This window comes from Pantherophis guttatus, chromosome 1 (assembly GCF_059756535.1).
Source record: "Pantherophis guttatus breed Tessera chromosome 1, ASM5975653v1, whole genome shotgun sequence".
NCBI classification, from domain to species: Eukaryota; Metazoa; Chordata; class Lepidosauria; order Squamata; family Colubridae; genus Pantherophis; species Pantherophis guttatus.
In genome coordinates, this window is record NC_142063.1 from 211,161,334 (window position 1) to 211,305,512 (window position 144,179).

At 39.4% G+C, this 144,179-nt stretch overlaps 1 long non-coding RNA gene across 1 annotated transcript; it reads right to left on the reverse strand.

Annotated features, from left to right (window-relative positions):
* Positions 1-41,164: 41,164 nt before the first annotated feature.
* On the reverse strand, positions 41,165-105,762 carry LOC148116761 (uncharacterized). Its single transcript, XR_015731308.1, has 3 exons — positions 105,639-105,762; positions 101,542-101,664; positions 41,165-41,425 (listed from the first exon to the last, which is right to left on the reverse strand). It is a non-coding gene; the product is annotated as an uncharacterized LOC148116761 (long non-coding RNA).
* Between the last annotated feature and the right edge of the window lie 38,417 nt (positions 105,763-144,179).

The following is a 144,179-nucleotide window of genomic DNA, read 5'->3' on the forward strand; positions in this document are numbered from 1 at the left end:
GTTATTTCTGTCTTTTAATAACTGCTTGCCTCCAGGATCAGACAACTAAAATGGCATCCACCTGTCATTCACTTTGATGCAACTTTTCATATACAAATGCGGATTTGTTTTTAATGTGGAATTCTTAATCACTCCTGGAGGTCTGTCTTTTGGTCTTTGTATAAGGACAGATCCCGGAACATAGAAAGAGATTTTATATAAAACTGTAGTAACCAGCTACTAAGTACGACCACTCTAAAGTAACATTAAATATTAGTTATTGAAAATATTAAAGATGCCGTTCCCTGAAGAATATTTAAAACTGTATTAGAAAAGAACAAGACACAAAGAATGGGAAAAGTGAAGTAGGCTGAACTTCTGAAGAACACATTCAATGGTTTTTGTTTTAATTTTCTGACAGCAAAAAAAAAAAAAAGTTTTTAAGAAAGTGTGGACTTCAATTTCAAAGCAGGAGACAAGCTTCCAACACTGATAGCAGAGGATATTTTCTTCAATAAGAAGAACAGCAATGTAAGAGGAAAATGGACTAGCATATAATAACAGCATATTATAACAATAAAGACCTGCAAATAGAAATAAAACTACTGTGACAAAAGAAAGCAAAGATAATACCAATAGTCATTGGTGCCTTGGGTGCAATTCCAAAACAACTGGAGCACCAGCTGAATGCATTGATAAATTCACCATCAGTCAATTGCAAAAGGCAGCTTTACTTGAAACAGCTTAAATCCTGCAACAATATCTGTAACACCATCAAAAATCCACATCTGTCTATTTTAGGTCCTTGGAAAGGACTGGATAGCTGGACAAAAAATGCCAAAGCCAGTCTGAACATCTGCCTGACTGTGCAACAGACCATAATATCTTTATATCACTCCATTCCACTGCAAATATTTGTGTCAGGAAGGCTTAGCCTAACTACTGTAGTGTTCTTTAGAGATCTTGCAGTCCCAACTCCCAACAATGCTCAATCAGTGGGGGTCAGCAGTTCTTTCCAAGCCTCAGGAGTTGCCTTGTGCAGGAACCAAGAACCCCCAAAGCAGTGATGAAATCCAAATTTTTTTACTACCGGTTCTGTGGGCATGGCTTGGTGGGCGTGGTGTGGCTTGGTGAGCATGGCAGGGGAAGGATACTGCAAAATCTCCATTCCCACCCCACTCTGGGGCCAGCCAGAGGTGGTATTTGCTGGTTCTCCGAACTGCTCAAAATTTCCGCTATCGGTTCTCCAGAACCTGTCAAAACCTACTGGATTTCATCCCTGCCCCAAAGTCCAAGTCATCAAAGTCTGGGGAGATTTTAACAAGATTTCACAAGGAATCAAGTTCTGAGCATGAGATCTCATGATATATGCTTTTGGGAGGTTTCAGTGACTTTAAATTTATTGTACTTGAAATAGAAGAGGGATTATGTGGTTAGTTTGATAACAGCATCATTCAACATTTTAGTTGTAATGTTGGCTTAGTCCTTTCAAGTTCAGATTATCAGTGTAATGGGTAGTTATCTATTTCTATAATGAGTGCCTAGAAAGATGGAGTGGATGGGAGGGAGAGATCCAATCCTCTTACTACAGATAGTTAACAAGATAAGACGAGGCAGGGTAGTAATTGGAAACAGGCAACTCTTAACAGACCAGTTCTTCTTTTTCAGATAGGATATATCTAGCATGGGGCATGCTGAAACAATAACTCTTGTGCTTTGAAGGTAGCCATCATTTCCTCCCCGCCCCTTTCTTAACCTCTTCACTCAGCTACATAACAGACTGTCAAAGCCTTACTCTCTCAACGAATAATTAAGACATCAAATTATAGCATTGAAATACCTCTACAGTATTTAGGAATGAGCTGTAGATGTGCATGAAAAAAAGAATTAATGGTCTGTCTGTGTGCATTTTGGGGGTGGAAAGAAAATTATCACAAATAAACCAGCTGAGAAAAAAAAAAGAGATAGAAATGCTGTTATTCCATTCCAAAGCAAGCATCAAACAAAGAGACACCATTATGTAAAAATTACACAAAATGCATCAGCCTGCAGTTATCAGCTTACCATGACAGTCTTAGAATAAAAGTTTAATTTGGATAAATAGATTGGAAAAGAAATGTTGTTTTCTGCTGGCAGGTAAGCCTGTTTTCAGTTCAGATAAATTGTGCTACCAAATAACTTACATTGACAGGCTTATGAGAAAAAGCTTGTGAGCTGAAGTCACGGCTGCAAATGGAGCTATTTATTTGTCTTTCACACGAGCTGGAAAAAACTCTGGATTCTGAAGGTTCATTCTGCTCCAAATAGCAACCTATACTTGATAAAATACGTGGGTTTGCCTTTTTTCCCCCTATTTTTTTCCCCTTTCCAATTGGCATGGAGACTATGAATTTTTTGGGGGGTGTTTTAAATGCGAAAAAGAGAGACAAGGAAGGTTCTTTAGTGCAGATAATCTTGTCTAGAGAAAAATATCTAACAAATATATATAATATTGCCATACACAACATTTTAAGCCAAGGAGGTAATGTTTTGTCAGCTAGGAGAGAGAGTTTTATTTATTTATGTTCTGAGACCAGCATAAGGGTGAGCAAAATGTTTTGAGTTCAAAGCAGATGTACTGTGCTGAGAACAAAACACAATTTTTCAGGCTCCAGAGAAAATGATCCTAGTTTTGTCTCATCTTCAGGGCCAAATATTGTGCTGATCCAAGTACTTCAGTCGCTCCAAGAAGGGTCACTGGCTGTTTTGGGAAATATTGAGAGTCCATTTGCAGCTAAGGTGCTTTCTTCTCTGACAGAATGGATGCCTTTCTTTGAAATCGGGGATGAGGAAATGTCTGCTACTGAGGGAAACCTTCTCCTCCCAGAAAAAGCAATGGTGGTTGCAGCACTTGGCACTGATTTCCCACTCTACACCTTGTGAGGTCAGAAAGAGCTTCCTTCCCCGAATCCCAGATGTGGTGAAATCAACGGGTGAAAGGGAGGAGGCCCAGTAGGGGAACTTTAGAGATATTCCATCTTGGACTCCGTAGGAGGGAGAAAACGTATGAGAGCCAACGCTTAGCACTACATCAGGCTTTCTAAAGGCCAGGTAGGCAGTATGGCCAGAGTCTTGTCAACTGGTGAATCAGCAATAAAGAAACCTCTTGACGTAAACCTTGGAGCTGTTCTGGTTGCTTGCATCTGACATAGTCAACATGTCATGAGGAAGTGCTGATAGGAACTTCCTTCCTTCCTTCCTTCCTGTTGTGGTCCGCCAGCAGCCTGCAGACCTGGCAGCAGAGTTGGACAGTGAGGAGGCTGGGGAGGACAATGGGCCAGTCCTGGAGTCAGGGGAAGGTCCGGATGAGGGCTCTGCGTCAGAGGCAGAGATAGGGCCAGAGCCATCTGGGAGCGATGCACGGACTCCAGAGCCTCCAGAGGCTGACAGCAGAGAGGCAGAGGAACAGGAGGAGCCTGTTCCTACTATACACATGCGAAGAGCTGCCAGAAGGCAAGGGCAGCTGGAGAAAAAAGGACAACTCGGGAGTAAGGCCAGAAGATGATTGGCCACTCCCATAAGGCTTAAAAGAGCAGCAATGAGCGGTTGGGTTCTTTGTAGAAAAGCAACGTTGATTCCCATGCTTCTTGTCAGCGTCTCTTGAACTTTGTAGGGGTTTTGCCAAGAAAAGCCTTTGGCAGTTGCCAAAGACCTCAAAGGTTGGTGATAAGGCTGACGGACTGGTTATTAAGAATTTTGTTTTGGACTAAGCTGAGAATGAATTAATTCTCAGCTGTTTTAATAAAATAAGTTTGTTGAGGACTCAATTGTGTTTGATAATCACTACTTGGGCCTTGGTCACAGCCCTTCCTTCCTTCCTTCCTTCCTTCCTTCCTTCCTTCCTTCCTTCCTTCCTTCTTTCCTCCCTCCCTCCCTCCCTCCCTCCCTCCCTCCCTCCTTCCTTCCTTCCTTCCTTCCTTCCATCCATCCATCTTTCAGTGAGCTGCTAGAGATTCTATCCATCACCATTAATTCAATACCTTGTTAAGTAGGATAGAACCATCAAATGATACTTAGGTCCTTATTCCTCTTCTCCCTCTTCTATTATCTACATAGCTTTCAGCTTTCTTCTCCTTTTTCCTTTCTTCTCTTACTTACAGGCTCACAGTTCAGTCCCCCTTTTCCTTTTGCCTTCTGCTGCTGCTGCTGTTGAACTCTTGACTTCCAACCAAAGCTTGGGCACCAGCATTCCTCTCTCCTGCTTGCCCAAACCTCTGTCTAGAGCCAAGAAAACGGCTTGGAGAGAGCAGATCCCAGACTTTTCCCCATCCCTAAACACTGCAATATTCATAGTGTTCCTTCATTAGCCTCCAGAGATTCATATTCCCTCTTCTTAAATGCTCTGGCCCCAAATCACTACTTTCCCTTCATTGTTGTTTCCTGATGTGTGGTTTTTTGGTCTAGTTCATGGATAAAAACCCAGTTATTTTCTCTGACATGGTCCTCATTTTTGAAATCAATATTTGCTGCAGAGTTTGTTTTTTTAAAAAAAATGTGCTTTAATTGAAAGACCTTGCTTGCATGCTAGTAGTCTCTGCTGAGATGTCCGTATGGAACAGTCCTACTAATTTCTATACAATTCCAAGTTTCTTGCACCTGAGTTTCAGTTATCTTCTTTTCTTTGTGGTTTGATCCTTTCTCTGTACCAGCAGAGCACAAAATCATCAGCTAGTATTTCAAACAATAATAATAGCTGAACCTTAATGTATTTATAGGAAAAAAAATATTTCAAAGCTTTTGTCAAAAGTGTCTACACAGAATTTATACAGTAAATTCGTAAAAGTCTTCACAAATCTCAGAAGAAATATAAGACCAATCCTGCAGCCTGCTTTTTCCCTTTTAAAATGTTTCTTTTAGGAATAGACCGAGTCAAGAACATGCATCTATTTTTCCATGCTGTCAAAAGCAATAAAGTATTCTAGTGATACAGTAGATGGAAAACCTCTTTTGGTCAGAATTGTAGCTGTTATTTGAACCAAAAGCAGTGATGATTAGCTTTAATTATATCTCATAAACGAACATAGAAGGGGAAAATGTGCAACATTCAGTCATAATTGTTGTTGCCTTTTCCCCCTTTTTACTGCATCACTGGTAATTTTTTTATAGTAAACTGAAATCATCAAATATGAAAGATAGTATTTGTACTCTTTTTTCATACCAAGTACTAACCAGAAGGAACAAAAAAGAGATAAATTGACCAATATAAATAACCTTCCAGCCAAATGGAAGGAAGAGATGCCAGCAACACAAGAATCTTGTGGAAGTGACTACATAAATTCCATCTATTGGAAGAGGCCATTTAAAATATTTAGACTGAATGATATGAAGGCTGAACTTGGAGTAGATGGGAGAGGACTCGTCTATTTTTGAACTTTGCACATTTTTAAGATCACTTCTATAAAAAGACACATATTACATGTCAGCCTAATATAAATTATACTGCCTCAAAAATTCTAAATAGGAAATTACAGTCTAAGGAAGTTTCCTTTTTTAAAAAAGAAAGAAAGAAAGAAAGAAAGAAAGAAAGAAAGAAAGAAAGAAAGAAAGAAAGAAAGAAAGAAAGATAAATTATATTATTTTTATATAATTATAGCTGCACTACTATAAACATAGAATTGGAATAACAATTATAGCAACAAGGTACCTATTTGCATAATTGCTCTCAATCAGCTTCACAGAAATCTGTGCAATGATTACTCTGCTGAAACAAAAGTTTGATTGAATGAAATTGTTATAGATGTGCCTTTAATAACTGTAGTCTTACCTATGCTTAGCTGGAATATGCCTCATTTAAATGCCTCATTTAAATAACTGGCTCTTATTTATCAATTAAAAAAACCATTTTTAATAATAACTTACTAATGATTTCTTTTATACATAATACGGCAATGAATTTTTTTTAAAATTTGATTTATATGCCGCCCTTCTCCGGAGACTCAGGGCGGCTTACAATGCATTAAGCAATAGCCTTCATACTTTTGTATATTAATACAAAGTCAGTTTATTGCCCCCACAATCTGGGTCCTCAATTCAACTAGGACTACTTTTTTGTATATAATTTTATTAGGAATTTCGATTGCAATAGTAAAAACTGATAGAAAGTAAACTTAAAAAAAGAATAGTAAACGAACAGAAAGAAGAAAGAAAAGAAATAATATAATATAAGAAATAATATAATAAAAAGAAAACAAATATTTAAAGAAATGATTCATTACAAAAAGTATAGACAAATTTAGTAACTTTGTCCACTAGATAGTACTTTAGTTACTAGCTTGTTACAAACAGACATCTCTTCATTCCATATCCCACTCCTTATCTACAGTATAAGTAAATCTATAAAACATCAACTTTTCACGGTGTCAGCAAAAAGTCTGTAAAAAATTGCTGAAACTTTTGGGGGGGAAAACCCCAATGTCTTATTTAAACTTGCTCAAATAAACTAACTGTATATTTCTTTCTGTCACTACTAACAGAGGTAATCTTTAGTTCATTCAAATATTGTTGCAGTATTTGATTTTTCTTCAATTCTTCATCTCATTGCACAGACTGACGCTGTTAATATCTTGGTGTCAAGATTGAATCGCTTTGCTTCTTTCAAACCCTAATGCTTTTCAACTTGCCAATGAACTGGGGGGAGGGAGATCGTGAGAGCATGGAAGCCATTAAGGTCACCACTGCAGGTGCTTGAGAAAGAAATGGACTGTTCCCATTACAAAATGATGTCTCATAATTGGATAATGTGATCACCCAGGGGTGGGGAGAAGAGGAAGCTATTGTTTAACATATTGTTTTTGTCCAGGAAAACCAGAACTGGTTTTTTTTCTTCAGTACCAATATGATGTATCCAATAAAGTTTTACTTTTGGGAATTCAAATCTTCCGAGAGTATTTCCTTGTTTTGGGTTCAGTAGTCTGACAGTTGACACTTGACTACTAATTTCTAATTTCATTCTTCAAAGATCTTGTTTTATACTTCCAATGTTATGACATTTTATGCCATTTTGTAAGTCCCCGTTAATGGATACCTTTATACCTAAATACCAGGCTTGTATTTTTTCCCTTTCTACTTAGTCTTAGAATCTTTAGCCCCTCTAATGTCCAGTTTCTAAAATCATGAAATCACTTATCTTTGTGAAGACAGCCAAAATAATTTTGGTTCTCATAATAATTTTTTTAAAAAAATTAATTCAAAAATCATGTATCAAAAGTCAATATTCCAAATATCAGAGGACATTTGCTCCGTTTGTAACTTTCTTTGATCAAAATCTTAGCTTTTTGCTGTTTATTTCAAATTTGTTAAATTTTTAAGTTTGTACTTTTTTTTTTTATTCAGAGTTGAAGCTAAACTCTCCTGGTGGTTTTGAAATTGCTTATTAACCATCTTATTGTTAAGCTTTAAGATGGTTAATAAGCAATTTCTAAAACTGATTAAAAAGTGAGCATGCAAACTTTTTTTTTCCAGGTGTGATTCTTGGAGACTGCCTGGACAAGTCCATGCAGGTTTGTGGCAAGCTTTTCAGAAATTGTTTGTCCTTGACTTCTTCCTAGGACTGAGAGAAAGTGACTAGCCCAAAGTCACCCAGATGGCTTTGTGCATAACTGGGAGTGGAACTCATAGTCTTCTGGTTCTCTTGTGAATTTACTATCCTTTAAAAAGTCCGCTGTAATTATGAGCAAAGTAGCTGATCCTTCTCTCTCCAAATGCTCAAGCCTATGGAAGACTGCTGTCCTGCAGTCCCCTCAGGAGGACCAGCCATTCAGAGCATATGTGAGTGATCTCCTTATCTCTGCTTACCTGGAAAGGTTCCAGAAAGCAGTCTACATACCATCTGCCAGGATTGAAATCAGCAGGTTCTGACACGTTCTGGAGAACTGGTAGTGGAAATTTTGAGTAGTTCGGAGAACCAGCAAATTCCACCTCTGGCTGACCCCAGAGTGGGGTGGGAATGAAGAATTTGCAGTATCCTTCCCCTGGAGTGGGGTGGGAATGGAGATTTGGCAGTATTCTTCCCCTGGAGTGGGGTGGGAATGGAGATTTGGCAGTATCCTTCCCCTGCCACACCCACCAAACCACACCACACCACACCACGCCCACCAAGCCAGGCCCAGAGAACCGGCAGTAAAAAAATCTGGATTTCACCACTGCCGTCTACTTTTGCAGAGATAACTTCAGTTCTCCATGCCTCCCCTGGAAATACAGAACTTAGGGCTATTAATCCATTAGAATTATATATTTGAAAGCATAACTGTATTTATACACATTGTGAATTTTAAATTTATCTATAGAAACTCCACATATCCTTAGTCATTTCTACTGGTCTCTGATGCTTAAATTATGAATACAAGTAAGGACTGCTAACAATGAGAAGGAATATATTTAAAATAAAATGTCTTTGCTGATGGCATGTTTGTTTCAAAGTCTTCTTGATGTTGAAGTTTTAAACATTGAACAAATCAGGTTCAGAATTTGACAGAGTACTCCAACCCTGATTTGAATCTCCAAAGTCAAAGCCCTCCTTCTGAACTTAGATAAACAAAGGAGTTGTTCAAGAGGCCTGCCAGAGTACTAAAGGCAAGGACAGTTAAATCTATAGCACTGAGGCTATTGGTGGAAAGTATTATTGGATGATTAATTATTATCAAGCAGGGTTTCAAATCTGTATACTTCATAATGTTGAAGGCAGGAGGATTAGGTATGTTTGCTGCATTAGGTTGCTATTGCTGTTGCTGTTGCTGTTCTCCTTCTCGTTCTCCTCCTCCTCCTTCTTCCTTCTCCTTCTTCCTCCTCCTCCTCCCCTTCCTTCCTTCCTTCCTTCCTTCCTTCCTTCCTTCCTTCCTCCCTCCCTCCTCTCTCCCCTCTCCTTCTCTTTCCCTTCCTCATCCTTATCCTCAAACTCCCCCCATCCCCATCCTCCTTCTTCTAAAACATGTCAAATTCAATCAGATTAAGAGCTTTGTTTCTCCTTCCACAGCTTCCTGTATACAATCATGCCTGTTTCTATATCTCTTTCAAGTAAATTGCTGTTTCCATCCAATGGAAATTACTAATTGTTAGTTTGCTAAACCTTTAACCCTTGCAAGAAGATGGAGGGACTACTCTTTACAAAGGAGAATCTAATAAAAGAAAAGGTATGGTGACAATGTTGACAACTTTATGTGAGCGGAGGGCAATGACCTCCATCAGGTCATTTCTTTTTCATCTGCATGGGAAATGATTGACAGCTCCAGATCTGCTATAGGCTCTGTACAAACAATGGTCAGATATTAAAGTGAATCATTTCTTAGGATTTTTTTTCTTTGTTTTCTTTCTTTAATAAAAAAAGCAATTGGCACTCCTTTTTCCACAAAGGTTTTTCAATGCCAACTGTTTGATGCAGTTCAGGCTTCATTATAAGCATCTCTCAAATATTTGCTTTTGAATTTTCAGATGCAGCATAAACATTCAAAATAAAAAAGTACGGAGAATTGAACTTTTTAATACGTTTTCTGGAGCTCGGTGCTTTGAATTATAGTGGAATGAATGAGCTCAAGGGTGAGATACACATGGAGGATAGTGACTCAAAAATATTTTGATCAGAGGCACTATTTGACATTGGAAATGTGTTAAAATTTAATAGTATAATATATAGAAAATGTCCCCCTCCCCCATGAAAAAGTGAGTTCATACTTCTGTTAAAAACCACCTGGCCTTTTTCTGCAAGTTGCTGATAGGGAGAGAAAGAGTATCACGGTGTGAATAGATGTCCTTAGCAACTTTCACCCCCATTCTAAGCCTTCAAAATAATAAATGTGTAAATTATCCATGGAATAATTACGGTGCTGTTATTTGAATTTCAAATAGTTTTGCATGCCTGTTCCTGTTGAAGAACCAAGATCCATGGATAGTGGGAAGATACTGAGTGGAATCACACAGTAGTGATATAAAATTAATGCTCAGAGGTGCCGTGCCAGATTTTATTCATACAAATATCCTTTCCCCGCCCCCCGCCCCCTTTCAGTCTCAGCAGATACTGGATGTCAATCCAATGGCTTCATTTTTCATAAGGTTCTCAGTGGCTATCCGAGAAACCTATTTTGATTTGTATTAATCGGCAACGTAGGCCTATTGGTTTAGAGCTGTTTTGCTTTCTCCCATTCAAGTACATCTTTGAGCACTCTGTGAGGGAAGCACAGGGCGGCTGCGTTTTGTCTCAAGGGTAGATTTAGAACTTGAGAGGTGATGCAATTTACCTTGAAGCTTCATTGACTTTGGATTTTTCTCATGAAGGTGCTCTGCATCATAAAACCTTAGGCAGGTTTATTAGCAATAGCAATAGCACTTGCATTTATATACCGCTTTACAGTGCTTTACAGTCTCTCTAAGCGGTTTACAAAGTCAGCATATTGCCCCCAACAATCTGGGTCCTCATTTTACCCCCCTCGGAAGGATGGAAGGAAGGCTGAGTTAACCCTGAGCCTGGTGAGATTTGAACTGCAGGCAGCCGGCAGTCAGCAGAAGTAGCCTGCAGTACTGCACTCTAACCACTGAACCACCATGGCTTGTTATTGGTTAGAAGATGTTTCTACATCAGCTTTGAAGCTTCTTCTAGCAGCTTTTGGGGAATTTTATTTTCGAAGCAGGGGTTGGGGTTGGGATTGGAGTGGGGTTGGGTTGGGTGGGCAGCAGCTGGCTTTGAAAAGCAGCCTCAGGGTGTGCTTTGCTCCCAGCATTGTTTGAAAGCATCCTACATATATACCTCAACTGATGTCTCATACATATGTGGAAATGTAATACGATGTGCAGTGGGAGTAAAATCCTATCGGTTTCCTGCTGGAAAACATTTCTCAAGCAGAAAATGTTTGATTCTCCTATGGGGCATAGCTTTGCAGTGGTCATAAAATTACAATATTTATTCCACTAGGGAAAATGTCCTTTATGATCTAAAATGGAGATTTGGCACATGTATCAAATTAAGCCATAATTGTGGTTTATTGAATAAATTGCAGTGACTTGGCCAAAGATTCTTTGAGGGGTCTTTGGTACCCTCTGAGCTTGATTGTTTTCTTGCAGATGTTTCATCATCCAACATCATCAGTGCTAGCTTCTTCAACCCAGAGCTTGGTGTGGTGACAGCAGCAGTGGCGACGGTGGGATGTGTGAAAATGGGGCACGCCCCAGCCACCACCTCCCCACCGCTCACCTCAACCACCACCTTCCCCAGTTTCTTTGGTTCAGCAGTGGTGTCAGCAGGGAATGTAAAAATGGGAAGCCCCCAGCCACCATCACTCTGCGTTATGTCTACCTGCTTGCTTGCCCATCCACCAGCCTCTCCCTCTGGCCACCCATGGCAAGTTGGCCCTGCGGTGAGTTGGCCATGTGGAGTTGTCCTATGGTGAGTTGGCAGCGTTAGCAGTGAGCTGGTGGCACATTGGTTAGAATGCAGTATTGCAGGCTAATTCTGCTGACTGCCAGGAGTTTGATCCTCACCGGTTCAAGGTTGAATCAACCATCCATCCTTCCAAGGTCAATAAAATGAGGACTCAGATTGTTGGGGACAGTAGCCTGACTCTGTAAACCACTTAGAGAGGGCTGTAAAGCATTGTGAAGCGGTATATAAGTCTAAGCATTATTGCTATTGATTGAGCTTTACTGGCAAGTGAGTGCAGCCAACTCTGCAGCGGATTGCTCTGTGAATAACTACTGTGTTGAACTTTAGCAGTGTATTTAATATGGTGCTACCAGTTTTTATTTGCTTTATGAAGTGCTGCAGTATTGTACCATTTGACATCCTGTCCCACACACTGAACTGTACAATGTTGTATTAAATTAAAATATGCAAATTTAACAAAGGGATTTTTGTAGTGCTTGTGAGATATGTCTTACAGATATATTAAATTACCATATTGAAGATTTGAGAATTTTGGAGATTGTAATACAAAACATAATTTAACCCGAAGAATCTCATTAATAAAACAATCTAAGTTTGCCAGTTTTGATGACTCTATGAAGCCTTTGAGAGCTCTGTTAGAAGAGTAATTTCAAACATGATTAAACTTTTGAAATACTTCAAAGCCACATCATGCTACAGAAAGAAATCTTGACTTGCCTCTTTGAAATAACAAACATGAAATATGTATATATTTAGCTAATTTAGCCATGTGTCAAAATAATGACTGCACATCACCTTTCAATGACAGAAATGTCACTGAATATTTGAAATTAGCAGAACAGTTTTTTTGCTGAGCAAAGCACATTTCATTAGCATTAGTGGCAAAGAAATAACTTTTAGGAAAGGCACCTTGGGATTCAGAGTAAACCCAGTACCTCTGGATCTAATTAATCCTTTTTATCTTTTCCAGGTATTGTTATGAAATATCCCAACATCCATCCATCCTTCCTTCCTTCCTTCCTTCCTTCCTTCCTTCCTTCCTTCCTTCCTTCCTTCCTTCCTTCCTTCTCCTCCCTCCCTCCCCTTCTGAAAAATGAAGGCGCCAAATGAAACAAAATCCTATTGATTTCAGTGTTAAATGTAGGCAAACCTATTTGTATGTCTACATTTTATATTTGTATGACAAGCATTTTCTGATAATAATTTGCATAAAACACCCTTGGCATGGGGTGCAGGGTTGAGGGTAGATTCTCCTCTGCAAAGAGGAGTAAGTGGGATACGATCTAGATCTCATCTGAGAGACAGATACATCCGCTGCCCAACATTTTTTAATCTGAAAGCTGTATTTGGCCTTTGGATAAGAAGCCGTGTTAAATGGGGGAAAACGGATGGGGCTAAAACAAAATTTTTAGAATGCAAGCCAAAACCATTTGGTATTTTTCTTCCATCTGTCACGTTTTTAAAAAATTACAGTTCTGGGGTTTGACTACAATTAAATCAGGAACAAGCTTCTGTCAGTCTGGGGCTGGAGGGTGTGCATCTGTAGTTTATACAACAGCATGTCTAAAATTTCCCTCACCTGTGACTAATTATGGCTCCCATATCCTGTCAGTTCAACTCCTAGTAATTACATGGATACATCTATACTGTTTGCTTGAGAATAATATATAAATAGTTTGCATTGTCTTCTTCTAGGGTGTGTTTTTTTTTTAAAAAAAATCCCCAATTTAGCTAAATTGAAACTCAGAGGTTTCAATTTCATTTTATTGCAACCATGGGATTTCTTGGTCCTCTAACCAGATCTGATCCACCTTACCTCTTTTTAGATGAAGAGTGGACTGGATTAAAATTCCCATTACCTGCAAATATAAGAAAGATTGCCATTCCGGGGGGGGGGGGGGGGAGAAGGAGGTTTAAAAAAAAAACATTTTGCTGATGAGATGGAAAAGGTCTGCATGATAGAAGAGCATTTTCCATGTTTGTTTGTTTTTTAACAGGAACTTTTTTAAAAACAGCACAACTATCATAGGCAGTAGATAGCTTGTCAGCTTCCCCACTAGAAATGTTACATTTCTAGCGATGCCAAGCAATGCAGTTTATCTAAAGCCCTGTTGGTTATCCTGGGCTGCTGTTTAAATTCAGAATGCATTAAAAAAAAAAAAGCTTATTGTTCTGGACCAGCCATAGCAAAGTCACCTCTTTTCCATTTCCGTGCCTTGAAAAACCTTTCTGGTACCCTGTTTTATTTGCCTTCTGCTGTAAGCATTAAATTCACACGGGATGTGATTTGGCAATGTGTCGCCCATTAGACTGGTTTGCTTCACTGAGGCAAGTCTTGCTGATATAATTTAAATTTTGATTCTGTTGACCGATTAGCCATGTATTGACCGAATGTTCTTCAAGCTTGTTTGTTTTTGTAAATAGATTTTATAAAATGATAATCACTATGGGGGAAAGGATATAGAGCTTTCCCATGCATCATAGAACATTATGTAGTGCAAAGAGAGGAATTATACTTAATGAATCACACTGTGAAACCCCCTGTGTGTCCAGATTCCACTTGAGATTGAACATATATCTCTGATTAGTGAAGCTGTTTAGAGTAGATCTAAATCTCATTGAGTTTCCAAATGCAATTAAACTCTTTTTAAAATCAAGGGAACTTAGAAGTGTTTGACTTTGATTAGGAAATGTACGTTCCCTTTACATTTGATCAAATAGGATTTTGAGCAATGGAATTTGAAGGAGGACATTCTTAATCTATTGCCTTAATTAAACTTGAGAGCTCAATATTCTGTCATGGCATGCCTCATCAAGTTCAGGGGGAAAAAAAACAAAAAACCACTCAACAGCTTGAGCCTGTGAAGCACAGAATAAGCAAAGTTGTCCATTTTATCAGCAATGAGAATTCCAGCACCAATTCATGCTAGGCATGAACCAAAAGCTTCACAGAACACAGTTATGACAGCTGTTGTAGCCTAATAGTAAGAGTTCATATGGAAGGAGAAAGGTTGCCAAACGTGATATAAACAGGACAAAAAAGGAAAAATGATTGTGCAGCAAAAGCCAACTTTACAGAGTATAGGCTTGCAACCATTCAAATGAAAAATAAATGTACTGAGATTTTGTCTTTTTTTGGAGGAATTTTGAAGATGCTTCAATTCCCAAATCAATATCAGCGATGCTTCACAAGTTAGATCCATTGTAGATACTTCTAATTAGTTTCATTTCAGTTTTTTTTTAAAAAAACTACCCTGCTATTAAATTTCTATGGATGGATTGCAAAGTAGAAGAAAGAGAAATCTCAGGAATGGGGAAGAACCATCCCATCATGGTCTTTCCCCTTTTTAAATGGAAATTTTAAATTTGGTTTTAAATTATTGGGGTTTTAAATTTGTTCAGCCAAATTATTTAATTCATTTTAGTCTATTTTAAATTTTGTATTTATATGTTTTATTCTATGCCTGTTCACCGCCCTGAGTCCTTCGGGAGTAGGGCGGTATACAAATTCAATAAAATAAATAAATAAATAAATAAAATCATGGATCGGGAATTTTAAAAAATGAACCTTCTAGGCAGTGGTGAAATGTAAAATTTGTTACTACCCGTTCTGTGGGCGTGGCTTGGGGGGGTGTAATGTGACTGGGTGGGCATGGCCAACTTTTTTTTTTTTTACTTTTTTAAAGCATTTTTTTAACCTATTTGGGTGAATAGATTGTAAAAAAAATGCTTTTAAAAGGTAAAAAAAGGCTCTGATGATCACAGCTGTGGCGCGCGATCATCAGAGCCCTTTTTTTACCTTTTAAAAGCAGAAAGTAATGATACCTGAGTGGGTGGCTGGAGCCTCACACCACCATCGCTACTGGTTCTCCGAACCACCTGCCACAATCATTACCGGATTGCCCGATCCGGTCCGAACCAGGAGCATTTCATCCCTGCTTCTAGGCCCACCACCATTCAGAATCTCTATCCCTGGTTACAGCCCTCCTAACTTCAGTCATCTGAGGTATCTGGAGACATTTCCACCAAGACAGTCCTGGAAATAGATATGACAGAGAGCTTAGAACACCTGAAAGAACTTTAGACTCAGGTTCCTTAGCTTTATCAGTTCAAAGATGATATAGCCAATTTTCTTATAATGGGAACCAGGAGTGAAGAATATTGTATCTGTATTGTTGTATTGGGGACAGGATTTGTTTGATTTGATTTGTATTGCTCTGAGTTTGTTTTAGGCCAGGCTGTTGGTGTGCTTTCATATTTTATCTGGAAACTAAAATATGGAATTTTATGGAATTCATGGGGGATTTTGTATGTTGCCCAGAGTTCATCAGACTTCAACAATCATAACAAATTTAAATAGATAAACAGATTAAATAAATAAATAAAATCAATATGAAATAGGATTTTATAGGAATAAATAGGAAGTATCTGTGTGGATGGGAGAAGCAATGGCATGTCCTGCTGAGGTTGGAATGTGGTGGCTGAGTTTTGGAAGTGGTGGATCATGTATGCTTTAATCTCCAACTTTTTGCCTTCCAACTGACCTAGAATCCCATACAAGGATGGTATGCCACTGATTTAGCACCCCGTTGATCAATAAATAAATAGTCAATCACCAAATCACTCGCAAGGGGGCAAAAATGGAAGGAACACTCAAAGTGGAGTGAAAATTGCCACTGTTATTTGGCGACTGAGAATTCTTCGTTCGCTGCTCTTTTGCAAATCCCTATGCAAAAATATGCTTCCCAAAAAGTAGTCAGATTTTAATTCATGTTTGGAGTGAAACTGCATTTTGTTTTCAAATAGGTCTCTCAAAACGTAAGTTTTGCCTCGTGCTTAAAACATTCAGGGCAGATGTTTTGGAGCTTGGAACATTTCATTATTATTTTGTGAATAACCTACTATTGATAAAATAATATTTGAAAAACAATATGTTATCTCAAGTAGAGATCAGGCGGCAGTCTTTTTCACTTTCTGCCTCATAAAGGAGATGCAGCTTAGCATTACTAAACATCAAGTACTGCCACTTAGTCTATTGGAGCATTTCTATATAAAGTAGAATGAATCTGAAGTGTCGGCTCTTATATTTTCCAATCTTGCCTGTCTTTCATTCCAGGCCTACCATGTTAACTTTAAAAGAATGGAGCAAGAGGCTGCAGCCTTGGTCTTTATGATTCAGCCCAATTTTTGCTATCTGATCAGCTGCATAAATAGAGAAGTGGTGATGTCAGAAACCTCAGAGTTCATCCACTGTAACTGGAGAGTGACCCCCTCAAGTTTTTCTGATTCCGAGCTGTTGAGTTTTCATGGAATATAAAAGCTGCCAGTGTGGTTTCAAGAAGGGAATTAATACTGAAGAGCATGGCCACAGATAACAGAACAAAACTAATATTATATGAATCGAAAGTGCAAAAAGGTGCTTTTTTCAAGAGGCAACTGGACTTTCTGGTTGTTCTTTGAAGATATTTCGTTTCTCATCCAAGAAGTTTCTTCAGCTCTTCATTGCCATCCAGTCAGAGCTGAAGAAACTTCTTGGATGAGAAGCAAAACGTCTTCAAAGACAAACCATAAAGTCCAGTTGCCTCTTGAAAAAGCACCTTTGGGACAACCATGACGTGGATGGCTGAGAACCTCCATAGACAAAAGTGCAAGGATTCTTAAATTAAATTATCCTACAGAAAAATCTATTGTGGGAAACTAAGTAAGAAATGCCAGCAATCTAAAAAAGAAAAAAAGGTTCAAGCTGACAGGTTATCAATAAGCCTGTAAGTATTTCAAGGTCTGGTTGCTAAGTATTTACCCATGTCAGAACTTTGAAATATTTAGCACTGCCAGGATGCTGGCTTCTGAAATATGACAGCACCAAAGTCTTCAGTGGAGGGTGGGCTTAAAGTAACATTGCAATGCAGTTCAGTTTATTGAGGCAAATGACTGAACATGTTGAGAGAAAGCTAGATTCTAACTCTTCTACTCTCTTGCCATCAACAGGAATGACTGAATCTTAAGTATAATCCCATTTAATAGGCAAACTATTGCAGTCTCTTCACATTGATTTGGATTAGGTGGCAGCATTAGCATATCATAATTTTTCATTCTTTCAGGTTCAATCAGTAAGAATATTAGATGCAATCTTCTTATGAACATAATTTCCAGGATTCCGCTGATAGTTTTCTTCATTTGCATGGTTGCAAATGTTAAATAGCAAGGTTAAAAATTCTGTCAATAAATTTGAAATTGTTTATATGAATTTCATACAGTTGAGAATTTGTCTTTGTGGAATCAGCACATGGCTCAGTTTTGCATCACATAACTTAATGGGGTGGGGGGGAATAATCCCATTTATCCCATGAATAAAAAGATTTTTCATATCATGTCAGCATTTCAGTACCTACTTTGCTTTCTAAAAAGCAAATAAAATCTGCCCATTTGATGAGATCCAGCAAGAAAGGTTTACTTTGGATCCTCAACTCTAGGAAATAATATCATTAGGGAGTCCAAGGGTGAACTTTCTCTGTCTGCCCCTCCTTTGAAATAGCTTATTTCCAAAGATGAAGCCCTATCCATCCCTGCTAACATTTTGAGAGGGGATCATGACCTGAAACCTTCAAACGGTCTTTGATGAAGTGTGGATAGATGTAATGGTATCTGGGAATGACCTTGACAGACAGGGCAACAAGCAGTTCCGCAGTTCAAAAAAAGGTTCCATACCTGTTTGCAGTATTCAGGTGACCCTGAGGACACAGACAAACCTCCTGGTGGACTCAATGACTCTGAGAAAGAATGCAAATGACCAGATGACTGCAAGGAATATAAGTCCTTCTATTCCCCACCATTCAATCAGAACTGAAGAAGTTTCTGGGATGAGAAGTGAAGCGTCTTCAAGGAAAAATATAGAAAGTCCAGTTGCCTCTTGAAAAAGCACCTTTGGGACAACTAAGGGAACAGTTGCTGTATTTTTCGGAGTATAAGACGCACCTTAGTTTTTGGGGAGGAAAATAAGAAAAAAGCTGATTGGCAGGTGGATCGGCCTCCTGGAATACCCCCAATCAGCTGTTCCCAGAGGTGAATTTTAGCGACAGGTTCCTTGGTTGTGAGCTCTGTGCCTTGCTTTTTTTTTTTTTTTTGCTTTTTTTCCTGCCTCTGAAAGCCTCTGAAACAGAGCTTCAGAAAAAAAGCCTCTGAAGCTCTGTTTGGGGGCTTTTTTTCTGAAGCTCTGTTTGGGGCTTTTTTTCTGAAGCTCTGTTTGGGGGCTTTTTTTCCGAAGTTCTGTTTGGGGGCTTTTTTTCTGAAGCTCTGTTTGGGAGCTTCTTTGCTGAAGCTTCATTTCTGATGCTTTTTTCAGCCTCTGAAACCTCCGTTTGAAAAGCTGGATGGGGCTACATTCAGAGTATAAGACGCACCCAGATTTTCACCCTCTTTTTGGGGGGAAAAAGGTGCGTCTTATACTCCTAAAAATATGGTAGATAAAATGTAGCTTAGCTCTCAGGAGGATCGTGGGTAGGGCAAGAGACTCAGCAAAGATCTTCCCTAGTTTTGGGCTTAAGGGGTCAAGGGGAGGCTGTGAGTTCAATCCTAGGTAAAGGCAGATGTAGGGTCTCCTGCTTGGGCAGTTGGTGGTTGGACTAGATGACCTGCAAGGTCCCTTCCAACTCTGTTAATCTGTTATCAGATGTATACGATTTTGCTAATGTATCATTAGAATAAAGTCAAAGGAGCTCACCTGGTCATGTTTCCTGTCCATTCTAACTTGGAAGGTGGACAATAACATAACTTCTTCTAAAATGGAATACCAGATGAAGCTTTTGTTTTGTTTTTTGCTGCCTTCAAGTCAGTGTTGACTTCTGACCACCATCAAGACTAATTCCTGCAGTTTTCTTTGCAAGATTTCAGAAGTGGTTTGCCATTGCCTGCTTCCTAGGGCTGAGAAAGAGGGACTGGCCCAAGGTCACCCAGGTGGCTTTGTGCCTCCCAATTTGTAACCAATTAACCACCGCGCCAAACTGGCTCTTCAGATGAGTTTTGAACTGAATAAATAGAATGATATAAGGAATAATTTGATTATGCTGATATTTATTCTTATTAAATTATTGTTGTACATTCTGCCTGGTTACTGTAATGGTATATAAGCCATTCAGAATCATAATTGAAGGGCATATAAACCATAAATCAATAAGCAAATCAACAAGGCATAAAACCTTGGATATTATCAAGTGATAGCATGTTTTCAATTTTTTTTTTTTTTAATTTGATTTATATGCCGCCCTTCTCCGAAGACTCAGGGCGGCTTACAATTCAATTTTCAGTTCTGGCAGCTGTTGAAAATGAAGTTGGAAATTATGATAATGAATTATTAGAACGCTTTGCCTGGTAGACTGCAAAATTCCACAGATCACTAGATGGGAGTGAAGAGAAACAGAAAAACTGCAGCTGTTGGCTGCCACCCAGTGGTTACCCAGAATTTATAGTCTAGACTAGTAGATCTAGTTCAGCAGCCCCCCACCTTTTGGGCACCAGGGACCGGTTCTGTGGAGAGAGGTTTTTCCGCAGACTGGAGTGGGTGTGGTTTCACATGCTGCTTGCATTCCGCGAATGGGGCATTGCTTGTTTGTGTTGCCTGGTTTCTGGCATGCTGCGGACCGGTGCCAGTCCATAGACTGGGGGTTGGAGACCCTTGATCTACTTAATAGCTCTGCCCTGGATGTAAAATCCTCTGTTTCATTTCCTCTCCTCTCAAGGTTTTATTTATTTATTAAAAAGCTAAGTAGCAATATTTTAGAATATGAAACAAGTTACAGTGCATTGTTCAATAACTGATTTAAAAAATCGTTCTTGATCAACTGCAAATTACCTTAGAAGACTATAAGTAGATCCTGTTCTACCATCAGCCCATCTTGGTATCAGATGGAAACAGGAGGATTTGGAACTGAGTTGCCAACTATAGACTCAACTTCACTTAAAGATGTTTGCAACAAAACATATAAAGGTCTATTCCTGGGGATCCGTGTTTTAATTTTATTATATGTTTATATTACCTGATTTGTCATGATATTTATATTTACAGACCTGCTGCAAGGCATCCAGAAGCAAAAGGAGAACTTAAATTTAAGTGTGGCTTCTGTCAGAAAATAAAAGAGGGAATTATGCATTTATGAAATCATGCATTGCAAAGATTGCTTGCAGGTGGGAGATACTTCTAATGTAATCTATCAGATCCACTGCATGGATTGCCCCTATGTTTCTGTAGGACTGATGGGAAGGAAGCTAACCACCAGATTGCAAAAACACAAGTGAACGGTCAGATGAGGAGACCTGAACTCATTGCTAGCCTCACACTGCGGTGAACAAGGACATACATTCAATTTCACAGCTACTAAGATTGTTGGCCTAGCATGTTGCTATTTTTCTTTCATATAGGCCCAATAATCAGGATGCAAGTCATGAGAATATAAACAGTATTTATTTCTTTGTTTCTATTACAGGAGAACATCAGGCAAGGCAAGTAAGCAGTCCAGGACATCAGTATATATACACAGTAGGAGGAGTCAAAGGTAAGGAGGAGTTAGTGGGAGGGACAATTGATGTATTAATGATTAACCCTTACATGGCTTTAAGTATGTACATATAGTTAGGTATTTTCCATGTGTAACATAGCAGGTACAAAAATAGCCAGGGAAATGATTGAAGCCTGGGAAACAGGCCCCTTGTCAGTCAAGAGAAGTGCTGATTTATCGGGTACTTAGGAGCCAAGTGCTTAGCAGCACCAGGAAACAACAGCCAATCGCAGGCCATCAACACACCAATCAACCAATAGGAAGGCACCACATAAATACAATGCATAGAGTAGCCCAAAGCACAATTTTGTTAGAGAAACGTTCCCTGAGGTTGGGCTCCAGCACAAGTCTAAAAGCTCAGAAGACTAAACCTCTGGTCCCAGTGTCCGACCCAGATTGGATTCTGCTACATTATCCTGGGACATGTATATTTGCCTTCATTCGTGAAAGAGAGAATGCCCTGAGCGCTGCACAGAATGGGCCTTAGTACACCATTCTATCTACTGCCTGTAGAGGTATTTGTCTGCTAAAAAGAAATCTATAAAAAGCTCCATTTAAAGTTGTTAATAGTCTCATGGAAACAATATAGTCTGGGCTCTCAATTAATGTGGCTGGAGAAATAAGCTATCAGAAGAGCTTCTGTGCCAAACTTTTGCATTAACCCACCAAGATGATTGTATGAATTGGTTTGAGGGGAGAAACAAAAGACTGAAGGAGGAATTACTTTTCCACTGGTACTAAATACATGTTTAATAGTACTTAAGCAACTGATTATACCAATCACTTAAATGCTGTATTCAATATGGAAACCAATGAGGCATATCCTACCTATGCAAATTGGATTTTAATACCATAAAAACCAAATGCTGCTCTTTTAAGTGGCCCAGAACTAGGAAATAGAGCATTTCTTTAACACCCTTTATTATTCTGAAGGTTCACTCAGCATGCGTACCAAACAGGAAAGAGCAATCATATAGTGTTATAAAAACTGAAAGATGCTAATATCGTGTGTTGCTTTTTTTTGTTCTTACTATGATAGCAACCTTTGGAAAAATCAGGGTTTCAGTTTACACAAACAGCTTCCTTGAAGTGGCTTTTAAATGAAGAAGTTAGCCTCTCTGAGGCCAAGTGTTCTTACGCACCCTTATAAATAAAGCTAAAATACATCCCTGTTGCCCTAGAAACTTGTGTGAAAGAAGCATGCTTGCACACGACTGTTGTGGTCTGCCAGCAGCCTGCAGAGCTGACAGCGGAGTCGGACAGTGAGGAGGCTGAGGAAGAACATGGGCCAGTCCTGGAAGCTGGGGAAGGCCTGGATGAGGGCTCTGCGTCAGAGGCAGAAATGGGGCCAGGGCCATCTGGGAGAGATGTGCGGACACTGGAGCCTCCAGAGGCTGACAGCAGAGAGGCAGAGGAACAGGAGGAGCCTGTTCCTAGTACACGCATGAGAAGAGCTGCCAGAAGGCAAGAGCAGCTGAAGAAAAAAGGACAATTCAGGAGTAAGACCAAGAGATGATTGACCCCTCCCAGAAGGCTTAAAAGACCAGCAACGGCTCTTGGGCTCTTTGTCGGAAAACAACGTTGATAGATTTGTTTCTTCTCTTGCTGCATTTATTTTTTGATGGTGTCTTCTGCTTCTGAACTTTTGCCAAGAAAAGCCTTTGGCAGGTTGCCAAAGTAGACCAAGGTTGGTGATAAGGCTGAAGAATCGTGTTATGAAGAATTTGTTTTGAATTAGTTTGGACTACGCTGAGAATGAGTTAATTCTCAACTGTTCTAATAAAATCTGTTTAGAACTGATTGCATCTGATAATACCTACTTGGGCCTAGGTCACAACAATGACTAGGATTTCCACACAATGAGGGAAGTCACAACTTTTAAGGATTTGTTTCTGGATAAGAGGTCGGATGTGGAAAAGGAGATCATTGGTTGTATTTTAAGAGAAGGTGATAAGTTCCTGGAGTTGTTTAGCCCTTGTGATGAAGAGGAAATTAATTTCGTTATATAATTCTCTTCTTTTTCTTTATTATACTCTTTTTTTTCTTCTTTTTCTTTATTCTATTATTTTTTTTCTCTTCTCCTTTCTGCACCTATTTTTTCTTTTTCTTTTTTAGTCTGTTATTAGTTGTTTTATCATTAAAAAACTATGAGGAAGGACACCATCCCCCCCTTTTTTTCCCCTTAATATTACCCTGCTAGATTTTGGTTTTAAGAAAAAACAAACAACTATTAGGTTTTATGGTTGTGTGACTTGGACCTTGATAAATCTACATGAGGCTGGCTTTGCATTTCAAACCTTCTTCATCCAGCTTGTTTGCACGTTGATTTATTTATTTGACTTGTTTGCTTTTCATACAGATTAAACACAGACACGAATTTAGGTATTATGTTCCTTTGCAAATTATTTCTGGAATTGCAGTTCAACTTCAAAGATGCTTTGGTTTTTCACTTGAAAGGATGGTGATGGTAATTTTTCATCTGTACATGAATGAGATGCGTTATTTTATTGTCTAAGATAAAACATTCTTTCCTGGTTGTGCCTAGTAGATCTTTAGAAAAGAACAGCAAAATCCAGGCTTGGCTATCAAAGCTTTTGTTTTCTTCTTGTGGGACTTTACACTCTAGACTTTCAACTTCAGAGGCATCTCAAGAGACAAACAACTATTTAGCACTGAGACTTAGCCCTGAGAAGCTAGTTCTTTGCAATTTTTTTTCCAGCTATAGACAATAAAGATTCAAAGTACCCTGTGGTTAAATAAATCATAGTATTTATTTATTCTTGTAGACTGTCTAGATCCGTGATGGCAAACTTATGGCAGGCGTGCCATGGGTGGCATGCGTAGCCATATCAGTGGGCATGTGAGCTCAGCTCCGGTGTGCATGCGCGTGCCAGCCAGCTGATTTTTGGGCCTTCTGAGCTCACCAGACGTAGGGAAACAGGCTATTTCCTGCCTCTGGAAGGCCTTGGGGGGGGGGAAGGCCCGTTTTCTGCTGTCTCCAGCCTCCAGAGCCTCTCTGGAGTGTGGGGAGGGTGAAAACGGCCTTCCTCTCCCTCCCCTGAGGCCCTCCAAAGGCCGAAAATGGTCCATTTGCCAACTTCCGGTCCCACCGGCACATAGAATTATGGGTGTGGGCACGTATGCGTGTGACACCCCCCCCATCCACCCTTCTGTCATGCGATGGCAAAAATGTTAGCCATCACTGGTCTAGATATTCATCAGTTATCCACTAAGGGTAAAAAATTGAGAAGTTCATCACCTTCATTTGCCTTCTCTGTTAAAGAGGACATCTTTCTGCAAGTATCAGAATTACACCGTAACAAAATACTTCTTATGAAGTTTCAGCAAGGCCTGGTTCCCCCACCCCAAAAGTTTGGTTACAGATCAATGGAGATATCATTTGTCCTAAAAGGTAGAAATAAATAACACAACCCACCATGACTAAAGCTCAAATTCCAGGAGTGACAGCTGTGTATTGTCAAAGGCAGCTAAGTGCTTATATTTCAAGGATCGGATTTGGAGAGCTGGCTAACTTTCATCACATATTTACTTGTAGCATGTAAAAAAAGGGGGAAGGTCAGATTTGATCCATTTGTCCTATTGGAAAGTTGCCTGCTAAGCTCCATAGGCTACATGTGATGATTTCTGAGAAGTATATGCATCTCCAGACTGTTCACTGATTCTATACATTGAGCTTGAAATAAGAGGTTGAAAGAGATTTATAGTTACTGCTCAAACTGGCAGCCATACTTTTAATTTTCCCCATCCCTGTCATTTAATTTCATGTTCCTAAAATTCAGTAACTGAGGAATTGATTTATGTGTAGAAGGTCTTGAACTAATCTCATCAGGACTAGAAAAACTCTTGCCTGAAACCCCAGAGGGGTTGTTGCCATTTGTGGCAATGTGGCATTAATGACTAGATTTATTTACTACTGAATTTATAATCTGCATATCCCAACACTCAAGGCAGTTGGCCTCAGGGAGCATGATATGCATACTTCCTCTGTATGCATGACAATATTATAGCATCATTGTTTTAATAACGGCATATTTGATGAATAAAAGACATAGAGAGATAGAATGCCATTTTCTGCAGGAGTCAGTCGTCACCATGATATCCCTATTGAGTTGTTGCAGACTTAATAGCCACTGTTACACAGGATTGTAGTACATACTCTATGTAGCAGATTAGTGGCATGCATACAGAAGATGGGGCTCAGAAAAAGGGAAAATAGGACAAATTTATTTATTCTAAAGAATAAATACAATGGAATTCCTGCAAACAAATAAATTAACTTTTTTGGGGAAAATGAGCTTTTCTTATTAACATGGTATAACACCCATCTCCAGCATGAGCCCTGGTGGCGCAGTGGTTAGAATGTAGTATTGCAGGCTAACTCTGCCCACTGCTAGCAGTTTGATCCTGACCGGCGCAAGATTGACTCAGCCATCCATCCATCCTTCCAAGGTCAGTAAAATGAGGACCCAGATTGTTGGGGGGCAATAAGATGACTCTGTAAACTATTTAGAGAGGGCTCTAAAGCACTATGAAGCAGTATATAAGTCTAAGTCGGGGTGAAATGTAAAATTTGTTACTACCGGTTCTATGGGCATGGCTTTGGGGGTGGGTGGGTAATGTGACTGGGTGGGTGTGGCCAACTTTTTTTTTTTAACTTTTCAAAGCATTTTTTCTAATGCTTTGAAAAGCCTCTCTGCCGATCAAGCAACTCAGCTGGGATCGTCAGAGACTTTTCAAAGCATTTTTTTTACCACCTCTTCGGCCAAGGGGTTGCAGAAAAAAATGCTTTGAAAAGCCTCTGACTATTCCACCTGAGCTGCGCAATCATCAGAGGCTTTTTTTTTTTACTTTTAAAAGCATTTTTTCGTCAGAAGAGGTTGTAGAAAAAATGCTTTGAAAAGTAAAAAAAAAAAAGCCTCTGATGATCGTAGGGCTCAGCTGGGCATGGGGGGGTGCAGGGATTTTTGCTACCGGTTCTCCGAACCACCCACCACCATCACTACCGGATCGGGTGATCCAGTCTGAACCAGGAGCATTTCAGCCCTGGTCTAAGTGCTATTGCTATTGCTAACCTAGTGATTGTTGATGGGGATTAAGATATGAAAGAATGTGAATCAATGTAGAAAAGTTAAAATAGCGCTGTTAGCATTGCTTTAATTGTGGTGATGTTTATACAATCATTACAACGAATGCTCTTAAATTGCATTACAGGGAGTCCTTGACTTATAGCAGTTCATTTAGTGATTGTTCAAAGTTACAGTGGCACTGAAAAAGTAACTTAGGACCATTTTTCACACTTACAACCATTGCAACATTCCCACCATCACTTGATCAAAATTTAGATGCTTGGCAACTGGCTCATGTGGCTTATGACGGTTGCAATATCCCAGGGTCATGTGATCACTTTTTGCAATCTGACAAGCAAAGTCAATGGGGAAGCCAGATTCCCTTAACAACCATGTCACTAACTTAACTGCAGTGATTCACTTAATAACTCTGGCAAGAAAGGTCATAAAATGGGGTAAAATTCACTTAACAACTGTCCCACTTAGCAACGGAAATTTTGGGCTCAGTTGTGGTTGTAAGTTGGAGGACTACCTGTATTAATTTACGCAGAGAGTATGATTTGCAGAGAGTATGACTTGTTGGATTTTATGAATGTCTGTTTGCCACTGTTCAGGTCTGAATCCATCCCAATCGCACAAAATGATTGTTTCAACATGGCTGAGCTTTCATGCTTGATTATTACCGTTCTTGTGCGCTTCCATGATTCTGCACTGCAATCACAAAGGGCAAGCCAACCATGTTGCTGAATTTTTCAAACATAATTTTACTCATCCCAAGGTCAGCCGTTCAAAGCCAATTTAGCAACCGCTGTCGCTCTCCTGGTATTGCTGTTTATGTCTCCTGTGTATAATTTCCATCTTGATAATCTACCTATTCTATTTAAATATAATTTTCCATTCCAATAAGCAGCAGGTTATACTTGATGTGCTTAGCTAAAGCAGGTTTAGAAAGATGACATCTATGATTTTACACCCAGGGGAACCCATCGTTTCAAGTATTTACATTGGAAAGAAAGGGCCATTTCCAGCAGGAGCAGCGTTTGGCTTTTACCCACCAAAGAACTGAAAAGCTTCTCCAAATCCTACTTGCCAATCGGAATATGATTCGGATATTATTTTGGTGCCTTCATCTTAGTTGGGATGTGCTGAAATATCCTTCATTGAGAGGGAAAGGAAGAAAAGACAAGAGCACCTACCTTTTTATCTTCATCTTAGCAATGCGTTCCTATTTTTTTCCAGTTTTTGCCTTACTTTGCAACATTTTCCACTTACACAAAATGTACTTTTATTGGAATATTAGACAATGCCTATTATATCATATGAGCCACAGTGGCACAGTGGTTTGAGTGCAGTACTGCAGGCTACTTCTGCTGATCACCAGATGCCAGCAGTTTGGCAGATCGAATCTCACCAGGCTCAAGGTTGACTCAACCTTCCATCCTTCCGAGGTGGGTAAAATGAGGACCCAGACTGTTGGGGGCAATAGGCTGACTGTGTAAACCGCTTAGAGAGGGCTGGAAAGCTCTGTGAAGCGGTATATAAGTCTAAGTGCTATTGCTATATCAATTGAATAACTTAATTTTTTTTTTCCTGATTTCAGAGTAACCTTTCACGGGTAGTCCTCAATTTACAACACTTCATTTAGTGACTGTTCGAAGTTGCAACAGGACTGAAAAAAAAAAACCCCACATGATCATTTTTTACACTTATGACTGTTGTAGTATCCCCGTGGTCATGTGATCAAAATTTGGAGACATGCCATGTGTTTATGACAGTTGTAGTGCCCCAGGGGGGTCATGTTGATCACTTTTTGTGACCTTCTGACCAGCAAAGTCAGCGGGGAAGTCAGACTCCCTTAACAACCATGTTACTAACTTAACAATTGCAGTGGTTCCCATAATAAATGTGGCAAGAAAGGTTGTAAAATGGAGCAAAGCTCACTTAACAATTGTCTCGCTTACCATCATAAATTTTGGATTTGATTGTGGTTGTACGTTGAGGACAGTGGTGGGTTCCTCCTGGTTCGGCCCGGTTCAGCCGAGCTGGTAGCGCTGACGATATGATATCACCGAACCAGTTCTCTTTGTCTGGGAGTTGGGCCCTCCCACCCCCCCACCCCACCCCCGTTATTCCTACCTTATATTTCTTTATTTTTAGCCCAGCTGATAGGTGCAGCAGAGTGGATTGCTGCACCTCAGCTGGGAATATTGCTAACGCGCTTGCACAAAGTGCGCGCACGAAGAGAACCGGTAGTAAAGCCGGTTAGAACCCCCACTGGTTGAGGACTACTGTACCTTAGCATTGAAGGTGGGCTTCACATAATTTAACAACTGGTTCGCCTAATGCAGAACTGAAACTGTGAGCGCGCTTTCCGCATTTGCATGTAGCTTCAAACACATGGGGATTTCATGTGCACGGCTTCCAGCACATCTTCTCGGGCAGCCGTGGTGAATAGAGCGGGTGAGGCACGGAAATCAACTGGGCTGTGTGGACGGGGCGAGTGAGCCAGAGAGTGAGATATATAGGACGGGATAGCGCCAGGGCAGGTGGGCAGGCCTAGCTGGTGGTCGGAATTACCGGTTTTCCTGAACCGGTCTGAACAGGTAGCAGCCCACCTCTGCTTGGCACCTATTAAAAACAGCAGTCAGATTTTGGGGTATTTCAAAATTCCTGAAGAGAAATCCCTCTGCATTATCGCTATTATTATTATTCAGGAATTCGTTCTCACTTATTCAATATAACTTGCTTCTTTTTCAGGGCTTCAGAAATATAGCTGCATATATTAGATGAAATTTGGGAGCATGGGAAGGAAGCCGATTGCAAATTATTCAATTTCATTTCTCTGCAGAAGGAAGATTTCACTTTTTGTTAATCCAGGCATAACATGATGAAAAGGAGAAGGGAATCTACAACCTGGTAGAAAGAACAGCCATTCATTGGCCAGTTTGGGGAAAGGACAGAGCATGGAAAACTACGGACTGGTTGGCACAGATAAGATCCCAGTACAATAATGAATTCAATTGCTAGATTAGAAACAGAAACACAGGCAATGCAGTACTAATCCAGGTATGTATTACACTGCAACAGTGTACATGTGTCAAATAATATGAACTGTCTGCCTCTAAGGTCACTTAGATGGTGGTGAGGATAGAGTGAATATTAAAGTCACTGCTTGGGTCATAAATTTGTGTATGCTTTCTGGATGCTCCAAGTTGTGGAAGGGAGAAAGTGATTTAAACTCATTCTTGCTTATCTCTATGTTTTCTGTGCCCTCCTCCCCCAAAAACAAATCTCATCCAAAGGGATGTCAGTACCTTGTGGTACAGCATAGGAGATAAATGTTAAAGCTGAAAGGGCCAAAACTACCTCCTTCCCTTTCACCAATAGCAAATTGAAATGGATTAGGTGACTTAAGAATCACCCAAATGTCTTTGTAGGGCCACAAATGAGGCTAAATCTCAGTATGCATCTTTCTGCAAAAGTATTTTTTTCTCAGGAATTAGGAATGGAAGGAAAGGTGTCTCTGCAGATTTTAGTCTTCTAGTTGTTGGCGATTGTACGGGGTAGTTCTCAACTCCGTTTTGAGGCCATTGAGCCAGGGTCTGTCCGAAGACGTTTCCACATTCATGGGGTCAGCATCAGGGGTAGGTTCTACTTACCTTTACTACCAGTTCGCAATGGGATTGGGCGCACGTGCTTGCTTTGCTTGTGCCTTGCTTCTGCACATGCGCCTTGCTTCTGCACATGTGCCTTGCTTATGCGCATGCGCATAAGCTTCTGCGCATGTGCAGATCGCCAATGATGACATCTGGGCAGTGGGCGGGGCCTCCCGCCGGTTTTACTACCGGTTCTTGCGAACCGGTCCGAACTGGGGCAATCCACTACTGGTCAGCATGATAATAATTGTCCCACAACATCCAAAGCCATAATTGTCCCTGAATATTTACAAATAGTGGAAAGGAGCCCCTGAATATTCACAAATAGGGAATCTGCTGATCTCTTTTCCTTTTTCTCTTCAGTCACTTTGGAATCTGCAATTTCTCTGAACATATCTGCTCTGAAGGATGAAGATAGTTGGACTTTGTTTCATGACTTGGAGTTTGACTTGGGTTTTTGATATGCTCGGAGGTAAACCAGCCAATTAAATCCGCTCCAGAAAACAAAACCTATTTTCAGGATCATATAAAAAGAAAATTAAAATGGCAGTCTAAGTTTGCTCTCTGTTGATAAATGTCATTAAAAATGAATTAAAAGAGAACTTCTGAATCTTCGAATGGATTTTGATTGACTTTTGAAATAAATGTTTTAGCAAGAGCTCGGCTAGCTAGAAGTTCTTAGCAGTACAATGTTCTAAATGCAGAGCCATCCTTTCTACTTTACCCATCATTCACTACTTCCCGAACGCAGAAACGAATGACCTCTTTCTCACACTCCCATCCCATTGCAAATGCATGATGTGACTGTGTTTTCCAGCTGTGATTCAAACTACTGTTTTCTAACCTGCGGCCTTCAAAGCAGATGAACTCTGGTGCTTCATTCCACTCTAGATGCAACTCAGCTCTGATTGGCTTTAGGATAACATGGAAAGAAAAAGAGGAAGGTTTTCAAAAACAGCTGGGTAATTAAAAAAGAAAAAAGAAAAAGAATTGGGAGTAATGAAGCAATAACAATTGTTAGAAAGATACGCCGAGCATCAGTGGATAGGAGTTAGCTAGTGCAGCTTAACTTCCATGCATGGATGGGAAGGGCAGGAAGCAGGAGTGTGATTGATCGGCTTTTGCAGTGACTTAGTCTTGTCAACCCAGTGCAATCCAGGCTGGCATTTCTGAAGTTTGCTTAACGACAGGAGCAGCTTGAGAGTAGCTTAGACAGCGGTGCAGAATTGTCTTCAGGCTTATGAAACACCTTCCTTATGAATAAAGCAAACTATTTGCAGTAGAAAGATCATTATCCAAATGGATTGGAAAGACTATCGCCCAATATCTTTGAATCTTCTAGCATACATTAAAAAAAAAAATACTTAAAGCTTAATCTCTCGAAGATGAACCAGGATAAGAAATTTAATTTTGAAATCTTATTAGCAAAGTTAGCTGGAGTATCGACATGAAAATTCAGGGTTGTTTTTTTTTAATCACAAAGAGAATACGAAGCAGAAAGAGAATCTTTGTGAGACTAGCAGCCTCTGGTTTGCCTGAGATGCATTGCCGGAAGACACCGAGCCTGAGAGACCTTCTACACACAAAGCCTTTGCTGAGCAGTCCAAAGGGGTTTTCCACATAGCCTCTGCCAAGGAAGAAGTGATCAGTTTGAATGAAGCTTACATTTAATTAAGGCCCACAGTCTGGAATACCGTTGGGGTGAGCCCTGGCAGGCTGAACAGGTTTAGCACAAACTGATGAGCAATCCCCACTCCATTTGCCAATGATGCCAAATCTGGATAAACTTCAGCTAGTGAACTCTGCAGAAGAAGGCTTAAAGCGATCCTGAAGGAAATTAAGGAGAAGCAACTTGATTGTTTCTCTTCTCTTTTGAAAGGAAGAGGATCATACTGCTGGATCATCAGGGGTGAAATGCTCCCGGTTCAGACCGGATCGCCCAATCTGGTAGTGATGGCGGTAGGTGGTTCGGAGAACCGGTAGCAAAAATCCCTGCCACCCCCCATGCCCAGCTGAGCAGCGTGATCATCAGAGCCTTTTTTTTTTCCTTTTAAAAGCATTTTTTCTACAACCTCTTCAGCCAAAAAAATACTTTTAAAAGTAAAAAAAAAAAACCTCTGATGATCGTGCGGCTCAGCTGGGTTCGTCACAGCCTTTTAAAAGCATTTTTTCTACAACCTCTTTGGCCAAAAAAATGCTTTTAAAAGAAAACAAAAGCCTCTGACGATCAGGCAACTCAGCTGGGATCGTCAGAGCCTTTTAAAAACATTTTTGTTTACAACCTCTTCAGCTGAAGAGGTTGTAGAAAAATACTTTTAAAAGTAAAAAAAAAAAAGTTGGCCACGCCCACCCAGTCACATTACCCCCCCCCACCAAGCCACGCCCACAGAACCAGTAGTAACAAATTTTATATTTCACCACTGTGGATCATATACTGCTGGATCATACTGCTGAATCATACTGTTTTGGGAAGCAGTTTAGAAAGAGTTCTTTGTCTGAACCAAAGTTTCACCCAGCCTGATCATGCCAACGCATAACAAAAAGTATCTACTTCATTTATGGAGATTCTCAGTCATACAGATCATGGTTCTCCCAAAGGTGCTTTTTCAAAAGGCAACCGGACTTTGTTTTTCCTTGAAGACGTTTCACTTCTCATCCAAGGAGCTTCTTCAGTTCTGAATGACTGGTGGAAGATGGAAGGATTTATATTCCTTGCAGTCATCTGGTTGTTAGACGAGGCTGCAAGGAATCCTTCTATCCTCCACCATTCAGTCAGAACTGAGGAGACCAGATGACTGCAAGGAATATAAATCCTTCCATCCTCCGCCATTCAGTCAGAACTGAAGAAGCTTCTTGGATGAGAAGCGAAACATCTTCAAGGAAAAAACAAAGTCAAGTTGCCTTTAGAAAAAAAGCATCTTTGTGATATCTGCTTCATTGCTGATGCCTGGATGTAGTTTGTGCTGAGGCAGAAACCTAACATTGATGTATCATCTCATTACATTATTGGGCTAATAGATGCACAAGGACCTTTTCACCTTTCAGATATGCTGCTAAAGCGCACAGGAAAGTGGCTTCTGTAGCAGAGCTGAGTTATTCTTCAGCATTTACACACAGTTGATTTGATTTATAGGGGGAACAATGCAAATAACTTATCTGAATATTGCAAAAATGACACCTTAATGTGTTTGTTAAGAGATGGATTCCTGGAAGAGCAACGTAAAGCTGAAAACAACAATCCTGTGTTACAGTGAGGGGGAATCAATCTATCACTACAGAGAGATGATGAAGCCTGAGATCTTGTTAGTCACCATTCAAAAAATATATATACCTTGGATTCCAGGACATCTTCACCTGAGGATTTCATGTTGGTTTAGATAGAATAGAATAGAATAGAATAGAATAGAATAGAATAGAATAGAATAGAATAGAATAGAATAGAATAGAATAGAATAGAATAGAATAATAGAATTTTTTATTTTTATTTTTTAATCTACTCCTCTGTGAATGCTCAATGTCAGTGCATTTTTTTCCAATGCTGTGTTTGTTTTTTCCTGGCTCTTGAAACTGAATCAAAGTTGGTGTTTTCTTTGCAACATTTTGCTTCTGTGAAGCTTGTAGTTATCCTAGTTTCCCCACCAAGAGAAATTCTTCGCCGGCAGTGCCACAGATGCTGTCTGCCACTTCAGTCATTGCAACCTCTGATAAAAAAAACAAAACCGGCAGCTATTCTACATTTTGTATTCTACATATAAAGATCATTATTATTAGTTTTTTTAAATTATGTTTACCATGTAATTCTGTCTCATTCCTGAATTGTTTAGAGAGTTTCTGCCTCTTTCTCCTATTCCAGCCACTACAGATACATGCAGACATAGTTTCACCCTTTGTAAAAATAAAAATAAAATGCCTTAATATTTCACTACAAAAGCTTGCAAGGGCCTTTTTCATGCAAAAGACCTCTCTGCATCCAAACATTTTCCCCCTCTTTTAGCCATTGTTTGCTTTGGTATTTGCAAACGATCAGACAAACATACCTAACTCAGTGGTGGGATTCAAATTTTTTTACTACCGGTTCTGTGGGTGTGGCATGGCTTGGTGTGCATGGCTTGATGGGTGTGGCAGGGGAAGGATAGTGCAAAATCCCAATTTCCTCCCGATCAGCTGAGACTTGGGAGGCAGAGAATAGATGGGGGCGTGGCCAGTCAGAGTTGGTATTCACCTGTTCTCTGAACTACTCAAAATTTCCACTACCGGTTCTCCAGAACTGGTCAGAACCTGCTAAAACCCACCTCTGACCTAATTTGAGCTAAAAACATGAAGGTGGGGACTAGCAATTTATTAAATTTCATTTTTGTATGATGTGGAGGTAAGAGGGTTTTGGGTTTTGTTTTGTTTTTTTGTTTTTTTCCTACTCCAGGATCCTAACCCTAACCCTAACCCATCTTGAGGTGGAGCACTGAGTAAATTACATTCTGGGCCATCTCCTACTTTTCAAAGTGTTTTCTGCATACTTTCTGTATTTGAAGTTGGGAGAAGTAAAAATTGCAAGTTGATTTCAAACTTCTCTGAACAGATTTGGGAATAGAAACACCTAATTATAATGTCCTGTGGTTTAAAAATGCACAACAGCTTATTGTTATGGGCAACCTTACCAGATACACAGGGTTTTGGTTTTTTTAAAATATGCATCTTTCTGAAGTGGATGTTATGTTTACACAGATTTGGAGTGTCTGTCAATCAACATGTTATTAGAATCAGTTCATTTATATCTGACAAGTTCCATTTTGGATGATCATGTCTTTTTCCTCTCAAGAAAATGCATGAAGATTTCTTCTGCACCTATTATATTGTAAGGAAGCCCAGGTGAATGATTGCAATAATAATCAACGCCTTGAGAATAGATGAGCTGTGAAGTCTAGCATTATAAAGGCCATCATCAAGTAGATCATGACAATCAACTTTTTTTTTTTTTTTGGCTGTTGGATGCATTTTATTTTACTTTAATTTTATTTGGCTTTCAAGGCCTGCAGGAGGCAATATGCTGATACAATGATACCATCAGCAAAGGTAAGCCTGAAAAATTCAGCCTCTTTTAGGATATTTTGAAGGAGCTCAATGCCTTTGGGAACGTTAAAACACCAACAAGGAGACTTATTGGGCAGTATATAACTTTAAATGCTATTGCTATTATTTCATTTTTTTAAATGGGGAGGGGGATCTGATGACTTTAAATATTTGGGGCTGTCTATTGTTTCTGGCTGCAATTTGGCCACTTTACAAATATAATTCTCAGTGTGAATAACATATTTATATTACATTCATTTTTTTGTTCTGAATGATTTTATACAGAAACTAGAAACACTATGCTGATAAGCAATTGAAATTAGCCTACAGGGAGGTAGTGGTGGTGTAAGATATGCAAAAATTGCCAAGATGATGTTGTGGTTAAGGATCTTAACTGGAGAGTGCTCCTGGGGGCTGGGGGAGGGCAAAAATGTTCCTGTTTTTGTGAAAAATGGGCAAAAACCGGGCCTGTTTTTTGCAAAAACGGGGGCATTTCGGCCCTACTCAGCCCCCAGAAGCACTCTGAAGGCCTCTCAAACCTTCTGCGCACCCTGTTTTTGTGAAAAACAGGCTTTGGGAGGCCAAAAATGGCGGTATTCAGTATATAAGACACACCAACATTTCCACCCTCTTTTGTGAGGGGAAAAAGTGTGTCTTATACTCCGAAAAATACGGGTAAGTAGCTGCTCAAATTATTTTGGCTGAAGCAAATTTTGGTCACTTTATAACGTTAATAACTAACAGTCTCTTGTATACTCATTTGCATCTCTATTTTCCATTGTTTCCCTTAAAACAATAATTACAACAATAGTTTAATGTTCTGTCATGGTATGTGTAAATGACCTTGGGAGACAGGAGGAAGAGCTACCAACAATGGTCAGATAAGAGGCAGCTGAGCCCAAGAAGCCCTGAGGCTTGGCAAATGTCTCAGAAGGGATCCTTTCTAGTTTCTTGGACTATAAGGGCAAAACAGGAAAGTTGTACTTTCAAAGTTGCAAGATGCTTTTTAATGTAATCTTACAATAAAGTCAGAGTAAGTATTCTTGTTTGTGGCTTTTGTCTGGACAATTTCACAAGGATAACATGCTGTATGGATGTGTTCAAAGATGTACTCCATATCATAACATTCATGAACTGCTTACTTTTAAGATCATTATTTGTAATACTTCATCTTTAGTATGAAGTTTAGATTGCAATATTCAGTTGGCAAGTAATCAACCCCCTGGAATTTATTTTGCTGATTCTGACAACTTCTTAGAAAATATTCCTACTAAGGGAAATATATGTGACACACTAGATCAGGTTCTACCTTATGGCTTGCATGTAAACCTATAAGTAGTTGTGGTATCCTTTTGCTACCATATATCATACTGTTAACTCAGCAGATGCCTACTCTGAAACAAGCCTTATGAGCTTGGCCCTAAATTGCTTTATTCCATTCCATTCCTCCCTGCTTTAGGAGCAAAATTTTCATAGAAGGGGAATCTCATCCAGCAGCGCAATCTAATTAATAAATAAAGGAACATTATAGTTGTTCAGTTGTTAAATTACCCTGTTGGATGGTTTTAATAGCCTGTGGGATTCTTATACACAGTTTTCTTAGCAGTTTATTTCTAACTTCATAATGCAAGGAAATAAATTATAGCGATGAAATTTGTGTGTCTACTCATGTGTATGTCTGTTTAGAACACTTTCTCTTCACAGCTGGAGCAAAGTAAACATTACTATGAGGAGAACATTCCATTTCTGCTACCTCTCTGTTTTTGGTTTAGTTTGTCTTGCATTGAGTCAATGTGTTTTCTTCCTTATTTGTTTTGATCTGAGATATTAGGTATTTGTTTATCACATGTACAATATAATATAAAGTATTCCATCCTAATATACGTACTACAGGTAGTCCTTGACTTACAACAGTTCATTTTAGTGACTGTTCAAAGTTACAACGGCACTGAAAAAAGTGACATAACCATTTTTCACAATTATGACCATTGCAGCATCCCCATAGTCATGTGATCAAAATTGGCAACTGACTCGTATTTATGATGGTTGCAGTGTCCTGGGATCATGTGATCACCTTTTGTGACCTTTTGACAAACAAAGTCAATGGGAAAAGCAGATTCACTTAACAACGGTCTTACCAATTTAACAACTGCAGTGATTCACTTAACAAATGTGGCAAGAAAACTCATAAAATGTGGCAAAGTTCATTTAACAAATGTCTCACTTAGCAACAGAAATTTTAGGCTCAGTTGTGGTCATAAGTCGAGGAATATCTGTAGTTTGGAGATCACTGCAATAGGATGATCTTATCTAATGACCAATGAAGTTTTGGTACTATTAGGGTTGCATTACTGTGTGACTAATTTTTAATAAATAGCAATTTGTGTATAATGAGGTAATTAATAAATACCACATTTATGTTATAAAGCTAAATGAATAACATTTTGAATGATACAAGATTATTCATAACTTAATTGAGCTGATGCTATGTTAATATCTCTTATGAACTAATAATGTAGTCTATTTCTAATCTATGTCATGCATGTGATTAGAATCTATTTGATTCAATCTCTATATTTGTCTCTAACTCTTTAAAAAAAAAGATACATCCAAAGCATGCTTTTAATTTAATACCGATCAGGCTGGGTTGATTGAGCAATGGGTGGCCACAAATTCAGATCAGCACTGAAAGTAGTCTAAATCTCTTTATTATTTTGGATCATTTCCAATACTTTTCTAAGGTTATCCACTGCTTGGTCACTAACCATATTTCCTTTCATCATCTTTTAAACTCAGAAAGGCCAAATCTTTGGGACTGCTGGGGAGTGGGCCTGGATATCCAACATGAAATTGACTTCTTCTTCAGAACTTTCTCAAAACTTGATTTTCTGTGCAATACAGAACATACATAGTTTTTTTAAAAAAATCTGAAATGTGTTTCCATCTTCTCTTAGGCTGCTTCTTAAGAAACGTTTCCACATTCATGTGCAAAAGTAATGCTCTATGATAGAATGGAAGCCCTCAACAAAAAGAATTTCTTGCCAGTCATGCTTTACAGTCATTATCATTCATGCAATCTGTTGGTTTTTTTTTTTTCAGAGTTCCATGAAATCAGAACTAAATCACAGTTTCCATTCATCAAAAATCATTCTTTTTCAGTCCTGAGTTTCGGCTGAACACCATGCAGAGTTTGGTAATGAGAAACTACCTTAGATCTCCCTGTTATATTTTCAAGTACAATTTAAGGAAGACTCAAAGTTGGGAGCAGCAGGGTCTTTGAGTAAAACAATGCTAGGAACCCACAGTGGCTTCCTCACCCCCAGCGGCAAAATCAGGAGGAATAGGGGCCATTGCCCTATTTTCTATTATTTTACGCTCTCCCCTGCTGAAACTGTATTGACATTTTATATGGTTCAGAATTAACTGCTACGGGAAGCCATTTTGTTTCCTTTAAGCCTCTTATCACTGTTAAATTGTATAAGAGGCCACTTTATTCCTTAAATACCATCAAGAGGTTTTTTGTTTTTGTTTTGCTTAGAAGACATATTACACACTTGGGCATAAATTTCAACATCTTAGTTCTGCTTCAATATCCTCCAGTATACTATAAGGTCTTTATGTCTTTAAATTCTTTTTAGGAGACCATGAAGTATTGATGAGCTAATATTTTCTTTAGTATTATTATTTTTTTAAAAAAACACCCTACTTTCTGTATGTCCAAAATGTACTGTTCTTCTATTCTCTATGTCATATTTATTTATTTATTTATTTATTTATTTATTTATTTATTTATTTATTTATTTATTTATTCATATTTGTATACCGCCCTACTCCTGAAGGACTCAGGGCGGTGAACAGCCATAATAAATACAAATACATATAGAAGTTAAAAACTATTAAAAAACAAATTAAGTAATTTGGCTCAAAGATTAAAACATCCAGATTTATCTAAAAGAGGTCTAAAATCCGATTTAAAAGCCAATTTAAAAGCCAATTTAAAAAGGGAGAGTTAGGCCAGACCAGCTTGTTGGAATAGAAACGTTTTCAGGGCACGGCGGAAAATGCGTAAGTCTTGGATGTTTCGTAACTCCGGGGGAAGCCCGTTCCAGATGGTAGGTGCCCCCACAGAAAAGGCTCTCCCCCTGGGGGCCGTCAGTCGACATTGTTTGGCCGACGGCACCCTGAGGAGTCCCTCTCTATGGGAGCGAACTGGTCGGTGAGAGGCTATTGGTGGCAGGAGGCGGTCTCGTAAGTACCCTGGTCCTGAGCCATGGAGCGCTCTAAAGATAGTAACCAAAACCTTGAAGCGCATCCGGAAGACCACCGGGAGCCAGTGCAGCTCGCGCAGGAGGGGGGTTACATGAGAGCGCCACATTGCTCCCATCACCACCCGCGCGGCCGCATTCTGGACCAGTTGGAGCCTCCGGGTGCTTCTCAAGGGGAGCCCCATGTAGAGAGCATTACAGTAATCCAGGCGTGAGGTGACAAGGGCGTGAGTGACCGTGCGTAACGAGTCCCGATCCAGAAAGGGACGCAATTGGCGAATCAGGCAAACCTGATAAAAAGTCCTCCTGGCCACGGCCGTCATATGCTCTTCTAAAGACAGCTGCGAGTCCAGGAGGATGCCCAAGTTGCGAAAATTTTTGAGCTAAAAAGACATGGGAGAGTATCATCTTTAGAAGAGGTTCATTGTCTTGCTGTATTCTCTAAGACAACATAAAGTTATCTCCTTCCACCTTATTCTCCTGTTTTCCAAAAGCTTCTTCTTAATATATTTCTATTGTACACATTTCTAGAGCAAACTATCCTCTTATTTCCTAAGAAAACCGCTTAGGGCTGCATTCCCGCAGCCCAGGCCAACTTTGTCTGGGTTTAATGTTAAACCAAGTTAGGATCTGAGTGGGAGAACAGGATGATAGGCTAGAATGGAAGCAAAAATAAAACAAAGCCACAAAATATACCCAAAATTGTTTCCATATCATTGCCAGGAGAGTAATAGAGATGTGTCCATGAAACCGTCTGGAAGCAAACCTGAATTGATAGAAACTTTGCCTTATTGTATGTTAAAGGATGTTTTTGAATGCTTCCATCTGGCTTGAGTACAGCATTACATAATTACACCTGAGACTTACCTGACATTTAGTAGTAGGTGAAAAAAACCCTATGCTCAAAAAGACATTATAGCAGTGGTTCTCAGCCTCAGACACTTTTAGATGTGTGGACCTCAGTTCCCAGAATTTCCCATCCAGCATCCACATATCTTAAAGTAGCTAAAGTTCAGAAGCAATAAGGCATACAATTATTGGATAGGGACCAATGTTGCAGGGTGAGCAGCACATTCTAACAATTAACTTTGCCAGCTGATTTCTCCCTGAAAAAGATATCATTTATTTATTTTAATCCAGACCCGTCAGTCATCTGCTGTTTTGCAGAAAAATAAAGTTTTGAATTTTTGCTGTTCTTTGCCAACATCTAATTCCTAGAATTTCAACTTTGACCTGACAGCTCTCAGTGGCAGGATCAGACATGTAAATCTCAAATAGCGCTCTCGCTCTCACTCTCGCTCTCCCCTCCCTCCCTCCCTCTCCCTCTCTCTCCCACAGAAAGTCTTTTTCTATGCATAATTAATTGTTTTTTGTTCCTATTTTCTGATGGGTTCATGTATGTGAAACCAGCTTCTGAAACATGAGTGCTCTTCAAAATCTGGGCACCAATATTACCCCAGTGCCCTGTTCCCACCAGCTTTTGTGCCAGTCTGTCACAATCTTTCTTGGATCTCATGTGCTTTGCTTCATTCTGCAAATCATTCCTTGGCTTTTAAATAGATTTTGCTACCTTTTGAAAGGACTTGATTATGCCCAAATTGACATATATTACCACTTTGCTGGTAGGTTAGTGGAACAAATTAAGCAGGTGGAATTTTATTATGCAGTAGAAAATTCTGAAAGATATATGCAACTCTGTTGCTAAAGTCAATTGTTTCTTTCAAAAGCCTTTTGTTTTTCTTCCTTTCTTCCTTTAGAATACATACATATCCATATATTTAGAAGCCTATTACCCTGTTTCTTGTTAATTGTTAACCAATCTGGTTCCAAATGAACATTCGTAAATGTTTCCTACTTCAATTAATGTTTCTTAAAAATGTTTAACAGTGGGTTTTATTTTTCTAATTTATCTATACCATTTGTGTAATGTTTTTGTAAAGACTCAGTATGATCTACAATTAAAGTCACAAAACAAATACAAAAACAAAATATTTAACAATAATTAAAGTTTGAACTGGCTTTAATCCACTGATCTGAATAAGTCTCTAATGTGTGTTATTTGGAATAGGAAATTTATAAATACACAATTGAATTCCTGGCTACATTTCTGCAAATGGCGTCCATCCGTAAAAAATCAAGGGCAAACCACAGGTTACATGTTGCTTCCTTTTTTTAATGTCCCAGAGCAGCAAATTACCAAACAATACAAACACACTCACAAAAGAAAAATAAGTAAAGTATGCATGTTAAGACTCTGATATGCATAACAAATTTGTTTTACTGAAGTGTTGGGTTTTTTTAATCTGCAAAATGGATGCTCACCCCTGCTTGAAGGAATGATTCTTGGTTTCTAGCTGATTCTCTGCAAGGTTTTGAACTATTTAATGGTCTGGAAAACTGAGATATAAGGCACCTGTGAAGGAATGGCAAAACTTTAGTTCAGAAAGAGAACTGCACAGATTAGAATAAATAAGATATCACTTGAATTATGGCTCAAACCAATCTGTATATGCCAGAAGCTAAAATCTCTCTGAGAGTAGATAATATCTTCTTATCTTGTAAAATGGTGTGGGGAAAGCATCTGGAAGATTGCCTTCTCCTCTGATCATCTGCTTTCTGCCTGAATCTCCTTCAGTCATTTATTTCAATGCTTATTTAGTGATAAGTGACTGTAATTTTATAGTTTTTACAGGACGCTGCTGTTTAGCCATCCTGTTTGTGTAGATCCCATCAATCAATGTGATAAACAGGGTAACCAGTGTAGGAAGTTAGCACCCACCCCTTTCCTGGAAGAGTGAAATATTTTAGGAAATATGAAAAAGGCAGAATATTATATTTCCCTGGATGAGAAATATGAGAAGCATATTTTACAGACAAAGCAGCTCCCACCTTCCTGCCCCCCACCCTTTGTCAATGGGCCATTAAGGCCTGGGCCAGCCTATTCTACATAACAAAGATCTGCCTCCTTCAGGCAGAGCCATAGTAGGAATTGCCAAAAATAGGATTAGCCCTCTACACAATAGCAGCAGAAACTCACCACATGTGACCTGGGAAGCACATGTGACCATCAGCCAGCAAGGCCCCCACCCCCTGGGAGTCTGACAACCAATCAGGAAACTCTTTTGGGGCCCCAAGAAATGCAGAGCCAGGGAGAGCATAAAAACCCGAGGATTTTCTGTATCTGCCCTTTCCTGTTCAGGAACTCAAGCCATGTGATCCTGTCCACCATTAAACCATCTTTCCAAGCAGTCTCCATGTTTCTAGTGTCTGTTTTCCCCACTTGGAGCAGAACCTAGAAGGATGTTTCTTCCAACAATTGGCGACCCAGATGGGACTCCAAGCTAACCTAACCAATGGACCAGGCCCAGGTAAGCCTCCCTTGCTAGCAGCAGACCCATTGAGTCTGTGGGTATGTTTTCATGGACCTTGGCCATTTGGAACTAGGTTTTAAAGGGGTTTTGAGTTTGAGCTCAAAGGCTGCTTGGAAAGAAGGTGAGTACCTCTAAATGTTAATTTTGAAGTATGGAAAAGCATGGGAAATTTGTGTATGCCTGCATGTGTGTAGTGAAGGCCCTTCTCCCAATCACAGCTGGATCTTGCTTTCTCTGTGCATTTCCTAGCCGCAGAAAGACTAACAGTCTGGAGAGCATGGGGGTTTTGCCAGAGCACAGGACCTTCTGTTAGGTAAGGAGGAAGTGTGTGTGTGTGGGATTCCACCTGGAAAACAGTCTGATTTCACCTCTTTGAGTGACCTCTAGCCGCACTTCTGCCTACTGCTAGCTCCACCGAGCCATGACCGGTAGGATAGAGAAAGCAAGGGGGGGTCACCAAATGTGGAACTTTGTGTTTAAAAGGAATGGAAGCCGAGCGAAAGCCAAGCGTGTGAAGGGGGGGTAATAAAACTGTAAAAGGGAATCCCGGTGTGTCCAGTCCAGACACGGAGATAGTGTGAGGAGGGGCCAGTACTCACTGTTGGGGTCAGCAGGTCCTCCCGGATCCCCTTTTTGGATCTGAAAACTGTGGCGAGTTCCCTACGGAAGGGGCCCGTACTTCGTAAGGGAATCGAAGTCCTTCCCAGAGCTTTTTCTCTGCAAACTTGAGGCGGGCACCCGGCTAAGCTGAAGTGATCCTTCAGGCGAAAAGACAGGGTCATGGGTAGCGGTAGTTCGCGGGTGGCAGGAACCCCGATTGGAAAAAGTGCTCGAGGCCTGGGACACCAGGCGGATGCCATTTTAAATGGCATGGATCGGAAACGAGCAGGAAAATTGTGTCAAAAGTGGGCTTTGCTAAGAGATAACACCGGGAGACAAATTTGGCTAAATAAAGGTACTTAAAAGAAAAGGGAAATATATAAATAGGAATGTTGGGGTTTTTGTTTGTTTTGTTTGTTTGTTTGTCTCTCTGTCTTCTATGCAACCACGTGGTATGTTTAAGATTTGTGCCTTCCCTAATTTAACTGAGATTTATGGCGGGAATGATTAGTGTGTGTGAAATCTCAGAGTTCTGTTTTCTTCTCTTTGTCTTCCTTGTTTTATGTGTGTGTGTCTTAAGTCTTTGTGCACCCTCGAGGTAATTGTAACTGTAAAATGTATCTGATCTCTAGAGACAAGAATTTTAAATTGTTAGAAAAGAAAAGAAAAAAGTTGAAACAATGAAAAATGGGAGAGAGAGAGAAAAAAAGAAGGAAGGAAAGAGCCTTTGCCCTGTGTTTGTCTGGCCAACAAACACAGATTAAAGAGAGCATTTCATTTCATTTCTGTTTTTTTTCCCCTTCCCTCTCTGTATCTTAAAGTAACAACTCAAGTTTATGAGGAAACGTTTTAAGTTTGTTTAGAAGGAAAAAAATCAGTCTTGCATTTACTGTATGTGTTTAAATAGGTTTACCTGTTCATCTCTTTCCTGAAGCATGTGAATCCAGTTTTTTCTTATCTGTTGTGTCTCCATTTTGTTGAAACTGCATTATCTGTTTAGTAGCTGCAATACTGTTGTGTTGTTTCTTTCCAAACTCTGCCTGCAAGCTATCTACCACCACCCCCACATCTCTAATCCTGTTACAGTGCCTTTCCTGTGAAGATTACCCACAAAAGGTGGGAGGGGACCCTGTTCTCATGTCTTTCAGCCCTGCACAAAGGATTCTGCAACCTGTGGAAGCAGAGCACATGGATCCAGATGCTGCCTCCAAAGGAGACCTTCCATCTGATTGAACCAGGAATTGGGTTTGAATCCAGTCTCCACTGAAAGTCAGCACAGCAACCAGAGTGGAGCAGATCTTTCCAAGCCTGACTGACCAGCCTTACCACCAAGCATGCTACCCAGCAGACATTAAAGAAAAGACCCTGAGATGTATAAGTAAAAACCAAAAGACTCTTTTCAATCCTCAGAAGACAGCTGGAAAGACTATGGGGGGAGGGTGGAAATTCATTGTAAGGTTTTCTTTCTTGTCTCATTTATATTGTAATCAGTTTATTGTAAGAATTGTATTTGGGAGTGATTGCCACAGCAAGTTATGTACACTCTAGATTTCTGTCTGGTGAGAGGAGAAATATGTCCAAAATGTTTGTATTGCCTGTATTGTAAAAGTAGCTGCATACACATGCACACACAGAGAGACACACACTATTCAGAATTAGATTGAAACTATTCCCTTCCCTTACCTCCACACAAAGCTTCTCCTAGGTTGATTTTTGCTCTGTGGCACTAAAAGCCCAAGGAGTCATATCTCCCTGCTAATTCCATGGGGGAGGGAACAATCCCCCTCAGGCAATTCCCTTACTTGAAGAGATAGCAGAAAAAGTGATCTCCAAAACCCAAGCCCTGATTGTGACTCACAAATGATGCTGCCCAGTTGCCCAGTAAAGGAAGATATATTGCACTGGTGGTCTCATGAGTAGAAATCCCAGGGCTCATTATGTGTAACACCCCAAAAAAAAAAAAAGGAAAAAAAAGAAAAAAAAAAGAATGGATATTGTACACTGGCTAACCTCAATTTGGACTCACAAATCCTGGATGCAATAAAGTAAGAGCTAGGGCAGGTTCAGTAACCAACCCATGAAATGGGCAGCCTGCAATTTAAAGGAAAACCATGGCTGTGAAAAATTTTGGGACATGTGCTTGCTTGAAACCTGACTGGAAGCTCACAGAAAGTGATATCTGAAGTCTGAAATTAATTGGCATGGAAAATTGAATACTATAAAATTCTTACCAGAACTTTTCCCCTGGCTGCTAGACCTTCATGGTTGAAAGCTTTCAAGAGCCACTAAAGGAATCCTTTTCTGTTGCCTCTATCAATGTCTTTCCCCTTTGCATTAGAAAATTAAAAGCACCCATTAAGCCTCCCTGATGTGATCAATTTTAATCTTTTGCCAAGAACTTGTTTCAAAACTCACGTTTTGAAAAAAAAAAGAGTAGGGATTGTAGGAAGTTAGCACCCACCCCTTTCCTGGAAGAGTGAAATATTTTAGGAAATATGAAAAAGGCAGAATATTATATTTCCCTGGATGAGAAATATGAGAAGCTTATTTTATAGACAAAGCAGCTCCCACCTTCCTGCCCCCCACCCTTTGTCAATGGGCCATTAAGGCCTGGGCCAGTCTATTCTACATAACAAAGATCTGCCTCCTTCAGGCAGAGCCATAGTAGGAATTGCCAAAAATAGGATTAGCCCTCTACACAATAGCAGCAGAAACTCACCACATGTGACCTGGGAAGCACATGTGACCATCAGCCAGCAAGGCCCCCACCCCCTGGGAGTCTGACAACCAATCAGGAAACTCTTTTGGGGCCCCAAGAAATGCAGAGCCAGGGAGAGCATAAAAACCCGAGGATTTTCTGTATCTGCCCTTTCCTGTTCAGGAACTCAAGCCATGTGATCCTGTCCACCATTAAACCATCTTTCCAAGCAGTCTCCATGTTTCCAGTGTCTGTTTTCCCCACTTGGAGCAGAACCTAGAAGGATGTTTCTTCCAACACCAGGATAGTCTATAAGCTTGAAATTATCTTCATCTCTGCTTACACATACATAGATGTATGTGTACAGTAATATATACATAAATAATATCGGCATAGATATGGACAGGTGGGCATCTCCATAATGGATAACTAAAAATCCTATTTTAACTTTTTAAAAAAAGTTCAAGCAAACTTCTCAGAATCTTTGTTCCTGTTTAGATACGGCTGCTACAACATACTTCTTTGCAATACAAGTAGTCCTCATTTATTGAGTTTTGGTTGTGGTGAAATGGCTGTGTGTATGTGTGTGTGAAAGAGAGGGGTGCGAGAGAGTGAAAAAGACAGAGGAGAGAGAGTGTGAAAGAGAGGAGGGGAGAGGAGAGAGAGTGAAAAAGAGGAGAGAGAGTGAAGGAGAGGAGAGGCGAGAGGAGAGAAGTGCAGAGAGAGAGGAGTGCAGAGAGAGAGAGGATAGAGTAAGGAAAAAGAGGGGGAGAGGGAGAAGAGAGAGAAGAGAGAGAGGAGAGAGAGAGAAAGAGAGAGGAGAGAGAGTGAAAGAGAGGAGAGGAGAGGAGTGCAGAGAGAGGTGTGCAGAGAAAGAGGAGAGAGAAAGTGAGGAAAATGAGAGAGAGGGGGGGAGAGGGAGAAGAGAGAGAGGAGAGAGAGAGAGAGAGAGGAGAGAGAGTGAAAGAGAGAGGAGAGAGAATGAAAGGGAGAAAGGAGAGGAGTGCAGAGAGAGAGGAGAAAGAGAGAGGAAAATGAGAGAGAGAGGGAGAAGAGAGGGAGAGGAGAGAGAGAGAGAAAGGGATGGTGGTTGCTGCTGTCTCATTCATATAAAGGTAATTCTTAATTTACAATCATTCATTTAATAATGGTTTGGAGATGTGACGAACCTGGAAAAAAAAGACACTTATGATTTCTCCTCAACGTTTTAGCTGTCACACTACCCCTGCAATCATATGATCACAATTGGACTCTTGGTAACCAGCTTTACATTTACAACTGGTTGCAGTATGCTGCGATTAAAATATCATGATTTCTGACCTTCCCAGCTGGCTTCTGACAAGTGAAATCAGTAGGGGAAGCCAAATTTGCTTAACAACCATGTGATTCACTTAACAACCACTTAACAACAGTATTTGCGTAAAGTCGCTTTGTCCAACTGTGATCAAAATGGTCATAAAATTGGGTGTGGTCATGTGATAACTTGCTTAATGACCACATCACTTAGTGAATGAAATGCCAGTCCCAGCTGTAGTTGTAAATGGAGGCTGACCAGTAAATTCTCTTCTACATTATCATGTGCTTGACTCTTTTTTCCTCCATGTTTCCCCCCCTTGCAGGGCAGAGAGATTGTTTAAACAAGGTGTCTCTTCCTGAGCTGCTTTTCTCCACAATATAGTTCTGTGATCTTAATTAGTTGAGTAGAACCCTCCAGATGGCTAGCAGCTGCTGCCTGAAACTGACCGGACCTTAATCAGTTCCACACTTTGTTGTTCTAAATGTATCCATTATTCAAGTTTTTTTTTATTACCATTTATTATCGGTGTATTAATGAATGGTCAATGGCCAAGATAGTTGTTAAACAAGGACTGCCTGCAAATGTAAGTAATGAAGTGATTTTGACAGACTTGGTTTTTAAGGTTTGGGGGGGGAAAGAGAAGTGTCTCGGACATTTAAAGTAATGACAATTTCAGTCTTATTTTTCAGAGTTTTCAGTGTGGTTGTTTTGATGGAGGAATGCAGAGCTGAATTTTAAAGTTCAAGAGCTATGACTCAATATGGTTTATTCAATCTAAGTTGTGCTGGCCAGTTTCTCTTAGGAGCATTTATCCTGAGGTAAGCTATTTGCAAAAGATTTGTAGGCAGTGTTAGCCCTAAGATATCTTGCAATCAGACGTGTAACTTCTTAGAATCCACTTTAGCAAAGGGCCAGCATTTTAAGAAATACTGTTTATCAGACAAGTGCCAGTTCCTACCTTTATCGTTTGCCTACCCCATGAACAGCACCCAAAGAAGTCACTTTCTCTCTGATACAAGGCAAAGCTGACCTAGTTGTGTGGAAGCCTTTATGTCCATGTTTATTCACAATTTCACCTTTCCAGATTACAAAGGTACTTTTTTCTCCGTGGTGCTTCCACCAATTTAAGGATAAGAATTATTTTCCTTGATTAATATGCAAAAGACAGGCCAATAGGCACAAAGATATACTATATTGTTTAAGAAACAACTTTATTTTATTTTATTTTATTTTATTTTGAATTTGTATACCGCCCTTCTCCCTGAGGACTCAGGGCGGTGAACAGCCAAGTAAAAACATCAAGTACAAATATTAAAATACAGTTAATATATATAAATTTGGCCCCATTAATTAAAAACAATAAACAAAACACTTAAAAACACTTAAAAATTAGGCCAGCCCGGCTTGCTGGAAAAGGAAGGTTTTAAGGGCACGGCAGAAGGCACTGAGGTCTTGGATTCTCCTTATCTCTGGAGGCAATTGATTCCAGAGGGTAGGTGCCCCCACAGAGAAGGCCCTCCCCCTGGGGGTCACCAGCCTGCACTGTTTGGCTGATGGCACCCCGAGGAGGCCCTCTCTGTGGGAGCTCATGGGTCGATGGGAGGTCGTCGGTGGCAGCAGGCGGTCTCAAAGATAGCTAGGCCCTATGCCATGGAGCGCTTTAAAGGTGATAACCAACACCTTGAAGCGCACCCAGAAGACCACTGGGAGCCAGTGCAGCTCGCGCAGGAGCGGTGTTACATGGGAGCGCCATGCTGCTCCCGTCACTACCCGTGCTGCTGCGTTCTGGACCAGTTGGAGCCTCCGGGTGCTCCTCTAGGGGAGCCCCATGTAGAGAGCGTTTCAGTAGTCAAGGCGAGGTGACGAGGGCATGAGTGACTGTGCACAGGGAATCCCAATCAAGAAAGAGCCGCAACTGGCGGATCAGGCGAACCTGACAAAAGGTCCCCCTGGTTACAGCTGTCAGATGTTCCTCCAAGGACAGCTGCCTATCCAGGAGGACTCCCAGATTGCGAGCCCTCTCAGTGGGGGCCAACGACTCGCCCCCAATAGTCAGTGATGGAGTCAACTGACTATATCGGGATGCCGGGAGCCACAGCCACTCAGTCTTGGAAGGGTTGAGCCTGAGCCTGTTCCTCCCCATCCAGAACTTGATAGTGTTTGTATTGGTTTGGAGTTCTCAGGAAAGGAATTCTGAAAGAACATCTGTAAATAATTAATGCTGATTCACAGCAGTGGCGAAAGATGCAAAATCCAAGCTATGGATTATTAGAGAAGGAATTGAAAATACCCTGGCAAATAGGTATAGTAGAGCTGAACTCCTGTAACAAATTTCAGCCATCTTACTTCAGAAATGGACAGCATAATGCCAGAGAGGATATGAAGAAGAAAAAAGTGAGATTGGTAAAGATGCTGGTATAGATTTATTCAAGGAGCCGGTGTCGTGGAGAACATGAACAATAAGAATAAGAGTTGGAAGGGACCTTGGAGGCCTTCTAGTCCAACCCCCTGCTCAAGCAGGAGACCCTATTCCATTTCAGATAAGTGGCTGTCCAGTCTCTTCTTAAAAACCTCCAGCGACGAAGCCCCCACAATTTCTGGAGGAAAGTCGTTCCATCTAGTTAATTGTTCTCATTGTTAGGAAATTTCTCTTTAATTCCAGATTGCTTCTCTTCTTGATTGGTTTCCATCCATTTTTTCTTGTCCTGCCCCCTGGAGCTTTGGAAAACAGATTGACCTTCCTTCTTCTTTGTTGCAGCCCTTCAAATATTGGGATACAGTTTGTTCTATTTTTCTTAACTTTAAAATATGGCTTCACAAATGGAACTGTAATAGGAGTATGTTTAGAATGGAAGCGAGGAAACAGTGACACCTTGATACTTCAGGAAATTCATTATCTCAATAAATGTTGTTGAACAGGAAATCACTTATATACTAATGAACCAATAAACCCACGGACTATGTAATATGGTGGCAGGTTCCTTGAAATTGCTTCTGAGCTAGGTAACAAGGACAATCTTTTAATGGCATGTCATGATAGCAGACAATTTGGGTGTGAAGGAAGACAGAGTTACCTCTACTACAGGATGTCATTTTTTTAAAAAAATTTGATTTATATGCCGCCCTTCTCCGAAGACTCAGGGTGGCTTACAATGTGCTCAGCAATAGCCTTCATTCTTTTGTATATTTATACAAAGTCAGCTTATTGCCCCCACAAACTGGGTCCTTAATTTACCTACCTTAGAAAGGATGGAAGGCTGAGTCGACCTTGAGCCTTGGCGAGATTCGAACCCTGCAGTAATTGCAGGCAGCTGGTCTTAATAAGCTTAATAACAGGGTGCCTTAAACCCCTGTACTACCAAGGCTCTCTATTATTCAGAGAAATAGATTTCTTTGATCATTTTGGTCCTATCGTAGATAAATGCAGTCTATACTCTTTGTTCTGACCCAGCTCCCAAAAACGACAAACCCTCTATAGTTAAATCAATGATTCCTTTATTAGGAGCGCCAACAGCCCTGGCAAAAAGTCTCTCTCTCTCTTGTTAGCAAGCTAACAAGACTGTCTGGCAGGGAGATGAATAGTTGTCTGCCACACCTATTCATCTCCGCCCCCTGCCTTTTAACCCCAGAGCTAGGGTGGGGCTTCACTAGCAGCGGTGGCTCTTATGTTCCAAGAATCGGCCGATAGATTTCCATTGCTCTCCTCTCCTCTGCCTTCTGCGCATCCACGCGTCAGGCACTGGACCCAGATGTTCTTCCTCTTCCTTATCAGCCACCTCCAGACCTGGGGGTTGTTGACTCTCCATCTGAGGGCTGATGGATGGCCCAGGCTCCACCTCTATCTCTATCTCTGACAGCTCCATTCCCTCTTCCCCCTCGGAGCTCTTAAGTTGCCTTGATGCTAGCCGTGACTCCCATGCTGCCTCCCCATCTGATTTGGCTGCTGGAGGGGCCAGCTATCAACAGGCCACAACATTCTTAGTCATGTAAAAGTAACTTTACACTGGACCAGGGAAATGGGATCTGTTTGGGATGGTTTAGGAATAATGCATAATGCATAATGCCTCAGGAACACTCCTAAATAACAAACTAAAAAATAAAATAAAATAAAAAATTGGTTGTCTGGTGCCTTCACCATCCAAAGAAGATAATTTTTACTCTTTTTGTCTTTCCTCCCCCCCCTCCTTCATTTATATTCATTCTCACCCAAAACAACATTAGAACATTTTCCAGTCAAATATTTTCCAAACTTGTTGTCCTCCTTATTCAATTTCTCGTTTAAATAACAAGTTCAAACAAAAGCATGCATAAATGGAATAATGTTTGAACTCAATGCTGGATTTATTTTGTCCAGTCCAATGGACTGGAAATGAGAAATTATTCAAAGAATGAACCAAAATTAAAATTTTTAGTCAATATAAACTTTGTATTATCATGCTCCAATATGAAATGAACAAATGGATAAAAACAAAAACAAGATTCTTTTTGCCTGAATAAAGCGTAAATGATTTAGAAATAATATTATACTAATTAGGAATTATGGGAAAACTATATTGTACAAAAGATGTGAATGAACACCATGACTTTTTCATCCAATGTCATATAAACTTAGTAACAAATTAATTTTGTTATTCCTCAGAGTCTCTGGTGCACCATTTGATAACAACCAAAAATGTTTATTTACTTTAGTTCTTATACATTTTTATAATTAGGATATCCCCTCAGCAGCTTTAGAAGTAAAACTTAGAAACAAATCTAAGTATTGACACCAGACCCTCAAAGATTCCTTACAAAGGTCTGACATTTGAAGATATTACTTATCCTCTGCCTTCAGTATCTCCATCAAGTTTCTTTTACTGGTCCTTTGTTTATATGCAAATGAAGCCAATTCATTTGTTGCTTTATAAATGCCTTGTTTGGCATTTTCTTCTTCTAGCCTTAAGCAGAGCTATTGCATTCTATGTCTAGCGGAGTCCTGGTCTTTTTCTGGTGAATTAAATTATTCAGAGTTCTACATTTTTAAAGCTAACTGCAACAGGTAATTCAGGCAAAAAAGGCCCTGGATCTTCAGTAGGAAACAAGAGCAAGTCAATCAGTCAGTCAGTCAATCAATCAGTCAGTCAATTTATATAGCCGTCCATCTCATATGTGATTCTAATGACTCACAAAATTGAAAACCAAAAGAAAATATAATAAAAATAAACTATGAATCCAGATTAAAAACCAGAGGATAATCCATAAAAATATACTCAGTGGCATTTACAAGCCATGCATTACAACCAGGGCCGGATTTTCCTATAGGCTAACTAGGCTTCAGCCTAGGGCCTCAAGATCAAGAGGGGCCTACATTCAAATTGTTAGCAAAATTAAAATTACACTTTCACTATAGGTGAAAGGGCCTCATAAGTGGAATAGCCTAGGGCCTCTTTTCATCTAAATCCGGCCCTGATTACAACTAGAATAGCCATCTAGTAGACTTCATACCTTGACCAAGTCTCCAAACATGATGGCAGAGTTTTCCAGAAGCCCAGTAGAGTCGGGACAAATCTAAGTTCTGAGGGATGATAAGGGCTCAAAGTACAGACAACACAATGGAAAAAGTTCTTTTTCTGGGCCCCGTCAAGCCATCTTGTTTAATAGAGGGGACAAAATATAACTCTCTCCTGTCAACCTGATGGGACTGGTCGGTAGAACCCAGAAGTGGGATTCACATAATTTAACAACCAGTTTGCCCCAGCACTGAAAATGTAAGTGCACACACGCCTTCTGCGCATGCGCATGTGCTTTGCTCATGCGTGCGCTTGCATGCATGCACACGGCTTAAAAAACACAGCTAATAGGACAGCATAGCGCCAGGGCAGGTGGGCAGGCCTACCCACAGGTCACAACTACCGGTTCACCTGAACTGGTATGAACCGGCTGAATCCCACCCTGGTATAACCTATTATAACATATAATGATATGAGAGATAATTCTGGTATAAAATATTAAACAGTTAATGATAGATGTGCTCCATGGCACAAGGCCTGGGTACTTACGGGACCGCCTTCTGCCACCAATAGCCTCCCACCGGTCAGTTCGCTACCACAGAGAGGGACTCCTTAGGGTGCCGTCAGCCAGGCAATGTCGGCTGGCGACCCCCAGGGGGAGGGCCTTCTCTGTGGCAGCACCTGCCCTCTGGAACGATCTGCCCCCGGAGATACGTAGGATACCAGATCTCTGTGCTTTTCGCCGTGCCCTCAAAACTTTTCTATTTCACCAAGCTGGGCTGGCGTAAACCCCCCCTCCCTTAGATATTTTAATTGTAATGGATTTTAGTTTGGGATGTTTTAATATCTGGGCCAAAAATTGTTTAATTCTTTTAATAATTTTAAATTTTGTATCGGATGTTTTTTATTCTTGGCTGTTCACCGCCCTGAGTCCAGCAGGAGAAGGGCGGTATAAAAATTCAATAAAATAAAATAAATAAATAATAATAAATAAATGATGCTTTGGAGATTACAATAACAACCTCCAGAAAAAGTGTCAAGGCAGAGTGTTAGTGATCAAAACAACACTGAAATTATGGAGCAACCAAAGGCCGTTATGATTATGCTAGACATCTCTGTGATATAAACTACGAAGCCCTCAGTATCAGGGATTGTACTACCTTGGATTATTAGATACATAACAGTTCATGTCTGCCCCAAAAAAAACCCAACAGAGATGGTATGCTTCAGGTCCTATCCATGAAACAATGTCATCCTGTGGGACTCATGAAGTGTGTTTTCTCTGTCACTACTGTAACAACATTGCTCCTGAGTACTACTATGTAATCTTGAACTTGCTATCCTTTGAAGGAAGCTTGAAGACCTGGCTGTTTCCACAGGCAGAGTGCTAGGATGTTATGTTAAGCTATTTTTTGAGTTGTTTGAGTTGTTTGAGTTGTTAATTACATGACTGTTTCTATTCTTGCTTTAATTTGCTTATATTGTTATTTTTAAGCCTTGTAAGTCATCTGTATACGAATGACAGTAAAAATAAATGAAATAACTAGGCCCAGCACCACAGTCTCTTCAGTTTGTCATCAGTTAAGTGCTGAAGAACTCAGTGGAATCACATTTGCCTGTTTTTCACTCTTAAATTATAGTGACATAAATAGCTGGATACTATTTGTAGAGGGTTTCAGCCATTTGGCACTAACTGAACCATTTGGTAGGGAGCTATAAGAAAAGAGGATGAGGTATAAGATATAGGAAGAATCCATATATCTCGTTTTCCATCCTTTGGAAGTATTGCCTAGTCAGATGGATGGAGCAATTGATTGGCTCACATATATGTGTACATTGTGTTTCTAATGTATTTTTCAGTTATCAGTTTTTCAGTTATCAGTCATATCAGTTTGTGGCATATTTAGTTAAACCATCATGTTCTGAAACATATTGCAAGTCTTAGTAGCTCAAAATGTATGAACATTAGTATTTAGAACTTTTTCTCCTAATATCTTGGCAGAAACAGATAAGGTTTTCAGATGAAAGAAGTATTGGAGTTATGATAATAGTAAGCAAAGATCAGAAAAACCACTAATACATTTATCTGGGAAAGATAAAGTTCTATAGAAAAGCAACAATCATAATGACTGTTATAGAATTGCTATGCGGGTTTGAAAAAGGGTTAAGACAATCACTTTGTAGCTTTTTAAATGTCTGTTATATGATGGCTATCCAGCCCTAGGATTGTTCATTCGAATCTTTGGGGTTTCCCATTTAAAGCTGCAACCCAGTGGAGATGTTGGGGTATGTACAGTATATATGCTTGACTGTTTTAAGTTCTTTCATGATGAAAGATACAACTTAGTGATATAAAAGAAAACAACTACAGTAGCATAGAAGTTCATAGAATAGCGTTGCAATATATTTCCTGGGTATATAGGAAAACATTGCATATTTAGATGAAATGGTGCAACATTTTGGGACTTTATTCAGCTATGGCTAAACATAAAATTGTGATCTTTCATGACATTTGGCAGCTATTGATTTTGCATGCACACAGATTACAGCTTGGACATTGCATTATCTCCTTGTTATGCTTCATATTTGTTTTAGACGGTTGCTCCAATATTCATTTGGGTCAGATTCTCTCAGTTCTCACTAAACCATTTAGTGCCTATCAGGAATCCTACATCTATTCTTGCCATTAGTGAGAATTTCCTATGGTGGCATTTCCTCACACGTACAGTACATTGTCATCCTGATAATGGTACTCATCAAGAATCTGTTACTTACCATTTCCCAAACTTGACAGTTAAATTGCTTTCTATCTGCCGTGTTTATAATATATTTGGCTCTTATCCTACTCACAATACAGAGTATCAGTATGAAATATCACATAATAAACTGCATTAATTGAAGCACCAGTTTGAAAGTTCTGTAGAAGGATGTCACTGACAACTCTGAAACTTTCCTGGCAAATGGAAAGTTAGCAGGCATGCAATTTAAGAGCTGCAGTGTATTTCCATGTTAATCCTGCCAACACAAGTGAGAATTCCAATAATCTGTTAGCGTATGGTAAATGGGTTTATAACGCTGATGAGCCCACCACCTATTCCTAAACCAAAGTCCGATTATTTTTAAATCCTGCAAGACTGGGGGCAGATGCATTTTTTTGGATGATGAGTATCTGGTTTGCTAACGCCTACAATTTTTTAAGAAACAGATTAGGAAGGCTATGTAAAAGGGACATGGTGGCTCAGTGGCTAAGATGCTGAGCTTGTCTATTGAAAGGTCGGCAGTTCAGCGGTTCGAATCCCTAGCGCAGCATAACAGGGTGAGCTCCCGTTACTTGTCCCAGCTTCTGCCAACCTAGCAGTTCGAAAGCACGTAAAAAATGCAAGTAGAAAAATAGGGACCACCTTTGGTGGGAAGGTAACAGCATTCCGTGCGCCTTTGGCATTTAATCATGCCAGTCACATGACCATGGAGACATCTTCAGACAGCGCTGGCTTTTCAGTTTTGAAACGGAGATCAGCACCACCCCCTAGAGTTGGGAACGACTAGCACATATGTGTGAGGGGAACCTTTACCTTTAGGAAGGCTATATATTCTATTCATTCAGTGCCAGCTACTATTTATGGCCTGCTCTCTGTGGCATCATACCACTGGCCTCTGCTAATTAATAAATATAGAGTAGTATTAGCAAGCAATAACCCTGATCAAAGAAAATTTTGCACTTATGAGGAGATCCTACTAGAAGGAGCCAGGCTTGCCAACTACTTCTGCCAGCACATCTCTGTGGAGAAAAACAAGCAATCAGAGCCAAAATCAGGAACCACAAAGGAAAATCATCATCACTTGTTAGGGTCATCTTAAATCTGGCATTCCAGTCAAAAAGGAAAATAAAAAGCTTATGTTTTAAGGAATTTTTAAATTTGGGGAAGGCTACTTACACCATTAGTTCCACACAACTTTCTAGGGACAGCTGCGGCTCACCAACGGTTCAACCCATAAGGCTCTTTTGTGCTGCTGTGCACAGAAAGCCCACTGCTGAAGTGAGACAAATATTCACTCGTTCTGCCCTGGAAGTGGAGGGCACAGTTAAAATATCCATTTGATTCCACAAAACTTGCAGCTGCAAGACATTTTGACAGCTGTGGACTAATCTTACTTGACAGCTGAATTTCAAAGAGGTTGGAATCGAGTTGTTTTTGGGAAAGGGGGCATGGCTTATTTTCACCCCGTTCTGCCAACATTTGAAACAGATCCAGCAATCGCTCTGTTACAGCTTATGAACAAATATTTCTAAAATAAATCTCAAGACAGAATGAATCAAGTTGCCAGTAAAGGAGAATATTTATAGCCCGGGGTTGAAATGAGGGGCCCTTGGTACTCTCTGAGCTTGGGTAGAGAGCTAACTTGGGTAGAGAGCTAACCAAGCTCAAAGAGCACCAAGGACCCCTGAATAAAGTTGGTTTGGCATCAAATCCTCAAATACAATGGATTTTTTTTAAAATTTGATTTATATGCCGCCCTTCTCCGGAGACTCAGGGTGGCTTACAATGTGCTCAACAATAGCCTTCATCCTTTTGTATATTTATACAAAGTCAGCTTATTGCCCCCACAACTGGGTCTTCAATTTACCTACCTTAGAAAGGATGGAAGGCTGAGTCAACCTTGAGCCTTGGTGAGATTCGAACCTGCAGTAATTGCAGGCAGCTGGTCTTAATAACCAGCTTAATAACAGGGTGCCTTAGACCACTGTACTACCAAGGCTCTTTTCTTGAAGAGAAATTTATTCTCTTCAAACCTAAATCTTCAGTTCAAATGGAACTGAAGGGGGTGAACCAGAGTTTTTCTTCAGTATGCAAATAGGTGGTTTGTTCTGCACCCTTCAGAAATTGCTGGCAAGGGAACCGGTCACTGAAATTTGATTGAAGACATCTTTCTTCCTTGAAGTAACTATAACTAGTTAACGCTGTATCACCTGCAAATATTTCTTTTCCTTGTTGGTTTTTGGGGAGTATAAGAAGATAACTGTGGTAGACAGGTAAATCCCATTATCGTTTTAAAGAGACAAAGACTGAAATAAGCCTGTACAGAGTTTATTCTTTGCAAAGGGACTTTCTCTCTAAAGTAGAGAAAGACGGAAATAAAACAATTTACACAAGTTTTTATAGTCTTCAGGACATTCAGAATACACGTCAATAAAGTACCTTGGGAATCAGTTCCAGATCTTACATAACATCTTATATAACATATGCAGTACATAATTCCACCCTGGAAATTCCCCAATTCCCAACAGAAATACCCCTCAAAAACATCAATTGCGTACTTCCTTTAATTAATAAGGGCAAGTTAACCCAGGAACGTATTTCCTGCAAAACAAACATCTTCTCAAAAACAGGAATTACACATTTCCTTTCTCATGTTCTTAAATGTCAGCTAAATTATATAATCAGGTTATACAAAGTAAAACAAAACCTTAACATGATTTCAAAATGGCGTAACTCAGGTTATGCTTTTACAGGAATAATTCCTATTTTTCTCACAATCCCCAATTCTCCTCTTCATTATCTTTTATTTCTGTAAACTAAGAATATCCTGTAACAGTATAGAAACTCCTCTCCATACAATAGGTAATTTGGTCAATACCATGTTACCACATAAAAACATTAACTTGGAGGGAACTTGTATCCTTAGACGTAGAAAATGTAACCCTTCCTCCAAAATCCAAAACTTCTTGTATGAAGGTATATAATTACCAAATAGCTCAGTACATTGCTTATATAAAAATTCCATTCTATTTGTAAGGCCAATGTATTGAGGAACTATCTCATATGTACGTTTGCACTTGGCACACATCATCTTCAAAAGATGACTTAATACATATCTCAGCTTCCTCAGTGGTGTCTATTAGAGTTAGTGGTGTTTCTATAAAAGAATAACGGTGCTCGAATTCAGTATGGAAACATAGCTGCTACCATGTTATAGGGTAACTGGGCAACACAGCCAAAATCCCCATTCCTATCCACACCTGTAGAATAACAAACATTACCACAAAAAAACCCCATTATTCCTAGTGAACTAGCTCCCCCAACATCAATCAATCAAGGAGAACTTACATCCACTGGATATCAAAACATAGATTTACACCAATCAATAATATCTTTCCTCAATACAATCAAAAACACAACAAGAATATATTACCACTCCTAGCCAAATACAAATCTCTTCATAAAACTCTTCTTCCATCCATTGGTCATCAATCGTCTAAAGGTTTGTCATCAAAAAGTCAATTTAAGAGGGTTTGCAGGTTCCGTAGCAACTGTCCTTCCATAAGGCAAAGCCACCAATCCCTTGACTCTGGAATAGCATACCCAAATTTGTTCCTTAGTCCTTACAGCCGATTCAGTAGTCAGCAAAACTTGGAACGGTCCTTTCCACACCAGCTGCAACTTCTTCTCAGTAATGGCTTTTATCGGACCCAGTCTCCATTTTTGTATTCATGTGCTTGGAAATCAAGAGGTAGATTCTGTCCTTTTTACCTTAAATGAGAAAAACACTGGGACAGTCCCTGTATATATATTTTCAAAAAAAACATCCTTCAATTCTATCCTAGGCATCTCAACTTTCCCCACATATGCATAGATATCCCCAGATCTTTCCTAGGACTAGTTCCTATTCTTAATAGAGCTAAAGGCAAACACTTCATTCAAAGTAGTTGAAACTCTAACATTAAATTTTTAAACAATAAATGTAATTGCCAATCAATTCCTAATTGTTCCATAAGCTTCATCACCTTGGACAATGAAATGTATACCCCTATCACTATATTTGGGTATTATTCGCTCTAATATGATTTAACAATCTTCTGAGCACCTATCTTTACACAAAGAAAGGCTTCAACCTATCCAATAAAATAATCCACTATTATTATTACATATATCAATGGTTACACCACCAGCATTTCAATGTAATCTACTTAGATTCATTGAAAAGGCCAAATGGTCAAATCTCTACATATTTTTTTACATACACAATGTATTCATTTCCGTACCATTTGTATAACTATTGTATACACACCCCTAGACACATATATGCATATACATTTAATAGAATCAATAAGTGCTTGCGTTCCCCAATAGGTTCCCTCATGCACTCATTCAATCACATTCCACATCACAACTTTAGTAAAAATTCTCACTCCATTTTAGTAATCCATTTCCCATTCACTTACACACCCCTTCATCCACTATTTATATAATATCAAGTTTAGAAGGATCCCCAGCTGCCTTTCAAACAGCTGTGATAAGTTCCACCTATCGCAATTCCTTTTACTAAATATCAACCCCCTTTCAATCCAGATTTTCCAAAAAGTATGTAAGATACCATAAGCATAGTTTAAATCAGCATAAATATTCCCTACCTCATTAATTAATATGTGCAATGCTTACAATAAAGCAAAAACCTCACATATCTGCACTGACCATTCAAACGGTAACTTTCCACCTTCCAATATCTCAATAGTGCCTCCATTCACAACTGCATTTATTCATAACCACACAATTTCATTCCACATCTTCCCATCTCTCTCTCCTATTGATCAAGAGAACCAAACTCTCTTGAAACAATTTTAAAAACCTAGCATTTGTGCACCACCTTTTAGTTCCCAGTTCACATGCAAACCAACATTCCTTTGGCTATACCATCTTCCACTACTACAGACAAGTGGAAATTTTTCCTTAAACCAGGCAAACATAACACTGGAGCAACACTATATTTTTACTTTCTTCAACTCTTCAACTCTTCAACCTTTCTTCCAAACAACTTAGTTTAAAATTAACTATCAATAAATCAATAGAGTCTCAATAAATACTCAACTCTCCCCACTTCAGAGGAATCACACCACACTTCTATCAAAAATTAGCTAAACTATTTCCACAAGCTTCAAAGAAATGCAAAGCTTAATCTAAATTCACTAGTCTATACAGACAAACTTACAAGTAACTTCCTAGCTAACCAGACCAAAAGTCATCTTTACCTTTTACCAGTAATTCTTCCCTCAAGGAAACATCCTTTACCTAGACAACACTAAGCTAAAATAACATAGTCAACTATTCCCCAGACTATCCAGTATCTAGTATCTAGAAATCTCCTTCTCAGCATTCAAAATCATTCAAAATACACAGACACAAAAACATAAAAGAGGGTAATAAAAAACTTCAAAAAGCAAACGAAAATCACCTAATAGAGGTACTCCGGATCTCTACTCCCAAAAACTTTTCAAACTTTCAATGTCACTTCTCTAAAGCAGAACAGGAAATACATCTGCATAGCTGCCAATGCAGTCAGAAACAATGCAGGATCAAATCACCCATTCGCCCCTCCTTTCTCTCAGACAAACTCAACAAAGGAAAAAAAAATGTGTAAAAGGGAAAACAAACCGCACCTTCCCTCCCCCCTTTCTTACTTCTCTTATTCAGAACAAAAAGACGGAGAAAAATATAGAGAAGAAAAATACTACTCCTGTCTCTAATTAACATCGCAAATACCTCTACCTAATCCTACTTCTCCATAGGATCTCTCTCATCTCTCACTTGCTCATTCACACACTTGCTATTACAACATAACAACAACTACAACAACAAACTCTTGCCACTCACTATTTCAATATACAAAAGGAAATTTCTCAGGGGTTCAATGCACAGACATTCACAAATATCAGGATCACTTTACCACCCCCATTTAAGGGCTTACCACATACACTCATATTTATCCTGCAATCAGACCTTTTAGTGTATTCCAACGCACACATGCCTTTTCCCTACCAATACAAATACTTCAGGGAGCTTTACTATCATTCTCATTATTATTTTTTCAACAAGACAATGAGCTCTATTGCCTAAACAACTCTCATTACACACACATACCATTTAACAACATTTGAAAACCTGGAATAAAACCTGGAAAGGTTCCATCCCTTCAGATACCCATTTCAGTTTTACCCTTGACATCTTGTAGCCCATTCCTCAAGCAGTGGAAAACTTCAGGATGCGGTTTTTAATCAAAAACTTGATTTTGGGCCCTAACCACACCTGTCCTCCACAGCTCCAGACTTAAGCCAAGAAGGTCACTTAATTAGCCAGCACACACATATCACCATCTCATCACATTAATCAAAGACAAAATATTCGCATTCAACCTCAGGTAAGAAGAACAATAAACCTTCCTTACTACATTCCTACAGAGTTTTCTGCCTCATCCAAGAACAATAAAGATCTGTATACCAAGCTCACATCCCAGAAGAGACAATGCATCTCTCCCAAGCAGATTAAGACCTACTTCTAGAACAAATATCACATCCAAACGTATAATACACTTTTTGCTTTCCAATCCACCAACACTAGACTTTTTTCCCACTGGTGTAATCCTCTCCCAATTCCAGGACACTGTCGCCACATTGCAATTGAAGTTTCACAAAACCTTTTCCTCTTCTAGTCTTGGCCTCATCCCTATTCACATAGACCTTTTAAGCTTCTTTCAACAGAGCAGCAATATCAGTAGTAGCTTCTGTATGTCTGGCCATGATTTCGTCACCAATTTCATTTTCATTAAGGACTCATAAGCCGGCGTTTCAGGAGAAAGACCAGTGTGCTTATTCAAATTGTCCTTAATATTTTCCAGAAACACAGACGGTGTTTCTTCCCACAACTGTTCCACCTCAAAAACTTTTGTTTCTTCCTTGAGGTACAGCTGTCTTAACTCCCTCCATTTGTTCCCGATCAGCTAAATTATTATTATCCCAACCAGGATCAACTAATGGAGACTTAACATCTGCAGCAACGGGGTGAACAGCCCCCACTTGGGTTTTTATCCAAAAAAAAAACCATAGCTGCCTTTCAAATTTGTGACCTCTCCCCAGGGGAGAACAAATAACCCAATATACACTGTAACTCTGCAAAAGTATACAGATTGGGTCTCAAGAACAAATCCAATGACTCAGACAACTTAATCAGATCCGCTTAGAAAGACGGCATATTTCTTTTATAATCTTCCAGATCAGAAGATGTCAAAGACTCATTCACAAAAGCCGCAATACCATTCAGCATTCCTCTTAAAGGAAACATTCCTTTAGTTTGTGAACATGTAACATGAGGAGAAGTGGATGGATTCTGTTTCACAGTTACTAACAATTCACCCAACTCCTTTTCCAACTGCCTATATTACTGCCCTGCTAAAGTCTCTTCCTTTCGGCTCCCAGCAACAACATCAATTTCACCCACAACTTGGATTATACGAAGGAGTGGGAGGTGGGCATGTAGCATAAGCTAAAGGATCCCAACCTTCCTCTTCTTCTTCCTTCCCATACAAAACTCTAGAACTTCTCGGGGAAGAGGAGTTAAACTACTGAACATGGAACTGAGGTTCAACATATAACAATTGAACTTTCAACTTCTTTTTTCACCAAAACTTTCTTCAAAGCATTGATCCAATATGGGTCTGACTCCCCAAACTTACTCCACCTATAATTAGGCTGTATCAACACAAACGTCAGCCAAACCTCCTTACAATAATTAATCATAGTCACCTTATCTAATACCTTTGTACAAGCTTCCAACCAATCCTCTAACCACTAATGGAGATATGGGGGATGGAGGATATTTCAGTCTCAGCAGCACTTTTCCCTAGTAAAGTCCCCATACTTTCCCCAACCTGTATTACACTAATTATACACACAAATCATACAGGCCACACACACACAAACATACACAAATCCAAACCACCAAAAAGAAAACATATATACTCACTCCTGGTGCACCGAAGTCTTCAGGAACGTTCCTCTCTGTCCAGGCAGTCAGGTCTCTGCCTCAAGGTTCATAGAAAAGCAATTCCGGCTGGAAAGGAAATAACCCCATCTCACTGAAATCAGTGTTATGTGCGCACGCAGGGAAATCCCTTCCAGACAAAATGTTTTCAGTCCCTGTTCGGGCGCCAATTGTGGTAGACAGGTAAATCCCATTATCGTTTTAAAGAGACAAAGACTGAAATAAGCCTGTACAGAGTTTATTCTTTGCAAAGGGACTTTCTCTCTAAAGTAGAGAAAGACGGAAATAAAACAATTTACACAAGTTTTTATAGTCTTCAGGACATTCAGAATACACGTCAATAAAGTACCTTGGGAATCAGTTCCAGATCTTACATAACATCTTATATAACATATGCAGTACATAATTCCACCCTGGAAATTCCCCAATTCCCAACAGAAATACCCCTCAAAAACATCAATTGCGTACTTCCTTTAATTAATAAGGGCAAGTTAACCCAGGAACGTATTTCCTGCAAAACAAACATCTTCTCAAAAACAGGAATTACACATTTCCTTTCTCATGTTCTTAAATGTCAGCTAAATTATATAATCAGGTTATACAAAGTAAAACAAAACCTTAACATGATTTCAAAATGGCGTAACTCAGGTTATGCTTTTACAGGAATAATTCCTATTTTTCTCACAATAACTCATGTCAGACTACTCTGAAACATTGACTATATTTCCTTTGTTAGTTAAGGCTTTAGTTTCTTTCTGATAGAAACTGAACATTTTGGTATCTAATTGTTGGCACATTTATCTGAAAGGGTGGCTGGCAAAATGCCAGATGGAAGTTTGGGAGAAGATTCTATTTTTTGTTGTTGTTGTTCTTCTATATTCAAACAAATCCACTGCTTATTACTTCATTATTTGAAAATGGGATAGGGCATGCGTAACGTTAGGCAAATCTGAAAAGTTTCTTTTAATTTATTTGAGAATGGAGTTGCAATTAGCTCTGTAGTCTAATTTTGGCTGTAATGGAGGCATTTCTCAAAGAAGGCAACATCAGGCCTGTTTCCTCCACTAAGAGATTCTTGAGTATTGTATCTATTAGCTTATTAGTTAAAGAAGCAGATGGCAAAAATCCACCATCAGTTTAATGGTTAAGATAAATTCAGGTCCCAAACATTTGATATGTTTCTTCTGAGGGGAGCATGGCTAACACGTTCATTCCATTTGTCCAAAATCTAAAGGGGAGAGGGGTCAAAAAAAGTTAAGGAGATGGCCGTAACTGGGTCAAAATCCTCTCCCTTGAAATATGAATGAAATCTTGATGCCCACACCAAAAAATGGATTTTGATTGCCCAGTTGCAACTGTTTTTTTTTTAAATTATTGTTATTCTTTACATCTGCAAGTGTTTCAGTGATTAATGCTTCATTGACTACAGACAATTATTTTCGTTGTTGCTGCTTTAAGAAATCTGAAAGCAGATTGAAACAAATTGGTTTGCCATCAAAGTCAAATGGAAACCTGCTATTCTCGGTCTCAAATCTTCAGTTCAGATTGACTGACTGTTGCTTTTCACTGGGCTTATCAAAGGGGGCATTGGGAGAAATACATGGGCCCTCTTCCTTCTTCCATATGCAGATGAGCAGCAGAGACATCTGGGAAAATGCACCTGTCTTGCCAGAAAGAATACCAGGAAGGCATGAAAACTTTGGAAGAAAATTCATCCAATAATTATTTGCTAAATAAGTATATTACTTTCTCTTGTTTTCTAGTCAATAGTCTTGCAGTACCCGAAGGGATCACTAAAGATGCTGGGGGTCACTGTGGCTTGAAATAATGTTTGGAAAAATGGGGGAAGCAGAAAGTTAAAGGTGGACCTTATTGACAAGAATAATTCAGTGGGGTATCATGTGTTTAGGAAAAAGGGAGTGTGTGGTTATCTATAAAAGGTTAGGAAGTGGGGGTTCATATGAAAGGTTGAGTAATATGACTTCCTTCTTCTTAAGTTCACCAGGAGATTTCTTAGTCGGGGTTTGTTGTTTTTGTATGTTGAAACACAGTTTCTGATTACTATTGGCTGCCATGACCTTTTTATATCCCTGAAAAGCAGAGTGTCAGAGTTAACCTTACATTATATTCCACCAATTCAGTTGCTTCAGGAACAACAAGACTTAACTCTTGCTTCATTGAGCCCTCAAAGCTGTTTTAGGCCTTTTCCAGAAAAAAGGGCCTTGAGGAGACACAAGGAGGAGGGAGGAAGATTTCTGAGGGCAAAGAAATTGAAAATACAACTGAATAATTAAAATAAAACCTGAATCTCAAAGAAGGCTAAATTGAAATGAAAGCTAAGCTGCTCAGTTCAGGAATTGCCAAATGGGGCTTTGGGAGAAGACTGCTCAGGGTCCCTTGGGGGATGTGCAAATGAGCACTGTGCTCCACCTTCTGTAGAGAGGTCTGGGAAGACAACTTGGATCTTGCCAGAAGAAATGCAGGGAAAACCTCAGGGCAGCGGCTTAGGAGAAGATTCTTAAAACTCTTCCTTGTTTCATATGCAAATCACTAGGCTGTGCTGCATCCCATAGGAAAAATGGTCCCTGTTACCTGAAAAGAGGTTTGGAAAGTGGGGTCAAGGTGGGGCTTTAGCCAAGTGCTAGATTTGCTTTCTTGTATGTCAGTTAGCAGGGATGCGGTGGCTCAGTGGCTAAGACGCTGAGCTTGTCAATCGAAAGGTTGGGAGTTCAGCGGTTCAAATCCCTAGTGCCAGGGGTGAAATTCAGCAGATTCTGACAGGTTCTGGAAAACTGGTAGCGGAAATTTTGAGCAGTTCGGAGAACTGGTAGCGGAAATTTTCAGTAGTACCAAATACCACCTCTATCTGGTCCCAGAGTGGGGTGGGAATGGAGATTTTGCAATATCCTTCCCCCAAGACTAGGGAGGGAATGTGGATTTTGCAGTATCTTTCCCCTGGAGTTGGGTGGGAATGGAGATTTTGCAATATCTTTTCCCTGCCATGCCCATCAAGCCACACCATGCCCACAGAATCGGTAGTAAAAAAAATTAGATTTCACCACTGCCTAGTGCCGCGTAACGGGGTGAGCTCCCGTTACTTGTCCCAGCTTCTGCCAACCTAGCAGTTCGAAAGCACGTGAAAAATGCAAATAGAAAAATAGGGACCACCTTTTGTGGGAAGGTAACAGCGTTTTGTGTGCCTTTGGTATTTAGTCATGCTGGCCACATGATCACGGAGACGTCTTCGGACAGCGCTGGCTCTTTGGTTTTGAAACGGAGATGAGCACTGCCCCCTATAGTCAGGAACAACTAGCACATAAGTGTGAGGGGAACCTTTACCTTTACCTTTATGATAGTGAGCAGCTTGTTTCATCTGCTTTGTTGATATCTGACAAGACACCTTGGGTCCTTTTGGTATGACAAAATGGCTGTGAAGCATCAAGTGGGGCTGTGTGAGAAGAATGGTTACCTCATTCACTTTTGAATCTACCTTCTGTAGAAATGGGTTGGAATGATACTATGGCTCTTCATAATCCCTCTCTGAACAAGAATCCTTTCCATTGGAAAATGCTTTTGTTTCGAATTCTTTTTTTGTTTAAATGACAGGATGTTGAAGGTTGGACACTAGAGAGAACTAAAAGAAGTAAGGATTATAATTAAAGGAGAAGAATACTGAAATTTGACTGTCTAACACAGAATGGAGCAAAATATTTTAACACTGGATATAGGATATTTCTGAATAATGGATCAATAGGTTAATTTTAAGATTACAGTCTACAGACAGACTGTGTTCAAAAGATGTTAGGGAAGAAGAATAAATTTTAGCAGACAAAATCTTTTTGTCTTCTAACAAAACAAAAAAGTCCAGTCGCCTTTTGAAAGAAAACACCTTTGGGGCAACCATGATTTGGATGACTGAGAATCTCCATAGACTTTTAGCAGACAAGATTGAGAGTGATCTAAAATTGGATTTAAGAATGAAAGGCTACGAGACTGATATAGAAAAAGATGCTACACTGGGCATACAAAAGAAACTGGCTGATAATAAAATGTAATTAATTATAATTAAAATGTACATACAAATAACAAACAAAAATGATCTGGAGAATTTTCTTATATTGGGTTTAAAAAAAGAGGCTTTGAAAAATTTTGTGAGAGGGGACAAAGAAAAAATGGAAAGAAATGGAAAGGACGTTATTTGAAGGGACTAAAGATTAAGATTGTTAAGCATTTTCAAGCTAAAAAAACCAGCCCAGCTCCCCAATGAGACTTTGGTTGGTCCTCCAGTTTCTTGTTTTATTGGCTTGGAGAGGGTACAATTCAAATCCCTCAGAGCAGCTCTTCAGATACCTTGCTATGCTCAAACGCACATCTGCATCTGTAGACAGGCATGATAAAAGTTGAGACAAGAGTCTGTCTTGTTTCCATTAATCTTTGATTAAAGCTTAATTTTTATCCCCAAGGCCTAATGCCATTCATTCTATGGGACAATTTTCAATCTATCTGGATTAAGGGTGTTGAATCTAAATTTCTTAATCTGAGCTTCTTTCCCTCTTTGATTCTTAAAATAGAACATGATCAGGCAAAACAAACCCTAAAGCAAAGGATAAAGGATACAGAAGTGTTTAGGCATATCTAAGGAAGGCCCCGGCCTTCTTGTTATCAGCACACAACAGATGTATTGTCATTGCTGCCAGCTACTCCATACAGCTAGAAACACAGACAAGCCAAACAAGCTTTCTGTCTTGTCCGATGCCATGCTCTCCCTTCTCCAATATTGGATGACAAATATAAAAATATACTATTTCCCAGAAGGCTTTGCTCCTGTGATTCTTCAGAGATGGAAACCACAGAACATGTCCTTCGTCACTGCTCCTTTTACAGAGACACTTGGACCAGATTGATCCTTCCTCTGATTGGCATATATCCCTGTCGCTCAGACTCAGCCTATGCCCAGATGATGTTCACAGATGAACTGCCTTTTATTGCAGCAGCACATGTGGCTAGGTTTGGCTCAGCATCATGGAAGACCACTGGACTCTGATGAGCAAAGTTCCTGCCAAATAGATGTATTCCATGCAAGCTTAGGTATTTTCTTTTTAATCAAATTTTTATCACATTTTCAACATATATTATCACATTTTAGTTAAATTTTAGGCACTATCACACTTTTGAAATTTTAGGTATCATATTTTATATAATTTTAGAAACTACTTCATAACCTAGAATAGATTGCTCCTTTTGGAGCTCACTCATGGAGTCTAGTCAGATTGTTTTATGAATAAATTTAACTTTAACTTAAATTTTATTTAATATTAAGATAGATTAATAAGTACTCAAAAGAGCACTCATGAACACATCGTTTGTACTGGTCTAAGAATGTAGAAAATTGGCTGAATGAATGAATGAATGAATGAATGAATGAATGAATCAATCAATGTATGACAAAGGGGTATGTATACACATACCCCTTTAATTTAAGATTAAAAATTCTGATGGCTGCCACCTCTTGCCTGTGATCATGATTACTTTTTGGACACATGGCAACCAGTTCATTTTTACAGCCATTTGTGGTACACTCTGGTCACATGACTGTGATTATTTTTGGGGTAGAAGCCAATGTTTACTTCCAGTGTGAACAATGGGTTTACTTAACAACTGCAACATTTATTTGATTACTTATTTATATTTCATGTTTCTACTCATCTCCCTCAAAGAAGGAACCTGGGCGGTATATATAAGGTGACCAACTTTTTTACAATGAGAAGGAGGACACAAATAAATTGAAGAAAAAAAAAATATTGTAAATAAAAGAAACGTTTTATTCATTGCAACAATGTGTCTAATGCATGCGTGTGTGCTGTGACGTGTTTCGGTAAGAAGTAAACAAAGCCACTTGCGTGCAGTGCACTCTCTCAAAACAATCATCCTGTGTGGAGTGCATGCGTCTCATAATCGTGTCTTGCCGCACTGTACCAAGTCTTGACGAATCGTCATGTCAAATACAAATACGTCACATCACACACAACGGATCGGCTCTGCATTAATTGAATACGGAGATTTACAGATTAGTCTTCAAATATAGAAAAAAAGGACATGTAGGAGGACGCTTTTCGAGAGAGGACAGAATTTACAAAAGAAGGACTGTCCTCCCTAAAGGAGGATGATTAGTCACCTTAGTATATAGGACTATGCTTAAACCACAGTGATTCATTTAATGAACACCCCATAAAGGTTGCAGGATTCAGCACAGTCACATGGTGACCGTTTAACAACCAGCATGACTTAACAATCATAATTCTGGGTTCAATTATGTTTATAAGTCAAGGACTACCTGCAATGATACTGTCTTTCATTATGAAATAACTTATCCAGTATCTGAATTCTGGGTATGGACCCCAAAGCTCAGGAACAGATCTTGTAGTTTTGCCTCCTCCCTCCTGGATTTTGACTTTCTTCTTATTGGCTTTCAATGTACCATCCTTCTCTAAATGATTATAAAAATGATAAACTGTTCCTTTGACTAAAGAGCACTAGGTAAAATGTCAAATGCTTAATCTGTTGTATAGTACATGTTTGGCATCCATAGGTAATGCCTCATAGGACCAGAGGGCACAGCTTCTGTGTGGACACAGAATCTGTGTGGAATTGTCTCGATTTTTTGGGGCAAACAATTGAATTGGAAAAATGTACCCTTAAGGTGGACTATGTAAACATCCTTAAGCATTTGCAGATCTCTTTGGTAGGTTTCCTCCCCCATTCCCCAATTACTTGTATAAAGATTATTCCCTATACCAGTGATGGCTAACCTTTTTGCCATCACATGCCAGGACCGGGGTGGGTGGGTCGCGTGCGCATATGCCCACATCCATAATTCTGTGTCCCGCCCCTGTGCATGCACCCGCAACCCCCCTGCTCCCCTCTGCTCCTGACATGCAATGGCCCGGTAGGCATGTTTTTCTCTCTCACCAGGCTCCAGAGCCTTTCTAGGAGTCGGGGGAGGGTGAAAACGGCCTTCCCCACCTCCCCGGAGGCACTCCAGAGGCCAGAAATGGTCCATTTGCCAACTTCTGGTGGGACCGGAAGTTGGCAGATGGGCCATTTTTGGCCTCTGGAGGGCCTCCGGGGGGGGGGGGAGGTTTGGGGAAGGCTGTTTTTGCCCTCCCCAGACTCCTAGAAAGGCTCTGGAGCCTGGGGACAGCAAAAAATGGGCCTTCCCCACAACCCCCTGAGGCCCTCTGGAGGCAGGAAACAGCCTGTTTCCCTACTTCTGGTGGGCCCAGAAGGACTTTAAATCAGCTGGCTGGCACATGCATGCATGCCGAAGCTGAACTCATGTGCCCACCAATATGGTTGCGTGTGCCATCTGTGGCACACATGCCATAGGTTCGCCATCACGGCCCTATACTATTCATGTTGTCCTGTATTTTGTTGTTGTTCTTGTTGTTGTTATGGATTGCACCAGTAGAGGCTAACCAATTTTGTTGTATACATGATATACAATGACAATAAAGGCTAAATAAACAAATAAATAAATAAAAACTACATAGTCCGATATTCTTTACCTCAAAAAACCTGTAAAGGAAACGTATTCTGAGATTGCCTTAGCAAGCTATGGCTGTTTGTCATGAAAAAACGACTGGGCTGCTAAGGTCCCATAGTAAAGAATAGAAATGCTATTATTCAGTAGAACCCACTCCTGTTTCTCTGATTTCTCTTTCCTTTCCAGAGAGATCAGCCAAGGTCCAGCTATTTACTTTCCTAAAGTATGTCTGTGGATTTTAATCTTAACCCAAAGTGTCAGAAAGGTGTCTTAAATCACAGGGGGTTGTTGATATTGCTGGCACCAACATGGAGATTTTCACAGTTAATCTTTTCCTTGACTTCACATTTGTATTAATGCCCATTGTTCCTCAGGCCTTCTGAGGAAGTGGTAGGCACTGGGATGGAAAAAGAAAGAAACTCAATCTTGCCTCCAGCAGTGAGCAGCTGGTATTTTAACTGCCCAGATGCAAACATAAGATGTAGAATCCTTAGTTTTCTCTTCCAAGGAGGCTCGGACTCTTAATGATATGTTGCTTGTCCAACTCCAACCGTAAAACCAGAGGGGAAGGGTTTGCTGTAAGGCTAAGTATAGTAGGGAAAAGCCATCATCACAGGAAAGAGCACCAGAAAGAAAAGAAAAGAAAAGAAAAGAAAAGAAAAGAAAAGGAGGGGAGGGGAGGGAAGGAAGGAAGGAAGGAAGGAAGGAAGGAAGGAAGGAAGGAAGGAAGGAAGGAAGGAAGGAAGGATGTTCACATTCAAAATAGCAGAATGCAATTATCTTTGATATCATCTTGTTACTATTTCCTTCTTTATTTCTTTCTTGACCAAGATGCAGCAAGATGAAATTACAAACCATGATATTAATTCCAACTTATATTTTGTTTGGCTATACTTAAAAATAAATACATTAAAAATGTGGAAGGATTCTAATCTCATAAGACAGTGCTTTACAAGTACAATAGTGGAAAACAGAAGCAACTTTTCCTTCCTTGTATCTTCAGACACCTGCAGCTTTTATAGGTTTATATAAACCTGTATCTAAAACCTTCTCCTTTTAGCAGATTCTTCCACCAGGTCAGAAATTCTTCTAGTCATAAAAATTAAAGGGGATTTCTTTCCAGAAATTGAGAGACACCTTTTGTTGGAATTCATTGTTGGAATGTATTTATATGCAACAACTATAATAGTATTTAGCCAGTAGATGGCAGTATTTACAAGTTTGGATCTATGGTATGCTCTCTATGCTTTAGAGCTGTGATGGTGAACCTATGACATATCTGTCATAGAGCGTTGCCCTAGCTCAGCTCCTGCACGCATGCGCACGCTGGCCAACTGATTTTTGGGCCTTCCGGGCCCACCAGAAGTCAGAAAATGGGCTGTTTCCGGCCTCTAGAGGGCCTCCGGGGTTGGGGAAGGCCGTTTTTCCCCTCCCCAGGCTCCAAGAAAGCCTCTGGAGCCTGGGGAGGGTGAAAAACAGGCCTACCAGGCCCACCGGGCCATTGCATGCCAAAAGCGGGGGGAGCATTGGGGGGGGATCGTGCACGCATGCATGGAGGGGGCGGGGCACATTGAATTATGGGTGTGGGCATGCACACGAGCAACCCCCCCGCACTCCCCCCACTTTTGGCATGCGACGGCAAAAAGGTTAGCCATCACTGCTCTAGAGTTTCCTATTTCCTGTTACAGGTACAAAGTTGAGTAGTAAAGCACATGGTGACTGTACTCTTTGTTTGCTCTGTGTGATGCTTTACATAAACAGAATTTCTAACACCTTGGCACTGAATTACTAATAAATGTGGGAGGGGGAGAAAGAAGGTATATATTGACAATATTCCTGGTAATAATTTTAAAGGCAAATTAACCATGAAATAGAAACTTAAGTAGCTAAAAATATTCAGCTAACATTGAGCAAAATTAAGTTCTTACTGATTTCCAGTAGGGAAGGAGGAAACAATTGCTCCATTTTGATATCAATGCCAACTTAACTTCCCCTTCCCAATATATATATATATATATATATATATATGAATTGAACTGAAATTATTCTTCAATAGTTGTACTTTTCAAAGACTTATTCAATTTTCTGGGGGAAAATGTAAAAATTACATATCACTCTGTTAGAGAAAATTGCTTGAAAAATACAGCTGTAATAGAAAGTGTGCATCAAGAAACTTTAATTTGTAAGTTGGGCGGAAAAAATAGAAATGGTGCATGTTTTTAAAATTTGCTATCTGATTTTGACAATGGAATAAAGTCAAGCTGGTAAGACAAGAAAAGTGAGGAAATGATTGAAACTAAAGCTGGCAGATTCAAGTTTTTGAAGTTCAAAATAAATGTTTGGCTGCCCTCTTGTTCACATGTCACAGATTGGGTGAATTCTCTCTCTGGTTTGCTCTATCTTTACAAACATTATCTAGTTTACATTTAATAATCCAGAAACAATCACTTTAAATGTAAACAGATACTAAAATTTTGTGTTTCATTCAAGCCAGCAATTGGCAGTTAAAACAAAATAATGAAATAGTTTTGCAGCTAGTTCCTTCCCTTAGCTAAACTTTCAGATACTTCTTGGGGGATGTACAAGTCTGATGTGTGTATGGGTGAAATTCTTGAATCCTGTGTGTACATATGTTATCTAACTCCAACATGTAGCATTGTTGGGGGAAATCAAATCAATCTACCATTTACCTTGGAACTACCAGACGTTCAGTGTTAAGGTAGTATCCACAAAACACGTTGTGAATTAAAGATTTGGCAACTGCATTTGCACAAGAAAGAAAGCTTGGTTATTGTAAAACATTGCCTGCCTGCCTGCTTGCCTGCTGTATGATCCTAGGCTTGAAAGTATTAACACAAATAAAATAGTATAACATAAAATAAAATCACTTAGAACTGATATGTTGTCCATTTAAATAGATCCTTGTGAGGGTTTTTAACAATACTGCTGCTGGGGAAGTATTTAGAGAGAATGAGGGATTATAAAGTTTCTGTCAGTCTGAATATTTTTGGGGGGAAGAGAGGGTGAATATTGCATAATGTCACATTCCTCATTCACAGTGAAGACGTTGTAACATTCAAACTAGTTGTCTTAATTTAGCCACTTTGCAGAACTCATTCCAGGAAAAGTTTAGAATCGCCTCTGACAGATTCCAACCACAGACAAGTTTGCAATAGAGCTAGAAGCTGCCACTGACTGAATCCTTTTGAACTCTGATGCATTCCTATGTAATGCTTTATTTATTTGTTTTAGTTAAATACAATCCTTTTCGACTCTTTTGCTATGCAGGTAGTAAGGAAAGAAAAGTTAATTTATGGTTTGAGATAGCAATTGCATTTTCCTTTCTATCCTTACTGGTTAGGGATGGTTTTGTGACATAGTTTTTCTATCAATAGTAAGTAGATAACTGTATTCCTAGAGCATCCATGTGAATCTAATGGTAAATATGTGATGATAAGAGTGGCCTGAGCCTTAAATTAACTGTGCAGTGATGCATTTATAATAACCAAATCAGGTTTCCTAAATGTTCCGGTGTCATCCATTCTTATTTCATAGGGAGAACTTTATAATTCTAGGAAAGGAAATTACTTGTGATGATATAAAAGTAAAATAAGATGATATGCATTTGATCATTTTGATCAGGGTGAGTGGACAGTCAGCGGAGAGAAAGTCAAATTGTGGCACATTGTAGAATGTAGATTGATGTCACTATCACAAATCTACCAGCTGTTGCCAAAGCCAGCTTGGCCTATTGGAGATGCTTGCAGGATTGTCTATGCCAGAAAGGCATGAGAAATCTTATCTCGTTTGGTCTAAACACAACATTTCAGATTTACTCATGCCTGTCAGATCACCACATATCCTCTGCCTCATACGTCCAGGCAGATGTGCAATTAATGTCCTGGTTTTTAAAGCAGATCTTGTTAATCACATCAAGCAGCAAATTCGGTATGGCAGAGGCTCTTCTGTCTAGATGAGGGCAATATTTTAATACAAGGTTGCTGTTGACAGTTCTGACCATCACCGAAGCAGCAGGTTGTAGACAACGCTAATAGAAGTACTGGCAGAGAAGCCTTTCATTCCGCTATCATTCTGCTATCACAGAATTCTGCCATTTATACGTTTCTTAAACCAAACAAGGCATTTATTTTTGTCAACAATCCAGCAACATGTTTTTCTCAACACGGTATTGTAGTCTTAAAATGCAGTCTGTGGATGTTGGGGTGGGCAAAACTCTAGAAACTTCATGGACATTGAAAGAAGTTTTCCATTGAGAAGGAGTGGATTTCAAGTATTTCAAGAAGGGGAAAATTGAGGGTGGAAATGAAAATATTTTGGAGAAACATTCATAAACAGTTATGCTTGATAGAGAGAATTGATTGAATGTTTTCAAGCTGTACATAAGATTAGACAAGACAGTGTATTTGATTATCTTGGTAGAATGCATATTAAATATAGAAAAACAGATACATTTTAACATATATAAATGCTGATAGAAAGATTATTTGTATATGGCTGTGATGGTGAACCTATGGCATGCATGCCAGAGGTGGCACGCGGAACCCTCTCTGTGGGCATGCATGCTGTTGCCACTTGTTCTTCGGGTTTCTGGCGCTCACACGTGCTTGTGCACACATGGGCCCACATGTTCAAGTTTGGGCACTTGGTGCCGAAAAGGTTCACGATTACTGGTATATGTGTTGTGACCCAGGCTCAAGTAGGTATTATCAGATGCAATCAGTTCAAAAACAAACAGACTTTATTAGAACAGCTGAGAATTAACTCATTCTCAGCGTAGTCCAAATAATTCAAAACAAATTCTTCATAACACAATTCTTCAGCCTTATCACCAACCTTGGTCTAATTAGGCAACCTGTCAAAGGCTTTTCTTGGCAAAAGTTCAGAAGCAGAAGACGCCAGCAAGAAATAAATGCAGCAAGACAAGAAACAAATCTATCAACGTTGTTTCCTGACAAAGAGCCCAAGAGCCGTTGCTGGTCTTTTAAGCCTAATGGGAGGGGCCAATCATCTTCTGGCCCTACTTCCGAGTTGTCCTCTTTGCTTTAGCTACTCTTGCCTTCTGGCAGCTCTTCTCATGTGTGCACTAGGAACAGGCTCCTCCTGTTCCTCTGCCTCTCTGCTGTCAGCCTCTGGAGGCTCAGGAGTCCACACATCACTCCCAGATGGCCCTGGCCCCATCTCTGCCTCTGATGCAGAGCCCTCATCAGGCCTTCCCCAGACTCCAGGCTGGCCCATGTTCTTCCTCAGCCTCATCGCTGTCCAACTCCGCTGCCAGCTCCACAGGCTGCTGGCGGACCACAACAATATGGTCTTTTGCAAGGGATGGATGGTTGCCAGAAAAAGTAAGCATGCATGCTTACCTACGTGTGTGTGTGTGTGTGTGTGTGTGTGTGTGTGTGTGTGTGTGTGTGTGTATGTATATGTATATGTATATGTATATGTATATGTATATGTATATGTATATGTATATGTATATGTATATGTATGTATATGAATATGTATCAGTATACCGGTATATATGTTTGTGTCTGCCCACTTAGTTATAGGAAAGTTGGAAATATCAGGAGAAACATAAAAGGTGATGCAATAAGTATGGATTATTTATTTATAGTAAAACAAGAAATAGAATCAAGAATGAATAGACCCTGAAGGAATGTAGACTGAATACAAAAAATAAAAAATGAGTCACCAGCTTGAAAGATGTATGTTGAAGTGATCTGGTTGGAGAGACAGAACAAACAAGGATCCAATTGCAGACGAAATGCATGAGAGAAGAATGAATTGATTGACAGGAAGGGGGAAAGACTAAGGAGGTCATGGTTGGATGGAATGGACATGGCGAAAAAGAGAGAAGTGAGATCCATGAAGATTAAAAGGCAATGCCTGCATCATTGGCAGGATGTGGTTAAAGCAAAGATCATTAGCAAGGGATACAAGTTATGAAAAGTTCTATTGAATTGTGTTCATTGACTAGATTTAGTTTCTTTTCTTGGAAAGGTTCCTCGGGATTCAGTGCAGACTTATATGCTGTGCCTGTTGGAGGCTACTCCAAAATCCCAAAAGAAGGATTAACAGGACAGCGATAAATGGGCACTTTTCCTACTCCAGATCCAAATAGCAGCAACCCCTAGAGCAGTGATGGCTAACCTTTTGGTCCTTGCATGCCAAACATGCGTGCACGTGCATGAGAGCGGGTGTGCACACATGCCCATAATATAATGCATGCACAACACCACCACCCTCCGTACATGTGCGCGTGACCTCCCACCCCCACACACCCCATTTTGGGCCTAGCAGGCCTCCCTGAAGCCTCCTAGGACCAAAGACGTGGTGCGGGTGGGCATACCACCACCCCCCGCACTCCCCCCTGCCTACCTATGCTGTTACAGGTGTTATGTCAGCCTTGTATGCAGCTTTATTCCTCTCTAGCATTCATCTTCATTGTTCAGTGATGCATTTCCTGCTTCTCTAGGATTTACCTCTATCTGCTCCTGTGAGGCACTTCCTGTTGGATGTATATAGTTATATTCTCGATGGCTTGTGTATAGTGTTTTAACTGCATTTTGATTAAACAACAGCAATGCAGAGACCCAAAAATCAGGTAGCCAGCGGGAAGCGCTCCCGTAGAGCTCAGCTGGGGCAACGGCTCGCATGCCGGCAGAGAGGCCTACGTGTGCCACCTGTGGCACGCATGCCATAGGTTCACCATCATGGCCCTAGAGAGTGTGTGCTTCAGTCAAACACTTTCCCATTCCATAATAAGTAGTATTTAAGCAACGTTACCCTTTATATGTATATCTTTGCTTATTGTCTGAAACAACTTTGGAAATAGCAGAAGATTCTTTTTCTAAACTTTCAAAGCATTTTGAAAGGCTACGATTTCCTCCAAAACACCTGACTTACTTTGTTTCTTTAAAGCAAGTCCCCACTTCGGTTCATGAAGCTACTTCAGTGGGACAATTCAATTCAAGCTTCATTGAAATCAAAGAACCCCTTTTTGAAGAGTTTGCAAGCTCTAGTCCTGAATCTGTCATCCATTTGTCAAAGTTCAACATTCTCCTGCTAGTTTTGTTAAAAACAAATCAACTAATGGACACATGAAATCTATTTTTTTTTTTCTTATTCAATGTTCCGCCTTGCAGTTAATGCCATTTTTAAGCCAGGAAAAATAGGATTCCATGAGTCATGCACTTCTTATACCATGATAGAGTCCCTTTAAATATCGCACCAACTTATTTTCTAGTTTTCTATTAAAAAAATCAGGTGGAACATATCCAAAGATAGAGATCCTTCTCCACACAAGAAGGACCTGAGTGGAGCTGGAGTAATCAGATACATTCCCTTTTCTTTGAAGACGGACCTGATGAAATTAATTTAATTTAACTAGACATGAATCAGATCTCACTGTTTGACTGTGATTGTAAAGATATTAGTGGAAAGTATCTCTCATCAAACACAGTGGGACTCTGGAGTAAACATGCAGTGGATCGTTCTACATTTGTTAAAGTGGAGATGTAATTCACAGCATTCTCAAATGTGATTGTTCACTCAGGGAAATTGTGTGTTATATATCTACCATGACAGTTCATTACAAACAGAGAAGGAAGTTCCTCAGCCTGTAATCTAATGATCTTTAAGGAGGCAACCCAGTAACTACAACAGTGTGCTCTCAAAATGGACAAGAAATGATGATAATGGAAGAAGCTAATCAGTCTGTGGTTATAGTCTCTACAAAGGGCAGTCAAACTTGTGGCCAGATGTGTCACATGCTGGCCACGCCCATGCCCAGTTTAGCAAAGGAGAAAAAGTTGTGATATATCACATGACACCACCATGACGACACGAGTTTGACACCCATGCTCTACAAGGATATTTTTTTTACCTGGGAGACTGAGAAAAAAAAACAGCATCATTATCAATGAAAAAAAAAACCCTGCCTTGTTTCCAAGCTGCTAAATTCATACTAGCAGTACTTCAGTCTCAAAGTTTCCAGCCTCAAAGTTCATAGTTCACCATAGGCAGGATTGTGGTGCAAATCTCTAAGGATATGCCCAGCATTAAACATCTTTAAAACATTGAAAACGGGTGACTGAGGATTTTGAAGGTCTTGGGCAAATGAGTCATTTGGGGCCTCTTAAGAAATGAAAGGTTCTCAGGCATTTTTTAAAAATATCACTTCTATGTAAGAAGCTGCAATGAAAATGTATGTGTAATAATGTGCTCCAGGTGTTCAATTTTTAAGGCAGTAGAAGTAGAATGTTATAAATTACCATGAACCTCAAAAGATAGAATAATGATGGCTTCTTAATTCTGCAATATTGCCATATAGTACATTATCCATGACACCCAAGTGACCAAATCTTGAAAATAATATTATTAGTAGTATAAATGATTTGATACCTGTAGTTAAAAACAACTGCTGAAATTCAAATATATCTGTCATATAGCTGATTTGCAAAACATGTTTAGCTTTGTTACATTTTGGCGGCTATCAGTGTTAACAGACAAAGGAAAAAGTCATTCTCAGCTGGTTTCCAGAGAAAGGAATCTCTCTACCTTTTTATCTTGAGAATGCCAAGTTATTGTGCTTTAGATCTTTTTTGAAGAGAGAAGAATGCTGGAGGAACTCAGGAATTTTTTTTCCAACAGAGCCAGTTTTTTTTTAACAACCACTGCCTGAAAATGGCATTTATGATCTTTCCAGTCTTCCTCCCTCCCTCCCTCCCTCTTCTCTTTCTTTCTTTCTTTCTTTCTCTCCCTTCCTCCCTCTCCCACTCTTTCTCTCTTCCCCACTCTCTCTGTCTCTGTCTCTTTCTCTTCCTCTCTCTCTCTTTCTCTCTTCCTCTCTCCCTCTCCCTCTCTCTCACACACACATTGTTTATCATTGCAATAAGTTAGTTAGGTGATTGTCCTGGTCTGATTTGTTTCTTTGTCTCCCACCGCCCTTTGAAGACTGCTTAAACAAGCCATCTCTTCCAGAGCTGTTTTTCTCTGCAGTGCAACATTTCTCCAAAAGATGCTAACTGCACGTTAACAAGCTCAACTCTGTGACTTTATCAACCAACTTGCAGCTGCTGCCTGTAACCAACAAGACTTTAATTACTATCACACCTTTGGTTTTTGTTTGCCTCCTAAGTGGCTTGAGGTTCAGAGCCATAAGCATGCTATGCAGACAGCTGGCACCAACACATTCCTTTCTATATGTATTCCCTTATTATTATCTTGTAATCCCTTTCTCTGATAAACATAAATACAAACATTAATGCCCTTCTTGCTAATTATCTTAGCATTCTCAAGGAAGGACAAATGAGGAAAAAGAAAAGCTAAGCTAAAATTATTAGCACAGTCAAAACACATCATTTCCCACTTAGTGGCTGAGTTGCCGATCTCAGTTGTGATCACAAAATGAGGACTACCTATATTACAATATAGCCATGATGGCGAACCTATGGCAGGCCTACCACAGTGGCATGTGTAGCCATATCAGTGGGCACGTGAGTTCAGCTCTGGTGCGCATGTGCATGCTGGCCAACTGATTTTTGGGTCTTCTGGGCCCACCAGAAGTAGGGAAACAGGCTATTTCCTGCTTCTGGAGGGCCTCAGGACAGGGGGCAGGCCTGTTTTTTGCTGTCCCCAGCCTCCAGATGCTCTCTAGGAGTCTGGGGAGGGCAAAAACGGCCCGATTGCCAATTTCTGGTCCCACTGGCACATAGAATTATGGGTGTGGGCATGCACGTGTGTGACCCCCCGCCCCCCCTTCTGGCACACGATAACAAAAAGGTTAGCCATCACTGCAATATAGGGAGTCAACAATGAATTGTTGGTTAAAAGTGCAGAGCTTGGTCAAGCACGACATAAAACATGTCGGCCCTGAGCACAAGGGCAAGCAAACGTATACAAGTATAAGTTTATATAAGTCTATATAAATTATATAGGCAGTTCAGATCATGGAAATTAAGAAAAAAAAATTATTGGCTATTGCAAACATCTACACCAAGAAACCAGAAAGTATTCCATTTGTAGTGAAGGTGGTTAGCTCTTAGGTTTGAGGAATTTGTTCATTCTCAGTGCAGCAGTTAATACTTGGCTCTGATGTTACCCACATCCAGTCCCTGCAGGGATACCATTCAGTGGTGGGTTGCCCCCGGTTTGGACCAGTTCGCAAGAACCGGTAGTAAAACCAGTGGGAGGCTCCACCCACCGCCCTGGATGTCATCATAGGTGATCTGCGCATGCGTGATCCCGTTGCGAACCAGTAGTAAAGGTAAGTAGAACTCACCCCTGATATCATTCCCTTCTGCCAGGATAAGTATCCTCATTTAAAGAGAAAATGGAGTTAACATGGCTAAAGAGAATACTATCCCCAGTGCTATCCTATTCATCCATCTTCTACAGTAGCTATTTATTTATTTATTTATTAGTCCAATTTATATGCCGCCCTTCTCCGTAGACGCAGAGAGGCTTACAATGCATTATAGCAATAGCCTGCATACTTTTATGTATATACCTGCTTATTAGGGCTTTCGGGGGCCCCCTAAGTGGTGTTGTTCTATACAAAGCTGGCTTATTGCCCCCACAATCTGGGTCCTCAATTTACCTACCTCGAAAGGATGGAAGGCTGACTCAACCTTGAGCCTGGTGAGATTTGAACTCGCACTAATTGCAGGCAGCTGGCAGCTAAGTGCTAGCACTTAACAGCACTTAGTCTGCGCATCACCAAGGCTATCCCCAATTTCTGAGTGACTATGGGCCTGGCAGGATTTCAATTTCTTTTAAACGGTAATGGTGAAACACTTTTTGATAAACACATTTTCTTTTGACACCAATAAGTGAAAAGACATCAGCAATGCCTGGTGTAAAACTGCATGGTATTTTATCTCCTACTTCAGAACACAGTCTTTCTGAATGCAAAACAAACACCAAGGAAAAAAGCTTCATCCTCACCAGATTCAGACCCAAACCCATCCCATAGACGAAATACAACCGCCATCCAGAAGCCAGACCACGGTGGCATCACCAGCTGCTGCACCCCCCTCCAATCCCCACACAAAGCAAACTGACACACGCCATGAACACATGACAAGACCTCAGACTCAGAGCCAGACCAAGGCCTGGGATGTGGCCTCACAGGCATCTGCTCAGGACATTACATCAAAAAACTCAGGATATCACAACACTAGAACTCAGGATATTAACACACAGCCCATTATCCAGGTCGTTAAAACACAAAAGACTAATGGGCACACATCAAGGACCTCACTCACACAGGATGTTGCAAAACAGCTGACTAATCTGCAAACATCAACTCCATCAACCAATCAAGATGTTACAACACAGGCAACCAACCCGCTCACAGCAACAAAGCCAGCACCCCATACCTCCCCACCAGTATTTATAGAGAGACGGCAGCTCCGATCACGCTTTCCTCGCACAAGCACGAAGCCAAAGACACCAGCCTGAAGATGACGAGTGGGACCTTGTCGAAACGTCGCCAAGATATTCTCAATCTTACACGGGAAAAGACCCGAATACACCAAAACTTGCATACACACACACACACACACAGACACACAAACACACAGACACACACACATTTAAAGAAACAGTGAATGCTGCTGAATGCAAATCAGTGACTTTGTGTCAGTGAAATATGTCTGTTGTCTAGGTACTTTTCACTTAAGTAATTATTTGCAACTACAACACTCTTTTAAGCAAAATAAAAACAATCCAATTTCTAAAATACTACCACAAAAAGCTAAAAAGCCTGTAACACCAAATCACATTACAAGTTTTAAATGATGTTTTTTGGAGAAGTTTAATTATCCATGCTGTTTCAGAAACACAGCCTGACATCTCTTGAAGCATTTTATCTTGCCCAGAGTAAATTGAACAAGATCAGAGGACAATATATTGGCGATTGTGTTTCATGGAATGATAAAGTTAAAGCTCTCCTGATATGAGCTCTCAAGAAAATAATCACATTGATTCTAATTTCACAATTACTTTCTTAAATATCTGATATCCCCATTTGGCAGACAGACTCCCCACCCCACCCCAAAAAAAATGAAATCTGAGAATGGTCTGCTTGTGACTATACAGCAATAGCACAGAAGGATTTTTGAACCTAACTGGATCAGATTCCTACGTTCAATGTACAAATATTTATTGGCAGAAAACATTGCATAATCAGAACAACCAGTTCAAGTCTATAGCAGATGAAAACATCAAAATGCAAATTGTTCTCAAGTTTTCTAGATAGAGATTGGCACATCAGAATAATCAATTTTGGCAACAAGCAAAGTTATTGGATACTTGGGGGACATTCTTACCATACACTGCAGACGGTGAATAGGACGTCTGCTTAATGAATGCACTTTTAATGTTTGGCTTTTAATCAAATCGCAAAGTGTTTGCAGCTAGATTATTTGGGGGAACACTGGTGCATGTTGAGAGTAGTCAGCTTGATGGAGACATAATACATCTGGATAGTGTTTATCCTTCATAGGAAAATGCCAAAAATTGCATAGAAAAGCTATTAAGATGTTCTAGGGTTTTTTTTCTCCTTGAAGTCTTTGACCCATTAAAATGATGCCAACTAAATAGGCTGTATAACTGATTAGTAGATTAGAAGGCATTGATGTATATTAAGGAACTTTATGAGGATTTATTAACATGTTGTAAAGCAATTTTTTTTTCCAAAAAGGGTTTTAAACATCTTTGCAATTGGCATTTTACTCTCCAGGACAGTTTCACAGCGTACGTGTTTGGATACTGATTCAAAAAAAGATGTACAAATAAATGTTACTATACACATTTTGCACCTGAGCTTTGTTCATTATCATATCTCTACTTACTGGATTATTACGGGAAGGACAAAAATATCTATTCCTCTTCTTATCTAGGTTTGACTGAAAAGATCATTCGTGGAAGTGACACCGATGCGTGGATTGAAGGGGGATGAGTTTAACATACGGCATTCAGGATTTTACGTGATTGGATTAAGAAAAGTGTTTTCTTCTCATCTAAATAATACGGCATGTTCTTATTATCAAGAACTTGATCCAGATGGCTTGCTTAATTGTCTTCAATTTAGATTATTGTCTTTTGCAAATTCATGTCAATTGCAGTTTCATTGTTACTGTATAATCACAGTTAAAACTTCAAAACACTAACAATGTTGGTTAATTTGCAATGAGATGAGCAGAACACAATTTGCAATGAATCTTTAGTGCTGGTTGGATTGATTGTCTTCTCATCATGTTATTGACTGACATTGGTTATTTCAGGATACCATGGATGAAGTAATGGTAGAGCAGCTGATTTACATTGTATACACAATCTCTTTTTATGTTCAATTCTATGCAAAGTATAGTACACAAATATCTCATAATTCAAATAACAATTATCTTTTTAAAAGGTTATATTAATTAACATATTTTATCTGTTTTCTCTATCTCTATCTCTATCTCTATCTATCTATCTATCTATCTATCTATCTATCTATCTATCTATCTATCTATCTATCTATCTATCATCATCTTTTTATAGTACTGAATATCCCACTTGGGTTCCATAGGACATCATTTGCTCCAAAAATTCTAACAGTTTATTATTTAGGGGAAACTTTTCTATTGATGATTGGTCCTCTTGTTATATGTCTAGTATAATTTACAGTTTGAGTAGGGGGGAAAATCTTACTTCTTACTGATCATTGCTTAATAAATACAGCAGACTTCTCATTAATCAGCCCTGATTCAATTCAAATTGGACATATGAGATTCAAAGAAACCACAATTCCAGTTTGAGGTCATTCTTTTCTTATTTAAAAGGAAGCCAATTGGATTAAGATTTAAAAAAAAACAAAGAAAGAAAAAGATTTCTTGCTATAAAGTGGCAGTGTCAAAACTTTTCACTGATTTATCTTTTGGAAGAATGGGATAAAAATATACTGGGAACAGACAACTCTTTTGATAGACAATAATTCTGCTTTCAGACAGATACCTTCTGAGAATTTCATCACTACATATTTTTGAAATATACCTCCTATAGTGATAACAGGCATGAGGGAAGGCAGCAGAGTCTTCACATTAGCCAGCAAAGAGTTTGTGTTGATTGAACCAGTGTAGAAAGTGTCCTATTCCGACCAAGGAATAAAGAATAAACAAACTAGTTTTTCATGCTTTCACTTGCTTTTTGAATGGTACTTTCAGCATGCTTACTGATGTGGCCTTGTGGGATCGTGTTACGCATTGTCTCTGATCCCTGGATTTTGTGGTACACCACGAGTGTTGGCAAAACTGATTGGAAAGTTGTATAAATGATGCACCTTCATAACTAGCCATTTTGGGGTGCAAGGCAAGGCAGAAAATATTAACAAACCGTGGTCTCTTTTAGGCAGGACAGAATTGACTCACAACTGGCTTGCTGACAGTACTCTATGTTAGTTAGCTGAGGCAAGAGGAACAGGCTGGTACAGTGTGTTTCAATGCCATAGAAAAGCACCTATAAAATAAGAGTCTGTGGAGATTCTCAATCATCCAGGTCATGATTGTCCCAAAGATGCCCTACTCAAGAAAGTAAGATTTGAGGCAAAGATATATACAGGAATAAGCAGCCTTGGAATACTTAGGTGCGTTGACAAGACAGCATGGAAACCCAAGAGGGAGGGAGGGAGAGAGAGAGAGAGAGGGAGGAGGGAGAGAGAGAGAGGGAGGGAGGGAGGGGAGAGAGAGAGAGGGGGGGAGAGAGAGAGACTGAGGCTTGTGACTAGCCATATTCAATAATTTGAGCATTGAAAGACACAGTTAGCCCTGTCATCCCTAAATATTACTTGCCTTCCTTCTGGGTATTCTTTATTTATGGAATTCAAGATGCAACCGTATATATTTAAGCAAGAAAGCTATCACATGGCAAGGGTTCAGAGCGCTAGCAATTCAGGTTGCTGTATTGAATTTACTTGCTTTGAGGGAGCGATTCAGATGAAGTTTTGACTGTTCAAAGCATGGCTTTGAAGCTTCATCCAACTCTGCTGCTTGATGTTAGCATTAGGAAATTAAAATTTCTAAAGATCAAAATGAAGGTATTATTCAAAAAAATATAAACAATAATAAAAGCACCCAATGCTAGGGTAACCCTAAGACTAACCCGTACCTTCTCTTTATAGTCATTAGTATAATGATTGCTTAACATGTTTCTCTCAAAGGGACTTTAACTCATGTATTGTATTGTTAGCTGTCAATAGGTGGTCATTAATGGAAATCACTCTAGGCTGTCTACCCATCATAAACAGAAAACAATAAAAATGAAGAGTTCAGCTGTACTTTATCTGATGAACTTACCTGTCTAAAAAAATTTTTGTAGCAATATAGAGTATGTGTTAATTTACATGATGCCACAGTGTTCGTGGCTCTTTGTTTTATAGTTTAACACTTTCTACCCAAAAACTACCTCCAACAACCCATGGGAGAATATGGCTAGAGGAAGGGTTGCAGTGGAAATTCTTGACTATTTAAATATGCAATTATTCCAATGCTGGAATGGATTTCACTCATGCAGAAGTTGACTGTAAACTACTAAAACACTTCAAGGGATTATATCATTTTAGAGTCATTTCAAGGGGTACGCACCGAAGCTTAATGCGACCATGCATAGCCTGAGCCTTCTGACCTTTTGCCTGGAAACCCTAGTTAGTCTTAAATCCCTTTTTTCCCCCACGATAGATCTAGGTTCTGAAGCACATGCATTCCTCAGAACTTCTGTTTTGTTGAAGTAACTAAGCATTCCTATAGCTTTTGCTTCAAGCCGGCCTAAGGCATCTTGTCTCTTTGTGGATCTTTCTTTGAGCCCCAATGCCTCTGTCTAGAACAGAATAGGTAACCTGTGATGTTCAAACTGGCATTCAGCATCCCACCTCTCCCAATGGGAAGGAAATCTTTGCTGATTTCATCCCTTCTTTCCTTGATCAAATTAGTTGGCTTTAATAATGTATACATGCAATTTGAATTCTTTCTTATTCTCTTTGAGCTGGATAAATATTTTGATCTTGAGCTGTAATTGATCTGGTGTCCAACAGTGCAAGCTCTGAAAAGAAAGCTGTGGATTCCATTTCGAGTTCTGGCCGGGATTGTCAGCTGGCTGAGTAGAGCAACCTAATTTCATAGGGATGAGGTTTTTGATGTTTAATGGTTTATTTGGCATTTCAAAGGATGCAGGTGTTTGCCCACAAGGTAACAGGGCAAAAGGAATCCTAGAAAACTGTGCACTTTTGTGCTATCTACTTATTTGCAAGGGGTTTTGTCTGAGCAGGCAAGAAGTCTGCAGGCACCCAAGATAGTCCTCTAAATTGATAGCATCAAAAGCAATGCTCCATCTTCCTTTTGAAAAATGCTTTCCAAAAACTGTTCCAAAGTTCCTCTTTTCTCTTTGTTGTTGCTGTTCCCATCATATTTATGTTTTTAATCTTGGCTGTACACTGCCCCGAGTCCTTCAGGAGAAGGGCGGTATAAAAATAAATTATTATTATTATTATTATTATTATTATTATTATTATTATTATTATTTATTGGTTAATCTTTAGTGAGATTCACAGCCTTTGAGGCTGGTTAGACTCTGTTAGGCTCAGCAGCTCGAGTCCTAACCAAGGACCTAGGAACTGTTAAGGTATCGTCGGAGGATGTAAGCTGTTCCGAGTAAGGTGGTTTTTTGTAGAGTCAAAATGTTCAATTTCCAGCAAATTTAGAATTTCTAAATAGCGGGGTAGCCCTTTGGGTATTGCTCCGAGGGCTCCAATTACAATCGGGACAACACACGATTTCTTTTTCCACAGTCGCTCAACTTCAATTTGTAAGTCCCGGTACTTTGTGATTTTTTCTTGCTGCTTATCTTCAATTCGTGCATCACCAGGTATTGCAATGTCAATGAACCATACTTTTTTCTTTTCAACTATTGTTATGTCAGGTGTGTTGTGGACCAAGTGCCTGTCAGTCTGAATCCTAAAGTCCCACAAGATCTTGAGTTTCTCATTCTCTAAAACTTTCTCAACCTGATGTTCCCAGTGGTTTTTGCTGTACTCAAATCCAAACTTCTGGCACAATTTCCAGTGAATGATTTTAGCAACACGGTCATGGCGTTGTAGGTAGTCAGTTTGTGAAATTTTGCTGCACCCACTGATTAGGTGGTCAACTGTCTCTTCTTTTTCATTGCAGAGGCGGCATTTGCTGTTGGTGGTAACATGTTGAATTTTTGCCTTCATACAGTTTGTGGCTAGGGCTTGTTCTTGAGCTGCCAAAATAAAGCTTTCTGTTTCTTTTTTCAGTACTCCTGATCTTAACCAGTTCCAAGTTAGTTTCTGGTCAGCTTTGCCTTCAATACTTTTCAAGTATTGGCCATGCAGAGCTTTGTGTTTCCAATTTTCAGCTCGCTGCTCAGTTACTTCTTTCTTATATTCTGCTTTTGTTTTAGTTGTCTTTAAAAGGCCTCCTTTATTTACTTCCTTAATCATTGGTTCTTCACTTTTCTGGATGTAATCATTCAAGCTGCATTTTTCTTCTTCCACAGTCTGCTTTACTTGTAGGAGTCCTCGACCACCCTCTGCTCTTGGTAAATATAATCGGTCAACATCACTTTTAGGTTGCAAGGCATGATTCATTGTCATAAGCTTCCTTGTTTTTCTGTCCAAATTGTCTAACTCCATCTGGGTCCAGTCAATTATTCCTACAGAGTATCTAATCACAGGTATAGCCCAGGTATTTATGGCTTTTATGATGTTTCCTCCACTCAATTTGGACATTAATATCTTACGAATTCATCGAATGTACTTGGCTGAAGTTAATTCCTTGACTTTATTATGCATTAAGTCAGAGGCTTCTAAAATTCCCAAGTACTTGTAGCCTTCTTCTGATTTTACTGCCTTTATCATTTCTTCATTCTCTAGTTCTATTCCATCCTCTTCTATGATCTTGCCTGCTTTGGTTGCTATTGTTGCACATTTGTCAATTCCAAATTGCATACCAATGTCTTGGCTGAATTCTTTTGTGTTTTCAATTAATAAATTCAGTTCAGCTTTTGTTTTACCAAACAGCTTCAAATCATCCATGTACATCAAGTGCGAGATTTTCAGTCCTTTCTTTGCAAGTTCGTATCCACAGTTCATCTTCTTCAAAATGATTGTCAGTGGTAGCATTGAGAGTATAAAAAGTAGGGGTGAAAAGGAATCGCCCTGGAAAATGCCTCGTTTAATTTCAACTTCACCCAGTTCTTCTTCATTAGCCATAAGTTTTGTTTCCAGAGGTTCATTGAAGATTCCATGAATTTTTGTATGTTGCTGCTGATGCCTAATATTTCCAGGCATTTCTTGATCCAGCTATGGGGAACTGAATCAAATGCTTTCTTATAGTCTATCCAAGCCATGAACAGGTTGGTTCGTCTTTTCTTTGAGTTCTTTAGGATTATCTTGTCGATCAGCAATTGATCTTTTGTTCCTCTTGAGTTTTTGCAGCATCCTTTCTGTTCTACAGGAAGCAAGTTATTTCTTTCCAGGTATCCATAGATTTGGTTTGCAATGATACGAGTAAGAAGCTTGTATGTTGTTGGCAAGCAGGTGATTGGCCTATAGTTTCCAGGGTCCTTTCCTTTTTCTTTATCTTTTTGGATCAAAAATGTCCTTCCAGTTGTCATCCATCCATCATTTTCAGGTGTTTTTAGGATCTGGTTCATCTGGGTTGCCAATCTTTTGTGCAGACTTGTAAGTGCCTTTAACCAGAAGCCATGCAGCTCATCCGGTCCAGGTGCACTCCAGTTCTTCACTTTTCTTGACTGTCTTTGCACCATTGCTTTTGTTATTTTCACGTCTTCCATTTTATGCATTTTAATAGAGTCCTCAACCTGTTTGATCCATTTTGCATTTCTGTTGTGCTTCTTGTTGTTGTCCCACAAATTCTTCCAGAATTTCAGAGCTTTCTCTTTATCAGGCTTTTCATTTGTTGTTACTCCATTTCCATTTTCTAAATTCTTATAAAACTGGTGCTGATTTGCTCTGAACTGTGAGTTTTCCTTGAACTGAGTTATTCGGTTTTCATACCTTTTAATCTTTTCAGCGATGGCAACAACCCTCTGCTTCAGCTCTTCAATTACTATTGCAATCTCCTTATTCCTTAGATCGTATCTTGCTTCCAGGCTGCTTTTGACCTGCTTGTTCTTTAGCTGAACTTGCCTTAGGTTCTTCAAGTTGCTTAAATCTCCACGTACTTTTTTGATCTTCAATTCTAACCAAATTTTCCACTTAGGCTTCCCCTTCTTGCCTCTTTGGTTCTTTTGTATTTTCAACCCCAGTGTTTTGGTGGTTATGACAGCTGCTGCATACATTAGTTGGTTAGTTTCGGCTAATGTAGTGGTTCGAATAGTTTGCACAGCCTCATTGACCTTTTTTAGTACATTTCTCAATTCTTTCCGGTTCACTTGGTTCAGCTTTGGCAAACGTGTTCTTTCATCATCTTCCATTTGGTGCTTTCTTTTTCCAGCTAATTGAGCACTATCTGTTGGTGTTTGTTCTTTAGTGCTTCCTTGTTCTTTATCTTCATCCATTTCAGTATCCTCTTCTTCCCTTTCTTCCTCAATTTGCTTTTGAGTCTGGAAATCATTCTTGATGTTACTCCTCTTTGTTGTTGTACTCAGACCATTAATTGCTTTCTCTTCTATTGCTATTAATTCTTCTGTAGTGAAAAATTTGTGGTTTAGGATTACACGTCGTTGGTCCATTAACCTTTGTTCACTGGTGTCACAGTTCGTATGGTTCATCTTCCAAATCTGATACATTCTTTTTTGAAATCCATGTTTTGCTGGTTCAGACTGATAGTAAGCTTTCATAATAGAGGTGTTTTCTTCCTTGGTCCAGATTTTTCGCTTTTTGGGTTTTTCTTCCAGTAGCTTGTCAGCTCCATGCCCTGGTTGCCTAGCAGAGGGAGTTGAGCCCTGTAACTCATTTTGCGTAGAATGCCCAGGAGCCATAGCATCCAACGGAACCCTTGTTAATCCGGGCGACGGTTCAGCCGGCATAAATTTCATTTTTTCTGTATTCACCATATTTGAATGGGTTGTGGAGCAGATTTTGTCTGGCCCTTCTCCTAAGGTCTGTCTGATATGGTTGCACCTGTTCAGCATAGCCCTTAGGATCACTAGAGCACGCAAGCCCCTCCACCACGACAAGGTAGAGCTCCTCGGAGGGAGGAGCTTATTATTATTATTATTATTATTATTATTATTATTATTATTATTATTATTATTATTATTATTATTATTATTATTATTATTCCCATCCCCTACCAGGATGGGGATCAATATCTTCCCAAATGGTTTATTTTTTAGCAAAAGAGGAATGACAGCTATAGACTGAGACAGAAAGAAAATGGCATTCTGAAGTTGCAATGGAGCCCTTCAGATCAACCAAGTTTCGATTGAATCGCTCCATGATGAATTGAAGCAGGGAATTGTTCCAAAGCAGGAAACCAAGTTAAGTGAACTTGAGAGACTTCATAGCCTTTCAAAATACTGCAAATTTGTGGACGAGGTGGATATTTGTGACCTATTTTTGAACTAGTAGAAATTTGAGCCAGCACTTCTAAACATTACTTTGTCCACTATTCATTCATTGTCAAGTTTAAACTTGCATATACTATGCAGATGTTAAAAGAAAAGGGCAGCCTTGAGCCCATATTCAGATTGTTAGAACTAAACTGAGCTCCCAATTGTATCGGTGGGACCCTCACTGAAATGTACCATTCCCAAAAGACAGGAGAGGGCAGAGTTAAGGTTTGGACTGGACACATTCAAGAAACTAAGCTGAAACACTAAATGAAGCCCAAAGCAGGATTAGCCTTGCAACTCCCAAAATATCATGAGGAGTAGAGTTTAATAAGGTGATCAAAGTCGGTGAGTGACTGATTTGAAATCCCAACTAAACACCCAACTTCCCTTGACATTTTTTGTTTAAGGAAGTGATGTTCTAACACTGTAGATAATCTACAAGAATCCCACAAGCAGCAGTAAAAGCAGTTTGATGTTTCAGGGTGAGTTCCTGTTTTAATTCATCGGTCTGAGGTTATCTGAGTAAAGTTTCCTTGAATTGAAGTATGCCACTGAAGCTTTGTAGAAAGCCCAACCAAGAGTCCCTATGCAAAGCAACTCTGCCAAAAAGAAAAGAAAGAAAGGGGGGGGGGGAAACCAAGCAGAAACTCAGGGAGCGTTTCCTACTCGTGATCCTCATTATTTCTCAAAAGTCTTTTCCCTAATAGCTTCAGCCATGAGTCATTAGGCAGCCAGGGAGAAAGAATATAAGTACATTAATAACATATGACAATTTGCTGCAAGAAGAGCAGGGAGCAACAGAGTTTATGCCTTGTCTGGCACAGACAGTCTGCTCCCTTAGGTATTCTCCAATGTTCATGGCCTTTACCTGGGAGCAGCATGTTTCTCACAGAATAGTCTCCAAAGCCTCTTGAAAGTTTTCCACTAAATCATTTTTCCCCTGTCTGACAGAAAAGGAAAAGAATGAATACATGTTGATATATACCCTGTTTCCCCCCAAATAAGACATCCCCTGATAATAAGCCCAATTGGGCTTTTGAGTGCATGGCAATAAGGCTAAGCACTTATTTCAGGGTTCAAAAAAATATAAGACAGGGTCTTATATTCGGGAAACATTATATATATTTGGTGTAGTATAGTGATGGCTAACCTTTTTGCCATTGTGTGCCAGGAGCGCGGGGGTGTGCCCTGCCCCCATGCCTGTGTCTGTGACACCCCCCCCCACCGCTCCTGGCACATGATGGCCCGGTGGGCCCGTTTTTCTCTCTCCCCAGGCTCCAGAGCCTTTCTAGGAGTCTGGGGAGGGCAAAAACAGCCTTCCCCAACCCACCCCTGAGGCCCTCTGGAGGCCAGAAACAGCCCATTTGTCAACTTCCGGTGGGACCGGAAGGCCTACTTTTGCTTTTCCCAGGCTCCAGAGCCTTTCTAGGAACCTGGGGAGGGCAAAAATGGCCTTCCCCACACCCCTGTAGGCCCTCTGGAGGTAGGAAACAGCCTGTTTCCTAGAAAGGCTCTGGAGCCTGGGGAGAGAGAAAAACAGGCCTTCTCCACCACCACCCCAAAGCCCTCCGGAGGCAGGAAACAGCCTGTTTCCCTACTTCTGGTGGGCCCAGAAGGTCCAAAAATCAGTTGGCCGGTGCGCGCATGCATGCCAGAGCTGAGATTGTGTCATAGGTTCACCATCATGGCTGTAGTATCATTAAATGGATTTGAAATGAAAATAAAATAACATAAATTTAATTGACCTTGCCTGACCCCTGACATGCATTTCAAAAACCTATGGCGACCTTTGCCAAGAAAGCAGATTGGAGATACCTGGGCTGTCTCCAGAGTTCCAGCAATTGTATACAAGAAAGCAAACTCACGGCCCACCCGTGATTTCCACTACCAGTTCAGGCAAACCGGTCCGAACCAGCTGAATAGCACTTCTGGATGAGACTATGAGATTTGCTAGGAGACTTCTGACATGAATCATCCATCTACTACATGTAGGGTCTTGCCCAAAAAACCTAACTAGTACCTATGTCATCTGATTGAATAATACATAACCATGAGTGAATGGGAGAATGAAAGGGAATTGGTTATTGAAACTGGTTAAGCAATTTAAGAATTTAAGAAAGTAAGAATTAAGTGAAGAATTTCATTTATTATCTAAGAATTGTACTCATGGTCTACTGTTGTGTGAAATCCTGAACTTCTTGACTTTGTTCTCTGAGTACATCTCAAAGTAAAAAAAGAAGAGGTGCTCAAGTTGGACCCCAGAAATTTTATGTCAGGTTTTGGTGGACATCATGCTCTGTGCCATTTGCATTTCTCAGAAATAAAAGTTTAGGCACATGATCTAGATCATGGGTCTCCAACCTTGGCAACTTTAAGTCTGGAGGACTTCAACTCCCAGAATTTCCCAGCCAGCAAAGCTGGCTGAGTTGAGTTGAGTTGAGTTGGGTTGAGTTGAGTTGAGTTGGGTTGAGTTGAGTTGAGTTGGGTTGGGTTGGGTTGGGTTGGGTTGAGTTGAGTTGAGTTGAGTTGAGTTGGCTGGGTTGAAATCCTCCAGGCTTACAGTTGCCAAGGTTGGAGACCCCTGATCTAGATGGTTGGCCTTTAAAAAAAAAAGGCTATATAAAATGTTGTTCAAAGACTCAGTTTGGAAGTACTGTTCAAAGCCACAATCTGGTCAACAGTCTGAACTTTCCAAGTGGGATTGATGATGATGATGTCACCTAATTTGGGTAATGGAACATCTCTAAGAAAACACGCAAGCTCAGAGAACATCAAGGACCCCTCATGTCAACTCTGAGCTACACATATTCTCCTTTTTTGGAATTGATAACTCAGATCAAATTGTTGAATTGAATTTTTTAAAAAAGTTATTTGAAAAATGGAATAGTCCTGAGGACCAGATTGAATAAAAGGACTGAATCAAACTGATTTCAGTACAGATAGTCCTCGAGTTATGATCACAACTGAGCCCAAAATTTATGTTGCTAAGTGAAACATTTGTTAAGTGAGTTTTATCCCATTTTGCAACTTTTCTTGCCACAGTTGTTAAGTGAATCATTGCAGTTATTAAGTTAGTAAAACGGTCATTGAGTGAACCTGGCTTCCCCACTGACTTTGCTTGTCAGAAGGTCACTAAAAGTTGATCCTATGACCCTAGGACCCTGCAACCCTCATACATATAAACTAGTTGCAAAGCATCTGAATTTTGATCACGTGGCCATGGAGATGCTGCAATGGTTGTACAGTAAGTGTGAAAAATGGTCATAAGTCACTTTTTTCAGTGCTGTTGTAACTTTGAACGGTCACTAATTGAAGTGTTGTAAGTCGAGGACTACCTGTATTTCAGTCGATTTGAATTGGATTAAAATGGACTGACTCCAAACCCATCTAACAATTCAAATTGAATTAGAGCTGATCTGCATCTCTTAATTCATTTCAATTCAAATCTGATCTGCAAATTCATTTAGTTAGAAGATGGATTATTGGTATTAGTGGCCAAACCTTGTTCATTTGACCATAAACAGTATTATTTTATTGAAAGGATTAATATATGTACTTTAAAATCTCAACCTGAATGTTTGTTTTAGGGTTCTTATACCTGGAACTCTTAAACCTCAACAACTCTTTTCCTGCCATGGTACTAACAGAAAATGGGCCCTATTTATTTATTTAGCAAATTTATATAGCTGCCATTTCACATACAGTTCTGCTATTAAAAGCAATTCAGCATATAATTATGGTTCTTGTTTCAAGGAACCACATGGTTAAAGTACCTGGACAGGATAATATGCATGCAACCTCAATAGATTTTTATGAATGCACATTGAGGAAGGAAAGAGGGACCAAAATTCTAATATATATATATGCCAATGTTCTATGGCAAGTTTTGATAGCATGTGTGAATTGCAGAAAGGGAAATCAGTTCCAATTTTTTTAAAGAAGGAGTTCCATCAACAAAACCCCATGGAATGAATTCTGGCAGAGGAAATAATTCATTGACTTTCATTTGTGGAATCACACTTTTAGTCCCAACATTATATTTTGCATGGTACAGCACAGGGGTGAAATCCAGCAGGTTCTGACAGGTTCTGGAGAACCAGTAGCGGAAATTTTTAGTAGTTTGGAGAACCGGCAAATACCATCTCTGGCTGGTCCCAGAGTGGGGTAGGAATGGAGATTTTGCAATATTCTTCCCCCAGGAGTGGGGAGAGAATGGGGATTTTGCAGTATCCTTTTCCTGCCATGCCCACCAAGCCACCCCACACTCACCAAGCCACGCCCACAGAACCGGTAGTAAAAAAAATTGAATTTCACCACTGGTACAGCAAGACATTACAAAGACTTTGGACTGAAAAATAAATTCAGTATTGAATCATAAATCCCAGTGCCTTGCTTGGTCCTATTATCAAGTGGTAAGGCAGTGGTGATATCCAATTTTTTTTACTACCGGTTCTGTGGGTGTGGCTTGGTGGGCATGGCAGGGGAAGGATACTGCAAAATCTCCATTCCCACCCCACTCTGGGGCCAGCCAGAGGTGGTATTTGCCAGTTCTCTGAACTACTAAAAATTTCTGCTACCAGTTCTCCAGAACCTATCAGAACCTGCTGGATTTCACCCCTATGGTTAGGTTATAAGTGAGAGGGAGGGCAATCTACAATGACATATCTCATTTTCCACAATCAGCTATGAGTTTATTGGCAGCTTGTCATATTGCCCTCAATTCTGCTATGACATTAGCTAAGATACTGTCGTTGCAATGATTCTTCCGCTACTGTTTAATTTCCCCCCAACTTTGTGTACTCTCAACAATGGAATCCAACTCCCAGAATCACTCCTGCACCAAACAGTAGTTATAATATATTATTAATATTTGTGTTAAACTGAAGATTTCAGTTCTCCGACCCATCATTTACTATGTTATGAGATGGAATTAACTTGGAATTTGATTATTCAATAAAAGGTACCACCACAAGACTTGGCCCAGTAAAAGACCTCATCAATTTTATGCTTTTGAGACCAGGTTGTAAAATGTAACAAACTGATGAGAAATTCACTTTTTAAATATACTTGTTTATAGCTATCATAATTGCAATTCAACCTTCAGGCAAAGAAAGCTTATAAACCAACTCCAATTTTTATTTTTAAAGTATTTTTCCTCTTTTTCTGGGCATCTTTTAAAAATACATTCTCGTCTATCAACTTTGAAACACAAATCCTTTCTTGTACTTAATTATTTTTCCCCCAAGATTCAATCAGGAAAATAGGCAATGCTGTTTTTGTGTACATGATTTCAAGGCTATAATTTAGCTTTGGTGGTACTTGCATCCGATGTCCCTCAAAGGAAAAAAGAAAGAAAGAAAAGTAATTAGTTTCTAATGAAATAGCGTGTTTGCAGTCCCAGCTATAGAAGCAGTAGAGTCTATGGTTTAAGGTAGAGAAGGCCCACATATAGTATACCCCTGCCAAAATTCTTCATTTGACTTGCAGCTGGAAAAATGAAGGGGAGATTAATTTTGATTTTTCAGGAGAATTTCTGAACAGTTCACATAGTGCTTATAATTATTTTTTAAAAATCCTTCCTTTCCTTCCTCTCTTCCTTCATCCCTCCATCCACCGTGCCAGAGAATCCAATGTGGTCATTAAATGGACTTTAAATGATCTGTGTGTGTGTGTGTGTGTGTGTGTGTGTGTGTGTGTGAGAGAGAGAGAGAGAGAGAGAGAGAGAGAGAGAGAGAGAGAGAGAGATCACTTAAAGCCCATTTAATGACCTGTGAGTGTGTGTGTGTGTGTGTGTGTGAGAGAGAGAGAGAGAGAGAGAGAGGGAGGGAGGGAGGGAGGGAGGGAGGGAGAGAGAGAGAGAGAAGCTAAAGAAAAACAGGTAATTCTCAACCTACAACAGTTGATTAAGTGACAGTTACAATGACCCTGAAAAAATGTGACTTATGACCGTTTTTCAAAGTTACAATGTTTGCAGCATCGCCATGATCATGTGATCAAAATTTGGATGCTTGGGAACTGGTTCATATTTATGACTGTTGCAGTCTCCCAGGTTCACGTGATCACCTTTTGTGACCTTCTGACAAGCAAAGTCAATGGGGAAGCCAGATTCACTTAACAGCCGTGTTACTAACTTATCAACTGCAGTGATTCACTTAACAGCTGTAGCAAGAAAGGCCATAAAATGGGGCAAAACTCACTTAACAAATGTCTCGCTTAACAACAGAAATTTTGCACTCAATTATGATCATAAAGTCGAGGACTACCTGTACTATCTTTCCACTGATAGATATTATTCTTCGAAACTGTTTGAAATATTTTGCCCCTGAAATATCCACATGTCCATTTTGATTCACTCTTGTTCTGGAAGTTAGACAATTCTGATTTTCTGCCTCAGGTCTAGTTTCAATGTTCTCTGTTTCCTGGGAACCTAATACTGGGAAGCAGCAGAGTGGCCAAGGAATCATCAGTGGATGGGACTTCAGTAAGGTGAAAATTGCATCATTGAAACTGATAGCTGCCCAAATCTGTCTTCCATATTTTTGCTATTCCTCTGGGAAAGAAACTATTTTTCTAAGCATATTTGCAGGGCGCTTTAGATTCTCTTGAGAATTTCTTGGGTGACATGGTTGAACATCCATTGGTGCAAGATGGCAGAGGGTATAAATATAATCATAGACATATATGGGGGTGGGGGGGAAATCATACACCCTAACAGAAGCTCAAAAGAATCTCATGTTGACATCATGGCACCTATTGTGTCATTTCAATCTCACTGTTATTACAGATGGATGTGTATGAATTTGATTGCCTTTGTTTTACTTCTGTATGTCACACCAATCCTTTCCATCTTCTTTGGCTGTTCTTGCTTCTCAACCTGAAAATCTCACTGGGATAGTTTCCTCAATCTTAATGTTTTACTGAACTCTTGAGATGCCAGGGAGACGGCAAATCAAGCCGAGAGATTCACTGTTTGCTCTCAAACCTGTAACCTGCCCATGACAATTTCTCTCAAGTTTTCTCTTTCTTAAGAAAAAAAAATGTTTGTTTGTTTTATTTGCTGCCCATCTCCTCATGAGGAGACTCTATAGATAGAAATACAAATAGAAGCAATTCAACTGAGTGAACACATTAAAAACAAGGTGGGGAGGAAGCTATTTTTGCTCAAGCACTAATTTATTCTGGTTGGAAAATTGATTGCTTCTGGTTACAGAAATGAATTAACTTGACCATAAAATATTACTTTATTTTACTTTACTTTTACGCTTCGCTAACATGGTAGGATTTGATTCATTTCTATCAAATAGAAATGAAGTATTATAATTTGGATTATAGTTTCCAAGAAAGAAGGAAGGACACTGGTTGACTCCAGCTTGATGGAGCTATAAATTGGCTCTCTCCACACGTCATCCTTAGTGAAGCGTGCAAACCTGCGTCTGCATTTCCTGCATCGGATAAGGGGAGCACATCTTTCTCCTACTGTCCTGGCCACTTTTTACAGAGGCACAATTGAGCACATTTTAACAAACTGCATCACTGTTTTGGTAGCAGTGCCTCAGATAGAAAGTCCATCCAGAGAGTGGTAAGGACAACCGAGAAGATTATAAGAAGCTCGCTTCCTGTTATTCAGAATACTGTTTATAAGCACTATGTGCTTAGAGCTCAAAGCATTGTTAGAGACCCCACACACCCACTTCACGGTCTGTTTTGGTTGCTCCTCTCTGGGAGGAGGTTTCAAAGTATTTCTAGTAGGACTACCAGCTTTGTTCCCTGGTAAACTCGCAAGATTCATTTTACTCGCCATGTACATGTATACATCTGAATTAGACTGCATTGTTTCTCTGTGTCATATAATATATGAGGATATATGCATACTTTTGTGTTTATTTATTTATTTAGTCATGTTTATATAGTGTATAATGGAGGTGGTGACCCTTTGAGAGCTGTTTGGAACAAAATTTCATTGTAATGTATGGCGATTAGTGTACATTCAAAGTGACAATAAAGTTATTCTAAGTCTAATTCCTGGCCCAGATTCTTACCCAATGTAAACTCTAAAATGATTGCTGCAAGGACAAAATTAAATGCCAGCTGCTTATGTCAAGTACTCCTTCCTGCAGTGAGAAACTGGAGGTTAATTATTCTTTCCTTTCATTCTGGATTGTGTTCTTTGCAAATGATGCTGCTGCTGATGTGTCAATTTTATGGCACATTGTAGGAAAGCAACAGAGATAAACAACATAGAAATGGAAGGGGAATGAAAATCAAATGTAATAGCTGAAGGGGTAATAATAAGTTAATAATTCAATCCAAACAAAGTATTTCAAGGTGGGTTTTTTACACTAAATGAGAAGCATACCAGTAATTTCCAAAACTAATGAAACAAGAAAGGTATTTTGTATAAGCAGAATGCTAAGTTATTCAGGGGGGAAAAAGCGTACAAAATCCATTAGACGATAAGCTGCCTAGCTTTAGAAAATAAAAAATTTGAGGTCTGAAACCACAAAAAATAACCCCACCATTTACCATTACTGAAGAAAGAAATCAATGTAAAATTAAAAGCACAGAACCACAGGAACAAAGCTGAAAGAATTATAATTCAAGGGAAAAAAACCAGAAACACTAAATAAGACTAAGGGAATTAAAAGCTGTTGGAGTGCAACTAGCATCGAAAATAAATATTTGGCCAACATTTACTTTGGCATCTCTTTGCTGGAGTTTTATACTGAGATGCATAATTTTTTTTGGATGCAAAAAAAGGTTTATGAAGAGGATATATATATATATATAATATACCATGTTTCTCCAAAAAGACCACCCACCTTGAAAAGAAGCCCTATCACATTTTTGAGTGCATGCAATCAAATTAAGCCCCACCCACAAAATTAGCCTTAATTAAGACTCCACCCACCCCGGTGACACCACAGCAACTGGTGACAAGTGGCCACAGAAGAAGTGGGCCAGCAGCGGGCTCCTGTTGGGCGGGCTGTTGGTGCCACTGCTGCAAGTTGAGTCAATAATTAGGACCCTCCAAAAAGAAGGCCTAGCCATTTTTTCGGAGGTCAAAAGAAAATAATACCCGGCCTTCGTTTTGGAGAAACAAGGTGTACATAAGAGAGAGAGAGAGAGAGAGAGAGAGAGAGAGAGGGAGAGGGAGAGGGAGAGGGAGAGGGAGAGAAATTGAGATTGAGATTGAGATTGAGATTAAAAAAATTAAAAAATTACATTAAAAAATTAAAGTTTTACAAAGATCCTGCCCTGGGAATGCAGTTGCCTGCCTAGAGAGGCTCTGTACAACCTTTTCATATTTTTAATAAAATTTTGTGCCTCTCAACCCCATTAAAAAAAAAATGTGAGGGAATGGGAAATAGACCCAGATTAATTGGAAGAGACTTAATTCAGAGATTGAGAGAAAGAGACAGGCAGATATGAGCCAGTGACTGGGTGATGATTCCACTGAGCTTTAGGTAATCAATGATGCTGCTTAAAAAAAAAATATTCCTGTGATTGAGAAGAATGTATTATCACCTTTTTTTCTTCTCTTTCTGCTCAATTGTATCTGATTTTTGGAGACTGCCTGGACAAGTCCCTGAAGTTTTTTGGGCAAGGTTTTCCAGAAGTTGTTTGTTATTGCCTGTTCGATCCCCTCCCACGAGTGGCCTTGCAGAGGCTCAAATAGCCCAGCAGTAACAAACGCAGGCTAGAGAGACTGAAGCTGGCCCTTTAATAAATAATTCTCTTCCAAAATGTATATCACTCCAATAGTTACAGGGCAATGTTCCAAAGGTCTTGGCAGATGGCCAGCAGGCTAATGCAGGAATGCAGACTCTTGTCAAAAACTCCAAACTAACAGTTGTAACTCCACTGCATCCAAAATGCCAACAAATTGTTCACCACACCTTTCCAGCTCAGTCACACCCCTTTTATACTTTGTAGAGTGTGGTCCTACGTCTCCTGACCACACCTCTTGGGATGTGGCAATAGCTGTTCTCTACAAAGTCTCCTACGTCTCTCTCTTGCATACAATAGGGGCTCCCCCTCATCGTTACCAGCCTCTGTTTCCTCCTCAATTTGGCTGGGGTCCATAGGCACGTCAGCAACTGTCAGTTCTTGCTGACTCACCAGTGAAGGTGGCCCCTCTGGCACATAGCTCGTGACAGCTTCCTCCTCCTCCATATCATCCTCTGAATCAGCATGCGAAGATAAATCAGCCTCCGGGGCCGGGGTCACAACATTGCCTCTTTCCTAGGATTGAGAGAAAAGCCTTAAAATCACCCAGCTGATTTTGTGCCCAAGATAGGACTAGAACTCACAACTCTCCCGGTTTCTAGCCTGATGCTTTAATCACAACACCAAAACGGCTCTCATATTTTGACTACCATTTGAGAAAAATAACAAGTTTGTCCCTTAAATTATCTTACGACAAACATTACCAATATAGTCACACACATGATTAATAGATGACATGACAGGTTGTCCTCTCTGTCAAAAATTCATTACCTTGTGAAACACAACCAGAGAAAACAGAATTATCCATGATAAATGGGTCAAAAGCCGAACAGTTATAAACTTGAATTCAAATGTTCTTATACCTATATTTGAGAAATCACTTGAATATTGATTTAGGTTCTCATTACTGGAGCAGAATAATAATTATGACAAGCCCATGTGCTGAAATATGCCTACCATGTTATTTATATGCTTTGCAAAAAAAAAAATGAAACGCAATAGGCATCATAAGCTCTCTTGAAAAGTAAGCCATAAATAAAAAATAAATTTCATCCAGCAGTGGAAATCAAATAATCACAATTCTGCAAAACAGAAAAAAAGTATCAATTTGCCTACTGAATTTTAATTCATCTTTCAGGATTCTCTACATGTGCTGATGTGTAAATTTTATTGAGCAGAGTTTTGCTAAACTGCAAGGACTCTGTGAAAATCTCTAGCTGATCTTGGCTGGTTTCTAAGTAGGGTTGGAATAACAGAGTGGTGAAATCCAATTTTTTTTACTACCAGTTTTGTGGGCAGGGCTTGATGGGCATAGCTTGGTGGGCATGGCAGGGGAAGGATACTGCAAAATACCCATTCCCACCCCACTGCAGGGGAAGGATACTGCAAAATACCCATTCCCTCCCCACTCCTGGGGGAAGGATGTTGCAAAATCTCCATTCCCACCCACTCTGGGGCCAGCCAGAGGTGGTATTTGCCGGTTCTCTGAACTACTCAAAATTTCCGCTACCGGTTCTCCAGAACCCGTCAAAACCTGCTGGATTTCACCCCTGGAATAACAGCTGGAAATCTGAAGATTGTGGTCCAGATTTGGGAAGTTGAATTAAAAATCCAGGAAGAAACTAAGGGCCAAACATTTCCTTGTGAGTCTGGAAAATGTCATGATCGTGTCCATGGGGTCAGTAGGAGTTGAGTATGACTCAAAGGAGACATTATCTGTTTATTCAGCAGGACATTAATGCAATCTGCAGGCTTTTAAAATTATTATTACTATGAATTCTCATTCAAAAATGAGAATTGAGAAAGGCCCAAAAGGGACAGGAGGCAGATTCAAAGAGTGGTGCTGGAGCTCCAATGAGAGAGAGAGGAGGAGGAGAAAAAAGCAGACTGCATGTAAGGGGACAATGCATTTTTAATTAATAAGTAAATACAATTGCATCCCTAATTTTACATTTGTATCAGAAAGACATAACCAATGCAATGCTAAAGCTAGGAAGCCAGAGGATTCCTAAGGCTATTAAGGAATGAGGGTTTCAAAGCAAGTCTTCCCTGTCAAGATTTGAACAGGTTTTGAAATGTGAAGACAAGACCACTATGTTTTGCTTATGATTGATCTGGAAAGGAACTGTCCTCTCAACCCAAGAAAACTCTTCTAACTTTCTGGAGAATATCTATTAACATAACTGCCTTGATGGTTCAGTGTAAGTTCAAGTTTATAATTCCTCTATCAATCAAAAGTATTTCAGTATATATTCTGATGTGATTCTAGCCAACTCAAGGGTCCTCCTATCTGGAATAGGCAGGTTCTTACATTATTAACCCAGATCTAATATTCTGCTTTGAAATCTTCATTACATATAGGGAATTGGCAAAAGTTATCCTCTATATTTTTGCAAAGTATGCCACCTTAAGTTTTAAAAATATTGCTTTTTTCTGTCAAAACAGGCAAGACCTTTTAGAATATAGACAAAATCTGTTTAATGTGACAAACTCTATTCTAATCGCCCAATTGATTTATCAGCATCTCTTCCAGCAAAAGAAATTTGATAACTGATTCATTTATCAATCTCTACCTAATCTACCTTGGCATTTCTTTATTTATATAATTCAACATACAAATGATGTGTTTATTGTGTATGTTTTGGAGACTAACATATTGAGAGATCCAAGTTTCGACTGTTGAAAAACAGTGAAATTAAGAGTTGGAAACCACCATCAAGTTAATCTTCATCAACAGCTCAGAAATTATCTTTTGTCTTCTTTCTTCAGCATTTGTAACCTATCAATTGATGATAATCTATCGTTTCTATCAGTTGAACATCAGGATGCCGACAGGAGCACAAACAAATGGCCTGCTTTGGAATTAGTCCTTCTCCCCTTGCACAATTGGCAAAGAATACAAATAATGCAAATGGCTTTTTGTCAACCTTTTGAATGTTGTACATGGTGAATAACAATTGCAGGCCATCCAAGTTGCTGGGTCATTAATTCTACTGATCTGATTCATAATCAGATGGTTGAGTCGCATTTTATTTATCCTGCTTTGCCTAGGAAGCTCATCTAATTCATACTCATGAATTTAAGGAAATACACTCTTGCATAAGTTTGCCATACAATCCATCATTCCATTAGTCTGCATGCTCAAGAACAAGGACTCATATAAAATGGATGAGTTGACCAGCTGCTGCTGAATTTTTGTGATTACATATTATATTCATATAATCTGAAGGTCTGAGCGCAGTTGTGTACCAATGTGTACAGTGTGGCATTTCCCCCCCCCCCCAATTATATGCATTGTATTCTCTCTGTCTCTCTCTCTCTCTTATAGAGGGAGACATTTTTCTTACCTAAAACATACAGGAATCTTGCAAATACCCAAATGCAGCACAGATGAATTTTTGTTACAGCCTAACATCAACTGTTTTACAAAGGAGCTTATCTTCTCTGTCAATGAATTGCTTATTTGCCAGGCAAGATTAGGGTTCCGCAGAAGCACAACTCCAGAAGAAGAGGAAGTGGTACCCAATAGCAAAACCACATTAAAATGGGACATTGCAAGACATTGTGGAATCCAAGATATCAGGGAAGAGACTAGGAAATTAATCAAGCAGGAGAAGAGAGAGATCTAAGCAACAAGATTAATCAAAAGGGAAGACAATGCTTTTTTAAAAAAATCAGAAAAAAAATCCCTCTCAGGTATTGTGAAGCGTATATTTTACCTCTAGTGGCTATGCCACTTGCATAAATATGGAAATCTTCTGATTTTTGCCCAAGGACTCTATTTGAAAGGATCCTATATTGCATACCAATGACATGATATTTGGATGAGCAAATGCAACTTTTCAGAGTCTCCATTATTCCTCAGTTGGTTGATAACATTTTCCTTAATCCCAACTGAACCTAGACATCCACTTGAAATCTTGGCAGACTTCCAGGTACCTTAAAAAGAAAATTAACTCTATTTGGAAAGACTGACAATCTCTATTTTGCTTTCCAAATGTTGGAAATTCTCTTCTGTGTGGAAGCCCTCCTCATCCCAACATCTCAGCATCACTCCATCCATTTATTTTGTTTAAATAAATAAATTCCATCCATTGTCTGACCTTTCTTACCCATTTATGTGTGTATTCGCAGTACATTCATTATTAACACAGAAGTGTTTGTTAATTTTATTAGCAAGATGTTTTTGTTTTTTTGTATTTGTAAAGCTTTCTTAGGTAAATGTTAATCTTCTGGTTAGAGAGAGAGAGAGAAAATAGGAGGTGCATAGGGTGCAATAAGCAACCCATAATTTAATTTAATTTAATTAATTCAATTTATATGCCACCCCTCTCTGAAGACTCGGGGCGGCATATAACAATAAGGTGGGGGGGGAATAAACAGAATGAGGATAAGAACAAGAGATAATTGCCTAGACAGATGCATCATTACAAAATGGATTGAGCATAGTACAAAAGACAGAACAAGGAATCTAATATGGAATAATGTACCTTCACCGTTGCAAAGGTTTGATTCATACGCATCCCCAACCCAGTGTGAAAAGCAGGTCTGGCTGTCATACTGTGTGAAAGGTATGCCCCAGGAACAGCTGCCATAAACAATGCATGAAGTGAGAAAACGTAGCTCGTCGGCATTGGATTAGTGATGCCCGGGAATCCCATCAAGAAAGCGCAAACTAAGGGTCACCCAGAGTACCAACCTAATTAGCTGCACTGCAACCCTGTTGCCTAGCAACCAGGCAGAGCTGAGAAAATGTGGGCCTTTTTTCCCCCCATTTATAAACTTTTGCTCTCTGATACACTGTGCTGTGCATGGCCTACCAATGTGCTGCTTTTGTTCAGCATCAAATCCTACTCCGTCTACTCTGAAGATGTCATTAAAAAAAAAAAAACCTTAAATCATTGAATGCAGTCTGATTTTGCAGAGAATTTATTGCTATACCTATACTGAACTCTGAGCAACCTAAGTAAAGCTAGTTGTAACAATAAGCCCCAACTAGAACAATGGAATGAGGCTTAATTATGATTAGGGACTGCTTTATGGATTACTTGCCATGATGTACGTGTTTGAATCGTATTTCTTTCCTGGTGCTCCGTATCTCCGTATCACGTTTACTATGTTTACAACCAACAGATGCAAAGATATCCTTTCTGCCTCTCAGATAGCCCTCAACTTACAACTGTTCATTTAATGACTGTTTGAAGTTACAACAGCATTGAAAAAAGTTACTTATCACCATTTTTCACACTTAACGACCGTTGCAGCATCTCTGTGGTCACCTGATCAAAATTCAGATACTTGGCTACTGACTCATATTTATGACAGTTGCAGTGTCCCGGGGTCATGTGATCCCCTTTCATGACCTTCTGACAAGCGAAGTCAACGGGGAAGCCAGATTCACTTAACAACCAGGTTACTAACTTAACAGCTGCAGTGATTTGCTTAACAACTGTGACAAGGAGGGGCATAAAATGGGGCAAAATTCACTTAATTATTTTGCTTAGCAACCCAAATTTTGAGCTCAATTGTGGTCGTAAGTTAAGGACTACCTGCATGTGAAGATGAAGAGATCTTTAATGGGAAGCGATATAGAAAAAGCAGGTTAGGGACCAATTCTCACGGAGCAAATCTATCTAAGAGTCTATATGATTCAATGGCATATAATCAATGAATAGAAATGTTGCATGACAACACGATAAGAGGATAAAATAAATCCATTCTGGATCATAACAGCCAACCTTATGCATTCAAGTGGCTTAAAAACATGGACAGGACAGACACTTTTTCTATTGCTGTATAATATGATATGCTGCCTGTGATCAAACCTATTGAGTCAGATGGCAGCCATACCACATGATCAAAGAGCCTTGGTAGTACAGTGGTCTAAGGCACCCTGTTATTAAGCTGGTTATTAAGACCAGCTGCCTGCAGTTACTGCAGGTTCGAATCTCGCCAGGGCTCAAGGTTGACTCAGCCTTCCATCCTTTCTAGGGTAGGTAAATTGAGGACCCAGTTGTGGGGGCAATAAGCTGACTTTGTATAAATATACAAAATCATGAAGGCTATTGCTTAGCGCATTGTAAGCCGCCCTGAGTCTCCGGAGAAGGGCGGCATATAAATCAAATTAAAAAAAAAAAAAAGTCCTGCTCCCTCTTATGTATGTTACATGGCCACATGCTATACATAAATAAGGGGTAGGGCTTTGATCATGGCTGCCATGTTGACTTGTTTGAGCTCCCTACAGTTGCTTTTGCTAATAGACTCTGGCTAGCTGATTTTGCCAGCTCAGTCCATTGGTGTCCATGGGCAAAACCAGGAAGATGAAGGGCAGGGAGTCATGATGCAAGCCACACCCCTTTTGTACAAACACTATGCATGTGCAAAATGATAGGGCTTACATCGTGACGTTAAAAAGGTCAAAGGTCATCTTGTTTATTTTGAACACCATCACCACCGATGGTACAGTCCCATCTAAATTGGTATCTTTCATCACGTGTGATGGTAGCAAATTTCTTAGTGTTTTTTTTTTTTTTGATACTGTGTATGTAAAAAAGTTATGTTGTTAATCTTGAATTTTCCAGCATGTAATTTCAGTGATTGACTTAAAACTCCACGTTGTAGTCATGGGAAGTTCAGAATAATGCAAACCTAGTTTCCCCCTGAGGAAGTGAAAGTTGGACTTTGAAGAAGCAGGAAAGGAAGAATATTGACACCTTTGAAGTTTGGTGCTGAAGATGACTTCTGAGAATAGCATGGACAGCCCCCTCCCCCCCACCAAAAAACAAACAAACAACAACAACCCCACATCAGTGAATCATCAAACAAATCAAGCCAGAGTTTCCACTTGAGGCACAATTGACCAGCTCAAATTATTCTACTTTGGATATATTATCCAAAAGTTTTTGCTCTTGGAAAAAGTTTTAATGTTGGGAAAGTTGGAAGGAAAGAGAAGAGGACAACCAGCAGCAAGATGGATAGATTCTGTTACAATGACAATGAGTGCAACATTGGAAAACCTGAAAGACTAAGTTAGGGAGAATTTGTTTGGAGAAAATGGGTGGAAACTAATCAAGGAGAGAAGCAATTTAGAATTAAGGAGAAATTTCCTGACAGAACAATTAATCAGTGGAACAACTTGCCTGCAGAATTGTAATGCTCCAACACTGGAAAATTTTAAGAAGATGTTGGATAGCCATTTGTCTGAAGTGGTGTAGGGTTTCCTGCCTGGACAGGGGGTTGGACTAGAAGACCTCCAAGGTCCCTTCCAACTCTGTTATTCTATTGTATTCTATTGTAAAATCTATCTACAGTATGTAGTCACTAGGATTTGAAAATGACATTTTTTTAATGGGAGGAAGACAAGAAAGACAAGAACTTTTTCCAGTGGACATTCCTTCATATGGTGCATGATCTTATGTATCTCTCTTATGTGCCCTTTGGCTCCAAGTTAAAGGTCCCTAAGCAATGTAGTCTTTTTCCTTGGCAGAGAGCTCTTAACTTTCCAATTTTTTAGGGTGCCCCCTTTCTTTGCATTTTTGCCAGCTGCAGAATTATGTTAGGGAGTGTCACAAGTAAATGCCTTATTCTCCATTATGTAAATAATATATGAACAGTGTGTCAGGGGTTAACTTATTCTTCACTTCTTAATGTATTCATACTTTACCACTCCCATAATTAGCTCCACCCATTGTATATATAAGGAGCTACATACGTTCTTTCTGTGCTTCTATCTGTGAATATTCAGTGAATATAGAATGCCTTATGTAAATAAAGAGAGATATATTTGAACTCTTAATTCTTGAACAATTTATTGAGTCTGATCCTGAAAATATCGCAACAATCTGGTAGCAGAGGATGGTTGAATTGACTCAATAAAAACTTAAACATGTCTAAAAGAGATAGGCCCAACACCAGGGCATACAGCAAAGAAATGGAAGCGGATCAAGAAATAATAGATGAGTCCACAAATGCAATTTCGAGAGAATCTGAAGAATACACCACAGAAGATGAAGAAATAATAAATAAAGATGATGACCAAGAAGAAAACGAAATAGAATACAACGAACTCAGGTCAGAGATACTAAAACTCCTAAAGAGCCAAAAGAGCAATGAAAGTCTTGTCGCGGACCTCCAAGATATACTAAAAAACAACGGAGCAGCGAGAGAGAAGCACATCGCTACTGAAAAACCAAAAGACTCAAAAATAGTAAGTGATATGCTTACAGATAAAAATGCAGCGAAGAAGAAAACCAACAATCCCGCGCAAAATTTCGAATGGCAGCCATCTTGGTTTCAACGGACTCCCAAGATGAGTGAAGCAGAGCCAATCAGAAAGCAGGATTCAAAATGTCTGGCGCGAAAAGCCTTACTCGATACGAAAAATGAAAAAGAAAAAGTATATACCTCAGAAGAATCAGAAACAGAGAATGAAGAAGATTCGATAGACACACAAATAAAATCAGCAATGAAAACGCTTTTTGCTGCATTTGGGCCGAAACTGAAGATTACTAAAAAATCAACCAAAAGGCAAGCAAGCGAGCCAACGCCTCAAAATCTACCTGCTCCTATCCAGACGGCGAAAGCACCGACACCTGAACCCAGAGAGCCCTGCAGATATCACCCCACACCGCAGACTGATCCAAGAACCAGCGCCTTCAGCAAAAGAAGACGAGCGCCCGCCATCACCAGGACTCCCAAGATCGAGCCGGAGACTGATTCATCGGAAGAAGAACAAAGCGAGGGAGCTGCAGCAGCGAGAACCTCTCACGATGACTCCAGGAACGAAATGAGCAACGCGCATGCGCGGGACTACGCAGACAACCCAGGAAGTCATGAGATGCAGAGAGAGCCATGCAGACTCGTTGCGAGCATTCCCACGCCGTTTTGCAATTTTTGACATTTGCAAGACCACGGACTACCCCTGGTCGTAAGTAATGGACCCAACAATGTTGGGAATTTACCCAGGGACTTCCCAAAGCTGAGAATAGATGGCATTAATTTGCAAGAATGGTATCAGCAGCTCCAGGTTGTCTTTATGAAAGAAAACTTAATGTTTTTTATTACCAACCCCCCAAAAAGACCTTGGACTCTAAAGTTAGATTGCTTACATCATAGAGCATTTTTCCTATTAATTTCCAGTGTGTCCCCTGCCATGTATCACAGTATTAAGCAAAATCTGACTGTCTCAGAAATTATTCAATGCATGTTTAATTTGTTTCACAGTGAAAGCGTAGCCACTACCACAAGAATGTCTAAAGATTTCTTCTCTTCTAGGATAAAGCCAGGGGTTATCATAAGTGAACATTTAATATCTTTAAACAAGATTAGAGCAGAACTGCATTTAAGGGGGGAGGTGATTTCAGATCAAACGATGAAAAGTGTTATCATCAATTCGCTTGACCCATCATGGGATAATTATATGTCACACTTAGACACAATCAATCTAGGATACTTATCCATAGAAAGCCTATCCAATAAGTTAATAGCTGAAGACAATTCAAGGAGAAGTCGTTATAACAACCAAATAGAACACAAACAATATAAAAGGGTAGCATTTCAAGAAAGATATCATGAAACATTTAGGTGCCACAATTGTGGATCTAAGGAACATAATAGGAGGGATTGTCCCAAAATTCAAAAAGATAGACAGAGGTCAGAATATAGAAATAGGTACAACAACAGACAGTCTTCCAATGATAGACTTAGGTATAGAAGTCCACCCAACTATAGAGAACATAGAGGGGGCAGAGATAACTCAAAGGATAGAAAATCTGGCTCACTGAATGGGCTAAACAAACATGACAACATTAACACACCACAACCAGAGAACAATAATTGGCTTATTGATTCTGGAGCAACTAATCACACTACTAATAATAAAAACATATTATCTTCATTTGTAGAAGATAAATTTGTAATCAAAGTGGCTAACCAAGAAAAAGTTCAAGTTATAGGTAGAGGGAATGTAATCTTACCTGGCTTAGGAAAAATAGAGGGGGTATTACTAATACCTGAAATTCCTCATAATATACTTAGTGCCATAAAACTAAGCAGAGATTCTGACATTAACATTGTGTTCTCAAAAGGAAAAGCAACATTAGAAAAAAACAAAATAAACATAGGTACAGTAATAACCAAAGGAGGTCTACCTTACTTAATGACAAAGGAAGAATGGTTACACAACATTGATTCAAATATGGAAAATGATAATGAAATAGATAATGGAGAGAATAGTAACAGTGACAATGAAGAACGTGAGGTAACCCATAATCACAAAGATACACACAATGAAAAAAAAACCTAAGATAGGTAAACCAATTCATGATGAGTGTGCTCATGTCTTACATAGGAAATTAGGACATGCCAGTTTTCCTGTAGTACAAAAGATGACTGAACATGCAGAAGGTGTTAAAATAAAAAATTGTGAAAACTATTTGGAATGCTCAGTATGTAAATCTACAAAGCTCAAAACTAGTCCCAGACCTAGAAAGTCAACGAGATCAACCAACAAAATTTTTGATTTGGTACATATGGACCTAGTTGGTCCACTAACACCATCAATTACATCAATTACGTTATTTTCTAACAATTGTGGATGATTATAGTCGTTATGGATTTGTTTACACATTAAAACATAAGGATGAAACTTTTCAGAAATTTAAAGAGTTTTACAAACGTATAGAGACACAACACAATATTAAAATAAAACAAATCATGACAGATAGGGGATGTGAATTCATGTCTAAGGAATTCTCCCAATGGCTAAAAGACAGAGGGATGTTACATTACACATCTAGTCCATTTTCTGCATTCCAGAACGGAGTGGTAGAGAGAAAGAACTCAACATTACAAACCATGATTAGATGCACTTTAGAAGATGCTGGCTTAGGTAAACAATTCTGGTCAGAAGCCCTACAATACTCTAATTACACACAAAATAGAACTTGGTCCAGCATTGTAAATAAGACACCATACGAAGTGATGTATAATAGGAAACCAAAATTAGCACACATGCGCATATTTGGAGTCACTGCAGACGTACACATACCTAAACAACTAAGGCGCAAAGGTGAGAACGTATCCAGGAGACTTAGATTCATGGGATACGAGACAGGTACAAAAGGATACAGATTTATCGATAATAATAATAAATTCATAGTCTCCAAAACAGCTGTGTTCCATGAACAGGCCAACTGGTCTAAAATACATCTTAATGAAATATTCCCAAACACCAATACAGATACCAAACTTCAAGAAAAAAGAATTAGAGAAGAGCACAGTAACAATACACATAAAAATAAACTTAAAACATGGACAAACAGTCAACATAAAATAAAGACAAATTCATTAACTAAAAAAGAAGCAAGATATTTACATGACAATGATAGTAAACCAGAAAAAGCAACCAGAAGTAGCAGAAAACAAATGCCAAATAGATACAAAGATTATGTAATGTATATGGATGGAGAATCACCAATACCTAACACATATGAGGAAATGTTAAAGCTTCCTCCTGAAGAAAAGATAAAATGGGAAGCAGCCATGACTAAAGAGATGGATAGTTTACGAGGGCTAAATGTGTTCACCCCTACAGTTGCACCAAAGGACAAAACTATCATTGGCACTAGGTGGATATATAAAATTAAGAATTTAGAAGGAGGCAATACTCTATACAAAGCTAGATTAGTTGCACAAGGTTATGCACAGAAATATCCCGAGGATTATACAGACACATACTCCCCCACAGTAAGAACAGAGAGTGTCAAAACAGCTCTGGTTATAGCATCAGCACTCAACCTCGATGTATTTCAATACGACATACAGACTGCGTACCTACACGCAAAGTTAGATAAGGAAATATATGTAAGAGCACCTCACAGTCAATACACAAACAAAAATGAGACTTGGTTATTAAATAAAAGTTTATACGGGCTGAAACAATCTGGTAAACAATGGTATGATTGTTTAGTAAAAGTTCTCAAAACTATGAATTTCAATGCCACTACTGCCGACAATTGCTTCTTTGTTAAAAAAGATAATAATTCTCTAGAATTTGTACTAATCTATGTGGATGACATTTTATACATAGGTAAACATAAAGAAAGGAAAGAGGCATTTGTAACAAAACTAAATGAACATTTTTCATTGAAATCTTTGGGTAAAGTAAATAAGTATCTTGGTGTTCAAATCAGTAAAACCAGAAGAGGATTTAAACTCTCTCAAAGGGACAAAATCATAGAGCTCTTGAATAAATGTAACTTAAGTAACGCTAAACCATGTGACACTCCCATGCAAACTGATTTTTTGAAGAATACAGAAGAATCATCTCCTGAATTCAAAGACAATACATTTTACAGGTCTGTCATAGGTTCACTTCTTTACATCTCCAATTGGACTAGGCCTGATATTGCTTTGCCTCTCAATTTATTGTCCAGACACGTTTGTAAACCATCACTATACCATTGGGAAGCTGTCAAAAGGATATTAAGATACTTGAAAAATAGTTTAGACTTCTGTTTATTGTTGGAACCTAAAAATGTCAAAGAGCCCATCCTCACATGTTATGCCGATGCGGATTGGGCTGGAGATACCTCATGTAGAAAAAGCACATCTGGTTATATATTCTTTCTCAATGACTGTCCAGTTTACTGGTATACTGGCAAACAAGAGTTAGTAGCCACTTCAACAACAGAGGCAGAATATGTTTGTCTATCTAAGGCAGCTAATAACCTTGTATGGTTCAATGATTTACTCTCTGACATTTGGAAAAAACCCATTTTGCCTTTTATCATGCATGAAGATAACAAAGCTGCTATCGAAATATCTAGATCTGATGCCATTGGACAAAGATCCAGGCATATAGATATAAAATTTAAACATGTGAGACAGTTGTCTCAGGATGGATTTATCAAAGCAGTTCATTGCGAAACATCGGAGCAAATAGCTGACATATTAACAAAGCCTTTGCCATCTAAGCAACATAAATACCTGACTTCTAAGTTACATGTATTATATTGTTCTGAATCTGAATGTAATTGTTGTAATATATCGAATCGGCATTTAGAGGGGGATTTGTCACAAGTAAATGCCTTATTCTCCATTATATAAATAATATATGAACAGTGTGTCAGGGGTTAACTTATTCTTCACTTCTTAATGTATTCATACTTTACCACTCCCATAATTAGCTCCACCCATTGTATATATAAGGAGCTACATACGTTCTTTCTGTGCTTCTATCTGTGAATATTCAGTGAATATAGAATGCCTTATGTAAATAAAGAGAGATATATTTGAACTCTTAATTCTTGAACAATTTATTGAGTCTGATCCTGAAAATATCGCAACAGGGAGTATTATTCAGACCTCTGCATAGTGACTGTTGTCTCCCCACACCTGTCTATATCTTTGTTTGTATCATGTTAATTTTATTTCTTTTGTCAGCTTCCTATTGCTTCTAAGCACTGAATTTGTCTTTTCTGCAGCCACTGCACTGACATTTTCATTTGGCTATCCACTAGGAATTCAAGAACCATTTCATGATCACTTACTGCTAGCTCAAATCTCATTTATATATATATGAAGTCTGGGATTTCGGAGTTATCATGCATTACTTTCAGGTTGTAAAATAACTGAATTGCAATTGCCATTTTAAGGTTCCTTCACGTACTTCAGAAAAGTTCTTTGAAAACTCTTCACTATATTTTTTTGGCATCGTAAGCAAATTTGGCCACCTCACTATTCATCCAATGTTCCAGACTCAGTTTGAACATAAGTTCCATTTGGTAGGGTAGAACTTCTAAATAAATAATATACTACAAACCACTTATTACCTCTTTTAACAGAAGAATTTACATCAGCCTATTTATTAATATTCATGGAAGAAAGAATCTAAATATCTTTATATAATTCCTTTGTGATTTATATAATGGTAGAAAAACTAAGGACCTGCAGATGTTCCTGAACTACTATATTCCTCAATATTGGACAAGTTACCTGTATTTTCTGGTAGCTGTAGAGCCAGAGATGCCTCTCTCTTCGTTTAAGATAATACTAAGTGCATACTTGCATTGTTATAGAAAAAAAGACAGCAATTATTTAAACACAATTTTCAAAGAGTTTAGCCCCCATGAGCACAGACACATAAACTGGATTTCATTTAATTATGCATTGTGCTTGAAAAGATTTAGTTTTCTCTTTATCAAGCAATGATAAATAAAATATGAACTCAGTAAATTACCAGTTTCTAAAATGTTGATAACATGTATGCTTATGAACGATGTTTTTTCCCATTTGAACAGAATTAGATAAAGAATAAGCAGAACTACAAGAAAAATATTATCATATTTTTATATCATTATAGGGATTCTTTATCTTTTAGCAATTGACTTTATCATCCTTGCATAATTAGATAGATAGATAGATAGATAGATAGATAGATAGATAGATAGATAGATAGATAGATACAGAGAGTGATAGAGATGATAGAGAGATGATGGAGAGATGGAGAGAAAGAGAGAGAGGAGATAGACAGACAGACATGATAGATAGAGATGATAGAGAGATGATACAGATGATAGATAGATAGATAGATAGATAGATAGATAGATAGATAGATAGATAGATAGATAGATTTCAAGGTATTCACCACTGATCTTTATTCTTATCTCAGACCATTTCAATTTGTTTCAGTGTTATACATATATCTTATCTGAAGCAAAAGGTGGTGAGGAAAAAGTCTAGCGGTTAAGGCACCAGGCTATTGAGTTCCAGGCACTTCTTAGATACGAAAGTCGGCTGGGTTACGTTGGACCAGTCACTCTCTCTCTCAGCCCAACTCACCTCACAGGGTGGTTATTGTGGGAGAAATAGGAGGAAGAAGGGATGTTAGGTTTGCTTGCTGCCTTGAGTTTGTTATAAAAATAATGAAGGTGGGAGGTTTCTTTGTCGGTAAATTTAAATTTAACAGAAAATAGTTTGTCACAAAAGCAACTGCCTGCGAAGGCTCCTGGTTTGGGGCTGAAAGGCAGAAGCAAAAGCAGTTTGCTCCGTCCCATATTTGAGTAGACCAGGTTGCCCTAACCCAGTGGTGGGTTTCAAACATTTTTACTACCGGATCTGTGGGTGCGGTTTGGTGGGCGTGGCAGGGGAAGGATACTGTAAATTCTCCATTCCCTCCCCACCCCACGGGAAGGTTACTGCAAAATCCCAATTTCCTCCCAATCAGCTGGGACTTGGGAGGCAGAGAATAAATGCGGGCAGGGCCAGTCAGAGGTGATATTTACCAGTTCTCCGAACTACTCAAAATTTCCGCTACCGGTTCTCCAGAACTGGTCAGAACCTGCTGAAACCCACCTCTGCCCTAACCCTAAGTGTTTTTTCACCAGAAAAACACTTAATAAAGGTGGGATTTTAAAAAATCTAAGAAATAAATGATATTTCAACTGTAACTTTATAAAGAAAATGTCACTCAACATAAATATTCACTGGAGACCTCATTTTCAAGCAGAGTTCCTCAAGGAAGCCTAACCTTAACCTTAAATGGATCCTCAAGGGGATTTCTAGATTTCTTCTGTTATTTCAACAATAATTTGAATTTCGTTCAACTGAACTGCAATTCAGCTTTCAACTGCAACTCACTGATTAAACCTTGTCTAAGCATAAAATGAATTTCATTCTGACATCACTTTCAAGCAGGCAGCGCAGAGTGTGACTCTAAGGGTTCTGATTGGAATTTCAACATTTCCTTAGGACATAACACAGATCACAAACGGCTTAGTGAAGAAACTTTAATTAAATATAAAAACTCACCCTTAACCTCATTCTGAAGTAAAATTCAATCAGAATTCCTCATGAAAGCTAACTTCTAACCCTAAGAAGGATTCATATAATTTCAATATTTCCCCTACTTACATGACAGAACACCCAATTTCGATCAATTTTTTTACTTAGAGGTGAAATATTCAGTAATCACCAAAATGTTACTGGTAAACTGACATTATATTCAGCAGAGAATGCAAGGCAGCCTCAACCTAAGTAGATCCTTACTGGAATTTCCATTTTTCTGCTATTGACAACACAAATTGTTCCATTTCCACCTTCTCTTAGCAACGAAACCTTCTCTAACCATAAAAATAATATCTTGGCTCATCTATGCGTTAGTTTTTAATATCAACAAAGATCTGTATAATTCTTTTCTTGACTCAGAAAACAGGTATATTTTCAATAGCAGTTAATTAGAAGTTCAGGTTGGACCATTCATGCAAGCCAGGGGATACTAAGATATTTCCCAATTATCCATTCAAATAATTGCTGCTATGTAGGCACAGGTTTCTGTCAGTGGAAATGCAGAAAATGGGATGCAGTTCTTATGCTTAATTGGATGGTAGTTCCATCCTAAAACATAAACATACACACTTATTTCACATCAAAACATCATTTGAAACTGTTTGTTTCTTTTTTGCAAATATCTTTGCAAGCCATGCCCACCAAGCCATGCCCACCAAGCCATGCCAAGCCACACCACAGAACCGGTAGTAAAAAAAGATGATTGTTGTGAAACGACATTTTGGCATTTCTTTCCTGTCTCTGTTTTTTTCCCCCAGAAATAGAAATGGGACTAGTTCTGCACAGCATCAAAGAAGCAGCTTGGCATCACAGATTAGATACTGGCATTTATTGGCAGTGCCCATTACCTTCTCTTTGTCTTTGCCCAGGAGTTAATTAACAAAAATGCATACACATAGGGACTCCTATATTAGGCAGACAGAGAAGCCTATTCCAGGCTATGAATGTTTGTGCTGGTTCCTTGGTGATTCTTAAATCATGTTTTAAGTGCACAATTTATTTCAATAGTTGGTCCAGCCTTGAGATGATTTAGATTTTACAGGGGTGTCAAACTGGCGGTCTGCAGGGCAGATGTGTCACGCGCATACCAGAGGTGGTATTCAGTAGGTTCTGACCAGTTCTGGAGAACTGGTAGCGGAAATTTTGAGTAGTTTGGAGAACCGGTAAATACCACCTCTGACTGGCCTCTCCCCCATCTATTCTCTGCCTCCTGAGTCCCAGCTGATCGGGAGGGAAGGGAGATTTTACAGTATCCTTCCCCTGGAGTGGGGTGGGAATGGAGATTTTATAGTATCCTTCCCCTGCCACCAAGCCATGCCAAGCCACACCACAGAACCGGTAGTAAAAAAATTTGAAACCCACCACTGGCGCAGACCACACCAACCCAGCTCCATGAAGGGGAAAAACATTACAAAATGTCATGTGATGGCAACATGATGCCGTGAGTTTGAAACCCATGGTTTAGAACGTAAGTGATAAAAATAGAATTACTTTTGGAAGATTTGTCCATTTGAAATACAGAGTGTAAAACAAAAGGACAAAATTAGCATACAGAACTGAAAGAGAAATGTTCATTTACCATCCACCTGAAAAGTTTAGGAAATAGAAGGTGTCTCAACTCACCCAAATGATACCTCCAAGATAGTGTGCAGACCTTAATTTCTCATACAGATCACCATTCTATATAGATACATACATTAATTAATTGGCTGCTAGCTAGATATGATTAGAAAGTAAGAGGAAAGAGATTTTTTTTGATGCATATAGAAAATAAGATGACTAACTTTTACCAGCTAACATATAAAATTAGGGAGCTTACTGCATTTTTACAGTGGAAATCACCATATCCCTACAGAGACTTAGAAATCAAGATATGAGCTCTCATATATTTAAATATGAATATAAATTTATATTTACTATAAAAATATTATTTAACATAGCATATACATGCAGAGTATACATAAAATTTCTAGGAGATATGTAATTATATAAAAGTACCATCTCTAGGGAATGATATATAAAACTAGCAATGATATATAAAATTAAGATAACACCTATTAATTTAAATGTCAGTTAAAGCAAATCAAATTTAGTTTTTGCTCATTGCTTTTGAAGTACAATCCTCAACTCATCACACACAGGCTAATTCTGTTTGTGTGCTATATTGTAAATATTTTAGGATATGCTTGTTTAAAACAAGTCCTGTGTTTATATTCTATAGATACCCCTCTTTTTTGTTAGAAAAATGGGAATATTTTATCTGCCAATTGTGGGTTTTTACCACTTTGCAAGGTAACGTGCTGGAAACCCTTGGAGAATTTCTCCATCTGATTTAATGACCATTTTATTGGAGTCTTAATATTAACCATCCATCAAATTATCAGGAAACATTCATTAGAATTCAATGAAGAAAGGGAATAAATGAAGTCGGCTCAACTATCAATAAAATAACCAATTATATGGGCACTGATAAGGTAATTATTTGCATATAGATTCTTAGTTTGGGGTAAGAGTTTCATTGACAAAATCATTTCATCAGTTACCTTCAGCCATATGAATAATGTTGATTTCCTGTGTAATAATAAATACACACACTTCCGAAATAAGTTGCTAATTACAGCTAGTCCTCGAGTTACGACTACAATTGAGCCCAAAATGTCTGTTGTTAAGTAAGACATTTGTTAAATGAGCTTTGCCCCATTTTACGAGCTATACGTTGCCAGAGTTGTTAAGTGAAGCACTATAGTTGATAATTTAGTGACCCAGTTGCAATGGTCATAAATATGAACCAGTTACCAAGCATCTGAATTTTGATTATGTGATCATGGGGATGCTGCAAAGGTCCTAACTGTGAAAAGTGGTCTTAAGTACATGTTTAGGTGCCATTGTAACTTTGAACAGTCACTAAACGAACTGTTGTAAGTCAAAGACTATCTGTACTATATACGAATACTAACATTGGTATAGTATGGAACCTCCTGCCAATAACTCAATGCCTGGAATTATACTGCTTGAAGAATTAAAGCCAAGTCACATTTTGGTTCAACTCTCAGGAATCATGAGACCCATTCATCCAAATTGCTATAATAGTTGGCCATTAGTCAGTATAGCAGCTCCTTTCCAACATTTTCAAAGAAAGCAGCAAATCATTACTAAAGCCTTGATATTGACCGTTTTACTATTAAAAAGACAAATGACTTTGATATTAATACTATACCTTCTCACATTTTAATAGACTTTCACTCTGATTTATTATTCAGCACCTCAAATCTTTGGCTAAGTTTACAAAATAGAGCTAAGCACAGTGCCAGTTAATGGAATACTTTACCTTTTAAGTACATTTTATTTATTTAGGATTTTTCTTTCATTTACAACCCATTACATCCCCCATACGACTCTGGGCAGCTTTCAACTACGAATCAACATATCTATTAATTTTTATATATATATATATAAATGTTTTTAAAAATGTTTTTAAAATGTTTTATAAAAGTTACAGTAGAACAGAAGAGATCGAAACAAAACAAGTGAAAATGAAAAAAAGAGGACTCCACAATAAGTCTATCCTGAAGGCCTGGGCAGAACAACCAGATTTTTTAATAGCTTCCTGAATGACATCACAATTTTTTTATACTAAAGCACAGTTTTTAACACAGGTTCAGGAGGCATGAATTTTATATGCTACATATAAAAGTTGAATACAATTTAGAACGAATGATTGAGGCTCTGCACACGAAACTAACGTCTCTCCCAATCTTGGTGCTACAAAGCAGACGATCGGTCATTCATTCTAAATTGTATTTAATAATGATGGAAATTGCAAGCAAAAATGTGTGGTTACTCCCCCCCCACACACACACACACCAGTGATGGGTTGCCCCCCATTCGGAACCGGTAGTAAAACCGGCAGGAGGCTCCGCCTACTGACCCGGATGTTATCATAGGTGATCTGCACATGCGGGCGGGATGTGAACCGGTAGTAAAGGTAAGTAGAACTCACCCGTCACATACACACAAAAAAATGCATGCTTTGGAAATCAACTCACATGAGGCAAAGTGGAGAAGTGATGAATTATTTGTTTGTTTGCATCCTACCTTTATTATTGTCACAAATAACTCAAGGCACCAAATCTATCCAACACACCTTCCTTCTCCTATTTTTTCCCCGAGTCAACAATCCTATGAGATGGGATGGTTGAATATCCTGGGGCTCTCGTTCACTTTTTTGGTAAATAGAAGTTTGTCTCCTAATATGGTAAATACTTTATGAAGGAAGTCAACGGTGAGCTTGTGAATAGATATGCCTCTTATGATAGCTGTTTGGTGAGTGAATTCACACCTCGAAGTTTCAAATGTGTCCCCATCTCAAAATATTGTTTCCCCACACCGTAAGTCCCAGTCTATTAAAAAAAAAAAGAAATAGATAGGGAGAAATTGTGCTCCATCTGTCATGTGTGCAACACAGTGAAGGTGAGGGGGCATTTTATCTGGATCATGTGTGAATGATTATGGTTCTCCTAAGTCAGTGTATGAACGAGCTAGAGAAAAGGATATTTAGCATCACTCTTAAGTATGAAAATATTTCCCCTTGTTGACAAATGAAGAAAAGAAATAAATAGCCCTGGAAAAATGACCTCAGGAGAAAAGGATATTTAGTATCATTCTTAAATATGAATATATTTCCCCTTGTTGACAAATGAAGAAAGGAAAATAACAGCATTGGAAAAATGACCTCAGGATACAACTCAATATGCAATTTGCAATTTCTAATTATTTATGCTTCATCAAAGAAGTAGAAACAAAATATTACGCATTGAGAGACCCACAGTAGTCTGCCTAAATGATGTTGACTTTCCATGTATATTGCATTTTAAATTATCAGAAATTTTACTTTGAGTTCAATTAAGTATTATGCAAGGCAATTTTATTTTATTTGGAATCATTCCTCAGATTTCAGTCAGACACCCAAGGCTAATATAAATGCATTTTTCAAAATGGTAATATGTAAAATAGTTTTGAAACAAGCAAGAAAATGTTCAGGAAAAAATCTATCTATCTATCTATCTATCTATCTATCTATCTATCTATCTATCTATCTATCTATCATTTCTTCTTCTTCTTCTCCTCCTCCTCCTCCTCCTCCTCCTCCTCCGTAAACCACTTAGAGAGGCCTGTAAAGCACTGTGAAGCGGTATATAAGACCCAAATGCAATTGCTATTATTTATTTATAAAATTATAGGCTGCCCACCTTACCTCAAATAACTCAGGGCAGCTTCATCTGTCTGTCTGTCTGTCTGCCTGCCTGCCTGCCTGCCTGCCCCCACTCTCTCTGTGTGTGTGTCATGTCTATCTATCTCAATCAATCATCTATCTCAACTAGTCATTCAGTATCAATCATCTGAATAATAGCAGAATCAAAATCAAACTGGAAAGTTAAATTTCTAAAGATCTTCTGTGGATAAATTATCTCTGTGATCAAAATTTGGTTATCCTTGGAAGAAAAGAAGTGAACCAGACTAATTTATATACTGATCTGGAGGATTTTCCAGAACACCTTTTTTCATAGAAAGTGCTTCAGGGAGAAAGTAAAATGTGAAATGTGATTGCCTTCCTTCCTTTTAGTATAACCTTCCTCAAATTGGACTTTCTCCAGGTATGTGGACTTTGGTATTCTCTAGCTGTCATGAATACTGTATTGCTATTCCAAGAAAGCAAAATCCCTATTGTCAAATAAAATGTCTAACTCTTGTACAGATCCCCACACCATGGTTCAGCATGGGTTAACTCACTCAAACCCATCATCCCACAACCCCACCTTACCTTTGACTCCTCCCTCCGGGTATAAGAGTCCATCCACAAGGGCACCTCCCTCAGATCCAGTCGAATATTTGTAAGGCATAGATGTAAGGTCAGATACATATATGCTTGGGCCTATATCATACCTCCACTTACGAATAAATGAGCTATACCAACTATTGTATTGTACTGAGAGTTATTGGGCTAGATCCTTCGATCTAACACCTACATTGGTTGAGAATTATTTTGGTTGAGAAAAGCAGCTCCAGACTTTTAAATAAAACAAACTCTAAATATCTCTACCACCACTACAATTTATAATCTTACTTCGAAAGGAGTCAATATACAAAATAAAATCTCCTCAATCTTAGGAGGAGAAGACAGTAGTGGAAATTTTGAGTAATTTGGAGAACCGGTAGTAAAAATGCTGACTGGCCCCGCCCCCATCTATTCTCTGCTTCCCAAGTCCCAGCTGATTGGGAGGAAATGGGGATTTTGCAGTAACCTTCCCCTGGAGTGGGGAGAGAATGGAGATTTTACAGTATTCTTCCCCTGCCATGCCCACCAAGCCACGCCCCTCAAGCAATGCCACACCCATCAAGCCACGCACACAGAACCTGTAGTTAAAATTTTTGAAACCCACCACTGGTCTATAGGAGTAGTTCCACAATCAGGTCACTGCAGGGTTAAAAAATCCATCGCTGGATGATACCTTAATACCAGTTGGAGTTTGTACATTTTGTGTGTCATTTTGATTAGCGCTCATCAAGGTTTCACTGAATGAGACCTGAAGGCTTGGCTGTTTGCCCAGGCATAGGGATTGGGAAGTTAGTAAAGCTTCAGATGTTTTGCCATTACTGTATTTGAGGTTTTTTTTTATTCTCAGCTGCCATTTCTTTCTCTTCTTTTCTGGTTGTATGTTGCATTTTATTACATTATTGTTTTAGTTTTAAATTCCATTCATCACCCAGAGTCACTTTTCTATGTGATTGTATTTGTAACAACTTATTTTTATTGTGTTACTGTTTTAACTTTAAGCTGCCCTGGGTCATATATTGAGGATGGCTATGTAAATTGATTAAATAAGCACATACTGTTCATATAAACGTACTGTCATGGTTCTGAGTAAGGCACCTAACCAATTCAAGACTCTGAGGCCTTGGACTCCACAAAAATCCTGTTTATTGGGTACATCATATCGGCATGGTCAAATGTGAAACCAACACTGAATAATTCCTGCGTTTTTGGTATAATTAAAGAATAGCTACTGGTTACCCCCCTTGTGTCACAGGTCACGTTAGCCAACCAAGCAGATGGTGAATTTCTCAGCATTTTCTCCTGCTGTTGCTAGGGCATGCTGATCTGGCCTTGGTTCTCAGAAGCCTTATCGTTGTTATGTCTGGCACACTGGAGGAAGACATCCTACATTCCAAAAGTCCCTTCCTCCCCCCTTAAGTATGGCAACTAAGAAACAAAGCAAGAAAAATATGGCTTCAGCTAGAGTCATTTTAAGAGTTGACACATATCCTGGATTGCTCAGGATCATACCAGCAATGCCATGATCCATTATCTGGGGGTGAATAGGATCCAGATGGGACAAACAGAGTAAGATTGAATCCCAGTGAGATAGAATTATTTCAAGATTCTCAAACAACTGCAGTGTTGTCTTTTGATGGGGTGGCATAAAAAAGCAGGCCTCTGATTTGGGGGTCCACCTGGAGTGCTTTATGGACAAGTGGAAGAGTTGGGGGTTAGCCCTACATGGAATGTGAATTTTATACAACAGTGACTTATTTCCTTGTCTTGGTTTCATTGGACTATTGCAATGTATTCTTCATTGGGCTGTCCCTAAAAGATACTTGGAAGCTTCAGCTTGTCCAGAATTCAGCAGCCCAGTTATTGATCAGTCTTTATTGCTGCAAGCACATATTTCTCTCCCACATTTGTAGGGCTGAGACTGAGAGGCACCATTTTTCAGTCACTATGCCTGTGCTACAGTAATGAGCTGCGGTGGTGCAGTGGTTAGAGTGCAGTACTGCAGGCTACTTCTGCTGATCACCGGCTGCCAGCAGTTTGGCAGATTGAATCTCATCAGGCTCAAGGTTGACTCAGCCTTCCATCCTTCTGAGGTGGATAAAATGAGGACCCAGATTGTTGGGGGCAAGAGGCTGATTCTGTAAACCCCTTAGAGAGGGCTGTAAAAGCACTGTGAAGTGATATATAAGTCTAAGTGCTATCCCTACCGCTAGTTCCTGGAAATCACACTTGGACCCATACTATTAGTTTTCCAAACGCTGTTAAAATTGAGTTTTCTTCAGTGGGCTTATAGAAAGTGATAGGGTGCTCTCAGCTGTGTGATTATTTTTAATTTTATTCTAGTGCTTGCATGAGTTCTTAGTTTAATTTTTATCGTGGATATTTCAGAGTATCATTGATGATCTTATTTAGGTTCTTATGTGTGCTCAAGAGCTGAGAGCCTGGTTAATTGTGGTGGGTATCAATTTGAGACAGAAATAAATAAAAGTTACATTTTAAAAAAAAGATGAAGTCCCAAATTCTAGTGGACCACATAAAGTTGTAACAGATATAGCAATTTCTTATGAGAGTTTTCAAAGGTACAAAGCTAAAACCTCATCTAACACAATATCTAATTCCTCCAACACTATAAAGAAATAATAACAACAACAATAAATTATGAAATGTTCCTAAATTTTGGCTTTAAAAGTGTTCACGACTACTCCTGCTTTATTAGATGTGTTGATCTATACTTCTTTATTAGGACCCTGGAACAATGTATGAAAGCTGTAAGATATTTTCTGTTATTGACATTCATATAATGACATTGAAAGAACTGGGGTGCTTCTGGAATTTACATAAAGTTTAATTCTCTGGCCATCATTCTGAAAGAAACCAGTGAATCTGATGGGATTCCCCACCCCCAGAGAAGTGTGGTGGAATGTAGTCTGGCTTCCCAGTAGGGAAGGGCAACATTCCGGAGGGCAGAGTCAGTGAAGCATGGAGAGTTTGGTCAGGAGAGGGTTAAGAAAGTTCCTCCCTAGCAATTCCCAGAGTATATCTACAGTTATGCAAGTAGTGGCTTTAGTTTGGCAAGATTCTGTCTATAAATGAGGCACAATAAAAGATATTACAGATAGTCCTCGACTTACCACAGTTTAGCCCAAAATTTCTGTTGCTAGGCGAGATAGTTGTTGAGTGAGGTTTGTCCCATTTTACGACCTTTCTTGCCACAGTTTTTAAGTGAATCACTGTAGCTGTTAAGTTAGTTAACATGGTTGTTAAGTGAATCTGGCTTGCCTATTGATTTTGCTTGTCAGAAGGTCGCAAAAGCAAATCGCATGACCCCCGGGACATTGCAACCATCATAAATATGAACCAGTGGCCAAGCATCCGAATTTTGATCACGTGACTATGGGGATGCTTCGTAAGTGTGAAAAATGGTTATGTGTCACTTTTTTTTAGTGCTGTTGTAATTTCAGTCACTAAACGAATGGTTGAAAATCGAGGACTGTGTGTACTCAGAAATAACACCGCATATCTTTATTGGTTCTTGGGAAGAGGCTGACAATAGGTGAGTATAGATATGCAATATTATTCTGTCTATAACTATGGCAAAATCTAAAGTTAGGCATTTGGATTTAAAATATGGCACTAAGGACTACATGGAAGAGTCCCAAACGCTTCTTGCAAAGTACCCAGGGCCCTTGTGTTCTCTTCTTTCCCTTTAGTTGACTTGAAACTCTTTAAAGAGCAGGAGCCATTAAAAACAGCCCTGCTCTGCAGAGATTTAACTGGTTGCCAATCTTTGGAGTGAGATAAATATTTTAAAATGGTACCCATTGTGCAATAAAGGAGCATTTGCCGCTTAATGCCGGCAAATTTGGAACAGATTACTGACACTGCCAGCTTGCATTTTAATTATGCTCAAAGGCTGAGGATGCTACTCTTATGAAAAAAAAAATAGGCCATCTCCTCAAAGCAGAGCTCTTTGTAATTTTGCATTGCTTGCAGGATACCTACAGTTGTGTATAGGAATGCTAAATTTTCCTCAGCCCAGCATGCCACTCCAGCACTTTCCATTGGAAAAGGCAAAGTAAGTGTAGGTTTTTGTCCAATTGGAAGGGAGAATCAGAAAGGACACATCGTTATTTGGAGGTTCGGGGTTATGGAAAGCTTCCTTTCCCCCCTACTTAGCTGTTGAGACAGAGGTGAATCAGCAACAAGCCGCTCTGCAGTCTGTTGAAATGAAATGCTAATTTAAAGCGTCAGAAACTGGCAAGTTCAGACTTTAACTAGGGAGGCCATGTAGCTGATTTCAATGGTTCTTGAAAATGTTAATTAAGATTCCAGTAACACTGAAGAGTGGAGGTTTTATTGCTTCCCTTAGCAGCAGTGATGTAGCGTAAGGAAGAAAAAAAATGTTAGTGCAAACAAAATGTGATCTTTGCAAAATTTAAAAAAATAATTTGATGATAGATGCTACTAAATATCACCTGGCAGTTGTGAATGAATTGATGGGTTTTTTTTTCTTGTAAGCACATTCCAAATTCCAGAATGTATGCATGGATTGCTGTTTAATTAAACTCTTAATTTAATTAAATTAAGCTAAGGAAGGAAGGAAGGAAGGAAGGAAGGAAGGAAGGAAGGAAGGAAGGAAGGAATTCCTTCTTTTCAAGATACTATTTTTTAATGAATACATTTTTTAATTATTGTAAGGAACGGAAAGAACCACTCTTCCTACTAAAGACACTTGCAGGAATGCAGGATTCTAAGCAGGAATTATGAGGAACTTTCAGAGGGATACTATTCATGTTTTGAAAGACCTCATTTTGTATCTGCATGGTTGCCCTCAGATGCACAGAATGTGTGTCAAAAAGAAGCAAGAATACACAGACACAATTTGTTATTCACTCACATCTCTCTTCCCTAGCATAATACCCTAGAGAAGTATCAGTTAACAGTTTCTACTAGCTAACCAAAAGCAACAAGTCTATGTGCTATGCAAGTCAGATGTAATGATTATCACGGTTTATCATTCTGGACAAAATCAAGTTGATGAAGATTAATTCAAATCTATTTTTGCCCACGGACTTACAGACAATGTGATGCAGTATGTGTGTTATGTTCCCAATATGGCCAATGTTATCTTGCACCATCTCTTCTCTACTCTTTGAAGTGAATATTATATTCACCTTTTCCTTTCTATAGCATAAATTGTAAACATTGAACAAGTACATGGACAGGAAAACAATAATGTGCACACATACGCAGATACACATACATGTAAATTTTATTTCATAACCTATAAAGATGCAGACTTCAAAAGTGTAAACATAAAAAAAAAAACTATAAAAAGTGTAAACATAAAGCCAATTTGATCAAATGTTAAAGGCCACAGGCTAAATAAAAACCTGTAGACTCAGTTCTCTAATCCTGCCTTAGGCATGAAAGTCAGTTGGATGCCTTTGGGCCAGTCATTCTCTCTCAGCCCAACCCACCTCACAGGATTAGTTGTTGTGGGGAAAATAGGAGGAAGAAGGAATATTGATACATTTGTCACTTTGAGTGATAAAAATTAAAGCAAACAAACACCATATTTAGTTTAGGATTTAAATCCTCCTAGTGGCTATGGATGCTATCTAACTTTGCAATGTTGCAAAGAGAAAGTGGTAATGTTTGGCACCTGAATGAACTGGGGAAAAGGCCATGAAGATAATGGAGGTGAAGCAGCAGCAAAATTTATCTCCCAAAGCAACAGGAGAGTGAAATTAAACATACTGAAAACACAGCAAACGATTGATATTACAAGTATTTGGTCATGCAGGGCTGGATAGAAGGAAAAAATCTAAAATAGAAAGGAAGAGCTAAGTATCAATTACAAGTAGAAGTTACCGGGTTGGTGGTAGGAGGAGATGGACTGTGGATTTGTAACAGGAATACCTGCAGATTTCACTTCATTAGTTGTTGCTGACTACAGGGGGTAGTGCTCATCTTGGTTTCAAAGTCATTAAGCCCAAAGACATTTCCGTGGTCATGTGACCAACATGACATCACAGAGTCAGTTACCTTCCCACTGAAGTGATACCTAATTTATCTACTCATATTTACATGCTTTCGAACTGCAGTTGGCAGTTTGAACGAAGTTGGCAGGGGCTGAGGCAGGAACAGGAGTTCACCCCATCACGTGATGCTCAGGTCCTGAGCCTGGGCTACCAGCTTTCCAGCTGACAAGCCCAGCATCTTAACCACTGTGCTACTATGCTGCCTAATTTTGGGATTTGTAATAGGTCAAATTTCTAATTACAATGAAAGGTTTTTCCAGGGTTCCTCCAATCCTAGGAGTTCTTTCTGTGAGAAAGATGTTGATGGAATAAGTCACAGACCTGTTAACGCTGGGATTCTTTGCTTATTTTATTTATCACATTTAATATAGCTGCCTATCTCATGAATGTGACTCTGGTTGGTGTACAACAAATTTATCAACTAATTACTTATCACTGTAGTAATATAGTAAGAGGAGTGAATGTTATATTCTGTGATTTAGTTTGCTAGCTGTATTTATTTACTTACTTCACTCAGCTTTTATTTGTCTCATTTTTTTTAAAAAAAACTTGCTGCTCATTGACCAAATAAATATTATTAATGGATATCAATTAAGATACTATAGAGGAGAAAAGATTCCAGATTTGATCCTTGCCCCTTCTAGCTTTACGTCCATCACTCATCACTATCCTATTGCCATTTCTTAAAACCAAAACAGCAGAATGCAAAACAAACAAGGAAACCACAACAAATCCTGGAGGAACGTTTACCACAACTTATTATCTATCCCTTCAATAATCCTTCTTTGTTTACCTTTTATAATATATGCCACTGTAATATAAATTGATAAAAATACTGATTTTATCTTTCCCCATCTGCTCCCATACTTCTGCAAGGCAGCTTAAAAACATTGCATTGATTATCTAATTTTTTCTGGATCCTCTTCTACCTAACTTGCCATTTTCACCAAAACTGCCCAAGAGAAACATGCAGAACTAAAAATGCCCTTTTCTGAGCTGGTTAAAATGATGCTCTTGTACTTTGAACCTATTCTTATCTATTTTGGCAAGTTTACATTAAAAGACGCTCACAAATGTTTATAACTCTAAATATTATTTACGTTGAACTATCCATGGCAAGCTTCTCCATTCCTAACAAAATAATCCCTGAGCCTACTTATGAGAAATAAGATAATATTATTTATTCTTAAGGAATTACTATTCTTAAAAATACTATTCTTAAAAATAGTAATTTGGTCCATGTTATCATGCAAGAAAAAAAGTTATTTCCATTTGATATTCAAGGGAAGATTAAAAAAAGAGTTAGGTCTTGAATTGCATTAGGACAAGTCAACCAGTCACAATAGAAAGATATACTAAATTAATATTACTATTCTGTGCTTAATTAATACTTCTTGAAAAATACAAATAAAAACTTATCAATATCTGGAAAGTCAAAGAATGCTGTTGACTTTCATCTATGAAAATAACTATGTTTAACATTTTTATAGCAAAATTACAGATAATCAATTATTAGTTTTTCTATTCTGCATGATTTTATAATTATAATTTACATTTGATCAATAATTCACTGTACAAATTATATTTTGTCATTACCTTGAAACTAACCTTAATGTTCATGTCATTTGACAATCCCCTCATGTTCCAATGACGTAGAAAATCTTACCCCTTGTTTAAAAGGACATTTGATTTTTGCACAACTTTTGGATGATATTATTTCAATATAACCTGATTAAGAGAAAATGCCCATTGTGCCAGCTAGAGGAAAATACAATAGAATATTGTTTGAATAATGAATGCTGAGACAACAGAGAATGCTATTATTAGTTATACTAGTTCTTTAGTTTTATTCATTTGTTTATTATTGTATACTATGGAATTTGCATAGAGCACTAGAATTGTTCAGTATTAGGAAACAAATTCAGTAGCTCTATTGATTGACTGGAAATAAATAAATATAATACATCATTATACAAGGACAAAAAGCAATGTATGGAAACTAATCAAGGAGAGAAGCAACCTGGAATTAAGGAGAAACTGCCTAACAGTGAGGACAATTAACCAGTGGAACAGCTTTTCCTTCAGAAGTTGTGGGTGCTCCATCACTGGAGGTTTTTAAGAAAAGACAGGACAGCCACCTGTCTGAAATGATATAGGGTCTCCTGCTTGAGTAGGGGGCTGGACTAGAAGACCTCCAAGGTCCCTTCCAGTTCTATTGTGATTGATGGATTATAAATAGTATATATAATGAATGTACAATAAAACATTTCATTTTTTTTTTCATTTTTCATTTTATTAAATTTGTATACCGCCCAACTCCCGAAGGACTCAGGGCGGTGAACAGGCACAAAATAAAACACATAAATATAAAAGTTAAAAAACATGATTAAAACCCAATTAAATAATTTTTGCCCAAGACAATTAAAACTCCCAATAATTTAAAACGAATTAAAATTTCAATTTAAAAATTTAAAAGAAGGGGAGAAAATTAGGCCAGGCTGGCCTGCTGGAATAGGAGTGTCTTCAAAGCACGGCGGAAAGTACGGAGATCCGGGATCCTCCGTATCTCCGGGGGGAGCTCGTTCCAGATAGTAGGTGCCCCACAGAGAAGGCCCTCCCCCTAGGGGCCGCCAGTTGACATTGTTTGGCTGACGGCACCTGGAGGAGCCCCTCTCTATGGGAGCGTACTGGTCGGTGGGAGGCTGTTTGTGGTAGTAGGCGGTCCCGTAAGTAGCCAGGTCCTAAGCCATGGAGCACTCTAAAGGTGGTAACCAAAACCTTGAAGCGCACCCGGAAGACCACCGGGAGCCAGTGCAGCTCACGCAGGAGAGGTGTTACATGGGAGCCCCATGTCACTCCCATCACCACCCGCATGGCCGCACTCTGCGCCAGTTGGAGCCTCTGGGTGCTCCTCAAGGAGAGCCCCATGTAGAGAGCATTACAATAGTCCAGGTGGGAGGTGACGAGGGCATGAGTGACTGTGTGTAGGGAGTCCCAATCCAGAAAGGAACGCAACTGGCGAATCAGGCGAACCTGATGAAAGATCCTCCCGGTCACGGCCGTCAAGTGCTCTTCTAAAGACAGGCGTGAGTCCAGGAGGACATCCAAGTTGCGAACCCTCTCCGTGGGGGGCAGCGATTCGCCCCCAATAGTCAGCGATGGCGTCAACTGACTATATCGGGACGTCGGAAACCACAGCCACTTGGTCTTGGATGGGTTGACCCTGAGCCTGTTCCTCCCCATCCAGATCCGCATGGCCTCCAGACACCGAGACATCACTTCAAGGGCATCGTTGGGGTGGCCCAGGGTGGAGATGTACAGCTGGGTGTCATCAGCGTACTGGTGGTACTTCACCCCGAAACCACGGATGATCTCGCCCAGCGGCTTTATATAAATGTTGAACAAAAGGGGCAAGAGAACCGACCCTTGTGGCACCCCACATATGAGGGGCCTTGGGGTCGACCTTTGCCCCCCTGCCAACACAGACTGCAACTGGCCGGAGAGAAAGGAGGAGAACCACCGTAGTACAGTGCCTCCCACCCCTAACTCTTCCAACCGGTGCAGCATGATACCGTGGTCAATGGTATCAAAAGCCGCTGAGAGGTCTAACAGGACCAGGACAGAGGAGCACCCCCTGTCCCGAGCCCTCCAGAGATCATCAACCAACATGACCAATGCCGTTTCTGTGCTGTACCCAGGCCTGAAACCCGACTGGAACGGATCCAGATACGTCGTCTCATCCAGGTGCTGGGGAAGCTGTTGCGCAACCACACTCTCGACAACCTTCACCACAAAATAAAGGTTGGAGACCGGACGATAATTAACCAACATTGCCGGGTCCAGGGAAGGCTTCTTGAGGAGAGGCCTCACCACCGCCTCTTTCAAGGTGGCGGGGAAGTCACCCTCACCCAATGAAGCATTTCTAATCCCCTGGAGCCAGCCTCGCGTCACCTCCCAGGAAGCCAGCACTAACCAGGAGGGACACTGGTCCAATAAACAAGTGGTCGTGTTCAGTCTGCCCAGAATCCTGTCCACGTCCTCAGGGGTCACAGGATCAAACTCATCCCAGATAACATTCTCAAGACCTGCCCCAATCCTTCCCCCTGAGACTACCCAGTCGGAGTCCAGATCTTCCCGGATCTGAGTGATTTTGTCATACAGATACTGAACAAAATCCTCGGCTCTACCCTTCAAGGGGTCCCCCCCGCGATTCCTGGTGGAGCAGGGAGCGGGTCACCCTAAACAGGGTGGCCGGGCGGTTATCTGATGATGCAATAAGAGCAGCAAAATAACTACATTTCGCTGCTTTTATCGCCACTAAGTAATTCCTAATATGGGATCTTACCAGTGTCCGGTCCGATTCAGAAAGACTGGCCCTCCAACTACTCTCTAGGCGTCTTTTCCTGTGCTTCAACTCCCTCAGCTCCTCAGTGAACCAAGGAGCCAAATGAGATCGGCATTGGGTCAGAGGCCGCAAAGGCATGACCCGATCCAGAGCTCCAGCGGCCGCCCTATCCCAGGCGGCCACTAGCTCTCCAGTTGAGGCATGTGCCAGAGCCTTGGGAAATGGCCCAAGCTCCATCTGGAACCTATCAGGTTCCATCAGGTGCCTGGGGCAGAACCATCTTACCGGCTCCGCCTCCCTGCGGCGGGGTGCAGCGGTTTGAGGGTCGAAATGAAGGAGAGAGTGATCTGACCATGACAAGGGCTCGGTAACTATATCCCCTATCTCAAGATCACTCAGCCACTGTCCAGAGACAAAAACCAGATCCAGCGTGTTTCCCCCCATGTGGGTAGGGCCATGAATTAACTGGGTCAGGTCCATGGCTGTCATGGAAGCCATGAACTCCCGAGCCACCTCAGATGCCTCACCCACGGATGGCAGGTTGAAATCCCCCATGACCATAAGCCTGGGGGTATCAACCGCCACCGCGGCGATGACGTTGAGTAGCTCGGGCACGGCTGTTGCCATGTGGCAGGGAGCCAGGTACGTGATCAGCAAACCCATCTGAACCCCATGACCCCACTTCACGAGGAGGGACTCACAGCTGGCCGTCTGAGGAACAGTAGCCTCCCTCGGTCTCAGACCTTCTTTAATAATAAACAAATACATTCCAGAAATCTAGAAAATATATCCTCTGTCTTAAGTGGTTCATTCTGAATTCGTGTTCTTAACTAAATGCCTGCACAATTTGGAGACAGAGTGATTTTCAATTCTAACTTTCAATTAATTCCAGCATGAATTTAAGACAATAATTAAGGAATAAAGCTCAGTTCACAGGAGATTATTTAAAAAACAAACTTTAAGATGTTCATTGATTTTCCATAATTCACCCCCAAAAACAAAGCCAGCAAATTACTCCATGCATCTCTAACTTAATCACTTAGTTTGGAAATAAAATATAACTACTTCACATAATTCCTCTTACGCCTTTGAACTTTCTGAAGAAGCATAACTAAGAGACATTTCAGGACAAATTAAAATGTCAAATAAAGCAGCCTGATAGCTAGTCACTTGTTCTTTGTGACTGACATTTATTTGACGGCAGAAAATATGTAGTAGATATAATTTGAAGTTTGGTTGAATTAGAAGAAAAAATTGAAACTTATACTTTTACTCCTGGTAGGAAAAAGTTCCGGGAGAGAATGCATGATTTCAAAACAACTCTTCATGAATATTTCAGAAATGACTTGACTCCAAAAGACTTTGGAATTACTTGTAAGGTTGAAACTACTTATATTCAGAATATTCCAAGACAGAACATTTTCCAAAATTCTAATACCACAAAACATTTCTACAGTTTTTTCCCCCTGTATGGAATGCAGTGACAAGGTAGAAAAATATTAGAAAAACTGAGGCAGTGCAATTAATATTGATAATCTTAACCTGTTGTTAAAATAGCTGCAGTATATCATTGTTTTCATTTCTATAAGCCATTAGTGTCTTACATAACTAATGAAGATAATTAGGGTCAGGATGGAGAACTGGAAACGGAAGGCCTATCTCTGAAAGCTAATAGAAGAGAATCTCCAGTATGATAACCAGGTAAGAACAGAAATTCTGAAGTTGACTTAGTGTTAGATGCTAACTTTTGCCATGCTAATAAGGCTTCTGAATTGGTTCATAGTGTTTAGGCACATTTGCACATAACAGTTTTACAGTTCAACTGGAGAATGGTATTGTGTGGAATTGGGTAGGAAGATTCATTCAAAAACAGGCACTGGTATCCTGAAACCTTGGCTTTTGACCGAGTCTTGGAGTGTAGAGCAGGAAGAACAGTGACCAGCCCCAGTTATAACAACGTCAGGGATCACCTCTGCCTGATTCTGACAAGACATTATTTCTACTGAATCACAGCTTTGCACAAATCATAACTTCTTTCTTGAATCTTTAATGACTACTTGGTAGATGAAATAATCTCACGGTAAAAGTATAATGAAATGAATATTGCCAGTCTGTTCGTTCTCTGCCTGCATTGTTAACATGCATTATGATCATGAACACATGATCCCCCCCCCCAAAAAAAGGAAACGTTACTGAATGAAGGAAAATAATTAGGAGGATGATCTGGAAGAATAAATATGACACTCTGCTAAGCATACTCATGGAAATAAGGCAGTGGTGGGTTGCCCTCGGTTCGGACCAGTTCGCAAGAACCAGTAGTAAAACTGGTGGGAGGCTCTGCCCACTGACCCGGACATCATCATAGGTGATCTTTGCATACGCAGAAGCTTCTGCGCATGTGCAGAAGAGCGTACGCACACAGGTGCGATGTGAACCGGTAGTAAAAGTAAGTAGAACCTACCCCTGAAATAAGGGGGGGAAAGGCAAATAGCTATATTATATTTGTTAACTCTTCTGAATTAAGCAGGGTAATCTGAACATAGCAATACAATGCTGATCAACCCATAATTATATTTTATTCATTCGAAAATATACATAGGATTATTTCAGTCAGGAGCAGTTAAAGAAAGTTGGCAGAAAACAATTACCTTACAAAGGAGACAGAAACTAGACTATGTTGGCCCCATCTGAATACTCAGTCCATAACAGAGTGTAAAGTACTGTCCCCCAAATGTCTCCCAAGTGTATAGAAAGGAAATATAATGGCAAATTACTAGAGGCCAGTGCCAGAAATAGGAGTTCTCCCTGGAGACAATAATAATTACAGAACATCAGAGCAAACCTAAGTACAAATGCTGTTAATGTTTTGCCACTTTCAAATCACTGCCAACTCTCATTAATCAACTGGAGGCATAGGGATGGGGATCAATAGACCATTTTGATTTGCTTGTCCCTCAAAGTTGAATAGATGGCCCTTGGCTCATGCTCCACTCAAATCTGGTCTAAAATCATTAAATAAGTCATTGCCAAATTAGATGTATTTGGGCAAAACATAATTCAGTAATAACTGACATTTTCTCAATAATGTATCCATTGTCCTTTGATTTTAAATTCCTTTAACCATCATAAATTTCACCAGCTGCTGTGATTAGGAGGACTCTTAACAACCATGGTTTACAGTAATCACATAGTAAATAGAGTGGTTCTTAAAAGTTTTTGAGCCCTTTTTGAATATTCAGTATTTCTGCATAAATACAATTTGTTTTCCAAACTAGATAAAGAGGACCCAATTAAACACGATTCAAAGACATTATATTTGTTCATTAATTTATTGAGGAAAATGATCCAATGTGATATATTTGTGTGTGGCAAAGGAATGTAACTTTTAAGGTTATTGATTCATTTCAAGGAGAAATCAGTCAGTTGTTCCAAACAATAATAATCATTAATGTGATAGTTCCTGTTTTATATATATAAAAGGAGATTTCTTAGAACCTCCCCAAAACCTCCCAAATATGTTTTAGTTGTTGATGCTAACCAAGCTGGGAAAATGTTACATCTCCAGTTTGGATGGTGGATTGATTGGACCATGTGATGGACTTGTGGATGCAGGGGAAGGGACTTTGACTTTCCTTTGGGTGGGGAAAACCTGGGAGCTTTCAGATTTGGGTTTTCCCAGATGTGCCAATATGACATCTCTAATAAAACGGATCTTTGAGGAATTGCCTGCCTCAGAGTCTTACTTAATTGGGAGTGTTACTTGAAACCCTGACATTAGTTTTAGTATTTGTCTTCAGAACTGTTATGAAAACCCCATTGTTTCCTTTAATTAATGAATACTTATTTTTCATATCTTTGGAAATTTTAAGCATTCAATGCGAAGTTGCTGAGTACCTTCAATTGGATATTAGATTATATCAAATTATTTCTCCATCTAACTGAAACTCTTAGCATGAAAAGAAACATTTACAAAAAGTTTTGCTTTTAACACACACTGATAATGAATTGCTAGAGGTTCAATCCAGGGGTGGGCTTCAAAAATTTTAGCAAAGGGTTCTCTGCCTGGTTGCTGGGTGGGCGTGGCCTAGTCATCCTCCTGCACCACAGTGGGGGGGGCATTTTTGCCCTCCCCGGGCTCCAGAGGCTTTCCTCAAGCCTCCGGGAGGGTGAAATCAGCCACCCCAGGCTCCGGAGGCCCTCTGGAGGCCAGAAATGTTTCCGGCCTTCTTGAACTTCCGGTAGGCCCATTTTTCACCCTCCCTGAGCTCAATGTGCACCCTGAATTTACCTGCATCCAAAATGGGCCATGTGGGGACTCCTGGGAGGGGCAGGACAGGGTGGGAGAGGCCAACCAGTAGTGGGATTTGGGGGTTCTCTGAACTGCACAGAATCTTAGCTAGAGGTTCTCCCGAACCCCTGCGAACCCCCAGCAGCCTACCCCTGGTTCAGTCTCACAATGTTCCTAATGTGATAGCAATTGGCTTAAAAAAAGAGAACTACTACTACGTATCCCCTTAGATTATTATTATTTCCCAGTTTCACAGCAAAACATTAACATTGATATTCTTAAAACTGTGACCCTGGGTTGGCAGCACACAAAATTTACAAATGAATAATTGTCAGAGATTCATTTAAAGCAGTGCAATGCTGGCGCTCCACCATTTGCTGGACACTACATGAATTCATTCAGGGCATATTTGGAATCTTGATTGTAGAAATTCTACAAATGTATCATTTTGAGGCTATATGTTTTGTCTTTTTATTTGAATATCATGCCTAATAATTATAATAGCAAATATATACATTCCAGCTCATCCATTGGCTTTCATAAATTATTAGAAAAGCAGACAGATGGTTATGCGACAGACATGGTGAGAGCAGGGTGAAAACTGCATGGTGACTTCCCTGCCTGCTGCAAAGATTGCACAACAAATGTGCCATCTAGATAAACTGTTTCATAATCAATTAGTCCTAGAAGCTGCAGACCATCAAAATAGTGTCTCAGGAATGCTACCGTTTCCACACACAGGGACACTAGACCGGAACAGCTGAGAAGTCTCAGGATATGGTTGAGATGGTGGGGCCAGGAAGTGGGACTGATGTTTCTCAGACACTGGGGAACATTTGGGGACAAGCAAAATTTAGATCTAAATGGAGATCTAAATTTTTATTACGGATTCTCAATTGGACAGAAATATTATTTCTCAAAATGTATTTGCAATCAAAATTGGAGGATGATGCAAACTTATATGTAAGAATCTAACTCTGTGATGATGAACCTATGGCACGCGTGCCACAGGTGGCACACGGAGCCATATTAGTGGGCACGCCAGCTCAGCTCTGGGGTGCATGCGTGTGCCGGCCAGCTGATTTTCGAGCCTTCTGGGCCCACCAGAAGTAGGGAAACAGGCTGTTTCCTGCCTCTGGAGGGCCTGGGGGGGGGGAGTGGGGAAGGCCTGTTTTTCTTTCTTACCTGGTTCCAGATCCTCTCTGTGTATCTGGGAACAGTGAAAACAGCCTTTCCCACTCCCTTGGAGGTCCTATGGAGGCTCAAAGGGTCCATTTCCCCACTCCCGGTGGGACAAGAAGTGACGTTTTTTCCTGTTCCCAGCCTCCAGAACCTCTCTAGGAGTCTCTAGGAGCCTCTCTAGGAGTCTCTAGGAGCCTCTCTAGGAGTCTCTGGAGGCTGGGGACAGGAAAAAACATCATTTTCTGTCCCACCGGGAGTGGGGAAATGGACCCTTTGAGCCCCTGTAGGGCCTCCAAGGAAGTGGGAAAGGCTGTTTTCACTGTTCCCAGATACACAGAGAGGATCTGGAACCAGGTAAGAAAGAAAAACGGGCCTACCAGGCCATCATGTGCCAGGAGCAGGGGGGAGGGGGTTGCACACACATGTGCGTGGGCACGTGCACGTGTGACCCTCCCCCGCCCCCCCTCTCCTGGCACGCGATGACAAAAAGGTTAGCCATCACTGATCTAACTTGAAGGATATTTTGTGGTTACACCATCCTACAGAATATGCTTCTATTTTCTATGTTCCCAGAATATGTTTTAGATTGCATTATTTCTTAATTTCTTTTTCTTCACTTCATAATCTTTTTGATTCAAGAATAAACCTTATCATGATCTCAGATCATTCTTGACTTGCATTAATATTTCATTTCAAAAATATTCAATTAGTTAGTGGTAGTTAATACCATTTTAAGTTATTTCTTAAAATGGGATGATCATTTTTCTGATGATATTAAATGGCAAACAGGTTTTTTTTTACTTAATCAAAATTCTATTAGTCCACAAGTTTTATGGAATCCATATATATCTTGAGTATAAGGTGTGTATTGCTTAAGCTTCTGCAAAAAAGAAAAATATAAAACTCCTAGGTACAAATACATAGAAAGTTTACTGGTGGATATCCATTCTCCTCCTCACCATTTGTAGTCATTTGTGGGCAGTAACATTTATAGAATTGAAAAAAATGTAAATTAAAGATTCAATAAATATAATTCTCAGTTGTTTAAAATTCAACTTTTTGTTCCATTTGTTTTAAATTATGTATTATTTATTAGATTCCTGATATTTTAATATCCTCAAAACAAATTCACTACATCAGCATAAACATTGCCCATATGTAACTTAGACTTAATGCATTGAAATCCCTTGATGAAATTCCTTGTATAATTTATTCATTTTATTCAGAGTTTATTGAATGCCTCAAAAATGCATCAAAAAGAGTTGACTGTAGATTTTCTACACTGGAACTATAAGTAATTTGGGGAAATGTTTATTATATTTGGTCAAGTCTGTTACTTATTTCTTTTTAGAGTAATATTGTAACATACATAAGTAGCGTATATGTTTACAGATAAGCCAAAATATTAGTTTTCAAAATACACCTCCAAAATTGGGTTTCCTTACCCACTGAAGGCTTATCTATGAGTACACACAGCAGATTTATGGATAAATATTTTCATGTTAATGATGTGAATGCCATTGTATTCCAACGTTACAGAGCAACAGCAGCCACTGGACGGATAGAAGAACCAGCCTTGCTAAAAGAAAATCAGAATAAATTCTTATTGGTCTTTCTTTCCAACATTCTGGAATGTTTTGAGAGTGTCAAGAGGCATAGAAACATTGACCCCATTAATACTGTATACTTGGATTTCAAAAACACTTCAAACAGATTTCTCATGAAACACACACACACACACACACACACACAAAATGCCCATCTGTCTCTGGAATTGAAGGTGAGGATCCTTTGCACAGGGGATATAGGAGGGAGAGACAGTAAGGATTTGGGCCAATTCTGGTCTGTAAATCTAGTTCTCTTCAAGCTCTTTTTCTTTAAGACTTAGAATAAAAGAGTTGCATGGGATCTTGGAGGTCTTCTAGTCCAACCCCCTGCTCAAGCAAGATATCCTATATCATTTCAAAGAAATGGCTGTCCAGTCTCTTCTTAAAAGCCTCCAATGATGGCGCACCCACAACTTCTGAAGGAAAGCCGTTCTACTGGTTTATTGTTCTCAGTATCAGGAAATTTCTCCTTAGCTTTAGATTGGTTCTCTACTTGATTAGTTCCCATCCATGGCTTCTTGTCCTGTCTTCAGGTGCTTTGGAGAATAGGTTGATCCTCTCTTCTTTGTGGCAGTGCTTCAAATATTGGAACACTCCTATCATGTCACCTCCTAGTCCTTCTTTTCATTAATCTAAGGTAAAGGTAAAGGTTCCCCAGCACATGCGTGCTAGTCATTCCTGACTCTAGGGGGCGTTGCTCATCTCTGTTTCTAAGCCAAAGAGCCAGCGCTATCCAAAGTCTTCTGTGGTCATATGGCCAGCATGACTCAAGGCGCACGGAGCACTGTTACATTCCCATCAAAGTGGTCCCTATTTTTCTACTTGCATTTTTTACATGGTTTCGAACTGCTAGGTTGTCAGAAGCTGGGACAAGTAAAGGGGGCTTACCCCATTATGCGGCACTAGGGATTCTGATTCTGATCGACCTTCTGATTGACAAGCTCAGCATCTTACCCACTGAGCCACCACGTCCCTATTCATGAATCTAGACATGCCCAACAGTAGTGGGTTTCACTTACCTTCGCTATTGGTTCGGAACTGTGAGCGTGCACGTGGACACGCTTGCTTTGCTTGTGCGTGGTGCTTCTAGGCATGCGCAGAACCTTCTGCGCATGCCCAGAGCATCCGTAATGATGTCCTGGCGAGTGGGCAGAGCCTCTACCACTGATGCCCAATTCCTGCAACCATTCTTGATATGTTTTAGCCTTTAGCCCCTAATAAACTTTGTCGCTCTTCTCTGCACTATTTCCAGAAACTCAACTACTTTTTTATATTGTGGTGGCCAAAACTGAAAGCAGTATTCCAAGTGTGGTATTACCAAGGCATTATAAAGCAGTACTAACACTTCACATTAACTTGATTTTATCCCTTTGAACAGTTGCATAGTTTGATGATATTTGCACATGCTGATTTTAGTATGGGGCACTGTGCAACTATCACATATAACTAGCATGCCTCATTCTCTTTCTTCTGGGCACTCCATTCTTGCTTGCTGATTCTTCCATAATTTACCTTTCTCTTAATGATTTCTACATTTCATATTTTAACTTTCAAAATGGCTGCCTTATTGGTTTCGTGGGTAGAATCTCATTCTGCTTCTTTCTTTTCTGAAAGAAGTTAGCGCCAGCGGAGGGAAGAGTCACTATCTGCTTTAAATCCATTCCATCTTCCTTGTTTCTAAAGTGATTTCCTAGTTTCTAAGAGCAGGACTGCTATCTACAAAGGCAGCCATTGTTTTCATACAGGTTGAAGGTGTTTTGAATGGGTGTTAATTTGGGGGACTGGTTGCTCTTCAATGTACTGTACTGTACTGACTGGTACTTACAAAAGCAGCACAATGAAATTAGTAGCTTTTTGTTAGTTTCATTTCCTTGACACAAACCAGTTCCTCTGTTTATCTTAGGGCATTGCAATCTATTACTTCTGATTATCTTCCCTAAATGGAGGTAAATAATCCATGCTTTCCCTTTTCTTTTTCCTGCCATACTAAAATCAATTTATTCTTTTGTGCGCTTATGCCAGAAAATAAAAGGTATGTCTAATTGTACATGTGGAAATAGTCTGAAAGGGAAGTGAACCCAAACAATTAGCTGAGCTTTGCAAATGAAGGCTATTTTCTTTTGTTCTTGAAAATGTTAATTATTCCTTGCAGCTATGCTTTCATGAGTGGGAGTTGATTTGTTTGGCATCCATTGTATTTTTCCCTTTTATCCCACTAAAATTAGCACTGGCTTTGTTTATCATAACCAACCTCAATTAATGTAATCTTAACTTACACATGTACTTGCTTATTCATGTTCAAAGATGTTAGGATGATAACGCTCTGAAACATTGAGTCATGGAGGTTCAGTTATAAATCTTCTATGTAGATTGAGCATCTGAGCTGATTCTATTTGCAAACCACAGCACAGGATAAGAGAATTGTTATTGATTTGATGACTAATAGCTTGAGTTGTGTTAATTGGAGCTGAGCCAAATACTGATGCATACTTCAATGAAAAAATGGCATTGGGGGGGTCATCCTCAGAAATGAAAAAGAAAGAGAAATGTCCTTTTCTTACCATATTCCCTCTCAAAACTGCTCTCACCAATATCCTCCAAGGAAAAAATATTAACTCTAACCCTAACTCTATGAGACAGAAATAGTACATGCATCATAACAACATCCCAGTTGGCCCAAGGCGTTCCCCGGTATTAACTAGGAAAGATATTTTTAGTATTTTTTCAATATCATTCCAATTGATATAAAGGACAAGAAATTTCCCTGAAGAAAATAAATGAATATTTTTTTTAAAAAATCAACACTTACTGAAAATTACAAAGAAACAGAAACAGATGATAGATATAACAGATCCATAAGAATAAGGAAAGTTTGTGAAGCTATAAAAAAGACTGAAACAGGAAAAATGACTGGATTAGATGGGTTACTAGTTTCTTTCTATAAATACTTTGAGAATGAACTTTTACAAAATATGGTGATTTCTACACGGAATTTTATTTGGAGGGGAAAGAGTCCAAAAAGCTGAAAAGAAGCTAATATAGCATTAATACCCAAGGAGGTATAAGATTTGACTTTCACTGGAAACTATTAGATGATATCATTATTGAATAATGACTCTTAATTTGTTTACAATGATTTTGGCTGAGAGGTTGAAAATAATTTTGCAAGACTGTATTCCTAAATATCAGTGTGGGTTTTATCTAAAAGTCAGTAAGGGATAATATAAAAATATTTTGGACATTTTGGAATATTTGCAGCATAATCATAAAAAACAAGCTACTGATTTTTTTCAGACACAGGGAAGCTCTTTGAGAATTTGAATTGGACCTTCTTGTTTGAAGTTTTAGAAGGTATGTTTTGGAGAGAATTGTATTAAATGGGTAAGGATATTTTACCCATCACAGAAAGAAGTGATTGTCACAGGAGATATAACAAAACCTTGTGAGGTATAAAAAGGGATAAGACAAGGATGCCCATTGTTTCCCCTCTTTTTTATTTTAGTTCTTGAAATATTGAATAGAGATATAAGCAAAGATGAGAGAATTCTAGGATTAAAGGTTAAAAAAGAAACTTATAAATTAAGGGCATTTGCTGATAACTTGGTGTTAGTTTTGGAGGATCCGTTAAAGAAAGCAGACCATCAAACGGAAAATTAAAACATCTTGATACCCTAACAAGTTTAAGATTAGTAATCACAAAACAAAGATGTTAACAAAAACATTAAAACAGAGGATGAAAAAAAAGTAAAATATTCAGAGATCACTATGACAAATATGAATTGTATGTCATTTCCAAATAATTATGTCAAAAGGTATTTCTAACTTTGTATGGAAAGGAAAAAAGGCACAAATGAAATATAAGGTGTAGGCAAAAAAGAAAAAAAGA